Genomic DNA, 139,133 nt, shown 5'->3' with positions numbered 1-139,133 from the left:
ATGGTTCTAGTAATACTTTGGTAGACTCAATATGTAGATTATGCGTTTGTCGAGCACACGGGAAGCAAATTTCGATTTGTTTATTTTTACATATACGTCGGATTGAAAAATTATGCTTGAAGTGCTTAAAAGAACACTGTTGATGATGGCGATATTGTTCGAAGAAAGAAAACCCAAAAAGAATATTCAAATGGACAAATGATTAGGGCAAACGCTCCCTTAGTGGAGGTAGCTCCAATAGTGGAGGTAGTGCGTTTTGACATGTTTCGCATAAATAAATGACTATGTATTATTTTTATATGGTGTACGATGCGAAATTGATACAAGCAATCAAAAAATATTCAGCAAATTTAATCGTAAAACCGTTCAAAACAATTATTTTGCTTAACATTTTTGCTCCTTTGCACCTATAGTGGTGCATCAGTACCCATAGTGGAGGGTCCCATAAGAAATCAATGGTTTGCGCCACTAAAGGAACCATTCTAAAAACATATCTCCAATAAAGGAACAGTGTTCCTATTATTGGTGCAAGGCTTTTTGCAAGGAAAATAAATCGTGATTTTTATGCTTTTGAATAATAGAAGGATTGGAGATCTATCGACTGATGTGTTAAAATCAAAGATTTCATAATTTTATCACCATGTTTTAGCAGTTTTCCCTTAGGTGCACCACTAATGGTACATTTGCCCTATATGTGTATAAAGAATGTTGACGTGATTTTGCCAAACGGAGATGAATACGCCTATTGTTTGCTTCTGCCTTTTATTTTGTATCGGTCATCTATTGTATTGATTTATACTCGTTATCCACTAAATATCAGTGAACTCAGTTGAACCTTTGGCTGAACTCTTTTAGACAGTAGGTATCATTATAACCCTTAGATGACCTTGTAGGTGAATTGCTCGTAAATGTGCTGTTTTGTCGTAATCGTTAGGGGTCATTCAAAAATGACGTCTTCCATTTGGGGGGGGGGATCTACGAAAGTGTGACAGTGTCCGTATTAGGTATTAGAAAAAGTGTGACAGGGGGGTCTGAAAATATCGAAAAACCGATGGACCTCATATTTGAATTGACCCTTAGGAAATCATTGTGATCACATTTTTTCAGCCTGAAATTGGTTCACAGCTGATAGTTCATAAAACCCCTTTTTTTCTTTTTGATCACAAGGCATTATTTTAAAAGTTGTGCGGGATAAATAAAAAAGAGGAAATTTAAAAATGTTCCAGTTGGATATATGAAGACAGATCCTATTATTTACGAATAATTCAGCAGGAGATTTTGCGAAAGCTACTGAATCCATATTACACCATACGGATTGATATACGGTTAAAGTTCATCACGGGACAATTCGACCTGATTTTTTTTTATTCCACCGAACTAGTCGGGTTGTTTCGATAGCGGAGCTGAATGATTATTGGATGATATCTTTGAAACTGATATCAACCCAATTTAAACGAAAACGCAAATGGGACTATGGCGTTTCACGGTATCTAGTATGGGCGTTTCACGGTATCTAGTATTGGCTGTAAGATGCACAAAAATTCAGAAAATTTGGCCAAAAAAATACCTTGATGTAAATTACAGAAGTGCCCATGTTGATCTTTACCCTATAAAATCTGATATGAACGTTTCAGCGGAAGGTGAAAAAATATTTGTAAATTATTCTATTTTCCTATTATTATTTGTATTTTTTTTATTTGAAACAAATTCATATTTTGTTCACGGTGTGGAAACTTCAGCATTGATTGCGATAACAACAAGGAGACGAAGTCAGAAACGAGCGATGCAAAAGGTACAGGAAAGTGTACCATCCCAGGGACTGTCCATAAATTACGTAGCTTTTCAGGGGGAGGGAAGAGTGTACTTAGAGAAATGGAAGGGAGCAAATCGTAGAATTTCTCAGGTAGAAAGCAACTTATCTTATGTCATTTGACCATATAAATTGTTGATACAAAGATATTTACCACCACAACGAAAATACTTGTTTGTCAAAAAGAAGTAGATGTACTGACTTATTTTACACTACAGGTTTGTTTCGAAAACATCGTGAGGAATAATCCTATGACACTTTTGTATTATACTCCAAAGCATACAAAATGTGTAATATATCACTATGAAAGAATGATATTATTTTTGTCAGACCTATATTGCAGTCAACTTTCCATAACTCGATATTGAAGGGATCATCGAGATACAGAACACAAAACCAGTGCAACGAGGTAGCCATGAAAATCCACGTTTACTATTATTCTCTAACTTGATAGAGATACGAAATACCGAGTAAGGGATAGTTGAATGTATTATTTTTGTGTTTTTTTAAAAAGGATTAAGTTTTTACTATAGATTTAATAACCCCGCCATGGGGTAAGTGGACCAATTGGAAAAAAAATCAAGTCTCACGTAATCAATGTAAAATAAATAGTACAAACAATAAATTACGATTTGAAGTTTATTAGTCGCTTTTTCTCCTATAGAAAACATATTAATTTACAATATTCACATTAGCTGAACAACAAGGTGGAATTATCTAATTTTTCTGAATTCATTTATCCCGCCGCACAATGGTGTATGACCGGACAAAACCTCAAAAACTTTTCAAAGACTGTACCATTGAGTGACGATCACCCAAAATTTGAGATTGATCAGTTTTGTTTTCAATTTTTGGCAGCATCTAAGTGTGGAAGAGTCAGCAAATTTGGACTGCTTTAAATTTATTAACCGTAGCTCACCTAGCTAACTTTCATCAGCTGTATCTCAACGAAATCATAACCAATTTGAGTACTCTTAAGCCTTATAGAAATGATCTGAACAGCATTGTACGTAACCCGACCAGACGATAGAAACAATATTTATAACAGAGTGTAATCCTCTGAAATGATTTTTTTATATCACTGGTTGTTATTAAACATGTACCGTTAGTTAGCTTAAGCTGTATATTTTTTCAAGGTTCCGTTACTAACATTTTTAATTCTACAAGTTAAAATAATTTGCATAAGTCTTATAATTTTCAGATGTAACTTGAACCGAACCATCATTCTATTTGTAATTGTATAACAAATATTAAACTAAAATTTCTATAGAATTGTCTGTAGCGGTTAGCATCTACAAGAACTTAAACCAATTATATTTGAAGTTTCCTCAAACATAATCGAGCGGATTGATAATATTGGAAAGTGATTTATACCATATAACTCTTTCGTGAAAACAATATCGTAGCCCTGAAAAGGGCTGTTTATTGCAAAGGTTTCTAAATCAACTGATTAACCTCCGAAACCGTACAGTGTGCGTCCTTGGCGCTTCAGAGCGTAAACCACATCCATGGCGGTGACTGTCTTGCGCTTGGCATGTTCCGTATAGGTGACGGCATCACGGATAACGTTTTCCAAAAACACCTTCAGTACGCCTCGTGTTTCCTCGTAGATCAGACCGGAAATACGCTTGACCCCACCACGGCGGGCCAGACGACGAATAGCGGGCTTCGTTATACCCTGGATGTTATCACGCAGTACCTTACGATGACGTTTGGCGCCTCCCTTTCCTAGACCTTTGCCTCCTTTGCCGCGGCCAGTCATGTTTGCTTGTTGAGGTTAACGTGCGATGTATCGACTCGAACAGACGGAAAGAAACTAATGCCTGTTTGGCAAATCGTACCTTCTTTTATACTGTAGGAGGTAAAGAGATTCTATTGTTTGTTCAATCTCTCATAGGCAGTTGCAGGCTATAAAAGCAGCTCTGTTCGAGTGTCGGAGTTCATTGTCAGTCTTTATTCGATCGTGTTCAGTTAACTATCAAGGAAATCGCGCACCAGCAATGGCCCGTACCAAGCAGACCGCTCGTAAGTCCACCGGAGGAAAGGCTCCCCGTAAACAGCTGGCCACCAAAGCCGCTCGTAAGAGCGCTCCAGCCACCGGAGGAGTAAAGAAGCCCCATCGCTACCGGCCGGGAACTGTCGCCCTGCGTGAGATCCGTCGTTACCAGAAGTCGACCGAACTTTTAATCCGCAAGCTACCATTCCAACGCCTGGTCCGAGAGATTGCCCAGGATTTCAAGACCGATCTACGCTTCCAGAGCTCGGCCGTAATGGCTCTGCAGGAAGCCAGTGAAGCATATCTAGTTGGCCTGTTCGAAGATACTAATCTGTGTGCCATCCATGCTAAGCGCGTAACGATCATGCCAAAGGACATTCAACTGGCCCGTCGCATTCGCGGAGAACGTGCTTAAATTTTGAGATTAAGGTTCAGATCTGACATTGAAAAAACGGCCCTTTTCAGGGCCACCAAAACATTCTGGAGTAAAGAGTTATGATTGAAATATTCTTCAATATTCCTATGAAATCGTGAATATCAATAGTTCACAGAAATACGATGATGTGATCTGTGTGATAGTGGAATATAATATAATACTTTAACTTTTATTCGGGAAATGAGTCTAACTGCAATGTTCTATTGACAAGACAGCAATTATCCATTGGTATAGTTTCAATAGACACATTTTTTTTATTTTACATATGTTTTCTATGTCCTGGTGCTTAAAAAACACTGCAAACGAAATCGTATTTAACTAATTTTAAATTTAAGCTGAAATATGTGGGATCCAAATATAGCTATCATAATGGCCAAAATAACGAACGTACGAGGTCGATCTCCTTAATTTAAACTTTCTGTTAGTGCATAAAACCAAATTGAAATTTCACAGTCGATTGATACTTCTTTCGCCAGATATGTGCCTTTAATTGATACACCACCTTCATAGAACCATTTCCCACAGAATCACTTCCTATAATTCATAACGACCAAAAAAATGCATGGGTATTCTTTGAGCAAATCTTTCAGACGTCTTGCCGACAAACCACTCAGTAACGAAAAGCACTAAAATTGCTGATAAGAATACAAATTATTCCTAACATAAGTTACGATTTTCTGAAAATGAATTTTTTTCAAAAATCTAATCAGAGATATTAACTTGCTGAGTAAAAGCAATAGTCAAATGCTCGTTGTTTGCAGCAGACCCACATAGAAAATTAGTTTCCATCAACTCTTTCTTGAACATGCTTTGTCGTCCTTAAAAGGACGGTTTTGTGGTAGATCAATGATGGGATGTTGTCCAATAGAGTTAGGCCTTTTTCTCGGTTTTCTTCGGAAGGAGCACGGCCTGGATGTTCGGCAACACTCCGCCCTGAGCAATTGTCACGCCGGACAAGAGTTTATTCAATTCCTCATCATTGCGGATGGCTAACTGCAAATGACGGGGGATGATCCTAGTTTTCTTGTTATCACGGGCGGCATTTCCTGCCAACTCGAGAACTTCAGCGGCCAGATATTCCATCACCGCAGCCAAATAGACGGGAGCACCAGCACCAACGCGTTCGGCGTAATTGCCTTTCCTCAGTAGACGATGAGTGCGACCTACTGGAAACTGCAACCCGGCACGGCTGGAACGAGTCTTCGCCTTTGCCCTAACTTTTCCTCCTTTGCCACGGCCAGACATACTGTCAATTTCGATTTACGGATGTTTTCACTGCTACGGAATAAAGTGAACTGATAGCAAAACGATGATCGCCGACTCTTTTATACCCGCATTGTACTGCATATTCTGAAAATGGGGATGGCCGAATCGACGTAGTATAACATGTAATGATGAAGTTGGGAGGAGCTTTCACTACTATTTTAAGAGTACATAAGACGACGTCATGGGTTCTGCTAAATCATTAGTTTATCGCTACAAGTGTAAACCATCGTGAAAATGGCACCGAAAACTACTGAAAAATCTGCGAAGAAGTCTGGCAAGGCACAGAAAAGCATCGTAAAGGGAGATAAGAAACAAAGGAAGCAACGCCGCAAGGAAAGCTACGCCATCTACATTTACAAGGTGCTGAAACAGGTCCACCCGGACACCGGAGTTTCATCGAAGGCCATGAGTATCATGAACAGCTTCGTCAACGACATCTTCGAGCGGATCGCTTCTGAGGCCTCACGTTTGGCTCAATACAACAAGCGTTCGACGATAACCTCTCGTGAAATTCAGACCGCTGTCCGTCTGTTGTTGCCGGGTGAATTGGCCAAACACGCCGTTTCGGAAGGTACCAAGGCCGTCACCAAGTACACGAGCTCTAAGTAAATTCGTTCTCGAATATCGAACAATCTCTGACACAAAACAAACGGCCCTTTTCAGGGCCACCGAATTATGTTTGAGTAAAGAGTTACATTCAAATTAATGTTCGTTTCCCTTAGACTTCATGATCATTTTAGTGTGTTATTCGAAGGTATTATTGTTATTTGGCGATTATGGGAGAACCTTGTTTACGCGAAATGTTCGAATATATATTTTATTATAAGTGGATTAGTGCGGTCTGGCCGCAAGTCCGTAATTAATCATGAAATAAAATCCTAAAATATTCTAGCAGATTAATGCAACTAAAGTTTACAAACTGATTCCACCATTTTCATCTTTCCGCCTTACGCGGCTGTAAAACTTTCCGATTTTTCTTGATATCTCATGTCATAGGACAATCATTGTGCTTCTGCCACACAAATATTTTAAATGCGAAAATAACAACTTTAGGGAGAAAGAAGATCTTTGTTAGTAACTGTGACAGTAGGGGAAAGTGAGGCAAAAGTTGCTGAAATTTTATGAAATCTTCCGAATTTTGCATGATTCTAAACATAATTTAGATTAACACACTAGATTCGCCCGATTTCCGTTGTCTTATAAAATTCGCAAAGATATAAATAATTTTTCAAAATTAGTATTTTTTGTGTTGTTTTTTTCCCGATGGGATGGTATGAGCTCCGGTTGTAAAATTATGTCATATAATATTTTTTTTTAATTTCTTTATTAGTATCATTCCAACCATTACATTAATTTCTTATATCTAGGTGTTCTGTGTTATTAGACAACACTATCATCCTAATTTGGTAAAACAAATTTAATTGTCATATAATCTAAATTTTGTTTTCTCACCTCTTGAAAGTTATAAGCAATTATAAAACGTCCGCGCATCAGTATCAAATTAAAAAAAAGCATTATCCTACTAAAAAAATGATGAAATTTGTAGAAACCCTATTTGGGGCAATATGGGTAGTTTTTTTTATCAAAAAGTTTGAATTTCTTTTTCTATGATTAAGAAGACTGAATATGCCTTGTACTTCATTTCCTCCTATTGGCGAAAATGCCCCGACTACCCTTAATCTACAAACACAAAGCAGACTTGGTCCTACTCGATACAATGCCAAGAAGGAGATCGCACTATTGTTCAAGAATTTGGAAATCATGCTTGTATTGTTCTGATGAAACAGTATACGAAGAACAATAAGAAACGAGGACCTTTGTTATTTAGACCGAATTTTTGTATCCGTAGCCCGAACAATTTAATCATGGGGGAATAGAAATTATAAAAATAGGGGAACATGACCCAATATGCACTGATGGGGTAGAGTGCGCCGATTCATTAAATCGTTCATAGATGGCTCGCATAACTTCTGATCTCGCCCTAAAAGCCATTGGTAACCATGTGTGTAGCTCGTTGTTTCTGAGTATTTAAATGGATTTTCATGCTATTTAACAACGCTATGGGGAAGAAAGGATCATTATCTACCTGCCCGTGATGTTGGCTTTTAGGGCGTTATCTCAGAGTATGCGAGATGGATTCAATTTGTATTCTTTGCCTAACGTTGTTAAAATATGTTTACCTAAGAGTTTCCGCTACAATTCTTGGTTACAAACTAATAGATTTGCCGTTTATTTCTTGGTGAGCTTCAATCATTTGTCACTTTTTTGCCTAAATCGTACGATTTTTCACTAATTTATTAGCGAATAAGCATATCTATGCTATGGAGAAAACTCGTATAGAAGCTTGATTGCTGACTTTTAGTTTTCCATATTAAACGACGGTTCCAATTACGAAACGATGCTGGACCGTGCAGTAATCGTTCTCATATATTTAAAACATGACTTACTTTTGTAGCTGCGGTTGTTACCTCTATCGCGAAAGGCCCCCAAAAGGTATTAGGTTCGAAATTGGCACATTTTGGTTGGATGACATATTAATTTGCACAAATTATTTGCTGAATACTTTATGTAAGTTAATCTTTATTTAAGCATATCTGCATTGATATCAGCATTGAACCAATAAAGTAATACTTATTGTCTCACAATCAATCCATCCATGAATTCAAGAAATATTTCAGACATACCTACTTCCTAGAAAAACCTTTGATAAATCTTCAAGTAATTACTATAAATATTTATCCAGAAATTGTTTAAGGAATTATTCGAATCAGTTCACGAGTTTTTTTTTTAATAAATCGTTCATAGAAATACCCAGACAACCAGAATGTACGTAAAATCAAATCATCTTTTGCATTATGCGATGCTTATATGTGCAAAGTTTCACATATAAGATGCCGTGGAAAGGCATTATACGTACAAAACTGGAGGCAGTCTACGGTATATTTAATATGATGAAAAATAGCATGCAAGTGAGTTTTTTTAATTTTATTGCGAACTAATCTGCACTCTTATGCGACTTAATTTATGATAACATAATTTATTTGACAGCTGCTACAGGTTGATCCGATTTATTTTGTATGAGTATACCGGACGAAACAAAATAGCATTTTATGCGAGGAATCTTATCCAGGGACGAAAATACTAAATCTACCCTCGCCTACATTGATACTTGCTGGGTAGAATCTTCGTTGATTTTTATTTGTTATTATCCTCACCTTGACAACACAACAAAGATTGGCAAAGCGCTTGCGCAAGATTGTCAGTTTCCTTTTAATCTGCTGCTACTCAACCGCTTTTTGATAATCGGAAACAAAAAATGATATTCATTCTAACCAGCTTGACTTTTTTACATTCCGCTTCGGGAAGTTGTAATTTTTGCACGAGACACACTAAAGACGCGTCAATATAATCCATTCCGTGCATCGGATGCTTCATTACCCGTATAGCAGCATATTTTTTTAATAAATTTGAACCTCATTGATAATCAATTTGCTAAAACTGACACTCTTCTGCTTCTGATAATCAAAAACACCAACGACATACGGGCATCGTTGTTTGTTTTGCCCATCTACTTTTGTGCCATCTTCATTGGTACAATCATATTGGTGGTGGTGCGGCTACTTTGATGGTGGCATAAATTCAGTGAATTGAGTATAGTGAGCATTATTTTTTTCGTTCCTGATCTTATCGATCAAACGATTTCATCAGCGATTTAGTGCGGGTGTGATGTAACAGAAATGAACAGAAATGTGACTTTCTATGTGATCTTGCAGAATATCATACAAAATCAAATTTTCAACATATGTCCCCACAAACCGGCGAAAATTCAATCGCGCATCGTATTTCACATAAAATTGTTGTTAAGTAAGGCTGGGTTTATAATTTGATAGACAGGCTTTAACTATTTAGTTTCGTACAAAAACTGACTGTTGAAATAATAATCAGTCATCTTTTTCACTTCATGTTAAACGTCCATCATGTCAAATGTATTATGCGAAAGCTTCTCATGTGAAATATGTTTATTCGAAAAGGATCACCCTTGCATTGTACCCATTATTCAAAATATATTGAAAATAATTTTATTGCTACTGTACAGGCTTGAGGATAAATGCTTAAGCAATAGTAATCAAAACAAAAATTTGAAAAAATGAATTAAAACTTAAATATAATGAATGCGGTTTTCTTTCAGAGGTAACCAAAAAATGTTTGGTTGACGTATAATAATGTTATGAGGTTTTGTGCTAACAGGATTACAACAATATTGAAAAAAAATCGAGTTTGTAGGGAGCGCAATGTGGAAAAAAAATTAAATACCTAGCTACAAACCGCCTACAAAAATAATAAATTCAGCATAAACAATAATCACCATGAACTCACGGTTATGGATCAAATAGTGTGTAGTCCAACCTATGAAATTCAATAAAACAACATGGAAAACGTAAAATGGTAATTTAACAGCACGAATGGAATCGTTTCATATTGGAACTTCGGTTAGTAAACTATTTTGAGTATAATATTACATACGATTGCATAAACATTAAAAATTTTATCGGTTTCTGAAATCAATGTTCATATTATAATATGTTCATATTATGGATCAAATTGTGACATATAACTGAGACATGAACTGTTTTCGCTCCACACCAAGTTTCCCGCCCATTCTTGTCGGCTAAAAATGAAATTTACAAACCTTGATGTTTTATGAGTTTTATCCTTAGGGCTATTGTCTAAAAATGTCGAATCCAATGCTTAAAATGGAAGAAATCTACATTCTTTAGAAGTGATCCATAATCGTGGTAAACAATCATTTCTTGGCCCATATTATGGATCACTAGTTAGAAGTGCTAATATTCGGTATTTAGAATCAACAATCAAGAAACATGTTTTCCATAGATGAATTTATACAAAATCGAAGCGAACGAGCATGTTTTATGCTATAACATTTAAATTTTACCACCTGTGGGAGCTTATGAACGCTGACGGCACTTCTTACAGAAAACGATTATATAATGATAGCTGTGTGGTACCAACTAAACATTTGTCAAATACACCGTTAATTAGCGGTTGAACGTTGTGCTTAACATTACAAATGGTAGAAGACAAATAGTATAACATGGGAAAAATATGTTTTACGTCAACTTTTATGTTTTGAGCGAGATATCCGATGTTGAACGCCAAACTGATCCGTCACTGTGGCTGATCCGTAACTGTGTGGGCATGGTATATGGGAAAATATTGGGGGTTGTCAAAATAACTAAGACAGGCAAAAATTGGGCCAACTTCGGAATGTTGTACATTTGTCAAAAGTTCACCGATTTCAGTTGATCATGTGTATTGCTCCAATACACATCGTGCGACGGCTCATTCCTCATGTCTGGTCATGAATATGTTAAGTTTAGACCGAAAATGGTTATTTAACTAGAATGGCCACTTTTAAGACATTTCGATTTTTACACCAAAACATGTCATGCGACGGCTCATTCTTCATGTCTTGTAGTGAACAGGGTAACTGTAGAGGGATTCCACGGAGGCATGCAAGTCGATTCTGATCGACCATTTCAAAAATATCTGAAACTTTGCACAGTTTTTCAGTTCCATCTAAATCGTCATTTTCCGATATCAAATCTTCAAGTTGAGTCACGACTAACTTTTCAAAAGGGTGTATGTGAAAATGGTTCAAAAATATTCAAAAAGCTGCACAGCAAAAACGGTTCGTTCGATTGTTAGACAACTAAAGAAACAAAGTTAGACAACTAAATAAAGATTCCAAAAAAAAATACACACAGTAAAAAAAATTTTTTTTGCATTAAAAAAAACATCATTTTTGTCACAAAAACTCAAATATCTCAAAACTCTATCGGAATACCAACGTAATTTTTTGAGGGAAAACGGTCCATTATATTAGCTATCTACCATAAAAATTTGGTGATGGTAAGCCAATAAACAAAAAAGTTATGACATTTCAAATATTTCACAAATTTGACACTTAGTGAAAAAAAAAAAATTTTTTTTTTTCATTGTTAATTTTTTTAGGACCGCAGTTTGTTGCTGAATTTTTTGTTAAGGGTACCACATGAGGTTAACAAGTTGTTTTCATGATATTTTATTTAATTATTCATAACTATTATAGCATCTATTAGAAAGTTAGACGCGATCCAGTGTTATGATCTAAAGTCTTGATAGTGTCATATTTTTTATTGTACGTAACTGAAGAAAAATTCTCTCAATAGTGTTGAAACCTTTTGATAAAAGAAACCTATAAGAAATCTAATATTGAAGACAAAAGCTACAAAAAAAGTTTTCTATACAGGTATACGACTAGTTTACCTGCAAAAAGTTTACCTCGTAGAGAACAAGGCGGGTCTATACCCAGGTGATCTAGTATACGTAAAGCAGGTCGGTTTTCTCGGCGCTGGTTTTCTCCACAAAGTTAAAATCTGATTACACCTGGGTATAGACCCGCCTTGGTAGAGAATAGACTTTGTTAATCATATTTGGGAGAAAGCGAGTAACTTCAACAACATCAAAAACATGATAGGTACATACCATGAACATACTCACGAAAAAGCTAAAAATATACTACCACTATGGTTATAAAAGATTTAATTGTAAAATTTTTCTTCAGTCAAGCAAACGACACCAAACTAGTCAGTAAAAACTTAAAAGTGATTTTGTTTATTAAAATCTAACGAGCAACATGAGTAGTCGCTTTCTCAACTGTTGCAGGCCGTTTGCATAGCATAGCATAGCATAGCATAGACTGACTGTACATGTCAATGGTTGCTACTCCGTGATTGATCGGAACTGGTAAGAATTGCACTACGATCCAAATGAATAAGGGATGGGAGTTTCCGCTTACTCTCGAAGTGCAATTTTAGCAGATCTAATATTATTGATCAATAACGGCGCCGGCCAAGTCCTTACAGTCAGTTGGGAAGGGGAAGGAATGTTAGGGTGTAATGATTGTTGCTTCTAGAGACCGAGAATACCTCTGCATCTCCACAATCACCACGGGAAGGGTGTTTATTATTGAGGGAGGAAAAGATCTGGGAGTCACCTCTGGTCGATGATGCGATCCATGGACAAGGGGGAAATATACGACTCATATTTAAAGCTAGTGTTGTATTTTTGTCTCGAGAAGGTAGAAGCTTTAAAAAAATACGTCAACATCTATAATGTCGAACAATTCAAAAGATGTTTTTATTAATGACGAAAACTGAAAATTACATGTATATATTTTAAATTATATGAAACAGGAATAATGCCGACACTTGTAGTGACGAACTATACATAGTTTGTTTGAAAATTACATATGAGTATTACTGTGCATTTTGTCTCGATATGGTAGAAGTTTTAAAAAATACGTCAACATTCACAATGTCGAACAATTCAAAAGATAATTTTTAATAATGTCTAAAAGAGACAAATATATGTATATTGAAATTGTATAAGAAAAAAGCATAATGCCGACACTTATAGTGACGAACCATACAAAGTTTGTTTTAAAATTACTTAAAAGTTACGCTTTCAAGAAAATATGGTATCACAAGCATGAAACGAACTCACCAGTTGGTAATCCATCCTCGACTGAACACAAAACTGATACTGACAGCAAAACTTCTTGGCGTCCCGAAAACAAACCGTCTTGCTTGTGCCTTCCAAATACCTACCCAGCAAGACGCTCCAAAACAGAAAAAAAAATCTTTGGAGACGAAAACACGCGCGAAACCGTGAGCCAAATCTGTCGGACGACGCTAAACCGAACTGTCCTGCTTGGGCCTCACGAAGCACTATTGCTGGGCACTATTACGCTTGAAAACAGGACAAAAAAAAATCTCCGGCGACGAAAACATGCGCGAAACCGTGAGCCAAATCTATCGGACGACGCTAAACCGAACTGTCCTGCTTGGGCTTCACGAAGCACTACCCAGCAAGACGCTTGAAAACAGGAAAAAAAATCTCCGGCGACGAAAACATGCGCGAAACCGTGAGCCAAATCTATCGGACGACCCAAAACCGAACTGTCCTGCTTGGGCTTCGCGAAGCACTACCCAGCAAGACGCTTGAAAACAGGAAAAAAATAATCTCCGGCGACGAAAACATGCGCGAAACCGTGAGCCAAATTTATCGGACGACGCAAAACTGAACTGTCCCGCTTGGGCTTCACGAAGCACTACCCAGCAAGACGCTTGAAAACAGGAAAAAAAAAATCTCGGGCAACGAAAACATGCGCGAAACCGTGAGCCAAATTTATCGGACGACGCTAAACCGAACTGTCCTGCTTGGGCCTCACGAAGCACTCTCTCAACTGTTGCAGGCCGTTTGCAGAAAAAAAGTGTTCGAAAGAGCTACGAAATCTCACCGAAAGCACCATAGATAAACTGAAAGCGGCTGGTTATGCTCCAATGTCTACATTGAATACAAATTTACGCATTTGTACGTCCTGCCGTTTAAACGTTGACAAACGGGCAATCTGTACATCATCGGTGGATCAGGTTGCAGGAAGTTCAAAAACAACAACAACTGAGGAATTACTAGATGCACCGACAACAACTGAGGAGTTACCAGAAGTACCAAGTGCAGATAGTCTTGCCACGGTACCATCAGTGACATCTGTTTCAACAAATCAATTAAAAGATGAGTGCATCCAGAAGGTCAACATCGAACGCTTCAACGAAGGGATAGCTGGAATAAAAGTGACTCCGATTAAATGGACGAAGATGGGTTACGTCAATTATCCCGAGAAAAAATACCGTGAAATCAACGAAGCTGTACGAAGAAACCTCTTCAAATTAGGACCTGAGGATGTGGAAAATACAGACTACGATGAGGTAATTATGAATATGAAGGAAAGGTTCTCGAATCTAGCCACGACAAGGAAAGAAAAATTATTGATTTTGTCGATGCTGCCAAGCTCGTGGTCTATTCAAGACGCCATTGATGAGTTCAAAACCAATAGAAATACAGCAAAAGAGGCAAAACAATTCAAAAATAACTGTCTTGCAACCAAAAATGCTAGGTCGAGTACTTCATTAACAGATGAGACAAAAGAAAAAATAATTCAATATTTTGAAGACGATGAAGTAAGTAGAGCTATGCCTGGCCAAAAAGATTATGTATCTGTATAAAAAGATGGAAAGCGTCAAGCAATCCAAAAACGATTAATGATGACTACTTTGAAAGAAGCGTATACACGCTTCAAGGAAATTAACGAAAATATTAAGGTAGGTTTTTCCTCATTTGCAAGCCTTCGTCCAAGGCAATGCAAGCTTCTATCCAATTCAGGAACACATAATGTTTGTGTGTGCACAACACACGAAAATATTAACCAAATCTTACATAGTTTGAAAAGAATCAATTTATCAAAGGATATTAAAATGTTAACTGGTAGTCTTTTGTGTGAAAATACAACATCAAATTGCTATCTACGATCTTGTTCGGATTGTCCAGATTCTTCATCATTGGAAAATACTTTATTCGCTGAGTTTGAAGAAAATTATATTGAGAGTTCTGTTTGATCTTTCTACCCGGATAAAAACGTATCATTCAGTGAATGGAATAAACCATTAATGTACAATATAACGTATTGGATACAATACAGCGTATTGTAATTGAATGTCGAAACAATATTATTCTTGTTTGGATATACAATTCAAAAACAATATAATATATTGTAACAGAACATTGTATTGTTTTTAATTGGTTTTATACCTTACAATTTTGGTCAAATTCCTATTTTCGCGTAAAACAACTGTTTCTTTTTTCTATGTAGCTTTGCTGAAAGAAATAAACAAAACAAGTTCAGAAAGCAAGAAATGTTGAGTGAAAAATATTCAAAAAGTTAAAATAAGTAATTTTTTAGAAGTCACTTGACATTAGCTGTAACGACGAATGCAACCATGTTACAGTTCGTGGAATTGTTTTTGTATTGTACAACAATACACGAATTGCTAATCAAGACAATACATGAACATTATATCGTATTGTATTTTCAAAATGTTTGTATGAGAAAATATCTATATTTGTATTGTTACGATACTTAACCACCCATACATTATATTGCAAAAATCTCATATACCATACAGTGAACTGTTCAAAACAATATATTGTACTGTAATTGTATTGTCATTTTACATATACTGTATTGTATTTCCAATATATTGAATGGTACTGTTACAATACATTATATTGTTTTTGTATTGTATTTTTTATTCGGGTACCTTGACGCTTGCTCCTACGGGGGCGAGCGACGAAGGCAGGATCAAACATGTCGCGCGTCGGTCTAGTAAGTGAAAAAGTGGCGTGATCGGTTAGTTCTTTTTGATCCTTTGACCTTGACGCTTGCTGCTGGGCAGTGCGTCAAGAAAGCCAAGTTTTTTTTCCTTTTCGGGTCGCGCGCCTTTTTTTTCTGTGTGCTTTTATATAGCCGAGCAAACGAGTAAGGCTGAGAGTGGATTGTGGCTGCACAGTGAAGGATAAAGGATCAATTGGTGAGCTCGTTTCATGCTACTATTTCTAATCTATAAAATAGGTATGACTGCACATTTAATCGTTACAATTGTGGGACGTTAATAAGAATTTTCAACAAACTATGAATTGTTCGTCACTGTGAGTGTCGACACAAACTCTGATTCATTTTTTTTTTTTTTTTAAACTTTATTAGAGTGTATTTTAACGCACGAGGGCTAGTTCTACACTTTAACTCTGATTCATGAATTATTTATGTTTCACATTTTTTTTTTATTTTCAGAACACCCCTTTTTACCATTATTTTTGTAATAAAAAAAAACTTTGAATGGTTCGACACTACAAGTGTAGACTTGCGAAAAGTTCATTTTATTCAACAAACTTTGGATGGTTCGCCACTGTAAGTGTCGACATAAGAATAAGAGTGTTCTATGATGTTTCAACCAATCAAGTTTTTTGTTTCTTTTCAAATAAGTAAAATATAATAACACATGCTTTCGTCCTGACAGCTGTAGGAATGTTACATTTAGGTATTTGTTCAACAAACTTTGAATGGTTCGTCACCTCAAGTGTCGGCATAATTTTCCACTACATAGAAATTGTTCATATCAAATGAAAATATTACATTTACAAAAAAAGATGTATATATCTCACAAATCATTATTTATCATGGTCTAATCGCTTATCAAAGCGAATCCTGTGACCCAACGATCCTTCCCATTAACAAACATCCCTCCCAGTAACCTTTGTGGAGATGCAGAGGCAAACACGGTCTCCAAATAGCAAAGGTTACACACTAACATTCCTTCCCCAATCCCACCTGACTGCAAGGACGTGGCCGGCGCCGTTATTGACCCTGTATAAATAGAGGCACTGAATTATGCACATTGAAGAAGATTATGGCCAATCCCAGCCAAACTTCTAGTTGATTCTTTGTGCATTTTCACTGACTTCGGTCAATCACGGAATAGCAACCATTGATATGTGTAGTCAGTCTAAGCTAAGCTAAGCTAAGCTAAGCTGAGTTTGAAGAAAATTATATTGATCAGTTATCATTTGAGCAATGGGTGACCACGGATAGGTGTGACCTAGAAACTATTGTAAAACCTGTAGATGAGTTTGTGTCATTTTTTTGCTTGAAATTAGAAAGTTTAATTCCTCACGACTTTATTAAAACAGAGCAATCCCGCTTTTTAAAAAATACGAAAAATACATTACAAGATGGTGAATTTTTAGTCATTTGTGATTTTTCTGAAAACTATTGAATTGAACTGAATTGATGCAGAATGGCATTTCTTTGCTACGTCACATGGCAAAGGTCCTTGTGATGCTATTGGAGGAACCATAAAGCGCATGGCCGCCACAAGAGCAAGTTTAGCCAAAGAACGTGAGCATCCAATTAAAACTGCAAAAGAACTATTTGATTGGGCGAATCGCAGAAAAAAAGAAGATTTAACAAAATTATCATTTTGTTTTACTACTACTGAAAAGTACGAATTAACGGCATCAGAGCTCAGCGAGCAATATAATAACGCGAAAACGATCCAAGGAACTCAAAAATTTCACTTTTTCATTCCATTGTCAGAAAATAAAATTAAAGCAAAACTATACTCGAACTGTACTGATAATGATGCAAAAGTGTTCGATATTGTAAAAAAATTGAATAACAATAAATAAATAAATAAGTATTAATAAAATGTTTTCATGATCTCATAACGCATACCCAAATCCAAAACTTTTAAAGTTTATATATAACATTTAGAAACTCATCGATCATACTCTAAAAAAAATATCCTGGTAAAAAAAAATATTTTCGTGTAATCTGTTAATTCATTTTAATTTATACATATATACATATACATATAATATTTATACATATACATAATATTTATACATATAATATACATAATACTAATGAATACATGAAAACGACTTGTTTAATTCACGCAAGGCCCTAAACAATAAAATCAGCAACAAACTGCGGTTCCCGTAATAATTTACACCGAAAAATTTTTTTTTCTACTAAATGTGAAAATTGTGACATGTTTGAAATGTCATAACTTTTTTGTTTATTGGTTTACCATCACCAAATTTTTATGGTAGATAGCTAATATAATGGACCGTTTTCCCTCAAAAAATTACGTTGGTATTCCGATAGGGTTTTGAGATATTTGAGTTTTTGTGTCAAAAATTATGTTTTTTAATGCAAAAAAAATTTTTTTTTACTGTGTGAATTTTTTTTTTTGGAATCTTTATTTAGTTGTCTAACTTTGTTTCTTTAGTTGTCTAACAATCGAACGAACCGTTTTTGCTGTGCAGCTTTTTGAATATTTTTGAACCATTTTCATATACACCCTTTTGAAAAGTTAGTCGTGACTCAACTTGAAGATTTGATATCGGAAAATGACGATTTAGATGGAACTGGAAAACTGTGCAAAGTTTCAGCTCAATAGAAAAAAATGAATTAAAAAATTTACCAAATTTTGGTGCTGTTGCTTGGAATCACTCTAGAGACTCAATGTGTATATTTAACAATTGTGGCCACTTTTGAGACCATCGGATGTTTCCGAGGAAATCTGTAATTGGGGACAATTGGAATTGACCTCCAATACATATCATGCGACGGCTTATTCTTCATGAATAGGTTAACTGTAGACTGAAAATAGATATTTGAGTAGAGTGGCCACTTTTGGGACCATCGGATGTCCTCGAGGGAATCTGCGATTCTGTATAGTTGGAATTGAATTCCAATACATATCAAGCGATGGCTGATTCTCCATGTATTGTCATGAATAGGATAATAATAGACTGATAATGCATATTTTATTAAAGTGGCCACTTTTGGGACCACCGGAAGTTCAAGAGGAAACCTGCCATTAGGAATCAATTGTGTGTCCACGACAATACAGATCGTACGACGTATCTTTCTTTATGCCTTGTTTTGAACAGAGTAACTGTAAGCTCAAAGTGCATATTTGACTATAATGGTTAATTTTAACTAGTATCCATCGGGTGCTTCGTGGCAACCTGTAATATGGATAATTGTGCTTGAACACAAAACAAAACCAAATGACGGTATTCTTTCAATTCTTATTCACTCAATAAACTATGATAGAGGAAATTTGTGTTTCAACACCAAAATATGCTTTGTGACGGTTCGTTCTTCACGATTTAAATGGATTTCATTTTCTTAAATTCAAGGAAATATTTGATTCCTCGGACAATTTTTTAGGTCGACTTTTTTTTTATTTTTCTTAGGTCGGCTATCTTCCCGTAACGCGGGTAGATCACCTTTTCGAGGTGCGTTACGAGGTAAGATCTACCATATTGTACTCTTGTTGTATCTGGTCTTGTTAATACTGATAAGTTATGGTCGGAAGAGTATAAGAGAGTAACAAGTCACTAAGACCCAAATATTCATTTTGAGTCTACAGTTGCCCGATTTGCGACAAGACATTAAGAATGAACCGTCGTATGATATGTTTTGGTGTGAAAATCTAAATGTCCCCTATGCAAGGTTCTCCCAGGGCACTTGGCGGCACCATGAGTGGCCAAATCTGCCCAAGACTCACTTTTAAATTTTTAATAGGGTTATTCATGATAAAGATAAGCTATGGAGAAAACAATATTGCGCGACATTTTTTGTGTGCATAAATTATTTGAATCCATTTCAGATCAACTACCGGCACCGATTCCGGGGACAAGGCTATATCTCGGTTGTTTCTGGACCAATCCTAATACTTGATACACCAATCGCTTCAGAATTTCTTCTTCAATCTCTATATGAAATAAAATTTTGAATTTTTAACCGAGGTCTTTGCTAAAAACAAGTCATAAGACATGCTTCCGGAAATCTGGATTATCACCGGTATCCGGTGGTCATAGTTCATCTCCGTGGGTGCACCTCAAAACTCTCAAAACTAGATTAGTTGACCCGTCCATAATTTCTTAAAGAATTGAAATCGGTCAATTTTTGACAAAGTTACAGCATTCCGATTTTGGCCCAATTTTTGCCTGTCCCAGTTATTTTGACAACCCCCTGTTGCCCATAAAAGCACAACTGTCCCATATGCATTTTCGAACCACGGAACATTCATGTTTTACCATATACTTTACGACGCGTATAAAAATTTACACTTTGTTTGAAAATGTTGTGGAAAAATATGAAGTTGATACAGTTCCATAGTGAACAATACAGGCATAACAGTCTATAAATGAACTTTCAACCCAAATAGCAAGTGAAAAACGTGAATCGTGTTTAGGTTAATATCCCTTTCGGGACGGACCATATGAGTGATTTTTTCAAAATTTACCTTATAAACTCATCATATCGTAAAACAAAACTTTCTTTATTTTGGCTATTCTATCCATCTATGAACTTTTTAGGGTCAAATTCAGACCAGCACAATTGTGCTGGTCCGTCCCCAAAGCGGTCGATGTTCGAAAAAAAATATTTTTTTTTTTTATTTTTTTCTTTTAAATTGTTCCAGTCATACCTTTTTGAAAAACTTTGGACCCGTATTTTTTATTTCGTCATTAGGGTGCTCTTTCGTGGAATAGGGTGACCCAAAAATTCAGAAATAATTTTGTTTTTTTTATGAGCATTAAAATTAAAAAAAATACTTTAATTACATGTGATTAATATAGATGATTTTTTTTATAAATGGATCGAACACAATGTACGAGATATGAAAATACTTCATATTCTCTCTAAGATTCAAAGCATAAGGTGACGATGACGTTAATCGCTTTAATTGAAGAACTAGTCTACGTCATAGAAAAATGGGTAAACATACATGTGTGAAAACTTATTGTCTCAACCAAACCATCTTGGCTATGCTATGTTTGTTTATATCCTCAAAAATTGTATAAGATTTTTTTCTCAAAAATAATTTATGGAATAGAAATTAAAATTGAAAATAATTATAAAGCTTCGAATTGTTTAGTGGAATACTTATAAATAAATGAAAACCGAATTTAGTACTATACCATTTAATTCCACTAGAGTTTGTATATTTTGACAGATACGCGTAATTTGACCTATAAGGCCGTTATCAGAGTCATGTACTAGACTCGAAAAGTAAGTTTATTTTTTTTTAGAGACACTTGAACCCTTGCCCGACAGCTTGGACGTTGATTACCAAGACGCATTTTTAAGCGCAAATAATCACCATCAAATTTCTTCTTCTTTATGACGTTACAGAAGCCTGCTTCTCAACTACTCATGAGAACGTCCACAGTTATTAACTGACAGCTCTCTTTGTCAATCGACCAATTTTGCATGTGTATTAGAGTGGTTCAAAAAATTGTTTTTGCTCCACACCTCTCATTCGATTCTAGATCAAATTCTGATTGTCCTTACAAATTTTAAGCTCATTTGGATGAAATTGAGACTGCACAAGCCCTTTAAAATTTATATGGGAATTACTATGAGAAAAGCAACCAATTCATTCTATCGGTCATAGTGTTTGCCCATGTGCTCTTGGGATTACAACTACGTTGATACTGTGAGATACATCCATCAGCTACAACTTTGCCGAAGACCGTTTTCAAATCGGACGCCTCGGTTATTAGTTATTGATTTATATCCAGTCACAAATTCTTCAGCAGCAGTGAATCAAATTATCATCAGAATAGACGAAAAACAAACAACAAAGCAAGCTCGCTCACAACCGTTTGTCACAACTGTTGCGGATAAGGACACAATTAAAAGCAGAATTGTCATGACAATCACAGAGCGCAATATTGTTGCAACCTTTTCAACTCGCGATTAATCAGTAATTTAAAACACAAAACCAAATTTGCTTTATGGATGTTGTTTGATAATGTAACAATGTTTACCAACACGGAGAAAGTTCTCGAAAATTGCAATGCGAAGCCCAGAAAATCACCGCGCACGTGGTGATCGATCTTTGTCATATTCTGTTCAGGTGATGACAAACTCATGTTGCGGAATAAAATTGTTGCAACAAGAATAGGAGGTGACAATGTCTTTGTTGCTGCGTGTTGGGTGACAATTTATTCACTGTTCAGCAGTGCTCATTTAACTTCTGAACAGGCAACATTACTGAGCCTGGCGTAAAAGATAGCACGCGCAAATCATGGCTACTATGTTTTACTGCATATATCCAGTAATGCCTGCACAACAGCTCAATCATTTTAGCCATAGTTTTACAACTCATTTAAAAATCAATAACTAATTACTGGGGCGTCCGATTTAAAAACGGTCTTCAGCAAAGTTGTAGCTGATTATTGTATCTCAAAGTATTAACATAGTTCTAATTCCCAAGAGCACATGGGCTAACACTATGACCGATTGAATGAATTGCTTGCTTTTCTCATAGTAATTCCCATATAAACTTTAAAGGGCTTGTGCAGTCTCAGTTTTCATCCAAATGAGCTCATATTTTGGGAGAATACTCAGAATTTGATCTAGAATCGAATGAGCAGTGTGGAGCAAAAACGATTTTTTGAACCACTCTAATGTGTATATCGTGTGACAGATACGATCATACTCTACGCTCAGGGGAGTCGAGAAAATTTCCTTTACGAAAAGATCCTCGACCGACTGGACTCTAACCTACGACCCTCAGCATGGTCTTGCTGAGTTTACTATTATGGCTACCTAGCCTCAATATCGAATTTTCTTTATTTTATTTTTTGCTTGAAATTGAATTTACGTCATTATAATATTAGTTTTAAGTACTTGGTAAGAGTGAAAGAACTTAGACGGATAGCTAACATATAACAGGGAATTCAAAAACCCTTTTAAAAACTCATTGTCAAAATCAGGTCATTAACCATATTAAAGCATGAATTTTCTCTTTGAAATTGTTACATATATTTCAGCTATTTGAAAAATTACATGAAACAATCAATTTTTTTCGAATGTATTCTATTATTTGGAAATTATCAGATTTGAAAATAAATAAACTGACAATGCTTCTAATAAGACAATCCATACGACAGCTGCGATCAGCAGGCTTTTTTGTTTGCCATGAATTTTTAAAGTTGCATAATCGGTGTGACCGTTAGATTACCAAGGAAAATGTAAAGCTCTGAGGGACGATTCAAATATGACGTCCATTGTTTTTCGGGATGTCTAGACCCCCCCTCCCCCATCTTTCATGCTTTTTGAATACCTAACTTTTTTTAACCTAATACCCAACCACACTTTCATTGACCCCCCCCCCCTCCTCTAAATGATGAACGTAATTTTTAATGACCCCTGATCATACTCGTAAGTTTTTTTTTCCTTTTCGTTTCGGTTACATGGGTACTTCTAGCTGTCAACCCAACCATTTAAAGTTTCCTGGTAAGCATTATGTACGATTATGACCTTCGAAGGGAGCATCAAACGAATCAACGGACTAGCATGCAACGCCAAATGGCACAGTTCCTGACAAAAAAACCGAGCTGAAGCGGGAATTTAGCCCACACTTCTTTGATCGATGCAGCTAGGTACTTTGCAACACTATACACACGACAATGAAGTCCAGATTTTGTTGTTTTTTATTTATCTTTACCGTCTGAGGCGGAATTCGATTAAGTGCAGATTTTAATTTTTAATATATCAGTCTCAACAATAATCTAGGCTCCAGAACTTCATGCATTGCTTTATAGTTTAGTTGAGTATTGCATAGTACTGCAAAAGCTTAAAGTTTACCAGTTTAAAACGCATTTCGTAGATCAACATAATAAACAATATTTTTGCAAGTAATACCAGCATGGGCTGCATACAACAATAGTACGCCACTTAAAAGACTCTGCAGTTCAGAAGCAAATAGTAAGTAAAGGTTTTAAGCTCCAGTTGTCCAACTTCATAAATATTATAGCAGATATTGAACCAGCATGCATTGTAGAACACCGAAATGGATTATCGATTAAACATGGTATTAACAGATTATCAAAGCAAAGGGACATTCAAATATTACGTCCATTGTTTTTAAGTCTATCTAAATCCTTCTTATGCTCACTATCACGCTTTTTCCCAAGCCCCTAGTACATGCACTGTCACACTTTCGTACACTCCCACTCCCCTAAATGTTAGACGTAATTTTTGAACGTTCCCCAAAAATTTTACTGCTTCTTAAACTTTGCTATAGGCGATTTAAGACAATAAATGTGATTCCCAATCTATTTCAAATATGGACTTATAAAAAAAGGTTTTAAACCAAAGCTATGGTTTTCTGTTACATAGTTTTTGTACGGTACATAATTTTCATGATTCGTATGTAATCACTCATTCATGTTCCAATACTATATTATGCACTATTGTGGACATTAGAACCAGATTCAACCACTTAACTTGATCAAAATACTGAAAATGAAAAATGGTAGTCCTCAACGAACATCGACCGGGTAAGGGCCGGCACCAGCACAATTGTGCTGGTCTCACTTTGTCTCTCCAGAAATTTTTGCTGTGTGAATCAATTCACATTTGGTCTTCACCATTTCAAAGAATGACTCTTTCACTCTCGATTAGTATCTGTGCATACCTAGAAAAAAACGAATAGTTGAAAAGTTGCGACAGATAAAACTTTTTCAATTCTTACGATGTTTGTTTACATTTTGTTTACCCTGATCTGGTGTTTTCTTAACACGATGTTAACAAAAGTTTTTGTGCTTAATTACAAGTATCAATGATAATTCAATAATCGAAATCAAAAAAGTTTGGTAAAACAATGATTTATTGGCTTAAAAAATCATTCAATGTCATGGGTGCCGAACAGCACAATTGTGCTGGTTCGTCCCGAAAGGGATATTTTTTGCGGATCAAAAGAAGCATAATGAGTTATCTGTGCGATGCTGCTAAATTGTTATGGCATGCAAAAATGTACTAGAAAATTTTGAACATTTGTATGAGAAGACATACAAAGCACTATTTTCTCAATGTCTTTGTATTCATACTTTCCTCTCTGTGTATTCATACTTTCCCGTTGATTTTTTGCACTATTTCTGCTCACGAACACGGCAGAACCCTTAGCGAACAAAACGAAGAAAGAATCATTTACATCCGTTACCCGTTGACCCGTTCTCAAGCCATTTCGTGACATACAGACACCATTCCATTTTCATGCTCAGATATATAGTTGGAAGATAGAAGATATGGTGCACCACTCGGTTTCCTTCGGTTTATGGAAATTGGAAATTGGATCACATTTGCATTTTTACATTTGTAAGCCTACATTTGTGCATGTAAGATCGCAGTAAATCTCGAATAACTGCAAAATGTGTAGGGGTATGATGTCTTAGGCAACGTTTATTCTTATAAAATTTCCCATGTTTCAATAAGTAAAGACAAAATCTGGCGGTAAGTTTGATACCCATTTTACATGATATAAAATAAAAATGTACTGAAAAAATCAGTTTTCGAACATTCAAAAAAATAGTGTGCAAAATTATCGTTAAAAAACATACAGTGAATGTTTTTTTTTTTTTCAGATGGCTTGGGCCCCGAGGGATCTGCAAAAACTTAACATTCATGAGTTTTACGAAATTTTGTAAACTAGAAATATTTGTTCGACATAACTCAGGAATATCAGATTTAAAAAAAAAACATATCAGCGGGGCAACTTCTTAACGTCATTTCTCAGAGATCCCCGCATACAAACGTTTGATTGTACCTTATGGAGGAGGTTGAGACCCCAAGTTTCAAGGCGAATCAACAATCCATTCTGAATTCCATCTTCTGAAATCCTACAAGAATTTCTGATGACACTCCTTGTAGCATTCCTCTTGGCATTCAATAGAGATATTTCCATAAATTGACGATAGTTACATTCTTTTTTCAGGCATTGCTATAGGGATTGATTGAGGGACCCAAAAGCAAAGGGGTGGGAATGACATTGTTCATTCGATTTTGAGTTGAATATACTGAAAAATTCTGCCGTACAAGTTTTTCTACAGTATTGTTAATTATCTGGCTAACAAGAAAAATTGGAAAATTTGTTGACCATTTGCTTGTTTATGTGAAAGTAAAAATTGATGTCCTACATTTCTTCCACATTTTCCAGATTCTTGGTAAAATTGTTTCAATAATCTTGAAAAATAATTTAATATACCGTGAAAGTATTGCCATAAATGCTGTAACATTCAAAAATTTAGATACATGTAAGATTACAAAAATAATATTAATATAATTTTAAGCATGAGCATAGATGATCGCATCGTAGTTGCACAGAGATACAGTGAATGGGGTTTTGGACCGAACTATTCTCAATGTGCACAAATCGAGAGCTCAAAATTTAATAAGCAATAACGGCTCCGGCCACGTCTATAAGGTCATTGGGAGAGGAAAGCAATGTTAATTAGACAATCATTGTTACTATAAACCGAAAACAAATTCTGAATCTCTGCACCTCCACAGTTGTCATGGGTTAGTGGGAAGGTAAAAATCTGGAAGTCACCTTCCGATCGAGCGGTTCAAACACCTGTTTCGTTACCCAACCCAAATCGGCCATCTGAAAATACATGTGACACGCCAGTTCAATTGAGGATACAATAAGAAAAAAGGTTCAATACTGTTAGTATTAGAATTAAAAAAAGTTTTATTCGAAAGTACACAAGTGAAACAAAACTAGCTGTTGGTCGCACTGCTATAGTTGTGTGCCGCCAAATGCTTCCGCAGATAATCCTGTCGTGGATAGCCCCTCCCACATACATTGCAAACGTACGGCTTGGTTCCGGTGTGGGCCATAATGTGTCGCTTCAAATCACTGGAAAACGCATAACTCGCATCACACAGGTGGCATTTGAAGGGCTTTTCTCCGGTGTGCATTCGCATGTGCGATTTGAGGCAGGACTTTCGCGCAAATGTGGCCGAACAGAGACTGCACGCCAGTGGACGGTAGTCCGTCACGTGCGTAATGTAGTGATCTTTGAGGTTGCCCTTGGTCTTGAAACCTTTGCCGCAAGTTTCACACTTGTAATGGTCGTCTTCGATTGCGTGCGATTTTACGTGCTTGCGGTAGGAATCCTTAATTGCAAACGTTTTTGAACATATTGGGCATACAAAGGGGCGTTCGCCTTGATGACAGCGTTCGTGGTCCGAAAGGGCGCATTTATCGCGAAAGATTCTTCCACATTGAGAGCACTGATACTGTTTGGTTCGGTAGGGCTTCAACTTATGGTTCAACAGTGAACGTCGCGTTTTGTAACGACGGTAGCAAATTGGACAGGGAAAATCGGTGGCATTTGGTGGATCGATGGGTTGGCTTTCTGGCCAGTGGACTTCCTGGCAATGCGTTTTAAGACTTTCTTCCGATTCGAACTGTTCATAGCAAGCACAGCATTTGGGTAATTGTTTGTTTCGTTCGTCAGCCTCCTTGGTATGGAGTTCTTTGTGACTGGTCAGTTGATCCTCCGATATGAAGTCCTGATCACATTCATCGCATACAAAGGGCTTATCTACGTACATTTCTCGCTGGTGAAATAGTAATGCTCGCTTTTTAGTATATCGTTTGAAGCAAGCACTGCACTCATATGGACGAGCAGATATCTTTTGTGGATCGGTTTGCCTCGAATCCAAATGCACATTTACGTGTTGTTTTGCTTGTTCAAGGTCTTCAAAACGAATCTTACACTTGCAGCACCTTTTAGGAATTGATACGAATTTCCGTTTAACGTACTTTCTTCGTTTGCGTTCCGATGGATCATTATCATCAATATCGATGCCAGTTCCAGTTTCTGGAGATTTATCGTTTTCTATTATATCACCTTTTTGATCACTTTCTTTGTCCTCTTCATTGCCATCGTCTTCATCATCGCCCTCACTGTAAGGCACAAAATTGGTGTCATACTTGTCATCGATGTCCTCTTCCGCAGAACTATCACTATTTTCTTTCTTGAATGGATCTGGATAGTCGATTTCGATTGCTGGTTCATGTTTCGTATCAAAGAATTCTGCAGTTATCGGGCAAGTAGTCTCCCTAGGAAATAAAATATAAATAACTGCCCAGCTCAATTTATTTACCTTTATAGTTGAGATCACTTACCTCACCACCGTTTTGCTCTCCAGTAGCTGGAGTCGGAATTTTGCATCGGATTGCCTACATCGCTCCAGCAGTTTATAAGCGATGATCAAATCATCTTTGCAACTTACACAGCATTGAAAAGGAAGACCGTCATTTTCGTGAAACTAGAATAAGGTTCATGGTTGTGTTATGCTATCGTAAATTTAACTAATGCCTTACGTACCTCCAGTAGTACACATTTGCCTAACATTTCCGCTAAACTTTTCCCGGTCTCGTTCCAACTTAACGGAACCGTATTTTCGGCTGTATCGAAGCAGATACGGCATGGTTGTTTGCTTATTTCTAGCAGAGCCATAGCTTTATTTCAGCATCCGAGCTCTGTTTAATGATAGGTTTATGTTGGTGTATCTATTTTGAATTAGTGTTATTTACTTGCGTTAAATAGCGAAAGCGTTTGTTGCGTTTGTTGTGAACTGGAAGTGACAGACCAGAACTGGCATCATTTTTACTAGAAACAGGTAAGCAGCTTATTTAATCGTAGTATTAGTGAGCGTGTGCAGCTGTGAGAATGATGTCACGATATGCTCCTGAAATTCCTCGAAGAAAAGCTTCAGATTTCCTTCTACTTATTTATTCTTTAACCCTTAAAATCGTACCTTGAATTTTCAAATGGCCACAATTTGGAAAACGCTAGATCAAGTAATTTGAAACAAATTTAAAAAAAGGGGGAGGGGTTAGGGTGGATGTCCCACCCAAGAAATATAAGACCAACTAACCGTATTACCTTTAAAATGTGTTTCAAATTTATTAATCTAGCGGTCTTCAAATTAGGGCCATTTAAAAATTGAAGGTACGTCTCGGGCTTTTAAGGGTTAATAAAATTATGAGTCCCTCCAAAAGTTTCTTCACAAATTCCTTGAGCAATATTTTGATGCTTGAAGAAATTTCTGCATAACATAACGAATAACGTTACTACCTCATGGTAATTCCCACAAGGTCAGGATTTTGGTCCTGAGATTTTTTACTGAGTCTATCTAGAGAAATAGGAGATCTCAAAAAGGTTCTTACGAAAGTTCCTACAAGAAAACCAATAAAGGTGAATAAAGGTTAATTCCAGGGTTTGCTATATTTGTTAATGGAATTTTCCAAGTTTTAAGTTTCATCCATGTCTGTCCAATGGCTCACCGGAAGTGACCTCACAACCGAACCTTGGTCATATGGTTAAATTGACAATATCGAGAGGCTTGCGTTTCTGAGATCATTTCATGACGTTCAAGTAATCGCAAATGTTGCTTCGGTTCAAATTATGTTTGTTACTTGGCCTTGGCTCCTAACCGGGGAAAGTACTTCCTGAATCATGTTCCGGCTTTCGCCAGGTAATTTAGAATACCCCATTATTCGAAAGTTAAAGTAATTTCTGTTTACTGCAGTATGTTCTGACATAACTTCGCAATATAGCAGATTTTTTGTCATTTTTATTTATAATCCAAATAATATACTAAAGAAAAAAGTTTGGAGGTTTTATTGTGTAAAAGTCAGAGAAAGCATTAGATCGTCGCATACTCTGGTGATGAACTTTCAGCCTTCGAAAATCTCATTCAATTGTTCTAAACATTAGTTTATTTAGTATCAGTGGATGGGGGAGGTCTTAGAAAACTTGTTTTTCATGGTCACAATGAAATATTATCCTATCTTTTACGTCTTAAAAGTTTCATCACAAATATATTGAATACAATGACTGCATGATAAAATTTGAAGGAATGCTTCTAATTCTTCTCCACTAAGGATTCAGTAACAGATGACGAATTCCATCCAAAATGAGTCGAAAAAAATAAAAATCGTGCTCTTCGATTTTGATTAAATTTTGCACATGTTTTTGGTATGATAGAATAAGTGTTTTCCATAGAAAAATTGATCATTTTGACTCAAAAATAACTTTTGAAAATGGCCTATAAATGTTTGCATGCAATTTATTTTAAAAAAATCTAACATCGAATCTATTGATTTTCGAGAAAAATGTTCTATGAAGAAGTTGTAGTGAACCGTTTGGTCTATAAGAAAAAAAAAATACACTGAAAAAATATATTCAAAACAAGACTTAAATTTTAAATTACACAAAAACCCCATTTTTAATAGTTTTTAAATTTTTACTATAGAATCTTGATAGTAAATAAATGTTTGGGACAAAGTATCATGAGTATCCTCGTACCTGCCACACGATATACACATGCAAAAATGGTCAATCGGCAAAGAAAGCTCTCAGTTAAAAACTGTGGAAGTGCTCATAAGAACACTGAGAAGCAGGCTTTGTCCCAGTTGGGACGTATTGCCAGAAAAAAGGAGATAAGGGTCTTTACCCTTTACCATATGTTTGTCGAATTGATATGATTTTCTTTATTATAGAGTCTTTCATCCTTAGGTGGATTACCCATATGTTTAATGGTAAAAATTCTTACAACATGTAAAAAACACTTATGAAGCATTTAAAATTCACGAGATATTTAACTTTTTAACAATTATAGGCAAACATTTCGCTGTGGTGTCAGTTTTTAATAAATTTAAGCTATCACAATTATTTAACTTTATTTTTCTTAAAACAGAGAAGAGCTGTTAAAATTGTATATTCTTTTTTGCTAAAAGCATCACAACTGAACCGCATTTAGTCATTTTCCCAGTTCGTTTAATTCATTAATAGGACACTCCAACGACTATTTTCTCAATACCTACATCCGAAACCAACATATGACTCGTAGGCGTATGGGGACAGCATAGTTCATGCGTACAACATCGCTTGTCTCACCTCACCGTATCTCAAGGCAGTGAGTTGAACCAAGTGAGATATCTCAGTCTCACAATGATTTGTCAAAATAAATGAAAACATAACTTTAGATGTTTTACAATCTGCAAAACTAATGTTTTGGACAATTTTTAAGTACGTTTTCTGAATAAACTAATTCAACCCAACAACAATCGCAATGTTTTCGATTATCGACGCTGCAGCTTGTCGAATATGTTTCGATACAGCCGTTTCTGTTAAATCTCTTGCCGATATAGTGGATGGCAATTCGCTGGCCGATATGTTGCGACACTGTGTCAATCTGGAGGTAGGTACCCTCAAATATAACAATTCATGGAATGCAACTAAAGCTCGGTACACATTAATCAGATTAATCAGAACGATGGACTGCCGTACCATTGCTGCTCCAAATGTAAAGAGGATTTGATAGTCGCATATCGCTTGGTAACTCGGTGCCATGAATCCGACACCAAGTTTCGTGAAATGTTGGAAACGAAATTTAAACAAAGGTATGATTGTGATATCCATCAAATTGGCTGTTGTGTAGTTTATGATTATTTTACAGATCTCCAACAGACAATGATTTGAAACCTCCTTTAACAGAGGACGACATAAAGATTGAACATGACATTGATGAAGAGCAAATATATGCGGAACCGTTGCTTCCGAATTTCGACCTGGATACCAATTCATGTGTTAAAGAGGAAGACAAAGATCATTTACGCAAAAAAGTAAAGGATAAATCAGATTCTAGCGATGATGAAATAGAGGACGATGATGATGGGAAAGGAGACGATGGTTCAAATTATGAAATGCAGTCCGATGAAAATGACAGTGATGATGATCTTCCGCTTATAAGAAAGAATAATACTTCGGAACGATGTTGTCGATGTAGGATTAAACTAAGTACAAAGGAAGCTGTCATTGAACATTTACAGGCTATTCACTTGATTAAACGGTGTACAGATTCAGATAAAATAAAGGCCAAGCCGTTCGAATGTGATCTGTGCTTCAAACGATACAGCACCAAAAGAGCTTTGCGAAAACACAAGCTGGTTCTCCTGGTAAAGAATAAATTCCAGTGCGATCAATGCGAACTGAGCTTTAGGCTGGAGAAGACTTTGCAGCGACACAAAGAAGGCCATAGAAATATAGTTCAACCATACAGTCAACGCAAGGATCAGCTACCCCGATGCTGCGCTTGTTTTGAACAGTTTGACACAGATGAGCTTCTGAAGAAACATGCCGATGAATCTCATCCACCGGATGAAGCAGCAGCTGAAGATCCGAACAAACCATTCCCATGCGGTTTATGTAACCGACGTTACAAGAACATGCGCATATTGAAGGAACATCAGAGTAAACCGTACCGTACCGTACAATACCAGTGTGCAACCTGCGGGCGAACGTTCAAAGAAAAGTGTGCCCTAGCTGACCACGAAAGGTCCCATGGAGAGGAGCGATCGTTCATATGCCCGGTATGTTCAAAACCTTTTGCGATGAGAGATTCTTTCCGAAAGCATGTTAAAGCACATTCTTTGGCCGAGGATCGGTTCAAATGTGAATTTTGCGGTAAAGGATTTAAGGCCAAAGCCAATCTGAAATGTCACCTCATTACGCACAATCCTCAACATCGTCCGATACAGTGTACGCTCTGTCCAGCAACGTTCGCCAGAAAGGTATGTCTGCAGGCTCATATGAAATTGCACACCGGCGAAAAAGCACACAAATGTGATCAGTGTGGTGCAACTTACACTTTCGCTACGGACTTGAGGCGGCACATCATGGCCCACAATGGCATCAAACCGCATGTTTGCACCATCTGCGGCCGTGGATATCCCAGGAAGGATTACCTTAGGAAGCATATGGCTAACCACGACCAGAAACGACCTGATGGGAACAATCTTGCATGATCTGCAGATTTCGACGATTTATATTAACAGTTCAATTTGCAACCTACGTATAGGTTTTTTTACAACTGTATTAGTCTTATTTATTATTATTTACCCTGGCTCTTGGGATGACAAAACAAAAGATACAAATATAAACAGAACGAAATATTTAAAAAGTATTCTGCTATTCCTGCAATGAAAATAAACCGTGCTTACAGAAATTTTCAACCCATCAAATATTATTGTGTTGCAAAAAATAGATACCATACCATATTGCCATAGAACGTAGAAGCGTATGCAAAATTTAAATTCAACATTTCTGCTATTAAAAATGTTGATTCGTAGTCTTCCACTAATTTACCGTGTTTAACATCCCGATATGACTCACTGGAGAATTTCTCCCTGAATTCCTCCTGAGATTTCTCCATATATTCATTCAGTGTAGCTTTCACGGTTGAGACCTTCTTTAGCCTAGTGCAGAATTGTTACGGGAAATCCAACATATTTTACGTGCCAAATCTGCGTTGACCACAATTCAATCCGCACCAAATTCGCGCCGAATGAAAGCGCCAAATTGGGGCCTTCATTAGCCAAGAGCAAGCGGCTACAAAGCAAAGCCATGCTGAAGGTGTCTGGGTTCAATTCCCGATCGGTCCAGGATGTTTTCGTAACGGAATTTTCCTTGACTTCCTTGGGCATCAGAGTATCATCGTACTTACCACACGATATACGAATGCGAAAATGGCAACTATGACAAAGAAAGCCCTCAGTTAATAACTGTGGAAGTGCTCATTGAACAATAAGCTGAGAAGCAGGCTCTGTCCCAGTGAGGACGTAATGCCAAGGGGAAGAAGAAGCTTTTAAAAGCTTCAAAATGAATCAAATGCGACCTCATGTGTCAGATCAAACAAGAATCAAAAGAGACCAAACAGGTACCGAAAAAAAAGAGTTTCAATGAGAATTTCTCCCAGAATCTGACCAGAAAATTTGTTGAAGGTTGAAGAAATAATTTTCTTCGAGATTCATCTCAATGTTCCTCAATGTTATGTGATTCTCTCAAGCAATTTCATGACACATTAGGTCAGGTATTATGCCAGTTTCATTCAAGATTTTATTCATTTATTCTTTTACGGATTTTCCACGGAATTTCTATAGGATTTTTGTTAAGATCCGATTATATCCAAAATTATTCAAATGTTCCTCTTGGGATTTTTTTTAAGAAATTCCATCAGAAATTTAGTGATGAATACATCTGCGAATTTCTTTATTAATTAATCCGGTGATTATAATAATCTCCAAAAATTATTCCAGATATATTACGAGGTCAATTTTACCAGTGATTCTTTTTGAATTTTTTTACAGTTCATCCAGTGAATCTTCCACAGAGTTCAATCAGTAAATCCATGGAAGTCCTCATGGAATCTGTCAACGAAATGTTCCAAAGAATTGTCAATGTTTTTTTCTCGAGTATGACTGAAGGAAATTGTAAAGGAATCTCTGATTAAACTTCTGGCAAGAGAAATATCCAATTAACTCCTGTATTCGAAAGTGATAACACGAGTAATTTCTGGATGAACTTCTAGAGAAATCTTTGAATGAATCCGGTAAACATCCTAATAGATTCCCTGAAGGAGTTTCTTAAGCAATTCATAAAACCATTCGTGCTGAAATGTTTGAAGGATTTTTTTTAAACAGTTGGAAGAATTTGCGAAAAAAAGTGTAGGACTCCTGATGCAATTTTTAATTGATAAAAAAAGAATAAATATCAAAAAAAAACTCGGGAATAAACCTTTTTCTCCTGGAGATATTTCTTTAGGAAACTTTGAAAGATTTCATAACTAAAGCAATCACTATAAGATTTATTCAAAATGCTCCGGAGGGATTCCTAGGAGAATTTTCAGAACAATCCCTGTGTATTGTACTAACATTGTTCCACTGAGCATTTACAACGGAATTCTCTACAATGATTCTAGATTTTGTTGTAGAAATTTCATCTAGATTACAAAAGTAAGAATGCACAAGGAAATTTCACGATTTCACGCAATAGTTTCTTTTGATACATTGATACATCGTGCAATTAAAAAAAATCTACAGTAAGAACAGTATCTTCGAACTTCAACCAATATTTCATTTAATCATTTCGGCGGAGTAAAAATGTAGAAACTGTCTTTGACCAAATGTTTTTTTTTTTGAATTATGCAAGGTAGTCTTTCAATATTTTTCTTTTATTTTTTGGACGGTTGTTAATGTATCATTAAAGAACATACACACTGAATTTGAAGTTTATTGGAATTAAATTGCGATAGTTATTCAATAAATAATTCGCACTTACATAACCTTTTTCGACCCATTCTCACCCCAACGACGGTATATCGAAATGTTTAATGCTCTAAAAATATATGTTTTTTATCATTTTCACATAACTTTTTGCATTAGAAGCAAGATAAATCATTTGGTTTTGTAAGAGACAGTTAATAATAATAGTCGATTTCCAAGGATTTTCTATCGATGTTAATAAAAAATTAGACAGATTTGTTTCTTTTTTCATTTAAGTATCCAAGAGTTTTATATAAATTATCCAAATTTTTAAATCGTGAATTTCGCTCATAATATCTGCAATATGGTTGTATCGAAAATAATTTCTAAGAATATCTCCTAAAAATTATTTAGTACCGTCGATGGGGGTGATAATGGGTCTAGGGGGTGAGATTGGGTCAAAACGGAAAAATATTATTTATGAAATATTTCAGCTAATAACGCTGAGATTACTAAAATTAATAATTCATATATTAGGCAACATATTATTACACATAATTCATCACAATATACATTTTTAGAAATAGTAGTTTTTGTTTACTATATCAATAAACTTGTATGTTGAAACTTGATAAAATTTACAACGTTAAATTTCTCCTGTACAAAGTATCACGCATGTACTTTAACCTTTATCGTTGTAATAGTAGAAAGTTGAAAGTCTTTACATTACACTTCACACGTATTTTCCGGAATGTATCTGATTTTTCCACAAAAAAAATATTATTTTTCGGTACGGTGTCTAAAACATAGGTTCCCAAACTTTTCGAGTAAGCGACCCACCTAGCCGTCTGGCATATTCCTCGCGACCCACCAAATGAACAAAATTTAGGGATTTGTTTTCCACTAAAACATTCTTTGCCGGATACATTATTTGATCACGGACATGCACCAAGCGCGTTTATGACAGACTTTACGATTTTGCTAACATTTCAATGTCACTTCTCGTTCAAACAATATTGTTCAATTCGCAATATTATATTTCACCACAACGCTTTTTTGATGGAAGTATAGTGCAGAGCTACTTGTGCACTTTGGAATGGGCGGTTTTTCTAGGACCAATTTTCTGAAAATTATCGTTTAGAAACACTTTAATACGATGCATATTATGGCCAAATTTAAGGGAATCAAAAGTGCCAAGAATAAGATCTGGCTCTCCATCAATGGATTTTACATAGAAATTCAGGAATCACGAAAAAAAGTTTTTTGATTTCTCAACTGGAATGTAATTATTTGTGCGTTTTTTTGGTTTATCAACAATAACAATCAAAACAATTGAGCAATTTTTTCTGAGTCAAAAATTTGAGCATTGAGAGATCTCTTTATAATTAAAAATCACTGAACTGCCAGTATTTATGATTTACCTCTTTGAACAAAAATAATTCAAATTTCATTCTTGACCAAGTTGAGTATATGTTTCAGAAGTTTGACACAGAAATGTAGTATGTAAATTTCGACATCTGCCAAAACTCCTTGTCTAGTAACGTTGATGTGAAACAGCTCACCAGATTCAAGTAAAGCTTTTCCGATATGAGAAATAAGGTTTGTTTTTTACCAAAAAAAATCGACATCTGAAAGAAAATTTCAAATGCCAAATCAAGTATCTTGATCATCAGTACCTAATGATTGTCGGGAACGCTGAAATAAATGCAGAAATAAATAAATGAGAACGATTTCAAACCATTTATCTAGATTTGATGAGACATTTGAAAATGTAAGAAAAAAATATAAGAAAATTAATACAAATCAAGATATTTTTTCGCGACCCACCATAGACCAGCTCACGACCCCCCTGGGGGTCGCGACCCACAGTTTGGGAAACTATGGCCTAAAACATTAAAAATGGGGGTGAGATTGGGTCAAACAAGAACGATAGTAAATGAAATTGTAAGTCAATTTTTTCACATTTTACGGTGCCAGATGTTCTCTTTTTTCATTGAGATTTGTTTATTCTTTCTAAATACAGCATCTCTGAAACATCAAACAAGTCTACTTGAGGATTCCGTAAATTGAATAACAATGCAACGCATTTTGACAACTTCTCAAACCAGCAACTGTGTTTCGCGCGCAGCAACATCGAAAAATTTTATCAAATGGATTTTTTTTTTTTGAATATAATTATTTATCAATATTTTCATATTACAGAAACATCTCACGGAAGTACAAATGAGTTGGATCGCTGAAATACTGGGATTATGACGTCAACATCTGCCTGAATTGTATCGATCGTGGAATGTCGCACCAAAATTTAACTATTTGCGAAGATTTAACATAATCACTGTTTCAGTACACCTTTGAGGAAACTGAATAGGCTTTATGACAATAGGGATGAGACTTTGAAGACAATTTGAGAGAAAAAAAAAACAATAAAATTTATGTAAACTTGACGATAAATGTTGGGTATACATGTTTTTTCTCATAGCTCTTCAATTTTTTGGTATAATCGTTCTTTTAAGTGGATTTATCATACTTGTGAAACATCTTAGATACCTTTTCGTCTTGTTCGCATTCATCAATATTTTTCAGTTGTGAATGGTTTTGCAATCATATTCTCAAAAACAAGTTATTTCAATTACTGTGACCCAATGTCACCCCCTCTATGGGGTGAAATTGGGTCATTTTCCATTCACTTGTGGTGCCGCTGTGAATAAATATTTTTCTTTAATTTTTTGAACAGTTGGTAATGTACCATAAAAGTACATACACACCAAATTTGAAGTTTATTGGAATTAAATTGCGATAGTTATTCAATAGATGAATCGTACATATTCCATTTTGACCCATTCTCACCCCCCAACGACGGTATTTAATAATTTCACCAGTAATCTCTGGAGATATTCTTTGAGCATTCTTTGGACAATATTTAAACAGGTACCGCAAGGACGCCCTTCACCGCTCAATTAACAGTATTTCAACAAAAATCAGTTGTTCGATGTTTTTCATAACCGTTTGCGCTAGACGCAAGATAAAACATTTGTTTTTGCAGAAAAAAAAATTGAAATGTAAAAAAGTATAATGGAATCAAATGACATGTATCCCAATGATACAGATTTAGGGCGCCATTAACCGCTCATCCTAATTGTGCGGCCCTATATACAGCACCAGTTGTAACTATAGTACAACATAATAAATTCTGGACGCTAAGAAGCATTTTTCGATGTGCCACAATAAAATCATCGTTGAACTCATGTTTACCGCCTTAAACAACCTATGTATAAAATCATATGAATTTCATTCTGATACAATCCATTTTGGTATACTAATATATGCTTATAACTTTTGATGTGAAAATTTGTTCAGATTACCGAAAAATCTGAACAAATTTTCACAATAAAAGTTCAAGTTTATTCAATTAGCGGTGAATGGAGCATGAGCGGTGCATGGCGTCCTTATGGTATACCGATATAATTAACAGACCCCAAAAGCATATGTGACCGCTTCTAATTGCACTAGTAGACAGTCCTAATTTATTATCTGGTTAAGAAGTTTCGAAGTTATGGTATTGATACAAAATTAGATTAAATCGAATATCTATTCGTGATCAAACGTCAACATCCCACCGCAAAATCGCTAGTGTTTGGAGGTGATTTTAACCTCCAACTTGCCAAATAACCTCCAAATCATCACCTCCAAGTTAGTTCTAATAGCCTCCGTTATATGAAATATGGTGGCGCGTCGATCGTCGCAAGTTTATCGTTAAACAGTCAATAGATCTGAACAAGAATCAGAAAGCCCCTTGATCTCACCAGATGAAATAAGTGAGACTTATTCTGCTCACTATTTGGGTGACAAGTGATACACAATGTGTTCACTGTATACCTCGTTTTCTCATGACGCCTATCTTGAACATATCATAACAAAACGGAACCGTGTTAAAAATTCTTTTTCAGTTCTAAAATCGAATAAATATTTCAGATGCATACAAATATCAACTCAAATTCATGTCGAATATGCTTCGACCCATCCCAAACTATCGCTTCCCTGGCAGATATCGTGGATGGATATTCACTGGCCGATATGCTAAGGCAATGTGTCAATCTGGAGGTAGGATATGGTGGAATAAATGCAATTTCCATAATAAACAAAAAACTTACATCCAAATATACTTTCATTAGATTGACAAAAATGATGGATTGCCGTACCAATGTTGTACCAAATGTAAGCCAGATTTGGTTGTAGCGTTTCACATGGTGACCCGGTGCCATCAATCTGATGCCAAATTCCGAGCAATAATACTCGAAGCCAAGGCCAAGGAAAGGTAAGATGCATATCCGACTAAGGGTGTACAGGGGTTAGACATAAAAAGATGAGATAGTTAAAATTTTGTCAACAACGGACGGGAAATTTCGTCTAGTTTTTACAAATGAACTAACATGAAAGTAACCATTTTTGGATTTCCGTAGGGTATGTAAAAAAGCTTAATTTTTAGACGCTTGTATATTGAGCTGTTGTGACTTAACTTTTATTGATATTTTTACTATAAATCTGAGCAAAATCCATTGAAATTCGTCGGAGTAATGACAATTTCTTCAAAAATGGTATGTTCTCTGTTGAATAACGTCAATATGAAACTTCATGATTTTTTTCAGACGATATCTAAGCCGTTATTTGCGTGACTTCAAGGGCTCCTAGTGATCCATGTGTACGTTCTGAGTGCCCCGGGGGATTAACCTTACCAATATGGAAACCGAAAGTCATGATTTTTAAGGGCAATGTCTATACAGTTATTTGCGGGTATTCAAGCTGTTCTGTTCACCCTGTAGCAAGTTTTGAGATTCCCGTGGTTACAATTTGGAACATGTTAAGAACCATCTCCATTAGAGGCTGTCCAATAACAACGTAGTCATTTTTTTTTTACAAAATAACCATTTTCCTGAATGATTTTAGTTTATGGGAAAAATGTTATCAAAGGTAAAACTTCACACTAGCTAAATAGGTATATAAGCGACAAAAAATTGGACTTTTGACATACACTACAAAAATCCGTTACTACAACTGTTATTCGCCAGATGCTTCCAATTTCATCAATTTTAAAGAAAGTTATGCTTGTTTGAATCTTAATAAGGTTTTATCTATCTCAGCCATTATTTCCTACCCATGAATGTACTATTTTTATGAAAAAAATATCAACTTTCGTTACAGAAATCCAGCTGAAAGTGACTTGACACCCATAGTAACAGAGGATGACATCAAAATTGAACTCAAAATTGACGAAGAGAACCGTATCTTTACCGAGCCATTGTACCATAAAGCCGAAACGCAAGCAAAAGAAGAGACACTGAATGAAGCAATAAATATCGAGGAGGATTTGAATAGTGATTGTGATAACATCGAGGATGATACTTCCGAAACCGACACTGAGGATGATGACAGTGGAGACGCTGCGGAACGTCCAATTAAAGAGAAAAACAGGACTCCACAGCGGTGCTGTCGATGTAAAATCAAGTTGACCTCAATGGAAGAAATATTCCAACATTCGAAGGCAGTTCACTTATCTAAGCGTTGCACGGATTCTAACAAAATCGCTGCAAAACCGTTCGAATGCGATTTATGTTTCCAAAGATTCACTACTATAAAAGCTATGCGTCGACACAGGTCATCGATTTTCGTTAAGAACAAGTATCAGTGCGATGAGTGCCAGCTAAGCTTCAAGCTCGAACGAACCTTGATGCAACATAAAGATTCTCACAGAAATGTGGTTCCACCGTACGTGCGGCCACAAGATAAACTTCCCCGGTGTTGTGCTTGCTTCAAACAGTTTGACGATGATGATCTTTTGAAGAAGCATGCAGTTGAAACGCATCTACCGGAAAGCACATCCAACGAAAATCCTAAAAAGCCTTTCCCATGTGATGTATGCTACAGACGATACAAAAACCTTAACGTATTACGAGAGCATCAAGCAAAGCCTTACCGCATCAAGCAATTCCAGTGCGCAACCTGCGGACGAACATTCAAAGAGAGATGTTTTTTGACGGACCACGAGCGGACCCATCGAGAGGAGAAGGGTTTCGCATGTCCGATATGTCCCAAAACGTTTGCAATGAAACTTGCGTATCGAAGACACGTTAAAATCCACTCACCGGGCGAGGATCGTTTCAAATGCGAGGTATGCGGGAAAGGATTCAAAGCGAACACCCTCTTGAAACGTCATTCCATCATTCACAACCCCAATCACCGGCCGATACTGTGTACGCTATGTCCAGCAACGTTTGCCTGGAAAACCTGTCTGCAGGCTCACATGAAAATGCACACTGGCGAGAAACCGCACAAGTGCGATCAGTGTGGGGCGGCCTATGCATTCTCTACGGACCTGAAGCGACACATTATGGCCCACAATGGCATCAAACCGTACGTTTGCACCATTTGCGGTCGAGGATATCCCAGGCAGGATTATCTAAGGAAGCATATGGCTAGCCATGGGAATTAGATTCGTTGACGATGCTTACGAAATTAGGGAAGGAATAGACGATTTATCTACAATCCAATCGAATCATTTACTAATAAATACTTAATCAATAACTATGATATCATTCATTCATAAAGAAATCTACAAAGAAACGGCTGATTGTCCTATTCTGATTTAAAGTAGGTATGACTTTAACGTATATGAGAAACCAAGAGATAGATCAATGCAAAGTACGAGGGAGGACACGGGCCTAAAATTTAAACCAAGACGTCCGCTTTTAAATAGAAGCGGTAGCCATGGAATCGCTACTCTACCACTGGACGTTTTTGTCAGGTATTCTTTGTCAATAAACAAATATCCCACTTACCTGTTTGTAATGCATTCTCTATCTGAAATGAAAAAATAATAATTTATTAAAATTAAAAAAAATAAAGTAGTTCAAGTAGAAGACGGTGGGGAGTTGATGACCGTGTGGATGTGATGACCACTTCAACTTATTATGGGATTCATTAAAAAATTTCATAACGTTGAAGTGGGTGGGTGAGTGTTGTTATGATGTAACAGCTTATACAAAATTTATAGAATATCCATACAAAAAGCATGGGGGTAAAAACGACGATTTCTGGTAGTGGCGTTTAAAATTTGTGAATAACAAAATAAACCCTGGAAACCGCTGTTGGTAATGTCAAACACCACTTATGATAAGAGCTCATTTTACCGATGACATTTTGTCTCAAAGTCACGTGTGCCTAGTGTTCTGTAAGTTTTGTTTTTTGCAATTTCTCATCGTAATAGGCTGTTTTTCATCACGCCAATCTGTCATGAAACGGCGTACTTTCCTACACTGAAGTATGCAGTGCGAGAATAATGCTGCAATGATTTGTTACGCAACGCTTTCTCATTACACAACTGTTTTGAGTTGCGTAATGTACCATTACACAACAATTTTTCAGAAATTGTAAAATAATTGTGAATGCCTTCCGACATCATTTCTGATGCCCTGAAGTGGGCTTCAACGAGATTGCAAAAAATGTTGTACGTAAATCGCTGCAGAACTCGATTTTTACAGCACTCGTCGTAATTTACCTCTCGTGCAGTAAAAATCATCATTTTGCAACTTGTTCCGTAAACTACTAGTACATAACTCGTTGTAGAACTCGATTTTTACCGCACTCTTCGTAATTATCCTACTCGGCAAGCCTCGTAGTTACTCGTCCTACTCGTAATTTACGACTCGTGCTGTATGTTTAGTGCGTACTTTTACGTTTGATTTTAAACTTGATAAGTGCAATGCACTCCTTTTTTAAGTGGCTTTCAATGCAGAACATATTTTTGTATGAATGTTGTTTTTTTTTCGTCTTCATTATAATACAGCAATTTCAAAAATTCGTAGAGTGGGGAGTTGCTGACAACTTTAAGTGGGAAGTTGTTGACCACCAGTGATATGGCATTTTTGTCTATCAATAACACACACCAGCACACACTAAGGAGGCTTGGCGGTTGATCATGAGTTCAATCCCAGGACTCTTACAAATGTTTATTATGTCGAATTCGTTTCTAAACAAAAAAATGATGAAAAAAGGACAGAAATGAAGCATTTTTCATGAAGTCACCATGCCCTCTTCTATACGGGTGGGAAATAGGCAGACAGTTCATGGGCTGGCGGAGAAAGTCGTGGATACCTGATCTGAATGACGGAGAAGAATCATTCATTCTTCTCCAACAACCCGCAGCGAGCGTCTGAAAGTCAAGCCACCAGACGGAAATCTTAGGGCCCAAGTAAAAATGGAGCAAATGTTAAAACTGAAAAAGCAGTTTTCTCTTTATAAATCATATAATTAAAAAAAAACACAGCTTTTTTATTTGACAAATAAAACAGCTGTATTTTTATTTTTTACGATTTGTCTGTTAGAAAACTTCTTTTTCAGTTTTAACATTTGCTCCATTTTTACTTGGGCTTTAATATCAATTAGGAGGAATCGTACGACAAGGCAAGTCCTGCACTGGTGGTGAGTCTAAATCACAATAGATACATACATACATAAATAACACACATCAGCACACATTTCTCGACACTTATTCCCGACTAACTGTCGAAACTCTGTTAAGTGTCACTTCAATTACACTTGATACTTAGCCGACTAATTCCTAACTTAACCTAAACTGACTCTATATTTGTTTGCAGAACTCCAGATTTACTGCCAACTACCTCTTGACCTATTCTCAATTTATTTTTAAGTAAGTCTAGGCTTATTCTGAATTTACTCTAGAATTTTTCTCTTTCTGACTCATTGTCGAATCACCTTTTATTTTCCTGGGCTGACTTACTCTCGTCACAGTCGTGTTCCAGCTTGTACTACTTTTACTTACGCAACTCACGAGTCACTCTCATTTAATTTTGATAACATTGTTGCTTATTTTTGCTCCCGACTTAAATTGAATTCACTTTCGACACAATATTAACGCAACTTATTCTTCAAGTTTTATTAATTTATTTACGACTAACTAAGTCAGAAATAACTAACTTTAAATTGAGTCTCATTTTTTTCCAACTCAATTCTAGTTGCATTCTGTACAACATGCACAATTCACATCTTTGATTTACTTATGAAACTCTCTTAGCTCAGCATTGAAACTCCTTTGGCTAACTTAGTGAACGGGCAGTGATTTGGTTGTGATTTTCCCGACCGCCCTGAGCATAAAGTATCATCGTGTCAAGTATTTACAAAAGATATACGAATTGTTCTCAGAACTTTCAAATTAAAAGAGTAAAAAAAAACATGAAAAATAAACTCAGAAGAGTTTGTTGTTCCTTTGAGGGAGTAATGCAAAGAATAACAAAAACCGACTAACTCTCATTTTGTTAACTTACTTTCTTCTTGATTTAGTTTCTAGCTCTAAAATTCCTTTCTTCAACGCTGTTCACGCTGGTCAACAACTCCTTACCAAAGTTTGAAATATAGATTTTTACACTTTGGGATGGTACACAAATTATGTAACGCTAATTTTTTTTATTTTTATTCAACCCCCTTCCTCTCCCTTGTCACGCTTTTTGTATGAGACCTCTGAACATTTTGTAAGAAATGTCACGCTTGGCTTGACCCCCTCCCCCACCATGGAGCGTGACATTAGGGCCTATTCACAAATTTCATAACGCTCAAGGGGTGGGTGGGTGTCTTCGAGATGTTACAGCCCATACAAAATTTGGAAAATATTCTTACAAAACGTGTTACAAGGGGATGGGTGGGTGTCAAAAATGATCATTTTTGGCGTTATGAAATTTGTGAATGATCCCTTACTTGTGCATGGCCGCTTTATTTAATACAGTGAACATCAAACTCAAGAGTAAAGGTTCATTCACAAATTTCATAACGCCAAAAATAGCCATTTTGATACCCACCCACCCCCTCGTAACGCTTTTTGTATGAGTATCTTAGAAAATTTGTAAGAGCTGTAATATTTTGAGGATACCCACCCACCCACTTCAGCGTTAGGAAATTTGTGAACAGGCCCTAATTACTCACTTTGACCAAATCTTTTTTTTTATCTAGTTCGTTTATTTGAGGCTCAATCGATTCACATGAACACCTCAGCAAAAAAAAAATATTGCTATTGCATCACACCGAAGCAGAGAGAAATTCCATGTCAACAAACGTAGCAGACATTAGAAATAACTAATCTAATGTATAGATTTATCAGCAGCTTTAGAAAAACTGCTCCGCTGACTGAGGTTTTTAATAATAGATTATTTTGAATACAATACTTTTCACTTTTTCAGCCATAAAAACGACTGACTGCATTTGACGTTTCGTGAGAGCGGAATCTGGGCTGCATATGACATTGATATTTTTCCTCTTCGCGAGTCTCTCTCAGGTGGGAACTAGTGATCCTTTATATGAGAGATAAGCGGAAGTAAAATTGAATGATTTGGCAACAGACCAGCAGTGCTGAGTTTGTCTGGCATCGAGAATAATATTGTACCACCGACATGACTTTCTCATTGCTAAAAAGTGTATTTTGTTTCGTTATAGATTTTTGAGCTACATTTCCAAACAAATAAACAGCAGAAAAATTCAACAACTAAATAAATAAAAGTTCAAAACAAACATAACGCATGTTCGTTTGGCTCACGCTTTGACAGTTCTCGCTGCTCGATTGGCTCACACTTTGACAGAAATGTCAGCTTCCGCGAATCTCTCTTATAAAGGATCACTAGTGTAACAGACATTACCCACTAGACTTATGCAAATTTTGAAGTTTTTGCTCCCCTATGCTTAATCGGTGCCAATTACGATGAAAATCATTCTCCAAAAATTTGAAGCGATTTGGTTGTCCACACGCCATTTGAAGTTCATATGGGAATTACTATGGAAAAGGCAAACTTTTTGTGTTCAGTCCTCCTACTGCTGATTACTATAACCTATGGAAAAGTGAACAAACTCTTCCAATGTGAAATCTTCCCAGCTACAACTTTGCCGAAGACCACATTTTGATGGGACGTAAGGATAATTTGTTATTATTGATAATGAAGTCTAAACCATGCTGAGATGATCATTATTCCATTACTTTCAGAGCAACACTGCCTTTTTGCTGTAGAACATAGTAGCCTGGATTACTTTGATCTATTCTTTCCGCCAGGAGCACCACTGTTGCCTGCCGAACAGTTTGTGAAGCATGTAAAATGCAAACCCACTTTATGATGATGAATAACAATTTATCCAGACGTCAAATCAAAATGTGGTCTTCGACAAAGTAGTAGCTAGAAGGATTTCATATAAGAAGTGTGTGTTCACTTTTCCATAAAATATTATGATGAAGAGATAGAGGGTTGAACACAAAATGTTCGCATTTTCCATAGTAATCTCCATATAAACTTCAAAAGGCGTTTGCACAGCCAAATTTCATCCAAATCATTTCAAATTTTGGGAGAATGCTTTTTACCACAAGAGAAACCATTTAAGGCTCAAGAATCCATCATTCAATCATCAGCAATCATTGAAAATGAAAAACCAGTTTTTTCGCTCAAATTTTAAGAAATCCTCATGAAAATCTATCATTGCATTACAGATTGCAAGGGTAATGCAATGATAGATTTTCATAAACATTGCTTCGATTTTGAGCAAAAAAACTGGTTTTGAAAATTTGTAAAACGATGATGGTTATTTTCCTCTTAAGCATAGGGGAGCCAAAATTTGCGTCACTCTATTACCCACCCCAATTTTTTCCCATGGGGTAATATTGTGATGCCAGAAGTCTGATTTAATACGCCATATTTTCAACATAAACTGGTCAGCTATATGGCCGTCTTCAGTGTCGTAAACTAGACTCGAATTTATGCCCAATATCGTGCAACATTTTTTATGCAGCGGGATTCCCTTTTTCAATAAAGCTTTACATTTCATATTAACAAAATGTCATTAGAATAATTATTATGGGTACACTTACCCTACTAGCGATCATAATATAACGCCTTCTTTTCTCGTCTTATCTTCACCATTTCATTTAAATTTGCCAACACTTTGGTGTTTAAATTGGATGATTAATGTTCTTCACTACGTACACTATTCTCAATATTCCAGATTTACTAATGTCGTTTTCGTTTTTAGGAACTGGGTCGGTGATCAACACATAAACAAACCAATGTCAAGTAAATTGTAGTTCGGTCGAACCTGAATCGGGTTGGGGTTGAAACTGTGATTCAGAACGGGTTGCGCCAGTTCCAACCTAGGTTCAAAAACGAATTCGACATAAATCAATCACCTAGGCAAACTACATTTTTTTTATAAATTCAACTCGAGCTCGCGCAGATTCCACTTCCGTTTGCTTCATTTTTGTAAGCTGCTTACACGCTAAAACTAAATAATAAATATTGATGCATAATTGTTTACTCGTTTAAGCCTGATTTGCTGCTGAACAGGAATCGCTAAAGAAATTTCTCTCCGATTCCTTGCAGAAATTTTCTACAGCGACTCCCGTTTGAACTGACATCTCTTTTCAACTGCGTACTGCGATCAGAAAAAAGCGCATTCTTGATCGATTCCTTGCAGAAATTTTCCATGCATCAAGATAGGCCGAAAAATTACTTGTCAGCAGCGAATCAGGCTTTAAGTCCGACAAACATGTCACTCACACAATTTTCTACTCAGCTTCTGTTGTTTGCTATGGTCTTATCCACTGGTGTACTAAACTGACTCGGTCGAAGAATTTTGACACTAGAGCGGGTCCAAATCACGTGGGGATCATACGGGAGCGTGCCCCGCTAAAGTGTCACAATTTTCAGACCGAGTGAATTTAGTACACCGGTGGATTAGACCATGGACCGATGCACGAGTTCACTAATTTGGCGTTTGAGCGGTGCCGAATTCACTGGTTTCCTTGGTCACATAAATAACACGGCACCGCTCAAACGTCAGATAGTGAATCCGTGCATAGGTCCATGGACCGATGCACGAGTTCACTAATTTGACATTTGAGCGGTGCCATATTCACTCGTTACCATGGTCACATAGATAACACGGCACCGCTCAAACGTCAACGGATGAACTCGTGCACTGATCCATAGCGTTAGGGCCCATTCACAAATTTCATAACGCTGAAGGGGGTGGGTGGGTGTCCTCGTGCTGTTATGGCTCATACAAAATTTGTAAAATATTCATACAAAAAGCGTTACGAGGGGGTGGGTGGGTGTCGAAAATGGCCATTTTAAACGTTATGAAATTTATGAACAAACCCTTATCGAATTACTTCAGGCCCATTGTACGGGACGACTTTTAGCGCAGTCAACATCTCCATGTGTTTACTCATAATTTGAATCGAGAGTGCAATCAGAATGCGAAGTTTTGTTTAATGTTTATGATCCATAATCGAGCAAGAGTCGCAATCAAATCACTGATTGCTTGCTTGGAGGCTTGCAGGATGCCTTTTAATGTTTGCTCTCCTTCCAAAGTCATCGAAATGTTGAATGTGCTTCAACTTTTTGACACATTATTAGCTGATTTAACAATATCAAAAATTGATAATCAAACCATAACAAACAATTAAACAAAACAATGGTCTTTATTTTCACAGTTCTTACAACTGACAGTGGGCGATATTCACTTATCGCCCAGGACATCCTGGCTACGAACACTGTGTATCGATATATGGTTGTCATGGGCCTGATTTACTTAATTTTAATTACTCAAAATTTAGGTAAGTTTTTTTCATGAACATTTGAATTTTACCGATTATCCGTTCCCGAGACACCCATTTTACCGCCCGCATACCTTCTTCAGAAGTGTCAAAATCTGTGTCTCCGTTCAGCCGTTCCTTCATCATTCGTTTCGCTGTTTGTTTTGATTCCCTTCCGCCATAATCCACCCACCCGTGTCGTTTACCTTTCGCGTAAAGGAATCAAGACGCATTTTTTGCTTGTGAATATCTTGGCTGTATACCTACCAAACAATAATCTATTTTTGGGTGATTTGGTGTACCGTTTGCTAGTTACTAAAAATAGACATCATTCTCCAAGTATCGGGTTTCGGATTATACAATTCTCACCTATATTTTTGGTGGGTGGTTCGCACAGGCACAGGTAAGTGTGATTTATTGCATGACATGTTTGGTACAAAAGGATATGTTTGGTACAAACGATGTTGATATGGTAGAGAGGGGTAGAGTACTACTTTGGCACTAACATTGAACCACAGATAAATTGAACTAACATGAATTCCTGCTAGGATCTCTGAAAGAACTCCTGATGTTCTAGGGTTTCCTAGATGAATTCCTAAGATAATATTGTCGCACCACCACCAAACCGGATCGCGCCAGTGAGACTCGCGACGCGTCTCAACTCGCGCGATTTTGAAATCAGTTTTTTCGTGTAGCGCTGCATTCTTACGATTTTTATGAACACAGCGCACTATTCACATATTAGATGCGACGCACGGGGCCCGAGAAAATAATAATTATAAATAAATGTTGGTCTTGATTTCTACCGGATACATAATAATATTTGGTAATGTTAAAAAAAAAAATCGATCAGACCTTTGGGTATTATCCTGCAGGATTTTATGAAGGCATACATTGAAGAACATCGGAAGAAATCCCGAGAGAAATATGTTTATTAATGATCGTAGGAAATATGTTACTGGAATAATTGCTGTAGTATTTACTGGTGTGAAACCTTAAATTAATTTTTGAAGAATCGATAGGTATTTTACGTGAACAATTACTCGAGAAACGTTCAAGAAAGCAGGAGTAATCTTTGTATGGAATACTAAAAAAATCCTAGAGAAACTTCTGAAGTAATAAAGTTGTTAAGTAATCTCAGAAAGAGTTCTGAATAGATTTCTTCCGACAATCCTTGGAGGAATTTTTCGAACAATTCCTGCGTGAAAATGTGGATGAATTGATAGAAAACATATGATTATTCATGGAATAAAAAAATCTGCGGTACAATTGCGAGTGAAGGAATCTTTGGATGAATCTTCAGAGCCTCCGAGAGTATCTCTGGAGAAATTACTCGAAGAATGCTTTTTTCCTAGAATCTTTGAACAATTCATGTAGAACCTGTAGAATAGCCGCGTGAAAGTCTCTGAAGGTTTCCCTTTAGTGATTTTAGAAACCATTTTGTTTAGGAGGCCGTTCATTAAAATAGAGACTTCTATTAGAACAGTGATCAAGTCTCTAAAAAAAACCTGCTACTTGTGCTGTGATGTGGTTGGTAAATGGCTGGGCATGGCGTACCATTGGTACCTCGCGTGCCTGAAGGAATAAAATAGACCCCTTTGTGCGGTCCTTAGCCTCTTGCCCAGCAACTCCTATCCCTACCTCCTCGCGGTACTGGCCGGGGTACGAGTAACCTTAGGGAAGATCGGGTAACCAACCCCCGGTGGGAACTTTGGTCGTATGCTGACAGGGAAGGGGGGGTTTGCTTTTGCTTTTGCTTCTGCAAACCTTGAGCGTCTGTACTCCATGTTAGGAGCGGCTCACAACAGCGTCTGTTCCCCATGTCAGGGGCGGCTGATTATCGTCCGAGTGCCAGAGAAGGACTCTAAGCTAAACTGCGCACTATGGTCCTCCGAACATTTAGGGGGAATGGTCCTCCGGAAATCTAGGGGGTTGGTGTCAGGCCCTGCAAGCCAGCCGTAAAAAAAATCAAGCAACGAATAATCAACGAGAGAATACGAACCGGGACAATCGGCGAAGACCACAGCGACGTAAAGGGACTAGCGATTGGAAGCTCGGTACGTGGAACTGTAAATCTCTCAACTTCATCGGGAGCACACGCATACTCGCCGACGTGCTGAAGGACCGTGGATTCGGCATCGTAGCGTTGCAGGAAGTGTGTTGGAAGGGATCAATGGTGCGAACGTTTAGAGGTAACCATACCATCTACCAGAGCTGCGGCAATACACATGAGCTGGGAACAGCTTTTATAGTGATGGGTGATATGCAGAGGCGCGTGATCGGGTGGTGGCCGATCAATGAGAGAATGTGCAAGTTGAGGATCAAAGGCCGGTTCTTCAACTTCAGCATAATAAACGTGCACAGCCCTCACTCCGGAAGCACTGATGATGATAAAGACGCATTTTACGCGCAGCTTGAACGCGAGTACGACAGTTGCCCAAGCCACGACGTCAAAATCATCATAGGAGATCTAAACGCTCAGGTTGGCCAGGAGGAGGAATTCAGACCGACGATTGGAAAGTTCAGCGCCCACCGGCTGACGAACGAAAACGGCCTACGACTAATTGATTTTGCCGCCTCCAAGAATATGGCCATTCGTAGCACCTACTTCCAGCACAGCCTTCCGTACCGATACACCTGGAGATCACCACAGCAGACAGAATCGCAAATCGACCACGTTCTGATTGATGGTCGGCACTTCTCCGACATAATCGACGTCAGGACCTATCGTGGCGCTAACATCGACTCTGACCACTATCTGGTGATGGTCAAACTGCGCCCAAAACTCTCCGTCGTTAACAACGTACGGTACCGACGGCCGCCCCGGTATGACCTAGAGCGGCTCAAGCAACCGGATGTCGCAGCGGCATACGCGCAGCAACTCGAGGCTGCATTACCGGATGAGGGTGAACTGGACGAAGCCCCTCTTGAGGACTGCTGGAGAACAGTAAAAGCAGCCATCAACGATTCAGCTGAGAGCAACGTCGGGTACGTGGGACGGAGTCGACGGAACGATTGGTTCGACGAGGAGTGCCAGGAGGTTTTGAAGGAGAAGAATGCAGCACGGGCGGTCATGCTGCAGCAAGGGACCCGGCAGAACGTGGAACGCTATAAACAGAAACGGCAACAGCAGACCCGCCTCTTTCGGGAGAAAAAACGCCGCCTGGAGGAGACGGAGTGCGAGGAGATGGAACAGCTGTGCCGGTCTCAGGAAACGCGTAGGTTCTATCAGAAGCTCAACGCATCCCGCAACGGCTTCGTGCCGCGAGCCGAGATGTGCAGGGATAAGGATGGGAGCATTCTGACGGACGAGCGTGAGGTGATCGAAAGGTGGAAGCAGCACTTCGACGAGCACCTGAATGGTGCTGAGAGCACAGGCAATGAAGGACGGGACAACGGAGGAAATGCCTTCGTCAGTACTGCGGAAGATGGAAACCAACCAGTCCCCACTTTGAGGGAGGTTAAGGATGCCATTCACCAGCTGAAGAACAATAAAGCTGCTGGTAAGGATGGTATCGGAGCTGAACTCATAAAGATGGGTCCGGAAAGGCTGGCCATTTGTCTGCACCGGCTGATAGGCACAATCTGGGAAACAGAACAGCTACCGGAGGAGTGGAAGGAAGGGGTAATCTGCCCCATCTACAAGAAAGGCGACAAGTTAGACTGTGAGAACTTTCGAGCGATCACCATTCTAAATGCGGCCTACAAAGTATTATCCCAGATCATCTTCCGTCGTTTGTCACCCGTAGTAAACGAGTTCGTGGGAAGTTATCAAGCCGGCTTCGTTGACGGCCGATCGACAACGGACCAGATCTTTACTGTACGGCAAATCCTCCAAAAATGTCGTGAATACCAGGTCCCAACGCATCACCTTTTCATCGATTTCAAGGCGGCATACGACAGTATCGACCGCGTAGAGCTATGGAAAATCATGGACGAGAACAGCTTTCCCGGGAAGCTCACGAGACTGATAAGAGCGACGATGGAAGGTGTGCAAAATTGTGTGAAGGTTTCAGGCGAACACTCCAGTTCGTTTGGATCCCACCGGGGACTACGACAAGGTGATGGACTTTCGTGCCTGTTGTTCAATATTGCGCTAGAAGGTGTTATGCGGAGAGCCGGGCTTAACAGCCGGGGTACGATTTTTACGAGATCCAGTCAATTTGTTTGCTTCGCGGATGATATGGACATCGTCGGCCGAACATTTGAAAAGGTGGCAGACCTGTACACCCGCCTGAAACGCGAGGCAGCAAAAGTTGGACTGGTGGTGAATGCGGCCAAGACAAAGTACATGCTAGCTGGTGGGGCCGAGCGCGACAGGGCTCGCGTAGGTAGCAGTGTTACGATAGACGGGGATACGTTCGAGGTGGTCGACGAGTTCGTCTACCTTGGATCCTTGCTGACGGCTGACAATAACGTTAGCCGTGAAATACGGAGGCGCATCATCAGTGGAAGTCGGGCCTACTATGGCCTCCAGAAGAAGCTGCGGTCAAAAAAGATTCACGCCCGCACCAAATGTACCATGTACAAAACGCTCATAAGGCCGGTAGTCCTCTACGGGCATGAAACGTGGACGATGCTCGAGGAGGACCTGCAAGCACTTGGAGTCTTCGAACGTCGGGTGCTTAGGACGATCTTCGGCGGTGTGCAGGAGAACGGTGTGTGGCGGCGAAGGATGAACCACGAGCTCGCCCAACTCTACGGCGAACCCAGTATCCAGAAGGTGGCCAAAGCTGGAAGGATACGATGGGCAGGGCATGTTGCAAGAATGCCGGACAGCAACCCTGCAAAGATGGTGTTCGCTTCGGATCCGGTTGGTACAAGAAGGCGTGGAGCGCAGCGAGCTAGGTGGGCGGATCAAGTGCGTATCGATTTGGCGAGCGTGGGGCAGAACCGAGGATGGAGAGATGCGGCCACGAACCGAGTATTGTGGCGTGAAATTGTTGATTCAGTGTTATCTGTGTAGATGTTAACTAAATAAATGAATTGTGCTGTGATGTGGATGGCAGCGTCTTATGGTAGACTTGACTGTAGAATGCTAATGCACTCTGCCTGATCAAATCAATCGTCATCGTCACTGTTAATCCTAAACATTGTAATCGTTTAATTTTATCTCGGTATCTACTGCACAACACGCACCGAGCGATGTTATAAAATGGTTTTATTTTCGTTTCAGACAGCACCACCGCCAGACGCATTCGGCGCTCATCAAAAGCAGCGATCATTCAGTTGCCGGTCGTTCACCAGGTTAGTCGGCATCGCGAGAGAGAGGAAACCCCCCATAGCGTCTACCTTTCGTCTTCAGAAGGGTAGCAAGGATGAAGAAACTTTTCCACAAGAAAGGAAGCTTGATTCTCAAGGAGAAACCGTTTGCCTGTGTGTTACACTCTCGCTATCGTGCCGAACGTTGCGATAAGTGCTTCAAACCGTAAGTATATATCAGGGTAGAGTGGGGCAGTTTGGAAAAAGTTAAGAACAAGTTGAGACAAGTGTGGAACACTGTTTCTTAATCTTTGTAATCACAGAAAAAAACGGCAATCGGGTCATACACATTATTTTCCTTTTCTTATGTAGTTGACGAATGAACTTTGAACTTTGTTTCGAGCCCTTTCTTCCAGTGGTGATGTTTTGAGTATTTTATTGATTATGTGAGAAATATATAAATATTATTTCATTACACTTCGAAGTCAATAGTAGGTATCTATGAACAGTACGTGCAATAAATTTTAAACCACATTCGTCAAACTATTACAGTCAAACATCATCATACCAAAATGATGAAATTTGTAAAAAACCTTACAGGACAATATTAGCAGTTTTTTTTTTGAAAATTATGTATGTTCTTTTCTATCAATTTAGAGCAATGGCTTATAACATGTCTATTGCTTCAATACCAAGAGTTTTGGTTTTTCAAAAATTGCTCATTCTACCATATTGGCGAAATTGACCCGATCATCCCTATGTGTTGCTAGACCGCTGTTCGAAATAATGCATGATTTCTATTCCAGAGGAAAAGTTTTGAAATGCTCCAACTGCCTGTACGTGCGCTACTGTAACCGTTTTTGTCAGAAGGAAGCATGGCCCGATCATCAGGACGAATGTGGCAAGCTGAAAGCCATTGGTACGCGGACGGTGCCAGATGCGGCCCTAATGATATCCCGTATAATTCGCAAGCTGCAGAAGGGAGGTGACTACCAGAAGGGCTACTACACTGCCAAGTTCTACCGGCGTTTCCATGACCTGATGACGCGTGAGTTGCCATTTCGATTTTACCGTACACACCATCATATTCATATGATCTTCTTATATTTTATATCTTTTTTATTTCCCACATCGATGTTCATGTTCGTTCCATTTGATTTTTACACTCGCAAGGAGCGATTAGCACATTCATCATATTCCTTTCAAACGTGATCGTCCATCGTTTCTGACCCATCCATAGAAGACATGCGTTAGAATGAAAGATTGTGTCTGTCCTGGTTGCTATTTTTGTGGAATCGTTTGCCCCCCGTGAAAGACGTCTGACGTGATCGTACAAATAGTGTGTAGACATGCAAGTTAATCTGAATTCCGGAGACGTCCGTGTTTCTCTCGCTTCTAAAGATCGAAAACCTGACGTAAGACCGCCCTGCAAGTTGTGTTTGTTTTATTCGTTGTGTTTTTCCCTCTTGATTTTTAAAGCGTGCAGTGCATAAAGGTGTATTCGATCAACAAAGAAGGCGATTAGGGTGACGAAACAAGCGGTATTCTATTTTTAAGTGTCTAATGTGAACGAATTTATCGCTTTCGTTTTTGCGTCTTCCTCAATTGATTTGTTGCGTATTCCTACTTATTTTCTCGTTGAGTGTTAGTTGTTAATATTTTGTTTTCCGCCTTGGATCTTTAATTCACACATAACAGGTATAGATATGCCAGAACAGCAAAAATGCACTTACATTACCTATCAAGCAGAATAAGAGGTCATAACAACTGTCCCTAAATGTGCTTATAACAGTAAGTTCAACAGCCAAACAAAATACGTAAACCTTATCCTGTCTTTCTGGGTTATGCCTAACCGATTCTTCCACAGATGAGGACGATATTAGGAACGATGTACCGCGCATGGAACACTTCCAGTCGTTACTGGTAGTATTGCGATCGTTAGTAGAGGTGGCCGCCATGCCAAGCAATGCCGAGTTGTTGCAGATATTTGGAAAGGTATGTTAATTGTGATGCATATCACAACGGTTTGTTGGCAAGGGTTTTTAATTTGCATATTTCAAATGTTAAAACAAAATCAAGTCAATTTGTCCTATCAACTAGATTAAACCTACCCTCATCTAGATACCTACATAAAAAAAAATCTAAATTATTTGTTAATAACAACAATATGCCAAAAACGATGCGAACATGGGCAGAATATTTTAATTATCCTAACGAAATTATTCAGTAGACCTACACAAACGGTTGGTACTGTTTCTCTTTCGTTTTCAGTTGTAGATCTCACAGAGGCTCTAAACTAAACTAAACTCTAAACTCTTCTTCAACTTAGAATACTGTTTTCAATAGCCCTTTCCATTTCCAGATGTGCATTAACAGCTTCAACATCCTGGACGACGAGATGAACAGCATCGGTACCGGAATGTACCTGGGAATATCCATCATTGATCACAGCTGCCGTCCGAACGCATTGGCCACTTTCGACGGGACCACCATCCATTTGCGTCTGCTGGAGGACTACCACGGCAGTGAGGTGGATTTTTCAAAAATATTCATTTCCTACATCGATCTGATGAACCCGGCCGAAGAGCGGAAAGCTCGCCTTCGCGCTCAGTATTACTTCGAGTGCAATTGCGAACGGTGTCGAGACGAACAGGAGCAGCAGTTGATGGTTGCCGGTGCCTGTCCGAATGTCGACTGCGACGAACCATTGGCGATGCTGGATCGCAAGGTGGAAAAATGTCCACGCTGTGACACTGCCATCAAACATTCCGCGCGGGAGATGTTCCGAGAGGTTACTGACTTTACTTTGGCTCAGTTGGCTAAGATGAAGGATATCACATGTAGGGTCCAACCCATCATTTGTGTGAAAAAAAGAACTAAATTCAACCTTTATTGTAATTTCAGACATGGACATCTGCCAGCTCTGCCTGAAGAAACAGGAAAACATTCTTCACTACTACAATGTTTGGTACCTAAAGACACTGGATCTGGCTTTTGAAAGTGCGATTAACATGCAGAAATGGGAAGACGCCATAGGATACGGTCTGCGGCTGAAAGACGGATTCAAGAAATACAACGGTCCGTTCCATCCGCTTTATGGACTGCTTTTGTTGAAGATTGGAAAAATTCAACTTTATACGAAGCACGTGGTGGAAGCGTTACAGAATATCAACGACAGCGAAAAGATATTGCGGGTGACTCATGGGGAAGAGCACGACCTGTACAAGAGTCAACTGATTCCGCTTCTGTGCCAAGCGGCAGGCGAATATGATGCATTGAACAAATAATGTTTTTTGGTGGTTAATAAATGTTTTTTACAAACTATTGTTCGCAAAAAAACCTTCGCTGCGTGTGTTATCATTTGCGGAAGAAATCTAAAATCAAAATTTCACACAACTGGTGTAGTGATTAGAACACAGGCCTCTCACGCCGAGGATATGGAATCGAATCCCATTCCCGAGATATTTACTTGTTGGAACGACTATCTTCAGAATGTAAGTTAAGGTGAAACATCTCGGAATCCAAAGATGGCCGGGACAATGGCCGACTTCTCCCCCTACTCACGTTTTCAAAGGCACAAAACTAGAGAAATAGTTGCCAAACGTTCCTGATCTTCTTATTTTAAGCTTTCTGCTAGTGCACAAAGCCAAAATTAAAAGTGCACTGTTGAGAGATGCTTTCTTCGCGAGATTTGTGGCCTGGAAGTTTAAGTGCAATCTTAGAAGTTGATTCCAAACTGTTTCACCTTAAGTCGAAAGCCGTTGATCCCGAGATGAACTAGCCAAGAATCTCGGTAATAAAGATAGACAAAACGTGCAAGAAATAGAAAAAACTCCCTTGCTAAAACGCTGTTAATCGGTTTGAAAGATGTCAAAAATAGTTGTTTGGCGTTGTCGTTTTTCAAATTAGTTAAAATGTCCAATGCCGACACTTCTGGTCAAAAGTTTGGGCTCACTAAAAACATACAAAAATATTTTATCCATATCTCTGGGACTACACGTCTGATTGAAACTCTTTATGGCGATGTGTGGTATTAGATTTCTCTTCAACTTTGCTTTTTTGTGTTATTGCAGAAAACTGATTCTCTTTTCGTAGCATATTTTTGTGCTGTAGGATGAAGAATCACTATATCTTGCTTCAAGGTGCGATTGAAGCATTGAATTAGTCAACCTCATTCTTGTTTACGGCGGATCCAACTTTCGATCCTATTGGTTAAAATCCATGGCCCGTTTGATTTTGCTGGCGTAAAAGGGAATGCAAAACGGTTTTCGATCGAAAAAGCATTCGAACGTAAACAAAAATACGGGTTTTTGAGATGATTTCAGTGGTAAACTGAAAGTTTACGACATCATCTTCGAGCAACAATTGATAAGATTTTGTATTTTGTTTTCTAAATTTTTAGCTAAAATTGTGACACTTTTCGAAAACCACACAGAAAAAAATCATGGCTACTTTTCTCAGCACTGAATCGATCATAATTCTAAACCGATGTGGCGTAAGAAACGTAATCCCATAATCTGTACAGAGCACTCACAAAATTTTTGGCGAAAAAATCTGAAAATTATTCAAAATCATTAAAACAGTCGTTCAAGTCATCGTGCAAAAAGTTTGGGATTATGGACTTCTGTCTGTTTCATGGTTTGAGCACCTTAATGGTAATGTGGCCAGTAGCGAAGGTGGCACGGAAATAACTTTGGGAGCATGTGCGGACGACGAAAGACTTCCGCCTCCAGATCTCCAAGAGGTAGAAACGGAGATTAAACGGTTGAAAACAACATAGCCGCTGGAGTGGACCAACTACCGAGCGAGTTGCTAAAATACGGTGGTGATGCACAGGCAAGAGCGCTGCACTGGGTTATTTCCAAGATTTGAGAGGAGGAAGTATTGCCGAAGGAGTGGATGGAAGGTGTCGTGTGTCCCATCTACAAAAAGGGCGACAAGTTGGATTGAGCCAATTATCGTGCGATCACATTTCTGAGCGCCGCCTACAAGGTACTCTCCCAAATTCTATGCCGCCGTCTATCACCAATTGCTAGAGAATTCGTTGGGCAATATCAGGCAGGATTTATGGGCGAACGAGCAACAACGGACTAGATCATAGTTTCCCAAACTGTGGGTCGCGACCCCCAGGGGGGTCGTGAGCTGGTCTATGGTGGGTCGCGAAAAAATATCTTGATTTGTATTAATTTTCTTATATTTTTTTCTTACATTTTCAAATGTCTCATCAAATCTAGATAAATGGTTTGAAATCGTTCTCATTTATTTATTTCTGCATTTATTTCAGCGTTCCCGACAATCATTAGGTACTGATGATCAAGATACTTGATTTGGCATTTGAAATTTTCTTTCAGATGTCGATTTTTTTGGTAAAAAACAAACCTTATTTCTCATATCGGAAAAGCTTTACTTGAATCTGGTGAGCTGTTTCACATCAACGTTACTAGACAAGGAGTTTTGGCAGATGTCGAAATTTACATACTACATTTCTGTGTCAAACTTCTGAAACATATACTCAACTTGGTCAAGAATGAAATTTGAATTATTTTTGTTCAAAGAGGTAAATCATAAATACTGGCAGTTCAGTGATTTTTAATTATAAAGAGATCTCTCAATGCTCAAATTTTTGACTCAGAAAAAATTGCTCAATTGTTTTGATTGTTATTGTTGATAAACCAAAAAAACGCACAAATAATTACATTCCAGTTGAGAAATCAAAAAACTTTTTTTCGTGATTCCTGAATTTCTATGTAAAATCCATTGATGGAGAGCCAGATCTTATTCTTGGCACTTTTGATTCCCTTAAATTTGGCCATAATATGCATCGTATTAAAGTGTTTCTAAACGATAATTTTCAGAAAATTGGTCCTAGAAAAACCGCCCATTCCAAAGTGCACAAGTAGCTCTGCACTATACTTCCATCAAAAAAGCGTTGTGGTGAAATATAATATTGCGAATTGAACAATATTGTTTGAACGAGAAGTGACATTGAAATGTTAGCAAAATCGTAAAGTCTGTCATAAACGCGCTTGGTGCATGTCCGTGATCAAATAATGTATCCGGCAAAGAATGTTTTAGTGGAAAACAAATCCCTAAATTTTGTTCATTTGGTGGGTCGCGAGGAATATGCCAGACGGCTAGGTGGGTCGCTTACTCGAAAAGTTTGGGAACCTATGGACTAGATATTAGCCATCCGCCAGGTGTTGCAGACATGCCGCGAATACAATGTAACCACACACCATATATTCATCGATTTTAAATCGGCCTATGATACAATCGATCGAGAACAGCAATGGCAGATTATTCACGAATACGGTTTCCCGGACAAACTGATAAGATTAATCAAGGCGACGATGGAGCGGGTGATGTGCGTAGTCCGAGTATCAGGGACACTCTCGAGTCCCTTCCAATCTCGCAGGGGGTTACGGCAAGCTGATGGCCTTTCGTGTTTACTGTTCAACATTGCTTTAGAGGATGTGATAAGAAGAGTGGTGTTAGACACGAGTGGCACGATTTTCAGAAAGTCCGTTCAATTACTTGGTTGCACGCAACTTTGAGACGACGGGGGATACGTACAGTACATCCGACTAAGGGCTGAAGCTAGGCGAATCGGACTGAACATCAATGTGTCGAAGACGAAGTACATGATAGCAAGGGGCTTAAGAGAAGACATGGCACGCCCCCCACCTCGAGTTCATATTGACGGTGATGAATTCGATGTTGTCGAAGAATTCGTGTACTTGGGCGCACTGGTGACCGCCGACAACGTCATCAGCAGAGTAATCCAGAGACACATCGTTGCTGGAAATCGTGCCTACTTTGGACTCCGCAGAACGCTCCGATCGAGCAAAGTTCGCCATCGCACGAAGTTAACCATCTACAAGATGGAAGACGGAACGTGGAGAAGCCGGATGAACCATGAATTGCACCAGCTGCTAGGACTTAGGAGAACCAACCATTGTCCACCTCGCAAAAATTGGGAGGCTGCGGTGGGCCGGGCATGTCACCAGAATGTCGAATACCAACCCGGTGAAAATGGTTCTCGAAAACAATCCGACCAGCACAAGACGACGTGGTGCGCAGCGAGCAAGATGGATCGATCAAGTTGAGGACGATCTGCGGACCCTTCGCAGAATGCGCGGCTGGCGACGGGCAACAATGGACCGAGTCGAATGGAGACGTCTTCTACGTACAGCAGAGGCCACCCAGGCCTTAGCCTGACTGATCTCTATCTCTCATGTTTTATGGTTTGAACCCAAACCCATCAACTATCAGAGGACAATTTCATATAAAAATTTAAAGAAGTTTGATAAGAGAACATTTTGCTTAAAACAGACTTTCATCATAAATATACTTTGTAGAGACTTGCACTAAAAAAGGGACCATGTCTACCAGTCCTGCTTATGAAAAAAAAACATCGCGTCAAAAAGATTTAGTGTACTTACCGCTAGAGATCCACAAGGCAAGTTCTTTCTGAATAACACGCATTGTTTCAAATGTTGCGGAACTTAACTATCGACGTATATTACAAAAGACTGTCTGAAACTCATAATCGCTTGAATGCACTCACCTTTTTCAGCATCTGTCTCTTCCGCTGAACCGAGGTCTGCTTCTGCTGGATGAACTGATGCTTCTCCATCACTTGTTTCAGATTTTTGCTTTCGCGCTTGATGAGTTTCACGTCCTGCGACAGTCCGTAGCCTACAATATCTCCAAAGTTAGATCCTGGAAATCCGGTTTCATCCAGCTGTTTTAACACACTAACCTTCACGCGGCACGTTATTTCGTCCTCCTCCTGTGTGACCTCCTGCTCGGTTTCGGTCTTCTTCTTTTTCTTCTTCTTGCTTTTAATTTCAACTGAGGTTTCTTCGACAAAGACTTCCTCTGATGGAAGTTGGATTTCAGTCGAATCGCTCTGTTCATCGGAACGTTTTCGCTTTTTATTTTTGCTCTTTTTAGTAACTGATTCCTCTGATATCGATTTACCTATTTCTGTAGGCTCATTATCTTCCAACTGTTCAGATTCTTCTTTCTTTGATTTTTTACTGGAAGTGGGTTCTGTTTGAGTTTCTTCCAAAACCGGTTCTTCATATAAAGCTTTTGATCGTTTAGCTTTTTTAGATTTTTTCTTGGAGGATTCCTCGAGTAGGGGTTCATCCTCAAGACTAGCGAGCTCCACATTAGATTCTTGTGTTGCATCGACACCTTCTAATTCTGAACGCTTTTTCTTTTTCTTCTTTTTTGTAGGTTCTTCGCTGCACTCGGCTACATCTTCGGTAGAATTTGCCACGGTTTCATCCAATTCAGCTTCCGCGCTTTTCTTGGATTTCTTTGACTTCTTTTTAGACGTGGTATCTTCCGTCTCTGCTTCCAACTCCGGTTCAATCACAGAATTCTGTTTCGCCTGTCCAAATTTTTCCTGCATCTTACTTTTGAAGTAATCCTGCAGGGACATACTTGCTTTAATCGTAGTTAATCCTAAGACATTGGTTTCATCGGAATCGGATTTATCTTCTACGTCATCCTTATCGTCAGCTTCTTCAACGGCCAGTTTGTTGTTCTTCACCTCGTCCAACGACTTCTTACCGAAAATGTTTGCCAAATCTTTCTCGCTAGCCCTGCTCAAATCCTTACCCCGGGTAAACTTCTTATAGTGAACACGGGCGCGCGAGTTCTTAGATTTCTCCTCCAAGGATTTCATTTTGGCCATATCTACCTCGTCCACAGGAGGAGCTTCTTCGCCGTTCAGCGATTTCAACAGCTGGTTGAAGTCCTGATCATGTTGGGTCCAGTGGTCGTCCTTCTCGCCAGCATAGCCAAATCCTTCAGCGTCCTGCTTCATCTTGGGCAGAATGGGTGCAGACATGCCGTCTTCGCGTTTACCAAGACCTTTGCCCTCGGACCAGCCCAACTTCTCCAGCATCCGCACACCGAAGTTGCTCGAATCTGCAATAAGCATCTCATTCTATAGTTACTTTATCTATGGCAGAGGTGGGGGGTCTTAAAACACTGTAGGTGAAAAAAATATTATGCATAGTAATAAGGTATCTCGTGTTTTTGAATAATTATTTTTAGCAGGTACGACATGAAAACATACAGTGAGAGGCAAAATAAAGTGCCCACCTTACCAGTTTTCGAATTTCTCTCATTGATTTGGTTCAAATTAAAGTTAACACACCTAAATCTTTTGTGATATTTTATTTTTGATGTTCTTTTAAAGTTGCACTTACGAAATTTTGATTAAAAAAAGAATTTTACTTAAAGAAAAAGAAAATCAATTTGTATTGAAAAAAAAGTAGTGACAAAAATAAGTGCCCACTTCCTTCTTGGCCCCAGAAAAGATGATTTAAGAAAAATAAAAAGCAATTTAATAGTTAATGTGTCCTCCTTTGGCCTTAAGGACTTGCTGGAGGCTCTTCGGCATGCTTTTCACCAGGTTTTGTAGGTGTTGTGGATCTAGTTCTTCCCAGGCGCGCTCCAAGGCTTCAAAATAATTATTTTTGTTGGTAACACCAGTTTTTTCAACCCTAGCATCGAGAATCGCCCACAAATTCTCGATGGGGTTGAGGTCTGGGCTTTGTGGAGGCCATTCCAGCGGTTTAATCCGACAAGACCGGAAGAAAGACTTGGTCTTCTTTCCAGTATGCTTCGGGTCGTTGTTCTAGAGAAATATGAATTTCTCTTCAAGGCCCGTCTGGATCAGCGAAACCTCCAGATTTTCCAGCAAGATGTTAATGTAGGAATCTGCCGTCATTATTCCGTCGATTTTCACGACGCTTCCTACTCCACTCCATGAAAAACACCCCCAGACCATCACATTTCATCACATCACACTTCCATGCGTCACCGTTCCTTGGATGTGGCGCTCCTGAAGCTCGAGCTGTCTAACCGAGAGCGGCGGGCTCGTGTGTGATGCAGAGCACCACATCCAAGGAACGGTGAAGCATGGAGGAGGAAATGTGATGGTCTGGGGGTGTTTTTCATGGAGTGGAGTAGAAAACCTCGTGAAAATCGACGGAATAATGATGGCAGATTCCTACATTAACATCTTGCTGGAAAATCTGGAGGTTTCGCTGATCCAGACGGGCCTTGAAGAGAAATTCATATTTCTCTAGAACAACGACCCGAAGCATACTGGAAAGAAGACCAAGTCTTTCTTCCGGTCTTGTCGGATTAAACCGCTGGAATGGCCTCCACAAAGCCCAGACCTCAACCCCATCGAGAATTTGTGGGCGATTCTCGATGCCAGGGTTGAAAAAACTGGTGTTACCAACAAAAATAATTATTTTGAAGCCTTGGAGCGCGCCTGGGAAGAACTAGATCCACAACACCTACAAAACCTGGTGAAAAGCATGCCGAAGAGCCTCCAGCAAGTCCTTAAGGCCAAAGGAGGACACATTAACTATTAAATTGCTTTTTATTTTTCTTAAATCATCTTTTCTGGGGCCAAGAAGGAAGTGGGCACTTATTTTTGTCACTACTTTTTTTTCAATACAAATTGATTTTCTTTTTCTTTAAGTAAAATTCTTTTTTTTATCAAAATTTCGTAAGTGCAACTTTAAAAGAACATCAAAAATAAAATATCACAAAAGATTTAGGTGTGTTAACTTTAATTTGAACCAAATCAATGAGAGAAATTCGAAAACTGGTAAGGTGGGCACTTTATTTTGCCTCTCACTGTAGGGGGGTCCGTAGCCTTGAGGTAACGCTTTCGCTTCATTAGCGGAATGTCATGGATTCAATTCCCAGCCCCTCCAAAAAAATAACCCGTCCAGCCACCAGAAGACGCCGCACGGAGGACCGTGCTTAGGGGAACATATCCATCCTCCGTCAGTATCAGATGGTGACTGAGACAAACTGACCCACTTCGCAGGCAGCTAGCCTCAAACGACTCAGGAACACGGCAAAACGAACCACCGCAAGAGCAATTGACTATGGCTTATGGAAATCGATTGGACCAACAGCAGAGCACTCTCCTACCTGCTCGGTGTGAGAGCATAAAGAGCAGAAGAGAGTGAAAACAGATGTAAATATAGATTAGCTAAAAATAGAACTGTATCGGTAAGGAAGATACAGATAAACTGATTCCGGCACAGTAGTGGCCACGAGCACGGAGTGCCTTAAAAAAAAAACATGAAAACATGTTGGAGTTCTATGTGATTAACTTTCATTTCTAAGTAGATTCGGAGTTATCTTTGGAGTCACAAAACGAATTTCATTACCATTGTCGAGTTTTGAACAATATTGAGTACACCCGATTCTGTTTTTGCACGGGGGATGCGTACCGTGCAAAAAAAGTTTTCGGTTCAAAATTTCAAAAACCGTGCAAAAAAAGTAACACCATTTCTCGACGTTTCATGCAAAAATAAGGTTTTGGTGGAAAAAAATGTATGGAAACTTTTTTTGCACGGCCGTGTAAAAAAAAAACCATGCAAAAACAGAATCGGGTGTATCACAAAGATATGATGTGTTGCAAATTCTATATCTTAAATTGAATAGGGAGTCCGTGCCAGTAATAGATGCAATAGTAACAGATTGAGGAATATAAAACATTTCTATCCGTAACCCAAATTTGGAAAATACCAAATTTTATCCGGAAGATTTTTATTCCATTACGTCCGCACTGGGACAGAGGCCGTGACCGGGAACCGAACCCAGACACCTTCACCATTACTTTGTTTTGTAGCCGCGAACACTACTACCACAGAGAACAGACGTTCATCTTTTCTCGTCAGCGTGTGTAAAGCTTGTACTGGTCATTTCAAAGTATGTCGTTATGCTCCTGTTACGTGGCGCTGTCGTCAGATTGAGAACGCTACAAATTTGCCGCTTTTTACACTTTGGTCTCATCAGATACTGGTACCGTAAAACGGGGTAGCTTTGATAGTTTTTTTTTTCGAAGAAAATTTGATTATTTACGCATGCTGTTTTAAAAGAAATATAATTTAACTTTCGTTCGTTGCACTAAACCTGTAGCCCACTTAGCGAAAGGCTTTCACTAATTGGGCTGAGTTTCAAGCTGTCAAATAACAAAGAACAAAAGTAAAACAGAGCTACCAAAATTGATAAATTGCGTCTTATGTCAGAAAATGAAGTTTGCCTTCGTTTCAGGTGGGCTATAGCCCAACTAACAGGAGCCCAATTAAAACGTAGCCCACTTAAAGATAGTGCAACGAACGAAATTCCACTGTACTGGCATCATAGCTATCGATTGCAGTTGATAGATTGTCAAAAGATTTTTTTAATGGATATATAATTTTTCATATACAGTGGGATTCCGTTTTTGGAAACATTTTTCAATATCATTAAAATTTGTATTTTTTGTTGTAAACATTATTGTGTAGTTTGTTTTAGTCATTTGAAAGGCAAGCCAGCTTCACACTTATCACATTCCAGAGTTCAATTTTTGCCGATATTGCTCCAAATCTCATCAATTTCTAGGAGTACCGTATGCGCTTGTTTAATTCTAGATCACTGTTTCTCAACCTTGGTAACGGCTAAAAAACGGCTCGCTGTGAGGTGTTCGTTCGAGCGTGCTTTTTACAGGATCGGGGGTTGAGAAACGTGGTTCTAGATGGTCGTGTGGTCGCAACGTTTCATGAAGTCTCGCATAACTTATGATCTCACCCTAAAAGTCATTGGTAACCATATGTGTAGCTCGTTGTTTCTGAGCATTTGAATGGATTTTCATGCTATTTAATAACGCTATGGGGAAGAAAGGATCGTTATCTACCTGCCCGTGATGTTGGTTTGGATGCTTATTCTTTCTTCTGCTCAGAAACAACGAGCTACACACGTGGCTACCAATGGCTTCTAGGGCGTTATCTCAGAGTATGCGAGAACTCAGAGTTTCTCTCTACAAGTTCGTCTACCGCATGAAAATATCAAAATGTTCCTTACGAGATCCTAGTGATCCCTGGCTGGGTCTAGGAGTCCACTAACTAGAATCTGGAGAATCCTTACGGGCTCCTATGTTTTTAAAATGAGCTTCTGAAAATGTTCAGCGAATTCTTGAAAATACTGAGTGAAATTAGGGTATCCCTATCGGATATTAGAGATTTCTTGCGGGATCCTGGCACTCTAGAAAGTTCTTATATCCTTTTGAAAATTTCGATCCGAAACTTGAGAATTTTCAACAATATCGCAGCCGAATCTTAAAATTCAAAGCGATATCTTCGAAATTCTTAGCAAGCTCTTGAGCAGATATGAATTCCTATCTGGCTCCTAATCAAGATTCTAAGAATTCTTTACAAGATTCTAAAGAGTTCTAGCGAGCTACTTTAGTGCTCTAACGGGTTTCTGTAGTTTCCTAATGAACACCTGAAGATTTTTATCGGGCTGTTGGGTTTCCCTAGCAGGATCCTGCGAATTCATGTTGAATTCATATCCAAGCTTATTTGATATTCTACAAAATTATGGGCCAGAGTTATGAATCTTAGGGCGCTCATGTGGCTTGCGGGCCGCATGTTAAGCATCACTGCTCTATACCATTTTGTAATAATTTCTAGGATATTTTTCATACATATTAAAAAGAAAATTTACACCATCTTCACTTACATTATACAACGGAAACGGACACACGGAACAACCAGTCATTGAAAATCAGTGAAGAATTTTTGTTTGACGAAAAGATTCCTCTAACAGGTGCGGAAATCGAACCCACACTCCGTACTACAAAACGGCTAAACGACTGACGCTGCTAACCGCACGGCTACGAAGCCCACATGTCTATGGAAAACCTTATTGAAGACTAAGCCAATATTATGTTCCAAAAAATATCATAGTTTTTGTGTACAGCAGTTGATTTCAGCTGTTTGTGTGTGCCCTTTGACTGTAGTCAATCATTTGATATAAGATGCCTTACTATGCAAGGCCTGTCACAATTAACATGACGGGTCTTCAGATTTATAACATAATCCTATTCTACGAAAATCTACTCCGAAATGGTGCGTTTAGAATAGGGATGAAAATACTCAATCTACCGTCGCCTACATTGATACTTGCTGGGTAGAACTTCGTTGATTTTTATTTGTTTTTATCCTCACCTTGACAACATAACAAACATTGGCAAAGCGCTTGCGCAAGATTGTCAGTTTCCTTTTAACCTATGCTGCTACTCAATCGCAGGGTGGCCACCATAAATCCGTTTTGAAATTCCCGCTTTTTTCCCGGTTTTCCCGGCATAATTTTCAAAATTTTCCCGGTTTTTTATTGAGGGGCCCGAACGCAAAAAAGTAACCCATTTCTCGGTTTTTAGTTGAATATACCAAAAAATTGTACTTTAAGCTTTTAAACGGTATTTTAGGTAATTTTTCCGTTCAATAAGAAACAAATAATATTTGTAGAAGACTGGCTTGTGTTTTTTTGGCTCTCGTACAATTAGTTTGGAATGAAAAATTGTTGCAAAAACCTAAAAATCGATTTTCTCAAAAGTGGGATTTTATCACTCACACCCTATTGCTGCTATTCTTGGCACTTTTGATTTACTTAAACATTTTGATGTCCCGGCAAACGTCGTTTTGGCCAGTAGGCCGTAGAGGCTTTGAAAAAAAATCCCGAATTGTGAAAGTGAAAGAATTATTCAAATCAGTCGTCCCGTTCTCAAGCCACTCAAGCCAGACTCGTGACATACAAACACCATTCCATTTTAAATTTAAATATCTAGATATGTCCATTTTGTGCATCCTATTACCCTATTGAAAGTATTTCAATTTTTAATGTTAATTTGTAATTTGAACTTTATTATAAACGATAACCTGTTAGTTGAACTTTACATCTGGTCAAGGAAACGATAATGTTTGTTCTTTTATTTCTTCATAAATATGAAGAGTTCACTAAAGTAAATAAGTTTAAGGTGAGGATGGAACAAAGCCGCTCTAAACTAAAATAACTAAAGAAAACTATGAATCAAATATGGTTGAGTGCTTAAACCTTTTTGTAAAAAGTTTAAAAACTCTGAGTCAGATAAGTTAAAGTAAAAATCAAGCCCTCTTAGTAAGAGAAAAAAAATCATAAAATATTTCAAAACATTACCAACCAACTTTAGTGTAGCAAGCTAGACTATTTCTCCCAGAAAATCATGTTTAAAACCTATTAATCCAAGATAACAGATGGCAATATGATCAACCATATCAACTTTCTACAACTTATTTTTGATGGTTTGTGGATTTAGAGCTTGAAGATTTTCCCGGTGACCATCTCAAATTCCCGGGTTTTCCCGTCTTTTTCCCGCTGGATTCAAATTCCCGTCTTTTTCCCGTTTTTCCCGGTTCGGTGGCCACCCTGCAATCGCTTTTTGATAATCGGAAACAAAAAATGATATTCATTCTAACCAGTTTGACTTTTTTACATTCCGCTTCGGGAAGTTGTAGTTTTTGCACGAGGCACACTAAAGACGCGTCAATATTATCCATTCCGTGCATCGGATCCTTCATAACTCGTATAGCAGCATATTTTATAATAAATTTGAACCTCATTGATAATCAATTTTCTAAAACTGATACTCTTCTGCTTCTGATATTCAAAAACACCAACGACATACGGGCATCGTTGTTTGTTTTGCCCATCTACTTTTGTGCCATCTTCATTGGTACAATCATATTGGTGGTGGTGCGGTTACTTTGATGGTGGCATAAATTCAGTGAATTGAGTATATAGTGAGCATGATTTTTTTCGTCCCTGGTTTAGAAGTCTGGCTATCTGGTTCCATAATTATGATGGAACAACGTCCAAATGATATTTTTCAAATTAAAAAAATGGGTTTCGATTTTAGCACGGTTTCGTTTTTGGCAACTGAAAATTTCTACTTTATTGCCAAAAACAGAATCCCACTGTAATCGTAATTCGGTTTTCTGTTATGGGGTAACTTTGATAATGTAGTATAAATCGAACAAAATTGAATGACATACGTTACATTTATATGGCATTGCATACCTCTAGGCGTTTAACGTTAAATGGAAATTTCTGACTTATGGGAAGTATGCACTTCAACAGAAAAGTAATCGCCTATCTCGATGCGTGGGAAATTTCTTGCAAGAAATGCTCAAGAAAAGCATTTTTCTTTGATCGCAGTACGCAGATGAAAAGAAATGTCAATTCAAATGGAGCTCACTGTACAAAATTTCTCGACCATTTCTGGAGCAGAAATTTCTTCTTTTCTTGAACTGAACAGCATACCTAGCTTTAAGTCTGATTTGCTGCTAAAAAGGAATCATCAAAGGAATGTCTTGTCAATTCCTTGCAGAATTTTTTCAACAGCGACTCCCGTTTGAACTGACATTTCTTTTCAACTGCGTACTGCGATCAGAAAGAGGTGTTTTCTTGATCTATTCCTTGCAAGAATTTCGCATGTATCAAGATAGGCCGAGAAATAACTTGTCAGCGATTCAAATGAAAATAGCTCTACATGTCATACTAATATTCTTTAGTTTTACATTCGTTTTGCTTATAACCGATTAACACCAATTATGATATCTAAACTAATCTAACTAAATATGTGGTGAGTAACACACTATCAAAGTTACCGAATTATCAAGATACCCTGTTTTACGGTACCACACATTGGCCACCGACTAAAAACGTCAAATTAGTGAACTCGTACATCGGTCCATGGACCAATGCACGAGTTCACTATTTTGACGTTTGAGCGGTGCTGAATTCACTCGTTTCCGTGGTAGCACAAATAACACGGCACCGCTAAAACGTCAAAGAATGAACGCGTGCATTGGTCCATATTAAAGATATTAAATAATTGATACGAATGTATGGCGGATTTCGGTCCCCCACTGTATTTATAAGGCGTCCATAGTTCATGCGATTGACAAACATAGAGTTTGGTGATTAATTACGTCATGGCGCATTGGAGGCGCCCGCTGGAGAAGTGAACCACGGCGCACACTTTGGGAAGTACTTCTAGAAAGATTCGCGAATTAGGCGAAACTGACAAAATGTACACAATTTAAGAAACTATAGCGTTAAAATTGTAGCTTGATTGTCTATTCACTGCACTTGAACTTTTCCCCTATCGATAATTTAACTATTGAAAAAACGCAAATTTGTAGAAGACGAAACTTCACCTCATGCAAAACCACACACTGTATTGATTACGCCTGTGTTTTTGTTTATCAAAGTGATGGGCGCATCTAAAATCGAAATCAAAACACGGCTAGAGTAAACGGCGACACTGCAAACAAAAAATAAACAAGGCGTACATGGCGGGCTTAATTGAAACCAGAATGTAAACACGGCGCAAAAGTAATAGGCGACACTGAAAATAATATCGATTACAGGCTCATAACATTGGGCGATACTGGCATTCTTGAGTGCGTTTAAGGCGAAACCTTATAAAAATTTTTTATTACGAAATAGCTAGGGAAATTGTAGGAGATGTGTGTGGTATTGATGAGGATTTTGAAACTAGGTTTATGAAATGTGTATTAAAGTGAAATGGTTAAAGTTTGAGTATATTTTTTCCAATTGGGATTAAAAATTGCACATGAAAATTTCATTGGTTATTTTCTCATTGTTATTGATTTGTCAGATAGGCCCTTATCGCGAATCCCTCTCGACTTGAACTATCCGAATTCGCTTACCATTGTAGACGGGTGCCGCACGTGGCTGTTGCTTGATCTGGCAAAGTTTTCGCTGACGCATTTTCATGCTCGGCAGAGCGACCGATCCAAGATAGTCACCCATCGCGACTGGCTTCCTTCCGGATACGGGATCTTTTCCACGCAATCTGTAAACGATTTGGTGTTGTTGTAACTCCGGAAAACGCCGAAACTCACTGATTTTCTGCGTCCGCCAGCCACGGCGAAGTGACTCCGCGAACGAAAAGGTAAATAAAAACACGCGTTGGTCGATTTTGACGTTTAAGCGAGGTGGCGTCCATGTATGATGTAACACGTGTCTGTTGAACACTCGGTAAAATCGATACACTTTAAAAGGCTTCTATTCAAAGCCTGAACAAATCCAACTCATGAACCTGAGTGGAAATCTTCTACAGTACACACCCAAAAACTTTTCTACTCAGAACCTGAGTTCTATGAAACTTGCTTGGGCTTCACAAATTTCATAACGTGGGTGGGTGGGTGGGTGTGCTTATGGTGTTACGGTTCATACAAAATGTGTAGAACATTCATACAAAAAGCATTACGAGGGGGAGGGTGGGAGTCAAAAATGGCTATTTACAGCCTTATGAAATATATGGGCCCATTTACGAATTTCATAACGCTGAAGGGGATGGGTGAGTGTCCTCGTGATGTTACAGGTCATACAAATTTTGTAAATAAAATCTCGATTACTTTTTCAAATCGACTTAAGTAACTTCCATACAGTTTTGAGAAAATTAATTCAGAAGAATCACAACCTGTCTTCTAAAACTGTTTTAAAATGAATAAACTTTTTCACATTTTTTCGCCGTGTACATTGCTTAAATTTTGCATACAATAAGCTCGCATTCAAAAACTAGGGAGTTCCTGTTATTTCCCACAAAAATTTATTACAAAATGATAAGCCGATTTATTCAGTTACTTACGACGTTTTTGTACCAGTGTAAAATCGACTCAAGTAGTGTTTTGTTTTGATTCGTGGTTAAGTCACTTTTGTCGAATTCGTTTTTGAACCTAGGTTGGAACTGGCGCAACCCGTTCTGAATCACAGTTTCAACCCCAACCCGATTCAGGTTCGACCGAACTACAATTTGCTTGACGTTTGTTTGTTTATGTGTTGATCACCGACCCAGTTCCTAAAAACGAAAACGACATTTGTCTCTCCACACAGCGGAGCGGCGAAAGTAGTGGTTAGGTAGCGAAAGTTGAAAATCTTACTTTCGTCGTTTTGTAATTCCGGAAAGTAAACGTTCTAAAAGTGAAAAATCGAGTTGGTTTAGAGCAAAATGTGTAGAATTTCGTCTGCGAAACACGTAGAATCGATAAAGTAAGTTTGTATACTTTTTTGACTTGAGTCTGTTTGAATAAGTTTTCGAGAAATATTCATACAAAAAGCGTTACGATGGGGTGGATGGGTATCGAAAATTGTCATTTTCAGCGTTATGAAATTTATGAATGAACCCTTAGCAACTTGAACTGCATTGAATCGCAAGTGGTGGGTGTCAAAACTGGCCATTTTCAGCGTTATGGAATTTGTGAATAAACCCCAGGATGAAGGTCGTGAATTCGAATCCCACCAGTCGAGAATCTTTTGGGGTGGACGCATAGAGTGTCTTCGTACCTGCCACAGGATATACTGTAACATAACTAATGCAGTGCTCACAAGAATCCTAACTGAGAACCGGCTTTGCCCCAGTTGGGACGTAATGCCATGAAGAAGAAGAGATGTTAGATATATCGAGGCTCGCCTTTAGGAGTGATATTTTTTTCGGAAACACAAAATTGCAACAAGTAAATTAGACTTCAAAATAATATTTTTCTCCCGGGAATTATAGATCGTACAAAATTATTTCTAGTTCAAATCACGTCTTTACCTATTGATTTTAGTAGAACATTACAAAGTAAAGTGCTGTAATTATTGACATTCTTATATCAATAAGCTGATATAGTATATTATAAATAAGAAGTTAAACCAGACGTCGAATGCTCTAAAAGCTCTACAACTTTGCAATAAAGGTAGGGGGGTTTCAACTCAACCATGGGTTGAAGAATGGATCTTATCAGTCCTAGTAAATATGTTAGTGAAGGATATTCTCCTTAGGCATCCGCTTCCTGGGCCTTTTTCTTGGCGGGTTGCTCCTTGCTTTCCTCTTCGGCCTTTCGCTTCTCACCGCCATTCTTGTGGTGATGGTGTCTGCCTCCCTTCTGATGGCGACCCTTGTTGCGAGCATTGCTGGCCTGTCGTCGTGCCTGCTGATCCTTGACGACCTTTCGCAGGAACTCCTTCTCTTCATCACCCTCCAGCAGGCGGGCGGTGATTTCCTCTTCGTCGATCTGGATCTGAAGCGGGTGGGAGGAGAAAATAATGTTAGATTCAAGTAATTTAGGGTCAGGAATCAGGACATCAGGGCTGGTAGCGACTAAGTGGCTTGAAAGAGACCAAACAGGAATTAAATCTCAATCAAATTCATACAGAAATTTAAGTGTTGCCCAAAGTTTTCTTGAGGTATTACTCGGAAAATTTAGGCAGGAATATATTTATTTCAAGCGTGTGCTTGCATAAGGGCGTAAGTCGCATGGTTGATTTCTCTTCTGCGAAACGAAACGCATATATGCATGCACATTTGTTCCAGATATGGAGACTTCAATGCAACGGTGCTCGGACGTCAGTCAGTTTGACATCTACTCTTGACTTAGTTGAATTTTTTTTCCAACCACCGAGTCATTCCATGTAGCGGAGCTCCAACGAGCGAATCCCCACTGTAGCCTCAATTTTAAAACTTAGCTAACAGTGTGTCAACATTTTTAATGTCGAACTAATCAAAGGTTATTTTTAGTAACTATATGTACGAATAGGTACGTGTATTGCATTTTTTTTTTTTTTTTTTTTTCATAAAACAGGAATAAGGGCTTATGCTAACACGAATCTTCCATAGTTTGTCAAACGAAAATAAATGTAACATTTTCACGATACAAATTTGTGTTATCACAAGCATGAACCGAGCTCACCAGAGTGTAATACATCCTCGGCTTAAGTCACTCCGACAACACAGAAAAAAACACGAACCCGCATGCTAGGGATTTACCAAGCGCACTCGGATTGTGTTTAAGAATAACCGCAAAAACTAGGTACTCCATTATAAATTCCTTCAGGAACCACTTCAAAGATTCGTTCACAAAATTTTCAAGAAAAGACCTTGAAGAAAACGATGATTCTTCTATCGATTTTGTTAGGACTTGGTCCAAGATTTCTATTTGGGGCGTCTCTCATTTAGAACTCCATTCTGCTCCAGAATAGTCGTTCAGTTTTTCTTCAACATTTCTACCAAGAATTTCTCCAAGGATATCTTCAGAAGTTGCTTATGATTTCTTCAGGAATTCCAGAAGAAATTCATTGAGAAATTTTACAACGAAGTACTCGTAGAATCTATTACTCTAGGGATGTTTCCAACAGAGTGTCTACTCGTTTACTGAAATGAAATTCCCTAATATTTCCAGGTTTTTCCAGGTCTTAAGAAATAATTGTAGGCTCAAGAAAGACTTTTAAATACTAATGATTAACGAATTATTAGTTTTGAACGAATTTAAATTCATTTTTAACAGTCGGCCTTAAATGGCTTCAAAACACTTGAACAGAAAACCAAGATTTCTTTAGTTCTTTAGTGATTATTTCCCAAGGAATTCCCCCTACAATTTCATTTTAGAAACCTCAAGAACACAATAATATTTTTGAAGGAGAACCACAGAAACACCTCAGAGATTTCTTTAGGAATTCCTCCAAAGATTCTCCAACAAAGTCTTAAGTCCTCCAGACTTTTATGCAACGATTGTTCCATCGCTTCCTTCTGAGCACTCTCAAAAATACCCGTTTAGAACATGTAAAATAACAGTAACTTCTCCAGAAAGCACATCTGGGTCTTTCTTAGAATCCCCTACAACATTGTTTTTCAGGATATTTTTAACATTTTAACTTGAAATTTCTCTATGGAAACTTATTGGATGTACCCTAGAGATTCCTTCTAAGATTTCTTAAGAAATTACTCCAATAATTCTTTGAAATATTTCCCAAGTAATCCTTCGAATGATTCTATAACATTCCCCAGAAAACCATTCCCCCGAAACCCATTCCCCAGAATTCCATTCCCTAGAATCTCATTCCCCAGAATGTACCATTCCCCAGAATTTCACTCCCCAGAATGAACCATTCCCCAGAAAACCAATCCCCAGAATGGACCATTCCCCAGAAAATTATATACCTACTTTAAAGTTTTGAAATAATCTATTTAAAAAACTTGAAAATTAAACTCCATACAAAGTTGTTTACAAGTACCATCAGTGCACCAGTATCCGCTCATGTACCAGTAGCCCGCTCACATCGAAAAAAGATAAGTTTAAACAAAATAAATATGGAAACTATAGCCACTAGACGATTTAAATCGACAAATTGAATTATACTGTGGACAATCTTTTGCGTATTTACTCAAATTACCTTACTTTTAAAACTCGTGAGCGGGCTACTGGAACATGAGCGGATACTGGTGCACTGATGGTACATGAGAAGATTAGCATTGGTGCTGCTAATTATGAACACTTTACGCATAATTCAAATTTCATTTGCAAATGAACTATTACAGTAGTTTCACTTTTATTGGCACTTATGAAAACTGATAGATCAGTCTATGGGGAAACACAATATCCAATATTTATTTAAAAGAATATACAACTCATCACTACTCTGCACAAAATAGAGCTACACCCTTCTTTCGGTATAGTAGATTCCAAATGTATAATTTCACATGTATGTCCAATTTTTATCAAATGTAGTGATGTATGCAGCTTTTCATCAATGTTTTAAGAAGGTGCATCATCTCTTACTTTTTAGGGCTACACCGATTAGAATAAAGACGTTCGTAGTATCATATTATACGTTTCCGATATAATGATTACGTAAACTCGGCAGAATAAAAACTTACTATTCTGCACAATAAAATGATACGCCCTTCTTTGCGTCAAGTCTAAATTACAAATGACTTGTTTAATTTTGCACAAAATAGTGATACACCCTTCTTTCAGTCTTATCCTGTTGACGATATAGACAAAATTTTCCGTAAGAATACCAAATGGCAAGAAGGCATTTGGCATGATTGATTAAATGATCAAGGACCATTTGATATAATGGTCATTTGGCCAATGACCATTTGGCATGACATGAAGAACATCCTTTTTGAAAAGAAGGAGCATAAGTATGGCTGGATGGCAAATGGCTTTATACCAAATTATTTTATGCCAAGTGACCTTTTGCTATATGGGCTCTCCATCGATATATTTATTAATGAGATAATACTGAAAGAAGGGTGCATCACTATATATGCAAAAATAAACATATAGTCTGTATATTTTATGGGAATGTATTAAAAGAAGGGTGTATTATAATAATATGCAAAATACTCATGAATAGGGGGATTAGGGGCATATTGGACACATTAGGTAAATGCTTATTTTACATAGAATGGAAATATGTTTCTTTGCTCTAAAATAAATCCACCGCTTCCTCTGCTTTGCTTATAAACTAATTTGAAGCTGAGAAAAAAAATATAGTAGAATTTCAGAGGACAAATGAAGCAAAGCGTAAATTTTATACCGTCAAAACGTTCATATACAATACAGATTTCGTACAGTTTATAAAATTTTGCTGAAATATGCATATTCCCAGAGAGTAAGGGGGTGTGCATTTCGCCCCGTGTGTTCATTATGTCCCTAACCCTCCTACCTACATATTTGCTTTGTCACATCAGACCTTAGCCTGTCACATAAGTGACTCTTCTTCCTCTTTTCTAGCGATACGTCCCTACTGGGACAGAGCCTGCTTCTCAGCTTAGTGTTCTTATGTGCACTTCCACAGTTATTAACTGAGAGCTTACTATGCCAATGACCATTTTTGCATGCGTATATCGTGTGGCAGGTACGAAGATACTCTATGCCCTGGGAAGTCGAGAAAATTTCCAACCCGAAAAGATCCTCGACCGGTGGGATTCGAACCCACGACCCTCATCTTGGTCTTGCTGAATAGCTGCGCGTTTACCGCTACGGCAATCTGCGCCCCCACATAAGTGACTCACGCAAAGCAATAATTAAAAAAAGAAAAAAAAATGGATATTCATATAGCTTTCTGGGGAATGGTGCATTCTGGGGAATGGAATTCTGGGGAATGTTACATTCTAGGGAACGATTTTCTGGGGAATGGTTCATTCTGGGGAACGGAATTCTGGGGAATGGTTTTCGGGGGAACGGTTTTCTGGGGAATGTTATAGAATCCTTCGAATATATATTTTTTTAGGCGTTTCATGAAAATTTTTCAGATATTATTAAATAAATCTTTGATAAAAACCTGGACGAGTAATATTTTAGAAGAAAACCTTACGTAAACTCTGATGAACCTTGTGTAATGTTTAAAGTACATAACTCTTGATGAACAACGATCCTTGAAAGAACTACTGGACACTTGAGGAAATTTTAGAAGATTTCCTAGATCAACAAAATCAATCGAATAGCTTATCCCGTAGGATTTTCTGAATTCTAATTCCTTGAATAACATCGGAAGGAATTCCCAAAGAAGTTTGTATAAGAATGATCGGAGTAATTACTGGAAAATTTACAGTGGTGTTAACTGGTGTGGAACCTTGAATAAACTTTAGAAGATTTCAAGAATATTTTATTCAAGAAATTAATTGGGAAACGTTTGGATGAAATACTGAAGAAACTCCTAGAAACAAATCTATAGGAGCATTATGATGAATCGACGATCGAGTTTATTGGGCAATCCTTCCTTCCTAATAGATTTCCTCGAATAAGCCCTCGAGAAATTGTTGGAGCGATTTCTGGAAGTAACCATGGATGAACTGTTAACGAATTCACATGAAAAGGCGTAGAAATTCTTGTGGGGTTCCTTGGTAAAATATCTAAGCAAATTTCTTCAAAACTATGGAATAAACCTTTGTGGGTTTTCTTGAAGAAATTTCTGTATATGAATCTTTGGATAATTCTTTAGAGCAACAACTGAAGTAATCGATTAAATAAATAATGCATAGTTTGGGATGGTTTTCTAAAAAATAAATTAAAGAAATAAATGAAGAGACTACGGGCCTCAAATTTGCTGGATAAATATCTGGTGTAATTGATAGAGAGAAATCTATAAAAAATCTAGAGAACATCTTTGAAAGTATTCCTTTTTTTTTGTATGGTATTCAGTTGGAGCTGCCTGACAGCTTAACTTGTCAAGGCTGAACCCTCGGTCTGGCTTTTGCCAAGTTTCCCCTCTACCAGGACCAATACTCAGACGGACTAGGCAATGGCGCCCACATGAACACTGTTTTTTATTAGTATTGTGACGTGGTAGTTTTTGAAAAGTACCCATATTCCCTTGCTTCTGAGAAAAGGAAGCATTATGAAAATCAGCAGCTCCATTAGAATTTGTTTGAAATAGTAGTGTAGAATTTGTTTGAAATAGTAGTGCATTACTAATACTGTCTAGTCGAAATGGTTTTGAATAATTTGTCATTCAAGTGCTATTCTGATTACTATTGTCTTTTACGTAAGATTAGAGTCTTAAATGTCAAGTGTCGTCAAGTCAACAAAATTAGGCTGTTTAGTAGTAGTTCTAGTTAATTTCATTTTTGTTGTTAAAAGTATTTATTGGTCATTACGTTCATATATCCTTGAAGAAAAAAGTCGCTTTCCTTGTCTGTTCAACAATTTTTCGAAACTAGCAAGTGTACCCTAATGATCGATCTGAGCGTCTTACTTTTCATAGTCATTTTTATAGTGAATATTGAAGAGTAAAGTTACCTTAGGCTTCTATTACAGTCTCCTACAAGATTCACTTTTCGGTGGCAAATGCAATGCTTCACAACGCCTACTTTCTACTTGTAAATTTTGCGAAAATGAAGCTGGAATGAGATTATTTATACCGCTGTTACAAAAGAGGTATTTCTTATTATGGCAATGTAAAAACCATATTAAAATAAGATTATCGCCACTTATTTCTACTCAGTGAATCTACTAGTCATTTTCCTAAGTATTCCCTACGTCGTATATGATAGCGATGTATCTAGCTAGCTAATAGTAAGAGTGGCTACGGATCATTCTGGTTAGCAAAAGGCAAACTGAACGTCACATCAATTCTATCAATGACGTCGGCATCAATTCTATCAATGACGCAGAATGTCCGTTGGATCACATCCGAGATATTATTGCGTCTATGCCATATGAATTATGACGCGGCTTTAAGCAAAAAATGCCAAAATGTGATACCACCACTACAGGTTACGCCTTTGGTTTCCATCATATGGGCTAATGGATTATGCCCTCCCATCGCGGCAAGGTCGCATAACCAAGGGGAGGGTGAGAACATCTTTGAAAGTATTCCAGATCAAATCTCTTGGAATTACTTGGATATTGCTTGAAGCTTTTTCTCGAGGGATCTGAGAAAAAAAACTAAATGAGCCTGTTGAATAGTCACATTATTGTCTCTGAATGTTACTGTGTATAACTTTGCATCAAAGTATTCCAGATCAAATCTCTTGGAATTACTTGGATATTGCTTGAAGCTTTTTCTCGAGGGATCTGAGAAAAAAAACTAAATGAGCCTGTTGAATAGTCACATTATAGTCTCTGAATGTTACTGTGTATAACTTTGCATCAGGATTAACTGCAAGCAATATAATGCATTATAGTGACTTTAGAGACCATTTTGTTCAAAACAGAGACTTTAGAGATCTTCCTTCAAAAATAGAAACTTTGTCAAGACTTGCATTGAACTGGACACCAATTATCTTAAAAGAGACCTGCTACCAACTCTGCGAAGGACATAAATGTTTTTTTTTTTGTATTTCATTAGAATATCTACGAAAAACAGGAATGCTTAATATATTCTGAGAGCGGGCTCTAAACAGCTAGTCTGGTCTGACGAAAAAGGTCTATTCAGAAGTTCCATTAGAAAGTATTAATTTTACTAGTGTATGCGTCGATCTTTTACATTAATCAATTACACTGCGGAACATTCTCTTTGTTTCAAGCATCAAAATACTGCTATTTACTTAAATAGAGTTACTGAAACCATGGCCGTTTTTAAAAATATTTTCTAGTTTTTGCGATATTGGGTGTTGCATTGTTTAACGACTACAGTTAACTTACATGCAAGAACCAGCTTATATGAAGATTTATTTGCTTAGTTTACTACAGAATTCAAAGTTAATGTGCTAGAGAACACTTTTCCACAAATTTCATAATACTTTGATCCTACATAATCTTATTCTGATGATTAATGGTAGGTTAGATCACTATATACCAATAATAGTTTAACTTTCAACATTAAAAAACCTACCCGTACCTCAAAATTGTAATGCGCTGGAACATTTTCGAAATCAGCTTCAAATTCACCAACCTCAAATTTACTAGGCACATGATTTGATCTTTTAGACACGCAAAAATGTTATCTTTGCGTAATATTACTGCTACCTTTGAAAATTTTAATCATGCAGATTTATAACCCGCAACAAACAGAAGTTTTTTTCTGGGAATAATCGATGTTTTTTTTGTATTCAGTTGGAGCTGCCTGACAGCTTAACTTGTCAAGGCTGAATCCTCGGTCTATTTTGATTACTCCTGTCTTTTACGTAAGATTAGAATCTTAAATGTCAATTGTCGTCAAATCTTAACAAAATTGGCTGTTTAGTAGTAGTTCTAGTTAATTTCGTTTTATGTTGTTAAAAGTATTTAGGGTCGGTGTTCCCTTAGTGGACAGTCCCCTATAGTCGCACTAGTGGCTTTTTACGGCCGTTTTGCTATAAAGCTTTTTAAAATATTTTTCTACATGAAGGTGAGGAGCTATTTATCTAAGTACCATTGATACACAGCTTGATTTTGTTTGAAAAATTATTGAAATAATTAGTTTTGCTTAAAATTTGAGCTCTTTTGTGCCTATAGTAAACCTATTGTTCCTATAGTAGCACTACTGAGAGAAACTATTTTTTGTTATACGGAATAATTGATGAATTAAGAACTTTTTTTCATCAAACGAAAGCTTTTAATCCACACTTTGTAGGAAAAATATAAAAGTTTTGTAAAAATACGATTTTGATTAGTATTTTGCCAACGCCGTGATGCTAGGAACAGAAATTAGAAATAGTGCTACCATATGCCTATTAGTGTGGGACAAAATTTAGATTCTCGCTCCAGTCCACTTTTTGGATTGCATTTAGGTCCCATAACAACTGTGCAAAATTTCAGCTCGATCGGATAAACTATATTTTAGCGCCAGCCGTTCAAAGTTTGTATGGGATTTACTATGGGAAAACTTACTTTTGCAAAGAAAAATCGCCAGAGGTCGCCCATTGACCTCTATAAAAATTCTAAACACTGACCTCGATAGGTAGTTTTACGATGAAGAATATTGCCGAAGACCGCGAAACAATCCGACACTTGTGAAAAAATTTATTCAATGAAAACCTATTGGCAAGGCGACGTTGATTAACACGTAAAGGAATAACAATAATAACAAAATCGGGTAAAATTTCCGAATAGTCTATGCTTAATAACTTTTTCCACAAGCATCGGATTGCTTTGCGGTCTTTGGCAATGTTGTTCATCGTAGAAATACCTATCGAGATCTGTGTTCAGAATTTTTATAGAGGTCAACGGGCGACCTCTGGCGATTTTTCATTGCAAAAGTAAGTTTTCCCATAGTAAATCCCATACAAACTTTGAACGGCTGGCGCTAAAATATAGTTTCTTCGATCGAGCTGACATTTTGCACAGTTGTTATAGGACCTAAATGCAATCCAAAAAGTGGACTGGAGCGAGAATCTAAATTTTTCATATAACCGTGTCCCATGCTAATGCCTATATACCTATATAGGCACATGTATTCCTATAGTGGCACAAGCGATAATAAATACAAACATATGATTTTTCGTAGTTTTCATATTTTTCCCACAAAACCAAGATAAAAAGCTTCCAGATGATGTAAAAATAATGACGCTAGCGTTATTTTTTTGATTTTATACGAATATTTGTTCTTAGCTATGCGGCTATTGGTACATCGACCCTATCCTTAAAAAAAGTCACTTTCCTTGTCTGTTCAACAATTTCTCGAAACTAGCAAGTGTACCCTAATGATCGATCTCAGCGTCTTACTTTCAATAGTCATTATTATAGTGAATATTCAAGAGTAAAGTTACCTTAGGCTTCTATTACAGTCTCCTACAAGATTCACTTTTCGGTGGCAAATCACAACGCCTACTTTCTACTTGTAAATTTTGCGAAAATGAAGCTGGAATTAGATTGGTTATAGGGGAAGTGGTGGTAAAATCAACAGGGGTGGTAAAATGAACACCGTGACTTTTACCGAGAAAAAACCATTTTCGAAGAATTTTTATCACGCACGGGCGATTTAGAGCATAAATCTGAGTGTTCGAGTTGATACGGAGGTCAATTGAAGTGAAAATATCAACAAAAACTAAGATTTTAGAAAACCACGTTTGAAAATTAAAACTGACGTAACTTTTAGCGCGGGAGACTTGAGGTTTTCCAGTGAGGTGAATATCGTTATGATATGATGTCAAATCTGATACCTTTAGAATTCTTTTTGAATGGGTTACAATCATTAATGGATGTATTTTCGGTAGGGCAATGCAAGTTTTCAAAAATATTTGTTTCGCTCACATTTTTTGCGTTGTGTTCATTTTACCACCAACCGCTGTTCATTTTACCCACATAGTGCAGGTAAAATGAACATTTGCATCGCTTTTTGATAGCAATGAAAACATGTGAAAATTTAGATATTTTAGTCTGAATCTATGTCGCTGCTATGGGGCGGTCCATTAATTACGTAAGGGTTTATGGGGGGAGGGGGCGGTCTGAGATTTCTTACGTGCCATACAAATTATTTTTAATTTTCCATACAAAAAATCTTACCATGGGGGGAGGGGGGGTTGAAAAACCCCGAAAAATGTCTTACGTAATAAATGGACAGCCCCTATAGATTACATCCCTATTTTTGATGGTGTGCGATAGAACTATACAAATTCCTCGTTTTTCTATCAGAAACAAGATGATTTCCTTAACTGCCCATAAACGCATAATTGTCCCATGTGAATAGGAAATCCAGCAAACATGGGACTGACATGCAATTATGGGCAGTTAAGGTGTTCATTTTACCACCCCTTCCCCTACCGTTGTTACAAAAGAGGTATTCCTTGTTATGGTAATGTAAAAACCATATTAAAATAAGATTGTCGTCACTTATTTCTACTCAGTGAATCTACTAGTCATTTTCCTCAGAGTTATATTCCCTACGTCGCATATGATATCGGTGTATCTAGTTAGCTTAGTAAGAGTGGCTACGGTACGGACCATTCTGGTTAGCAAAAGGCAAACTGAACGTCGCGAATAGAATTAAAGTCCACTTCGAATAGATTCATTATTTGAAATGGGCATCAATGCAATCAACGAAGCAGAACGTCCGTTGGATCACATCCGAGATATTATTGCGTCTATGCCATATGAATTATGACGCGGCTTTAAGCAAAATATGCCAAAATGTGATACCACCACTACAGGTTACGCCTTTGGTTTCCATCATATGGGCTAATGGATTATGCCCTCCCATCGCGGCAAGGTCGCATAACCAAGGGGAAGGAACTAAGAATAATCGATGATTTTAGTGCTTTATGATAAATATATAATGAATCATTTGAAAGCATTTCACGAAAAACGTCTAAGTTTATTAATGAACTGAATCGTTCAAGTAGCATTTTTAATTTTTATATTAAATAAAGTGTGCAAAAAAAGTTTTGAAATAGTTAATCGTGAACATATTCAACCATGAATTACTGTTTCAAAATTATTTCTTTTAGTGTGGCTAAAAATCCCTGAGAAATCCAGGTTTTTCCAGGTGGTAGACACCCTGTCCAAGGAATTGCCGATCATTTTTCTTATAAATTATAGAAGTAATCCTTGGAAAAATAGGAACGTATTGCTAAAACAAATCCTATAGTAATCTCTGATGAAACTTCTGTAGAGATTACTTATGATCTCTTGCGAGGATCGTTGAAAAAAATCCCTAACTCTGAAGGAAGTCTTGAAAAGATTGTCTACATGAATTTCTAGGATATAAAAATTCAATGCTGAAAGATTTTCGGAGAGCATTCCTTGAAAAACATTGAACAGAATCCCTTAAGTAACTTGTGTGAAAATAGTCGGAATCATTGCTGTGGTATTTGCTGGTGTGAAACCTCAAATGAAGTTTTGAAGAATTTACTTGAGAATTGTTTGGAAGAACCGCGATGCAAATTCGTGGATGAAATTTTGGAAAATTTCTAGATAAACTTCTGCAGGAACATAATATTGAATCCCTTTTGAAATTAATTAAGCAACTCCTAGAAGATTTCCCAATACATTTCTTGGAATAATCCCTGATACAATTTTGAAGCAATTTTTAAGATAAACTAAAGGTAAATTCACGAAGAAATTCATATGAAAATAGCTGAAGATACAACTAGTCAAATCGGCGTAGAAAAACCTTGAGTAATTCTCGTAGGGGTTCCTGGACCTTTAACGATTTTTTAACTCTCTGGAATAAACCCTTGGGGATTTTCTTGGAAGAATTTCTTTGAGAATCTTGGCAAGGTCTGCTACTACTAGAAAAACCTAGAGGAAGTTCTGGAAGTGTTTTGGGAAATTTTCAGAGTACAATCCCTATGGAATTATCTGTTTAGGTATTTCGAAAAAGAATTCATTTCCAGGAGAGTGATTTAAGACCAATTTGGTAGGAAAAGAGACCTTCCTTTAAAAGTAGAGACTTGCATTCCATTAGTGACCAAGTCATTAAAAACTAAAAAGAAACCTGCCACCAGCCCTGAAAGGGAGACCAAGTCTACCTACCTTGCTGTCGGTAAGCTTTTCCATGAACTTCTTTCCGGCATCGTCGGCAGCGAAACGAACGGTTCCCTCGCTGTCGGTCTTCTGGTAGTCAATGAAGGCAACCTCCAGCGATTCGTCCAGCTTCAGGATCGTCTCCTTGATGGTTTCCCGACTGGTTTCCTTGTTGAAACCGGCCAAATGAACGCAAGCGCCTTTCGGTAGATGATCAATGTTGAAACGGTCCTCTTCCTTCTTTTTGTCCTTCTTCTTGCGTTCGGCCTTTTTCTCTTCGAAGTAATCGTCCTGCATCTTGCGGATCAGGTCTTTGCCTTTGTACTCTAGCTTTTCCTTCTTCAGGAACTCGGCGCAATCTTCCTTGGTGGCAAAGGTCAAGAAAACGCTTCCCTTGAACAAATACTTCTTGGTGGCTTTGTCGTGATACTTCCTCATGACAATGTTAGTGATTTTGTTGAAAGGTTCGAAGAATTCAAGCAGTTCGCTCATCTGAGTACCCTCCTCCGGGGCAAATCCTTTCACGTACACGGTACGTCCATAAATTTCCTTCCGGGTCTCTTCGTTCTGCTCTGGAAGTGGTCTTTCCGGATGGCGACGCAGCTTTTCACGGTCCTCGCTGATCTCGATCAATCCCTCATCGGATTTCTCGATGGCATCAACGATCACTTTCTTGTCTTCGCTCAGGGACTTCAGTCGCTTGAATGTGAGCAACACGTCCACCGGTACCCAACCCTCATCCTTTGAGATCTGTTCCTGCAGGAACTTATCGCGTGCCAGATTGGCATCTCCGAAGTAGTACTCCAGTTGGCGGATGATCGAACCCTCCAGCTTGGACACGTTTTCCGTCGTTTCTTGTGCAGGCTCTTCGGTCTGTTCTGTGGTTTCTGGGGCTTCCTCCTTGGTAGGTTCTTCCGTGGCAACGGGTTTAGCTTCGACTTCGGTCATTTTGGCGATCCTGTAAACAAGTTAAACAAAATGTTTGAGGTTATGTTTGAACTCAACCAACCGAAAGGTGGCCACCGGTAGGAACACGATTTTCAGTAGTACGCAAATTTAAGAACATGAACCATTTTACGCAGAAGACATCCAGTAACAATTTAGTAGCTTTCTAAATATAATATAAAATGAAGACTTACGTGTTTTATCGTTGAATTTAATAATTAAATTGAAGAAGCGTTGAATCGCACGTGTAGCTCTACTGATGAAAACAACCTGAATGATTTTAACTCCGACAAAGGATTGACAACTTGAGTAAAACGCACGCACACAGGCGCACATTCTTTTTACCAACGGCAATCGAGGGAGTACCCGTTCGGACTTTCGTATCCCGAAAGAAGGTATTCCGTTCGGTAAAATCAGTAAAATATTACCAGTTTGCACACGGAAACTTTAAAAAGGTGATGAAAAATGCGTGTTAGATTCACAGAAGTCCTTAAAGCGCGCGAACTGTGATCCGTTGTTTTTGTTTTCAAAATTTTACGAATCGCACGCATTAAATCTATATTGATTTTTTTTTTAAATTATCCAACTAAACGAAGGTAAACCGATTAATTAAGTTGATAATGAAACCATCATTATTTAATTTAAGTCTTCAGAATGTCCGTCTTAGATTCTTTGTTCGGTGACGAACTCGGCAACGAAAACGACGGCGAGATCATGTCGGATGATGATCAGGGCGCAATCAACGATCCGGACAATCCGGATGCGAATGGTGCTGACGAAGGCGAGACGAAACCGATTCCCGTGGAGCCGAAAAAGAAGACGGTCCGTCATCCCCGTCTAACGCTGAACGCTAATCTGCTGTGCGGCCCCAGAGGAATCGTCGACATGGAAAACTACTTCAAGGATATGAAATTCAAGGGCAAAGGCCACGAACGGGAGGATTTGGACGCCGTGATGAAACGGATGCAACATTGGGCCCATCGAATGTTTCCGAAGTACGGGTTCGATGACAGCCTGGCCGCTATCGAGAATCTTGGCCGGAAGAAGCAAACCCAATCATACATGAACAAATACCGGATGGGATTGCTGGAACCGGAAGATTTACCGGCAGCTGATGACGATCAGGACAACGATGGCCTGGTATATGATTCGAACGTTATGAATCAACCTCTTGATCCCCTGGACAGCATGCTGGATGAGCAGATAGCCATTTCTCGGGCCAATGCCAGTCTGAATACTTCCGGCGTGGCTAACCTGTCGATGTCGGAGAAAAATTTCGACTCCATCCGGGATGGAGGCGTTTCGGTGCCGACCACTCCGGTCAATACACCCAGCCGACCATCGCCAGGACTGTCGGAAGAGATGCGGGCGAAAATTGCGGCTAATCGACTGAAAGCTCTGGAACTCCGGAAGGCTAGAATGGCGGTGTCGGCAACCAATCCAGAGGCTGGAAGTTCGACGGCAGCAGAGGCCTCCGTGAATGTGGCTCAAACGGAAAGTTAGGACAGTGAAGTTAGTGTAATTTATGTTATGTTAAGCTGTTAGAAATAAAGGATCAGTCAAGTGACATAAGATAGGTTTTAATTTGACCAATGATTAACCATTCATTTACTTATCATTAAATACCCGAAAGCATGTTCTAAACATGTTGATGTTGAAGTATGTAACGAACCAATGGGATGTACACTACATAATGTTGAATAATACTTATCTAGGCAGCACTTTTTGGCCCCTGAATAATTTGCCAGAGGGGTGAAGTATCATAGTGGTATCGACTTCACCATTACTCAATAATTCTTATGAGTCTTATGAAATAGCTAACAAGGGAAGGTCACGATGGTGTTACACGGGGTATTCAACCGGACTATTTTTGTTAGATTCTACATGTCGAAATATGAAAAACCCCAAAGCCTTTCGGGTGATGAGCCAGTGGTGTAGGCAGGAGGAGCTCTAAAAGGGGCAATTTTGTACATATATAATATTATTGAGCTAATATAAAATTAGGCATAAATTTTTTTTTCAGTATTCATTGTGATGGTAGAGAACAGAATTGACATGATTGTATGTTTAAGATGTTTTTTTTTCCAATCGGGATGGATTTCTTCTTGGTATACTATTCTAATAAAATCCTATTTGTTTTGGAGTCCATATTCCATGCTAGTTACGCCTATGGCATAAAATACATAATAAACATACATTAATGTCAATTTTGTTCATTACCATTACAATAAATACTGAGAATTTTTTTTTGGAAAATTTTCAATTGACTCAATAATATTATATTCGTACAAAATTGACCCTTTCAGAGCCCCTCCTGGCTACACCACTGGTCCATCACCCGAAAGGCTTTGGGGTTTTTCATATTTCGACATGTAGAATCTAACAAAAATAGTCCGGTTGAAAACCCCGTGTAACACCATCGTGACCTTCCCTTGTAAGAAGAACTCTGCCTTTCCAATGTATCTAGTGTTTCAATTGGACGTGTAACCGCAGAGATATGGACAGAACACTTTTGTATGTTTTCGAGGGGATGATTCCAAACTTTTGCACGGGAGTGTATGTAAATCAGACTTAATGCCCAGAAGAACCGGTTGTAGATTTGTTGGGTACTAAACCGTTTCGATTCTCGAATAGTGGATATCAAACAAAATAGTTCGCGAAAATACAAACCCATAAGCTTATCACAGATATTTAGACATAAATTGACCACTTTATAGTAAATTTGAGGTGTCCCAGGGAAACCCGAAAATTCTCGTTTGTAGGGTCAATCAAATACAAGAAACATATCCCGATTATCCAACTCGTTCAGACGTTTCTCAAAAGGCTCAGACTAGCGTTTTTTTTTCTAAAATTATTTGACCACTATATCATCGACTCCGAAAACTATCTGCCACTTGAAATTCTACAGGGACTCAAAAGCACTGAACCCTTTTCACCAGACCTGACCCAGTCGGGCTTATTCTACGAGTGGCGTGAGGTGAGAATTGTCGATTCTGTAAAGCGAGGTGACAATTCTCGACTCGAGTGATATGACTCTCCATTTGGTTTTTACGGCGAGTCACTTCACTCGAGTCAAGAATTGTCACCTCGTTATACGAGACCGAATTCTCACCTCACGCCACTCGTAGAATGAGCCCAAGTGACCCACCGGAATAACTCCAACTTTAATTTTAGAAACTAGATATGCGTACAAAAATATATTGAAATCCGTTAAACATTCGCGGGGCGATAGGAGTTTTAAGTTTCAGTCTGTGTGACGTGTAGTCAAAGACGATGAAAAAAAAAGACTTTCTAGAGATTTGCATTAAATTCATGACCAAGTCTTTAAAAAAGACCTGCTCCCTACTATGAACCAAATCAAAATTCAAAACCCTGACCGCCTGAAATGCCTGAAGTCTCAACAAACCATAGGAGCAAATTAGTAAGTCCAAGATTTTAGGTTTAACATCCCTTTATTGGTTCGTTCTTCCTGGTAGACGATGAATAATGGTTGCGGTACCTTTCCGTAAAGATCGCTTCGAATAAATCTAATCGTGCTTGCAATACTTGATTTAGTGTACGTCCCGGTGTATTCTTTTCTTTTCCTCCATCACGGATTCTCAAATAAATAACAAGAGATATTTGTTTACTAACTGCTTATTCGTTCGCACAACTTCTGATTAACGGTTTCTTTAGTTGCTTGCTGCTGTTACAAACGAAGGAAAAATCACCCAAAGCTCTGCTCGTTTAACCAACGACGACCAAACCGTCCTCTGGGAACTCGTAGTGGGGCACCTCCAGATTGAGCGGAGCAGGTCCTTTCCGGATGCGGCCAGAGGCGTCGTAGTGAGAACCGTGGCACGGACAGTAGTATCCACCGAAGTCACCGGCATTGGCAATGGGCACACAACCCAAATGCGTGCACACGCCGATAACGACGAGCCATTCGGGGTTCTTGACACGTTCCTGTAAATCGAAACATTCCAACGTTATTAACTGCTTCCATATCAGTTAACTAACAAATCTTACAGAATCGTGCTGGGGATCACGCAGGGTTCCGGTGTTGACGGCCTCTTCGGCAGCGATTTCGGCGGCCGTACGGTGGCGGATGAACAGCGGCTTGCCACGCCATTTGAAGGTAACGGACTTGCCCTCGGGGATATCGGCCAGCTTGATTTCGATCTTGGCCATGGCCAGCACATCGGCGGAGGCACTCATCGAAGAGACGAAAGTGGACACCAGCGACTTGGCGACGTAAGCGGTGGTCACGGCAGCACCTGAGGAAGGAAAAAGCATTATAGTGATAGACTGCTTATACTCGCATAACAGTCCCATTTGATTTTTCGCCATTTTTGAGTTAGCTTCATGAATAGTATTCATTTTTAGTGTACTTTCTAAAATAAAACTCCAAATTGTATCTTTGTATGGACAAAATGTGAAAAAAATACCAAACCATGTGCGTCCCATATTGAAAGTACCCGCAAAACAGTCCCATTCGATGATTATGAAGAAATTCAGCTAAACCTATTCCTGTGATGAATTCTGAAAGCTTGCATTGCGATTTTCGTTATAGAAACAAATAAACAAATCAGGAAAGCACAAATCAACTATAGGGAAAGTGTACCAGTTATGGCCATAGTGGTTCCTTATTTGGCCATATGTGACATTTTGATAACTCATACATTTTAAATCTTTTTGAATGCTTTAACATCAAGATATATCTTAAATCTAACTACTACAGCACACCATTTTTTTCAAAAATTGAAGGCATTAAATTAATCGCGTATGTCGAAACAGGGAACCACTATGTCCATAACTGGTACACTTACCCTAATCAAGAAAAACTCTTATTTTTGTTTAAAAAAGGTTTTACTATAACGACTTCTTCTGTTTTTCGATTGATACTAACACCACATCAGGCTAGCTGCCTGTAAACTAAAATAAAGCAAAATAGTTTTCCTGAGACTATTCTTCTGCTCCATTCACACTCTTCCTGCGGCCAATCATTATCAGAATCTCCGGCAGGCTGAAGTCCAACAGCGAGATGCGAGAAGCTTGTTTTGCCGCCTCAAGATTGCGCACATCGTCGCTAGCATCGTGTTTACATGGTCAAACTAAGTGTTTTCAGCACCAAATGCCGAGAAACAGGAAAGCTCCTGACACCCATCAGGATTATCTATATCTTGAGAATCACCATTCGTCTTCATCAAGTGGACCAAAACGTGTTCTATTCACCTTTCTTTGATAGTTTTCAAATCCTTCACCCGTCACGTGCTGTGATTTCAGCAAGCTTTCCATATGGTCGACCGCAACGGTTAATTTGAATTCCGGAAATCTTCACCATTTTCTTAATTAAATATCATCACTGTACAGCTTAAGAACTTCAAGGGACATTATTACTATTTAAATATAGTTGATAACTGAAAGCTGAAAGAAAAGTACATTGCAATCGATCGTAAATTTGAACAACAATGTGTCAAGATGCACGATAAAAAAGTAAGCGAATTCCCAGTAATGGGACTGGTATGCGGGTATTCAAGCGTTTAGCGAGAGAAATACTCGGATAACGAGTCCCATCTGCAATAACCCTAATTTGGATAGCAAAAATCAACCAGTTTTACTAAATTTAAATTATTTACGGTTTTTGCACATTGCAATGATAGTATATTGAGCAATACCACCGGCATTTACTACTTCCAGCAGCGGAAGAACGAAAATGGAGGGTTTTATGTTTATAGAGGCGTTTTTCCGGACATCGTGATTTTCCTAATGGGACTGTATTGCGAGTATGGGCAGTAGAGTTCATGATAGATGCAAGCTGGTAGTGATTGATTAAAAAAAATAGGAACTTAAGAGACACAAATGTCTGTAAAAAGTATACTCCAAGAGTAATTTTATTGAGATTCCTTAGAGAATCTGAGCTGACTTTTCTCAGAGGGCACTTCTAAGAAAGTATTACGGATTCCTCGTGACATAACGTCAGGTATTAGTCTAGTTTTTTTTTTATTTCTTCAGGAATTTCATAAGATACTAATTCATACAATTGCCTGCAATTTTTTTCAGGTCCTACTACCAAGAATTTGAATGGAATTTATAAAACAAGTCTTTATCTGATTTCTTTACAAATTCCTTCAAAATTTCCGTTCAGAATAAAAATTTTCTAAACTTGTATTTTGGAATTTCTCCTGAAATTCTTCCTGAAGTTTGTCAATAAAATCCTCAGTCACTCATGAATGTACCCAATAATTCTCCCAGAATGTTTTCTCCAAAAATACCTTAAGTTCCATAGTATTTACATCAAAATTGTCGTTAAGGATTTCTTTGAGATTACAACCTGGAAGATCTCTTATGATACCCCCACGAGTTATCCTAGAGATTTCTCCTGGAATTCCTTCATAAATTACTCCAAAGATTCTTCCGAAAAGTATCCACAGAATTTCACTTTAGATTTCTTCAGGACATCATTAAGGATGCAGCATTTTCAGCGCAATACTAGTTAATCCTATAATATCCTATGTTGTATTCTTGATCCAAACATAATTTTTCGATACTTTTTGCAACATCGAAACCAAGCGAATTTTTATGCCAGCAAATCTAGTGATCAAGTCTCTGAAAAAGACGGAACTTACCTCCCACCATAAGGTAGGTGAATGCGGCACGTTCATCGGCGGAGTCATTCTTGGCGTTGGGTCTCTTGACCTGATCGCGACGGTAGTCCGAGAAGTCAGGCGTTTGGATGTCGGTGTGAGCCAAACGGATCTGGCCAGTAGCTGTTGAAATAAAGGAAAAGTTATTATTGTCTTTTGAAGGTAATTGAAAAATATGTGTGTTGAAGCTGGTTTTCTATATTTAGTAGGGTGGCCCATTATGATAAAGCTTCCAACACCTTAAGTATAACCTCCCTATTTTTTTCATTCAGATCCCCAAAAGCTACGTACTGAGAAAGTTTGAGTGGAATCTGTCTACTTAATGGGGGTAGCCAAACGAGCATGAAGTTTCTATAGAAAAAATCGACCAAATATATGGGGAATGGGATTAGCGGGGAGCTCAGGTTGAAGGCGATCAAACCAAAAGGGGTAACTGTTATATACTTATTGTGTCTATATAAAAACTTTGGCAATGAATTATAATTTCTTGTAAAATATGAAACTGATAGGAACTTTTGTAAATCTTTCTTTATTAGCTGTAACCACCAATAAAATACATTCACGCAATTCAATATTCCGGCTTTGTAAGACAGTCGAATTTGGTATTAGTAAGATGGTTCAAAAACATTGTGATTGCTCCACACCGCGCTTATCCGATTCAAGATCAAATTTTGAGTGTCCTTCTACAACTTTTTCGAAGGCTGTTGTCAAATCATATGTCTCAGTAATGAGTTACTGATTTTTATCTAAATATAAATTCTTCAGCAGTGCACATTTCTTGTCTAAATAGGCAACATTTCTGCATCTGATGCGGAAGATAACTCCCACAAATCATGGCTACTGTAACTGTGATCACTGTATACATTCAGTGATACCTGCACTGCCCATAACTGCCAACTGCATGTTCCTAACATTTACATTTTTGCCGATTCAGAATTGTTGCCGCTCGTCGTCATCCAATCGCTTCTATTTTTTTTGAAACTTGTTTTGTTACATTTTGAAATGTAACTGCATAAAACACTGGTAATATGCACGAGCTGCATAACGTACTTAGAATAGTGGAATTTTACGGTACAAAGATTTCTGTAAAAGTTCAACAAAGATTTTCATGGCATTTTACCCAGAGTTACGTAAAGGGTGATCTAGTGTTAACGGAGTATGTCATAGAATCTATGAAAAACTTTCTCAAGAAATTTCTATATTCACTTCCAGATATCCAGATATCTTTTCTAGAGTTCGTACCGTACAATTCGTAGTTGCTACTCCGTGATTGACCGAAATAATCAAAATTGTAAAAAGAACCAACGGATACAGCTTGGGAGTAGCACACCATCTTCAATGTACAATTTAGAGAACTCTAAACTTAATAATGACAATAACGGCGCCGGCCACGTCCTCAGCCTAATTAGTGGGAGAGTTGAAGAGCTGCATGATCAAGATTCACTTTAATGAGTGATGCGATTCATGTAGATTCAATTTAAAAAGTTGATTGTCAGTGTGTCGACATTTTTAATGTCAAACTATTCAAAGGTTATTTTGAATTACTGCGACAAATAAATAGAAAAATAGGTACGTGAACCTCATTTTTTATATAAAACAGGAATAAAGGCTTATGCCGAAACTTATAGTGACGAATCATCCATAGTTTGTTTAACGATTAAATAAATTCAAATTGCCACGATTAAGAATTGTTTTTTTTTTTTTTTTTTTTTGTATGGTATTCAGTTGGAGCTGCCTGACAGCTTAACTTGTCAAGGCTGAACCCTCGGTCTGGCTTTTGCCAAGTTTCCCCTCTACCAGGACCAATACTCAGACGGACTAGGCAATGGCGCCCACATGAACACTGTTTTTTATTAGTATTGTGACGTGGTAGTTTTTGAAAAGTACCCATATTCCCTTGCTTCTGAGAAAACGAAGCATTATGAAAATCAGCAGCTCCATTAGAATTTGTTTGAAATAGTAGTGCATTACTAATACTGTCTAGTCGAAATGGTTTTGAATAATTTGTCATTCAAGTGCTATTCTGATTACTATTGTCTTTTACGTAAGATTAGAGTCTTAAATGTCAAGTGTCGTCAAGTCTTAACAAAATTAGGCTGTTTAGTAGTAGTTCTAGTTAATTTCATTTCTTGTTGTTAAAAGTATTCATTGGTCATTACGTTCATATATCCTTAAAGAAAAAAGTCGCTTTCCTTGTCTGTTCAACAATTTTTCGAAACTAGCAAGTGTACCCTAATGATCGATCTCAGCGTCTTACTTTCCATAGTCATTTTTATAGTGAATATTGAAGAGTAAAGTTACCTTAGGCTTCTATTACAGTCTCCTACAAGATTCACTTTTCGGTGGCAAATGCGATGCTTCACAACGCCTACTTTCTAATTGTAAATTTTGCGAAAATGAAGCTGGAATTAGATTTTTTATACCGCTGTTACAAAAGAGGTATTTCTTATTATGGCAATGTAAAAACCATATTAAAATAAGATTGTCGCCACTTATTTCTACTCAGTGAATCTACTAGTCATTTTCCTAAGAGTTCCTAAGTATTCCCTACGTCGTATATGATAACGATGTATCTAGCTAGCTAATAGTAAGAGTGGCTACGGTTCATTCTGGTTAGCAAAAGGCAAACTGAACGTCACCAATAGTATTAATGTCCACTTCGAATAGATTAATTATTTGAAATGGGCATCAATTCTATCAATGACGCAGAATGTCCGTTGGATCACATCCGAGATATTATTGCGTCTATGCCATATGAATTATGACGCGGCTTTAAGCAAAAAGTGCCAAAATGTGATACCACCACTACAGGTTACGCCTTTGGTTTCCATCATATGGGCTAATGGATTATGCCCTCCCATCGCGGCAAGGTCGCATAACCAAGGGGAGGGAAATTGCCACGATTAAGAATTGTTAGGCTTATTTACGAATTTCATGCAAAACGATCATTATACACAACCTTTTTACCCTTTTTGCATAAAACGTTAACTTTGAAGGTCATCCACATCCTTTTCCTTTCGCAGTTAGCAAAGTAGAGCTCAAAACGAGCTTAAAAATCCGGAATGGTTGCTAAAAATTGGTAATTTCAAAAAGTTCATTTAAGAATTCTTTAAAAAGGTTTCACATGCATTTATTTTAGGAATGACTACCCAATTTCTCCAGGCCTCTCACAAGTATTCCTCTAAGGAATCAGGCAGGAATTCTCTCGGCAATTGTCTAGGCATTCATGTAAAATTTTAACAGGATTTGATTTTGCTTTTAGCTAATTTTTAGTTTAAAGAAGTTTTTCCAGAAACTCACCCAGGTAATTTATCGAATTGATTGCTTTAAAAACAGAAGGCATGAGCTCCACACCAACATTTATTAAGAGATTTCTCCGTAAACTATTCCAATGATATTTTGTCTGCATTCCAGCCATTTTTTTTAAGAGTTCCACTAACAGTACAAAAGATGGCTTCAAAAAATTCCTCTCGAATTCATTCAGGAACTACATTTCAAATTCCTCCAATACATTATACAAGGATATTGTCAACGCATTCTAAGGATCGATTCAAGATTTTCCAACGAGCACCTTCAAATTTCCTCAAACATTTTTCTTGAGACATACTCAAGATATTTTCTAAAACATTAAACTTGGTAATTTTGCTGAAGCTCTGTCAACAATTTTCCATGAATTCTATTACAAAAAATAGAGATTCTAAATGAAACTCATACAAGGAATTTATCACAATTTCTTCCATTAACATATATCTGAAGAAAACTAAGATTTTTTCAGGTCGCTTATATTCCTACATATGTTTATCATCTTAGAATTTCTTAGCGGGTTTCTTTAGATACTCCTCTAAAATAGTAAGAATAAATCCTCAGGAACTTTTTTTTTGATTTCCCGAAAGATAATTTGAAAGAATTGCCCCAGAATGTCATATACAAATTTCTATATAAATGTTCCCAAGAATGCAGAAACTTGTTGAATCCAAGAAGCAACATATTGAAAAAAATCCTACAAATTTTGCAAAGGAAGTTTTGGTGTTCTAAGAAGCATGCATAGATAATAAACTCAGAAGGAAGCATACCATTAAGTCCTGAAAAATCTCTGAAACAATTTCGAATGCAACTGTGGAATGATTCCTGTTTAAGGATCAATTCTTGAATTATTTTTCCGAGCTCTTGGAAAATTCCGAAATTTCATTATTACTTATTGAGAACTTTTAAGAGATCTGCAGAAATATCTAACGAAATTCAAAAAATCTGCCTAGAGAACTTTTTGGAGGAATCGTTATTGAAACTTTTTTTTAAAGAATGCATGAACTGAACATATATAGCAAAATTTCCTACACAAATTACAATTGTGGGAGGTACTCTGCAAACTTCTTCAAGCTTAAAAGGTATTTCTGGAGAAATTTATACGATTTTGAAGGTTGAAATTCGTCAATAAAAATATATAGTAAAATATAATATATATAAAAATTGAAGAATTTAAACATTTCGAAGAATCTTTGACGGCGTTCATGAAGTTATTCATAAATCTCAAGCAATTTTTAAAGGAATACTTTAAATTTACTAAGGACAAAAATTATACTAATAAGTTTCTCCTCAAAATGTATAACTCCTAAAGCGGAATTCTGGGTTTATCTTCTGAGCGAGTATGAGATGAAACGCATGAAAAACTTCGTAAATAATATGCAGAAGAATTTCCGAAGGTGTCATTTTAAGTGAATTATTGAAGGAATCTCTACTTTCCTGTAAGTTCTTTGTTAGAACTCTTGAAAAAATCCATGAACCCTTGTGTTTTGAAGAAAGTTCTGGTAGCACTACAAAGACACATTCCCATACAAAAGCCTTGAGTTATTGCTCAAGACTCATTGAAGAAATTTGAGGTATTTCGAGAAACGGTTTCTGGAATAAATCTTGAAGAATCGAAAGAAAAACATTTAGGAAAGTCTTATCCAATTTTATGATATATTCTTTGATAAATTCCTGGAAGAATTTGTTTGAAGATAACTTGGAAGATCTTTTTGAATTTCGTAAATTAAGATAAATATATTGAAGGCTGTTGATAGAATCGTCAAATGATATCTGGTGAGATCTTGAGCAGAAGGCTAATTGTTTGGTGAAATTGAAGTATTCTTCAAGAAGTCAATCAGAATGCAATTAATTTTGAAATGTGAATGTTGAAGACAACTTCTTAGAAATTCAAACATGAGCTCAATTTCCGTGATTTTTTTTTTCTTCAGGGGCCAGAGAGGAGTCAAAGTCAGATTCTCTAAAATATTTCGCGAAAGATCTTTGGCAGTCTGATTTTGAGATAGAGCCTTATATTTATTACTTATTATTTAATAGGTACGCAATTTTAAATGCAATTCGAATGCTTAAAACAATCTTTAGAAAATTAAAATAATAAATTATCCGTCGTAGCAAACTATTTGATTCCAAAGTAAATCACGATTCCAAAGTTAAGCGTTTTAATATGATTATAAAGTTAAGCTAAACATAGAATTTTCAAAAGCACTTGTCTAGGGAATCAAAAAGTGCTCTGAGCTAAAAATTTGATTAATTGATCGCCACCAGCATGCAACCAACAGATCAAATTTTCAACACAAACGCATGTCAGGTTCTCTAGACCTGTGAATTTGAAAATTCTCTGATTTGAGATGGCCAGTATTGCCCCGCCCATTTCTAATCCTAGAGGCGTCCGATTTGAAAAACGGTCTTTGAATGAATTGTAGTTTTGAAACTTATTTAACAGTATTAGCCCTCAAGGACTCATGGGTAATTACAATGACTGGTTTAATGAATTGCTCGCTTTTCTCATAGTAATTCCCATACGAATTGTAAACTCTCCATAACTCGATATTGAAGGGACTATCGAGTTTGGGAGGTCACTTAAATTATTTTACGGATTCCTGTGAAATCTCAACAGCTGAAATAAATAAATAAATAAAATAAATTAACGGAGTACGGTAAATTTTCACAGTATTCGGTAAAAATTCACCGGAATTCGTGAAATTCCGACGAAATTACGTTGTTTTATTTCACCGAACTGTTCAGCTGTTGAGATTACGGTGAAATTCACCGTAAGAGCTTAGTGTTATAGACCATAAAATCAGTGCAACTGCGATCTAAGGGACCATCGAATTAGCCATGAAAACCAACTTGATTCTCTCACTCGATATCGAGTAAGGGAGAGTTGACTGTACTTTGAAACGTTGAGAACGACTTTTTTGAAACACCCTAAATTGCTTTAGTGCCCTGCTGGTCGAGTCTTATTTTGTTATTGTTTAGGTTATGTCGCTCGATATATTTAACATTTTAACCGAGCAAATTAAATAAATTTCAAATAAAACATGTAAGATAGCCAAATTTAACACAACTATCAGAAAAACTTCCAATCGGCGGCGTCTCACCAAACCAAAACAATTTCGCACTATTTTCACCAGGCCCAGGTTACATAACGCAAGATTTTTCGCTGTGTCCCGGTCGAAAAACTTCTCTTATGCAACCCACCTTAACTCCCAAACCAACACATTTCCCGCCACCCCCTATAACCCAGAATCGAGAAAAGGGGACAATAATAACCTGCAACTCCGGACACCACCCGGATTACGGACCGGGGCAGTGCGCAGTTTGGCGAGCTGGCAACAATAGGAGTCTGACCTGCGACGACGGGTTTCGTCTCGAGTTTGACCGGAACGGCAGCAGCCTTGCAGCCACTTGCGACCGCCTGGGACACTCCGCGCACGAACGAGACCTTGGCCAGGTTTCCGATCATCCTTGCTTGCTTGGTGGATGGGTGGTTCCGGAATTCCTTCTTTCGGTGCTGCTGCTGGGGCCTTGGGAAAGCCTTCCTTTTCGCGATTGGAGAGCACTACTTTTTCGCACACTGTAAAGGGAACGACGCAAGGATTTTTTTTCCGTAAATTTGACGTTTGGTCGATGGATTTTGACAGCAGGGTGACAGTTCGGGCGAAAAATGCTATACTAATGAACAGGGTCAAACTTGGGATACAAAATTTCAAGAAAATAAAGTATGGGTTTTCCTTTGTCAAAATAGGTACCACGTATTGCATACACAATGGAGTTTTTTTTTAAAATGATCGTTTTTCGTCATAAAATTGAATCTATGTTTGAATTTCGAATAACAGTAATCATGAATTTTCTTAATACAAAAATATTGACTGGCCCGCTGGATGTGATACATCGCGCGGCTGTTGTAAAGTTTCCAAAATCACGCATTTGCCCAAAATTCCACGCGGTGAATGGTCCTGGAAAGGAACAGCCGCGTTTGATGAAACACCGCAATACTATCTCCCATTAGAATTAGGTAAAAAGGGAGCAAACCGCGGTTGTTCCTTTCCTCCTGGGAACGCCGCGTGTCCTTTTGAGCAAACGCGCTAATACTAAAGTTATTGAACAAATGCGTCATATTGGAATTTTACAAAAAATTTCCCTTTTTGGATTTAATTTGTCCCGTGTCCATAATACGTTATGGCCAGCCAAACCTTCTCAAAAACTAGGACAGGGGTTGCTCGGGTTTGTTTCCTTCGTCCACAGTACTGATGTGAACATTTTCCTCGTGTGGTCTTGATCCTCATTGCCTGCACTCTCAATACAATTCAGGTGTTCATGGAAGTGCTGCCCCAAGCAACCAATAGTTCGGATTGTACTTAAGCAGTGAACTCCAAAGATCACATCTAGTATAAATTTAATTTCAGTGAAACTTTTTCGCTGATTAAGAGAACACTACGGATGTTAACGGAACTTGATTCTCGAAAGAGTAACTCGTGAACTTATCAACAACTAGAAAGTTCAGAACAAGTTTGAATTGAACTTCTTTCTTACCTGAAGGTTTGAAGGCAGCTCAAACGAACTTTATGTAAACTGTAAAGTTTTCTTAATTACTTAAAAAGTGAGCTGCTCAAGCCAAAATATGCCCTTTTATCCGAACTTTTGGTTGCTTTGGGCTTCTAGCTAGCCCTCATACTTATTACAGAATATTAATAATATATAAATATATTTATTTTATTATCCCATTACTCTTTACCAACCTAAGGAACATTTGTATGAAGCACATTTTTTTTTGCATAAATGAATTAAAGCAATACAATACAGTAAGTACATGAAAAAATCACCATGATGTGAAATTTTTAAACAACTTTCAGTCTTCCACGAATTCACATAAACTAGGAACCAACCAAAGAACGAACCGAAGTGAAACAGTTTTGCCAATGCTGGTAAAGCGCTTCCCCCGAACTCCACTTCGGGGCTTTTGTTGTGAACTGTGTCAGTGTCACCGCTAACACAAGAGCTGTGTTCAATGACTTTGATCGAACTTGCTCGGGGTTGGTTGTACTAGCTCGTATTTTTTGTCAACAAATAACTGTCAAAGCTACTTCGAGCAACTCCAAGCTGCTTTCTCAATGAACGCTCTTTTTCGGTCACCTTCGGTTTGTTATGATCGGTATTTGTGGTGTTTTCTTTCAACCAGATTATCAGAAGTTGTTTCTGCTCCAGACGTAAGGTTTGTTCAAAGGAAAATGTTTCAAAGAAATGTTTACGTTTTTAAACGTCAAAAACACGAGCTACTGCGAGTTGGTTGAACTAGCTCGGACTCTAGCTTCCAACCTGTTTCGAGCGACTCGGAGTTGGTTGGACTCGGCTCAATGAACACAAACCCGAGCGACTCGAAGTAGGTTGGAGTGGCTCAATGAACACCAAAAGCTGACTCGCAAGTGGTTGCAACCAAGTTCGAGCAGCTCGTTGAACACAGCTTAAAATTAATTGTTACCCAACGGTCTCACTAGCTACTTAGCGCCAACCATCAGCCTACCGTCAAATGGAGCTTTTTTTGATATGTTCGTATCATCTAGATCTTATTAGCTAAAAACTTGGACTACATTTGAGGTAGCTCTTAGTTTATTTATTTTTAGTCAATTAATACATAGTTTGTTTTTAATAATAAGTTGAAATTCTTATTAGCGCAGTACAATTACGATGTAACCCCGTGTATCAATAGCCGATAAGCATTTGAAAGGCTTTCCATTTTGCCGCAGCTTTCTTCCATCATCTATGGAATATTTATCTACGCTGTTGAAGCTTTTACCTTCCTTCGCTTGTCTCGACATTGCAGAAAAGGAGGCGGATGGTGAATAACGATCATCTGTGCTAGCCAAAAGTGGCACTGTCTTTTATAGCTTCGAAGCGATAAGATTTTCATAAGCTGGGGGCGGGTTTTCTAAGGTATTCGCTCATTTGGTGACAGTTTTTTTTTTAATTCCTTATTAGTAGGGTCTCGGTACCAATGGTTGTTATGCACCAGTAGATTGGACTATGCAACAAAACGTATATTTTTCGATAAAAGCTACATGCGCTATTTTTGGTGGATAGATCACCTATAGTTTAGTTGATTGGCCAAATTTCAACTTTTTATTTTATCAAAAAATCAATTAAGTTTTTGCAAAAAAAAATTGCTCCCTTGCACCAGTTGGAACGACCAGGTCAATCCTGAATAATCCTTGTACTTTTCAATGACCTTTTTCACTCATCACTTGACAAATCATGAAGATTAAGGTGTCACACGAATGGTTCTGGTTCTGATAACATTGTGGAAATGACCGCCTCCCTCGAGGCTTCCGGAATATGTCTGGCACAAGTAAACAGATTTTAGTATCCACAGAGGTCAAAAACACTTATTTGTACAAGGTTGTATATATCGATAGTGTTTTATGTGTAAAAACATCGAAAATCACCAGTCGAAAAGAGAAATGATTTAAACAAAAATCCTGTCTCGGCAAATTCTGACCCTAATGGAATCCGGAAAAAGGTGGCTGAACCGATTCCGTTTGGCGGCCCTTGCAAATTGAAACCAATCTTTGGCCTCCATTCACCGTGCACTTATACAGATCTATACAGAATATTCATATAATTTTTAAAAATACGTAGCATATCATATCATATTTTTTTTGATTCTCTCAGCGATTGGACTAAAACGAAACAATAAAATCCAGATATTCAAAACAAAATTTGATACGAATAAATTACTGACTGAAACGTCAGGATAATCTTACGAATGATATTTTGATATACGGTAACGTTCAAAAAGCATTTGGAAACAGTTAAAAAAAAACTGTTAAATAAGTTTGGTTCCAGTATCCAGTATTGGCTACACAGGTAAAATTTAATTTATACTACTTTTGCTGTTGTTAAAATCTTAAACAAGTTTGAAGCTGAGAATGTGGAAAAAAGGGAAAAATATAGTTTTGATAAAGCTAACATCAATGAGTAAGAGTTCAATATATTTTATAATATATTAAACAGAAATTTAGTTACATTAGAGGATTTTTTTTAAATTATTCATGATTAAGAAACAGATTTCAGTGAATATGTTCAACGAAACACTTTAATTTGAAATGTCATTATTCTCTCAATTCGTATCCTTTCACCAAACAGTAGCCAGATAGAGAAAATAACAATTGTAATATATGGAATGTTTCAATAATCAGCATTTTTTATAAAATAATCTCTATAATTATTTCAACTAAACTTCATCATCGTTTCCTATACTGACATTTTCTTACGCAACTCATAATGAAACAATTAAATAATGAAGAGCTCTTTCGCTAAATTACCGAGTGACAGGGAAATTTCGATAACATTCGAATGGGATGTCCTCATTATTATCCAGGCTGTTCCATCAAGAGCATTTATATATATCAAAACAATTTGATGAGTTGATTGAGTGGTGATCTCCTGAAACATTGAACGCACTGAATAAATATCTTGTTTTACTATAATAACGTTAATATGCGCTGAAATGAGCGTATTGTATTCTTTTGACGAATTAAAACTCCAACAGAAAATATGAATGTAACTAAAACGGTTGATTTTATGTCTTGTTTCCAAATGGCAAACAATATTTTTCCAAGGCGCCACAGCATTGACTTTTACTTAACTTATTAAACTTTTTTGTAACTGTTTATTTATTACTACAATAGTTTGGACCCAAATGCAACATAATATTCACATGACTGTTCAAGGGGGCAGGATCCGTCATTGATTTCGGAATTTTCAAAAACAGTTTTTTTCGTTCGAAATCAAGAAAATTTACAGAAAAATGTGTTTACTGTATTCTATTCTCTAACCGAAACACAATGAACACATTTTTATCGAATAATTTTCAGTTTTGAACAGAAAAACTGCTTTCAAAATTTCGATGATGACGTTTATTACGATGACGGAGCGTTGAATGTTAAAGCTTCATAAAATCTGTTTAATTGTTTTTATCAAGCAAATATACATTTCTTAGAAATTTTAATTCTTATCATATTAATGTTTTGAAGCTGAATCATCATTTTTTGACCCAAGTTTATTAAGTCAGACAAAAATGTTTGACAAAAATAAACTGTTTGTCATTTTTCAGCTTTTTATCGAACTTGTTCAAAATGTACACTCACGGAACGCTACACGAGACCGGACATAACACATATTGTTCTTACAAACGATTAAAAAAGGGTTTAAATTTACCTTTTTAGTCGACCGGTTTCGGGCTCGATCTAGCCCATCTACGGGACGATGTCCGACTAATTACGATGATTCACTCATACTTATTCGTACCGTTTTGTCTCAAATTCCGAACAGACTCATATTCCGAACACTCGGCTTTTGTATGCCGGTTTGGTTGAAATGTTTCGCTGAAATATGTCATCAAATTACAAGCAAGTAGCAGTCAATTGCAATTCAATTTTAACGTCTTACAATCCGTTTTATACCTCGAGAGTAGTAATGATTCTCTAGTTCGAGACCAGTAGAACAAGCTAAGATTAATTAATTTTCGAAATTATTCATTTGAATACGATTTATTCGTGTTGTTCGGAATTTGAATCAAGGTGTTCGGAATATGAGACAGAATGACCACAGTGTTCGGCATTTGAATCAAAATTTCGATCCATACTTTTACGTAAAAGTAATACTAAAACAAATTAAAACAACATTGTTATTGGTACATCCAACAGGTAACAGTTAGACTTTGCGAAGAAATTGAAATTTACACAAATATCAGCCAATTTATGCCAATCGGATGCATTTGAAGTCACTGTTGGCCTTAAGTGTTCGGAATATGAGTCAAAACGGTACTTTGCACAGTACACGTCGTAAACAAGATGAAAAAAATTCAATGTGTTCATGATTTTGTCAAACCGAAGAGAGAGGGAACTATTGGAGCCTCATCTTCATTCATCAGGAGAGAATCAGCAGTGGCGATATACATTGATTCCCATGCATTCAGATGTGATGATTTTCTAACATTTTTTTATTAGTTTCGCATTCTGCCAATCAATGATATGATTCTCAGCTACCGCATGCACTGCCACACTAGAGTCGTTCACTCGTTCATTCTCAACGGCGTTCTTATGTTCTCGTAGGTGAACTTTAAATTTCCGACGAGTTTGGCCGATATATGTAAACAGATGTGCAGTCTTTACACGGGATTTGGTAGATTCCTGATTTTTCCTCAGTGGGAACCTTGTCCTTGAGATTACATAATAAATCCTTCAGTGTATTATTGCTCTTATATACCACGTGATAACCGTGATTCTTCAGGACATTTTGGACTGAATTCGTCAAATTTGAATAATACGGAAGACTGATTCTGTGAGCTTCTTTACTTTCAGGTAAATCAATAGTAAGGTTTACATAGATGACCTTCATTACAATATTATATTCTGTACAATATTCATGTAAAGCTTAGATAGGAAAGGAGGAAAAGAGATCAAAATATTTTGAATAAATATTTCGGAAGAAAAGGATCAAAACTTCCGAAGTACTTTCAAGATCATAGAAACTGGGATCGCAGTTCATTGACTCAGTTGAGCTTAAAAATAATTTTGTTAAAATATTTAGTTTCCGTTCAAATGAAGGCTAATTACAGTAAGGTAAGAGAACATTGGAAAAAAAAGTCTAGATAAAAATCTTTACTTTATTTGCTGATCCAAAGAATCCGAAAAAATGTGTAAAAAAACATAATTAGAATGTTTTTCGCCTAGAGATCGCTTATAACAATTTGTGAAACTACAGTCGACTCTCCACATCTCGATATCGAAAGGACCACCGAGATAGGGAAAAATCGAGACAAAGAACATTTTTTAATGAATACTAGATTGAAAATAACTCCGATACCAGGAAAATAATAAACAAACGGACGTCATTTAGTCAGTGTTCAGGTCTGTCTGAATGATATTTTGGCGTTTTAAAGATACGTTAAGCACTCCATTAATACTGATTTTTTCTATGCCATTTTAATACAGATGTATCACAAATAATTAAGTTTCATTATTGGAGAAAATGATTCCATTATTTTGATATTTCGAATGCCCAGAGTACGTTTTCCTGAAATCGTTAAAAAAAAAAACACTTCGTCCAGTTTTTCTGAACACCGACCATTTAGAGTTCACAAATTATTTTGGATCACAAAAATCTAGTCTAGTAGTAATATCGACTTACGGAGAGAAAATCTGGAATGAAAATCACATCGAGGAACACATGAAGGGATCGAAGAAATCATCGACATAGGGAGACAAAAAGAGATGTAGAACATCGAGATGTGGAGAGTCGACTGTATGTACTAGGATGTTTTGACTGCTTTTATTTTAGTACGAATGTAGAAAGTTTAATGTCTGATCTCTGAAGTCCAAGTTGACAAGAAAAACGACATAAAAAAACAAGTATTTCTCATTTTTAAGATTTTTGCTTGTTCGTAATACCGTGTTACACAACTGAAAAATGGTTAACGATTTTTTTTATGACTTCGGGCAATTGCACGTTAATTTCGAAAACCCTAGAGATAAATTTATATTTAAAAAGCAAGCTGATTTAGGTAGTATAATGGCAAAACAAATGAATCAATTTCTTGAAATATAATAACGAAATAGAGAATTTTTCATTCAGCAAATCATCTTTTCTCCAAGCTACGCAAAAATCTATCTAACTAAGTGAAGCAGATGATCCATCTAGGAAAAAAAGTTGTCTTCATTCTTCACCCGCACATGTACGAAATTCGGAACTTTTTAATCCAGGCTCATCACATAGCAAGGTATACCTACAATCCAAGATGAAAAAAATGAATGACACAACGATCCAAGTCAAAGCTCACAACACACTTGAATGCCACGGAAAAAAGTCACCCGAACTAGTTTCCTATGCAGGCATCCACAAAATGCCACAGGAAAAAGTTGAACCCAAAGAGGAAACGGCTTCCTTTTGCTTTTTTTGAGTTTAGGAGCCGTGCATGAATTACGTAAAGCTTTATGGGGAATGGGTGGGATGTGATTTTCTCCAATGCCTTATTCAACGTTCTTTTTGAAATGAGTCTTACCAGAAGAAAAAGGTTCAGATTGAAATTCCGAACGTAATCAATGCTTGGTCCCGTAGGTCTCATATCCGTCCATCCGCTCTCACCCTCAAAGTGGTTGCTTTTTGGTTTTAAGCCTCCTGATGCGGACATTTCTAGGGAATACACGCCGATGCCAAGCTAGGGATGCTGATGCTTTGTGCCTGCCTTGAGAGACATAAGCATAGTTTATTCAAAAGCCTTATTTTCCATTCCATCTTCCAGTCCCGAACGGCCCCAGAAAACCTGCAGCTTGGATCAAGGCTTTTTCCGCATGTAGGTACCTACTACGCTCCGAGTCGCATCTGGTTAAAATGTTTGCTCTTTTCTGATGAAAAACAGGGTTAGGCACTATCGTTTATTCTCGGGCGGTTTGCTGAACTTCTATTTTTGCTCGGTCACACTCACAAAAGTGTGCGTACTGTTTAGATTATCTGGTATAGTAGGACGGCGGAAACAGATGATGACACGGGGAAAACTTTCATTGTGTCGTTTGTTACCTTTCCGCTGCGTTGGCAAGTTGGCTTGAGGTTGATTCTTCACTAAAGGCATCAATCTTTGATTGCTTTTCGAAATAAAAAAAATCTTTCAAATTATTATACATATTATACAGTTATTAGGATCAATATATATGAACACCAGTACACGATCAACATATATTCACATACAAATTGTTTGAACGTACTATTATCCGAGGTCAAATCGATCACTGAGGCAGTTTAGCCTACAATTAGAAGTAGCTTACAATTCTTTTTGCCATTTCTCATCGTAATAGGCTGTTTTTCATCACGCCAATCTGTCATGAAACGGCCTACTTTCCTGAACTGAAGTATGCAGTGCGGCAATAGTCATTACGCAACTGCTTCATTACGTAACGCTTTCTCATTACGCAACTGTTTTGAGTTGCGTGATGAATGATTACACAACAATATTTCAGAAATTGTAAAATAATGGTGAATGCATACCGATATAATTTCTGATACCCTCAAGGGGTCTTCTACTAAATTGCAAAAAATGTCGTAAAAATCATCATTCTGCAACTTGTTCCGTAAACTACTAATTCAAGGATGCTAAAAGATTCGTTAGGTAAATAGACATTTAATGTTTACCATTTTTAAGATGTTCTACGATGATGTAAAACTATTTATAAAAAGATAATTTTTCATCAAATCAACCCCTCTCATCGTAAAACATATATCTAAAGGTTTCAAATATATAACTTTAAGTTTATATGGAATATTATAAGTTAAGGTTTAGAAACATTATGAAAAACTCTCTATTTTTACAAATATGAAAAAAAAAAAATATCCAATTGTTTTGCGATCTACTAAAGGCTTCACCCTTCGGCGGAGAAGTAGAAGTCTGTGTCATCCACAAATAAATATTCTTGACATCCGTGAAGTAACTCAGGTAAGTCAGATGTGAAAATATTGCATAATATTGGTCCCAAAATGCTGCTTTGAGGAACACTAGTTCTTAGAAAGAATTTTCTGAATTGGAGTTTTGATAATTGACCTGAAGTGTACGATTTGAAAGTTAAAGTATTTTGGTAAATTAAAGTATTTTTTATTTTATAATCAAGCATCCATGACAAACATTGACGTATGCTTTTTCTAAGTCTAGAAAAGCAAGACCAGTAGATTAGCCTTCATATTTGATGGAACGAATCAAATTTGTTACACGTAAATGTTGATGAGTGGTCGAATGTCTATGGCGGAATCCGAACTGTTCATTGGCAAAAAATGAATTTTCGTTGATGTGGACCTGGCAGGGAGGCACAGATACTACACACAAAATATGAAGCAACACTATTCCAAACTGCAAGCTAATTCCAGCTCACCAACGACAATCAAGGCAGCTTTGAAAGAAAATCGCTGGTTTTCTTTTGATGTGCACCTTCGATCTTTATGGACAAACATTAGAAAATGGCCAAAGTGTTCTGTGCATTTTATTTTGATTTTTATTGGAAAAGAGTAAAAATATGCATGTTTCAATACTTTATATTCAATAAAAAAAAGTGCTATCGTGGCATTGCTTTTGGCTGTGTAGGAATTGATTTTCAGCCGATTGTTGTCAAAAATTTGATGAAACGCAAAAATATGTTTTGATGAATTACGCGCTTTTATCATGTTTGTCCATTCTTTAAGATCTGAGCTCACTCTTTGCCTCCTTACTTGAATCAAAGAGTCTGGGTTAGAGACTGCTTCGATTTGGTGTTCAGAAAATATTTCTAGAGCATCGAACTGATTGCTCATTTCGATACAATTATCAACATTATCCATTTCACCCTTGGAAGAAAGTTCTCATTCCGGAGAAACGTCCTTTCTTCCGTTCTTGCCACGTTTGGTGACAGTTTTGAATCCCACTTTTTTGGAAGGAAGTTGTGAATTCCGAGATTCACCCTTTCTTTTGTTTTTAGTTGCAACCATGTTTAGTCAATAAACGAAAGAAGAGATGAGACCTCCTTAGAGGTTTTTTTTCCCAAGACGGTGTCCAAGATGGATTACCACCGCTACACACTTAATCGTAGAATTTCATCTCGGTAAACTTAAATGACGAATTCAGCCGGTAAAACATATTTTTACCGAAATCTCGTTCAATTTTGACAGATGAGCGATATTGACAGATGCAAATTGACGAAAATCGGTAGTTTGCATAAATAACTGAGACTCGGTAATCTATTTTACCAAAACAATCAGCAAACAAATACTTTTACTGAATTTCGGCAAAGTGCATCTGTCAACGCCGAAAAATCAGAGCTGCAGAAACCAACATGAGCTCGAAATGTTTTAAAACGTTCGTGGAAAGAGGGAAAGCGCCTACATGTAAGTTAGAGTGATGCAAATTTTGAAATGTTTGCTCCCCTATGCTTAAACGATTTTAATTATGGTAAATAGCATCCTCCCAAAGTTTAAAGTGATTCGGAAGAAATTTGTCTGTGCACACGCCATTTGAAGTTTATATGGAGATTACTATGGAAAACGCCAATCTTTTGTGTTCAGCCCTCTAAGACCACTTTTTGATTGGACGTCAGGATAAATTGTTATTCTTCATCATAAAGTTGGTTTGCATGTAGCATGCTTCACCAACTGTTCGGCAGGCAACAGCGGTGCTCCTGGCGGGAAGCATAGATCAAAGTAATCCAGGCTACTATGTTCTACAGCAAAAAAGCAGTGTTGCTCTGAAAGTAATTGAATGATCATCTCAGCACGATTTGGACTTTGTTATCAATAATAACAAATAATCCTTACGTCCCATCGAAATGTGGTCTTCGGCAAAGTTGTAGCTGGGAAGTTTTCACATAGGATGAGTGTGTTCACTTTTACCTAAAATATTATGATGACGTGTTTGAGGACTGAACACAAAAGATTGGCGTTTTCCATAGTAATCTCCATATAAACTTCAAATAGCGTGTGCACAACCAGATTTCTTCCGAATTACTTCAAATTTTGGGAGGATCATTTTCATCATAATTGACATCGTTTAAGCATAGGGGAGCAAAAACTTCAAAATTTGCATCAGTCTAATGTAACTTATCACATAACTTATTGTATCATGGCGTACATTTGTGCCCATAAATGACTCATTCAGACGAGTCAGCTCAGTTAATGCTATTTTTATTACACTTTTAGGAATATTCCCCGGGAAGTGCTTGAAACAATCGAAGTGCAGCGAAAGTGGTTGTGCTGCTATCATTTGTTTCAAAAAGAAAAGCACGAAATTTCACCAATTTTGTGAAAATTTAGATGTTTTCGGTGGTGGTATGTTGTAACACAATTATATATGTAATTTTAATAAATTTGTTTCGATCATTGAAATTTATTTGGTTTTTCTTCTTCTTATTCTTCTTCCAATAGAAAAAAAAAACATTTACCGAATCTCGGTAGTGGTGTGCCGAGATTTTCAGCAAATGATTGCCGATATTTTCGTCAAATTTTGACAGCTGGGTTGATTTAACATTTTGCAGTTCAATCGGCACTTTGAACTTTTACCGAGATTTTTGCCGAAATCTCAGCTGTTAGGTTCTCGGCAATTATTTTTGCCGGCCTCGGTGAAATAAATTAAGTGTGTAGCTTTCGCCAACGGGTCCAACGAAAAATCGAAGGCACGGGTCCAAACAAGGATCGTAAAGGGATAAATAGTAGGAAAAATAGTACTGAAAAGTACTGTTTTAATAGCACTGAATAGTATCTTTTTACATTTTAGCACTGAAAAGTACTTAAGGTAGTTTTAAAAAAAACTTTCAAGAGCAGAGAAAATTCGTGTACGTACAGCACGTAGGTACGATCACAGTCTGTGGTACGATGCGCACTGAACGAGCTTTCTTCCATTTTTGCTACGTTTAGGGGAGTTTTAAAAACCATTTTTTTGGAAGGAAGTTGTGAATTCAGAGATTCGCCCTTCCTTTTGTTTGTGGTTACAACCATATAAATAAGAGGTTTTTTATTTTCCAAGATGGTGTCGAAGAAGGATTACCACCGCTAGTTTTTGCTAACGGGTCTAACGGAGAAACGAAACGTGCCTTCGTTTCTCCGTAAATCGTAAATAGATCAATAGGTAGAAAAAAGTTGCTCTAAAAATTACTGTTTTTTTTAGTAACTAACTACAATGCGCACCTCAAGTACTCAGTAAAACTTGTCGTTCAAGGCCTTCAATCAAATGTAAAATGGTATATTCTTCATTTCCATCTCAGTGTTTTTAAACTACGAAAATGCCAACGAGCAACGTTTCATGCATTATTCTTTCAAGTAATTTGCCAGATTGTGCAGCAAAAAAAACCTTTTCCAGTCAAAACAGGGAAGTTTCCGTATTAAAGAAAAACCGTTGTTTTTAAACCGGGGGGTTGGACGTACCCCCACATTCTACGACAGACTAGACAGGTAAGGAATCGACGCAGACCAAATAAAATTATTTGCTTTTCCCTCTAGACGAACATTTTATTGCATTGCGCTCTTTCACTTTTGCTTTTCTGCATTCAGTCACTATTGCAGTCATTTGCGTCATGGAGCCTTCGGCAACGTTTTTTTCGCCCTTCCTCAAGGATCTACCGACGACCAAAGCAGACTGCAGAAAATGAGAACGTATACTTCTTGATCAGCGTGGTATGTACATAATTCTGCCGTAAATTATGCAACGGTACTGCAGTTCTCCTGAGAAGGATTTCGAACTCCACCTACCAATGGGGCCGTCTGCAAGAAGGTAAACGTCGTTTTAGTTGCCTGCTTTTGGAGTTGTATTTTTGCAATGCAGTATTCATGGTTGGGTCTTTTACTGCAACGTTACGTATAAAATATAAAAAAGTTTTTACTTCCCTTTCTCCTATGTGGAAATTCACTTTCGTTGATAGGTTCTGGCATGCCAGTACGTTGGAAGACATGAGTTGTTCAAGCGTGCAGTCAACTTGGTAGAATTCAGAATAAAACGACCAACGCAATAGGGAAAGGGGAGGTGTATTATGTATGAAGCAAAATTTTGGGACTGTCGATTCAATATCTTTTGGTCTGCTGTAAATGTACAGAATCGCTTCTTTATTTTCTCTTTTCATATCTGATCCAGTCTTATCTGCTCATCTCTTCTCATTTCTTTTTTTCTCTTCCTGTCTCTTTTGGTCTCTTCTGTTATTTTGTATTATCTTCTCTACTGCTCTATTCAACTCTTTTTTCTTCTCTACTCTGTTCTTCTGAGCATTTATCTCTTCTTCTCTTATTTTTTCACATCTTGAACTCAACATTTTTAATTCATGAATGGTGCTTCTCTTTTTTATATTTATAAGCTTAACAAAATTAAGGTTAATGAAAAAATATGATTTGTTCATGCGTAAATTTTCCTACTTTCGAAAAATTTTCGTAAATGTTCCAACTTCTGAAGAGTCATGCCTGTTCTTTTACACACAATTGTATGTGGTATCGAGAAAGCATTGGCTCAAGTAATCCTGCTTGGTTGTGTTCTTGGATATGGAGCGCGTTTTTAGATCCCGTATTGGGGCTTTCCTTAGCCGAGTGGTTAGAATCCGCGGCTACAAAGCAAAGCCATCCTGAAAGTGTCTGGGTTCAATTCCCGGTCGGTCCAGGATCTTTTCGTAATGGAAATTTCCTTGACTTCCCTGGGAATAGAGTATAATCGTCCCTGCCACACGATATACGAATGCGAAAATGGCAAATTTGGCAAAGAAAAGCTTTCAATTAATCCTATTGAACAACTTAATAAAAGCGGGTTTTCAATTTATGGTTTTGCCAACGACTATCTAGCTTTGATAGTTGGTATGTGCATGTGATCCTGTTTCACCTAATGCAAAGTGCTCTTTAGGCAGTCGAGATTTGGTGTCGTCAATGTGACCTTTTGGTTAACCTAAATGAAATATTTATTGTTCTTTTTACGAAAAGACGAAACCGTGAAGGAGTTCGACCTTAACGTCTTTTTAGCACTGAGATGATTTCGACTGATCAGATAAAGTGCATCGGAGGCATTCTAGATTAAAAACATTCCTGGATACTCCACATTGAATTCAGAGTCAAGAAAGTTTGCAAGGCCTTCGGTCAGTGGCCGCGAACCATTGGTAAAACTTGGGGCCTCAAATCAAAGTGTCAAATAAATCTTTAAAAACATGACATAACAACATGGCATTGCATAAACAATGAAAAACTACAGTAAAATTAACTCAGTTTTGCGAGATCAGCGCCTCTAGCGTTCTACTACTAATATTTCTATTGTAGTATCTGTGCCTCCCTCCCACGTCACCCTATCGACGGTACTGCCGCGAATCTCAAGTCAGTCCTATCTGTAAAAAGTAGGCTTTGAGAAAATGGGCTGTGAAGGAAGTTTCCAAACTCGTTTTCTATATGAATATTCAAAAAATTCCAGAAGATCGGAACATGCTCAAATCTCAATGAAACTGCCACAATTTGCTTTTCACTACGATATCTTTCCGAGTAAAATATAAAGATGATTAAACAAGGATCATTTTTGTGTTACACAGTGCGGGTGTTTGTAGTGGAACTGATATTCGGTTACTTTTCATTATGGGACAATTTGACTTGCTGTTTTTTTCCTCATTTTTCTGAATAAATCATATTATCTCATTCTTCTTCTTCTTTCTGGCGTTACGTCCCCACTGGGACAAAGCCTGCTTCTCAGCTAAGTGTTCTTATGAGCACTTCCACAGTTATTAACTGAGAGCTTACTATGCCAATGACCATTTTTGCATGCGTATATCGTGTGGCAGGTACGAAGATACACTATGCCCTGGGAAGTCGAGAAAATTTCCAACCCGAAAAGATCCTCGACTGGTGGGATTCGAACCCACGACCCTCAGCTTGGTCTTGCTGAATAGCTGCGCGTTTACCGCTACGGCTATCTGGGCCCCATTATCTCATTAGTGCATCTGAAAAAGCTGAACTTGACTCAAATTAAGGAAAAGGCAGACGGGACTGACTTGCGATTCACGGGAGTTTACCATATTAAGATGATAATGTTGCCTAACACTTAACATCTAGTTATAAGAATTTAATGTAACAAATAGTATCATAGATAAATTATAAAAAGCTTCACGAATATAAACTCATAAACTAATGAATGTAGAAGCAAATCTATAACGCAAAATTACAAGCAGTTCAAATCGATGATACAAAACTACGTTCTAAAGCAATTCAAAAAGCAGCCAATCCCCAGGATGATTTATGAAACAAACGCCGACAAAAAAGTATTCACAAACAACATTTCGCGTGGAGATACACACAACAGCCAACTCTGCAGTTAGCAAGTTTTTCCGCTTAAAATGAGTTTTTCTCGCAGAGCAGCATTCCTGTTTCCTAAGCAACTTTTTGTCGCTCTTTCCGTTGCTCTTCTACCGCATTCCGCAAACTTCCATCTGTGTGCCGTTCTGTAGTGGCGTTCCACTTTCATTTTCCGCTAGCAACGTTTTTCAAACTAGAAGAACCAAGTAAACACACAGCTCCCACCTCATCCCACCGAAGACTTCATTCGGCCGGCATCAGGCACGCTGGAAATTCGTCTCCACATCAACCCATTCTCCTTCCAGCGAAGCCCGGAATCAACAGCAATAGCTACAGCAGAGGCAGTGGGAAACTCTCAAGCTCACTCATCCCATCACCTTGCACCGGTACCGCACTATGGCACAAAGCGTGGCACCGACGACCGACCGGCTGAATGCGAAAGAAGCACATCCTTCACCTCATGCCTGATGGGAGGACGACTCATGCTTTGGCCACGACCGAGACGAGGTTACCTAGAAGCCTATAGCAGGAGGAGAATGGGGCGAAATAGAAAGTTTTGTACATAAAAGTAGTTTTTTTCTGCGCTTCCACCCCACTGCGTGTGCTTGCTTGCTTGTGTTTTAAATTTGAGCAACCTAGAATGGCTACACGAATGGGGGACGGTGAAATGGGAGCGGGGCATGAAAATTGTGCGTAGAGTGCAGTGGTGCCTCAGCACAGGTACACCCCCTAAGTTTGTATGGCAGATTTAGGAGAAATGTTTCAGGATTGCCAAGATAGAAATTTAAATTAAAAATAATTTGCGAAAACTTGTAATATCGTATTCCTGTCACTTTTGATTCACTTCGGTCGTGTTTCTTTTCATATTTGGCCACAATATGCGTCGCATTGAAGTGCTTCTTATGTCAAAGTTTCAGCGAATTCGGCCGCGTAAAACCCCCCATGCAAATTGAATCATGGTAGTGCTCAAGTAGCTTTGCACCCTACCAAAATTCAATTCTAAATAAAGTTTTATCTAAAAGCAAGTTTTAAGCAATGATATATTTTATTGGGGTAGGCATTTATAAGTTCTGGTGTCTGACTTTTTTAATTTCATTTTTAAACATCTCTATCGTTTTAAATGTTTTCTTGAAGCCGTTTTTGGTTATCGATTTTTCAAAACTTATAAAAAGTTAGGTTATTATTCTAGGGTCGATGTACCAATAGCCGCATAGCTAAGAACAAATATTCGTATAAAATCGAAAAATAACGCTAGCGTCATTATTTTTACATTATCTGAAAGCTTTTTATCTTGGTTTGTGAGAAAAATATGAAAAATGCGAAAAGTCATATGTTTGCATTTATTATCGCTTGTGCCACTATAGGAATACATGTGCCTATAGTAGCACTATTTCTAATTTCTGTTCCTATAGTAGCACTAGCATCACGGCGTTGGCAAAATACTAATCAAAACCGTATTTTTACAAAGCTTTTATATTTTTTCTTGAAAGCGTGGATCAAAAGCTTACGATTGATAGCTTAGCTTAGCTTAGCTTAGACTGACTACACATATCAATGGTTGCTATTCCGTGATTGACCAAAGTCAGTGAAAATGCACAAAGAATCAACTAGAAGTTCGGCTGGGATTGGCCATAATCTTCTTCAGTGTGCATAATTCAGTGCCTCTATTTATACATGGTCAATAACGGCGCCGGCCACGTCCTTGCAGTCAGGTGGGATTGGGGGAAGGAATGTTAGTGTGTAACCTTTGCTATTTGGAGACCGTGTTTGCCTCTGCATCTCCACAAAGGTTACTGGGAGGGATGTTTGTTAATGGGAAGGATCGTTGGGTCACAGGATTCACTTTGATAAGCGATTAGACCATGATAAATAATTATTTGTGAGATATAAACATGCTTATATGTAAATATAATATTTTCATTTGATATGAACAACATCTATGTAGAGAAAAAATATGCCGACACTTGATGTGACGAACGTTTCAAAGTTTGTTGAATAAAGTGAACCTTTTGGAAGTCTACACTTGAAGTGTCGAACCATTCAAAGTTTTTTTTTTAATTACAAAAATAAAGGTAAAAAGAAGAAAGTGTTTTGAAAAAAAAAAATTAGACATAAATAATTTATGAATCAGAGTTTATGTCGACACTCACAGTGACGAACCATTCATATTTTTTTGAAAAATCATATTTACGTCTCACCGTTGTAACGATTAAGGGTGCAATCATACATATTTTATAGATTAGAAACAGTAGCATAAAACGAGCTCACCAATTGATCCGTCATCCTTGAGCAGCAACAATCCTCTTTGAACTTCACTCGTTTAATAGGCTATATAAAAGCACTCAGAGAAAATAGGCGTGCAACCCGTGAGGGAAAACAACTGACGACTGCTCGGGCTTTCTTGACGCACTGCCCAGGAGCAAGCGTCAACGTCGGAAGATCAAAAAGAACTAATCAAAAGCGGCACTTTTTCACTTTACTCGATCGACGCGCGACATGTTTGATCCTGCCCTCATCGCCGGCCCCCGCAAGAGCAAGCGTCAAGGTCGGAAGATCAAACACAACTCCATGCCATGGAATCGGAAGACCACACATTACAAACGCGAATCTCTTTTCGCACTCGCGCCACGCGGACCGAAAACAATAGGTCTTGATTCCATCGCTCGCCCTGCAAGAGCATGCTATGGAATCGAAAGACCACACACTACTAACGCAAACCTCTTTTCGCACTCGCGCCACGCGGACCGAAAACAATTGGTCTTGATTCCATCGCTCGCCCTGCAAGAGCATGCTATGGAATCGAAAGACCACACACTACAAACGCGAATCTCTTTTCGCACTCGCGCCACGCGGACCGAAAACAATTGGTCTTGATTCCATCGCTCGCCCTGCAAGAGCATGCTATGGAATCGAAAGACCACACACTACTCCGTGGATCAAAAGCTTACGATTGATGTAGAAAAAGTACTTAATTCATTAATTATTTCGTATAATAAAAAATAGTTTCTCTCAGTAGTGCTACTATAGGAACAATAGATTAACTATAGGCGCAAGGGAGCTCAAATTTTAAGCAAAAGTAATTATTTCGATCATTTTTTGAACAAAATCAAGCTGTGTATCAATGGTACTTAGATAAAAAGCTCCTGACCTGTCAAAAAATATTTCGAAAAGATTCATAGCAAAACGCCGAAAAAAGCCACTAGTGCGACTATAGGGGACTGTCCACTAAGGGAACACTGACCCTACCTTTGAAGATTTGAGAAAAAATGATTTTTTTACTGAAACATATTTTATGATCAATCGATATTTTATGATCAATCGATCAAGTTTTCAGCTTCAATGGACGGCTGGTTCTCGAAATTTGTGCTCTTGAAGATTTGAAGTTCAGCTATAAAATTGTAAAAACTAGTGTCTATTTTGCTTGTCCCGGGATTCGAGACAATAATTGAGGCTTATCCTGGGAAATCCTGGAACGGGTATGTTGCGGAAGTTTACACAATTTATGTTATGATTAATATTATCCAGCTTTTTACGCTGGCTTTAAACTACAGGGCACGATGTACAAATATTAAGAAGGTGATATATTCCGAAAACTGACAGCTACTTGACGACGTCATTCCTATCCACCTCGAACAAATTTCTTAAAAAAATGATCTAGTGGTCCGGAAGGTATATGGTACGATAGGAGTGACGTCACATGTTTACAATCAAACTTGATATTTACATCAGTAAAGAGCCTGCCTTGTTAATTTTTATGCCGTGCTACAGGGGGTGAATTATATTTGACATTTCTTACGTACAAATTTTATAGCTTGATCTCAGTAGGCTGTAATTTAAGATTGTTGATTGGACTGTCAAAAATTTTCACTATTTACATTTATTTGTACAGATCATGGTAGTTACAGCAGCTTTAATTGCCAATGTTGAACATTTTACTATTTTATTTATAACTATTTGGATTTATTTTTAGGAATACAATGAAAGCATCCTGAAAATTTCGGAATGAGTGAAAAATGGATACGATAAGAATCTGCATCATGGTTCAAGTCTTTAATTTGCCTAGTATGAGTCAATATGGGAGCGTCTATGAATATGAGCCGTACATGATTAATGGCTCAATCGGAACATTCTGGAAGGCTTATTCAAACTCACCATGTCTTCTGAATATCGGGTGAGTCGAAACGAGTTGCTATCACCTCGAATAACGTGAGATGACTTATATCAACTAAATGACAGCGAGTCGAGTTTTGACACACCGTCTCACCTCACCCGACTTTAATAAGAATAAGGAAATAGTTTGGTATTATTTTCGATTAACTTCGTGCAATCGAAAGATTCTTAAAAGTGGGGGAAGAATCGGTTATCTGCATATCATGGCTTAGTTCGAGCACCAGCAGAACACCGACGTAGAGGAAAGGAACACAAGGAACTCGATCAAAGACTTGGCGATCTACTCCTTTAACTTATTATTGGCTATTTTCGGGTAAAATATCGCTAATCGCTAATTTCCTCTAAAAATATAATATCCTCTGAACATTTTACTAAACCACTAGGGCTTTCAATTGAAAAAAAAAAATCCGGTTCTCAGTGGAAGGTCCCGCTGAAGAAAACATTTCAACATCTTGTTTTTTTTTTCTCCAGCTTGTAAAGTCATGCGGATTCTTCATAATAAAAGGAAATTTGTTCTCCAAGTTCCTGTTTTTAAACGCTTTTCATTTACCTAAAATAACGGTAAATAATAAAATTATTAAACAAAAAGCAATATTTTTCTATTTTTAAAACCAAGTATGAAGATTTCTGACGTTTCAATGACAATTTTTATCATGACAAAGCTTGCTTGGATTTTGCCATAAATAAAATTATAGTGTGCACAAGAAATGCCAGAAAGGGGTGATTCAAATTTTATGGCATGCTAGCGTAAAAAGCTGGATAGCCTCAGCGAAGCGATGTGCCAACTGCGGCGGAAATCACCCGGCTTCAGACCATAGCTGCCCCGTAGCGAGCCGTCTAAAGCAAATATTAGGGGAACTTGCAGGTGCATTCGTTGCGGCAGTCAAAAAGATTTCCGAAGGAACTTTTACAAGAACTTGGAGTGTTTCCTTGCGCAACTTCCACAGAAAATGCTAGAGAAACTTCTTTCCAAAAGGAGCATCCGAATTAACTCCTAATAGAGTTTCTGGAGAAACTTGTGAAGGTTTTCGTAGAGAAACTTTGAGAAAACCTTCCACAAGAAATATAAGAGGAATTTCCGATTCCGTAGATAAACTTTTCGGAATAAACTCTATCGCAACTTCCAGTGACACTATTCCATACTAAAGGAAAAGCAATAATTTTCGATCAACAAGAAATTTTCGGATTTTTATACAAAGTAGGCCTAAAATGTATGAATGGGTCGAAAATTAGTGCTCTTCCCCTAATTAGGTACGCTAATCATAGTTCTTGGCTTTACCAGCAAGCTTACTGAAAACACAGCCTGCTATTTGATCTGCATTTAAAAAAATAACTGTTTTGATAATAACATATGGAACCAACTGAAGGAGCAATTTGAAGCCGTCAAACAAATGAACAACAATGCCAAAGACTCTAGTCTTCTAACATGACTAAAACTTGAGATATTTAAGTTTGAAATATTTGATTCTCTCAAGCGCCTCCTAGAGCAAGTTTGTTGAGTAAAGCAGACATGCAGCGTATAGACCAATGAGCAACTTTGCTGAAGTAATCATTCTTCGTAAATCTGAGTATCTTGAGATACAGAACGTCATAACAAACAAATGAGCTCCATATAGTAATATTTTCTAAGATAACGCCATCATGTGGTGAAATTCCTTACCAACCATTGTGTAATATGCTAATCCTTTGTCTGACGAAAATCTTCTCGGAAGAAAGTATAATTTTATATATAATTGTTTTTAAGACACACACTTAAAATGAATCGCAGTATCCTGTGAAATAAATCACTGAATTTGAACTGTAAACAATAAAAATACAGATTTTCCCGTGAAATCTACTATTTTACCGGAAGAAATCCACGAAGAATTTTTTTTAAAGTGTGTACAATCTTCCGAAGTTTCTAAAATTCGCTATTTTTAGACTTTTTTTTTCTCAATAACCCTTCTCCGCAATGAACCATCCCCCTTTTGAATTTTATTTTTTTTTTAGTAAAATTCAAATTAATTTGCTATTGAAAATTGCAGAAAAATCAGAAGTCCGTTTTAATTTCTCGAAGTTATCGTGATTTGAATTTGGGGTCAATATCCCTAATGCTTGTCATTGTTTTTGTAGCGTTTTGCCTCACATTCCGAATACTTAAGAATAACAGTGACTTTAAATGAATCTGAAAGGCATACATTCGACAATATTTTTTCAAAATTGTTTTCTTTGGAAACCTTAACTGTTAACTGTTGAGTGTACTGATAAAAATATGATTTAACATCTTTACATATGATTTTCTGGCATATGTTTGGTTTGGTACAACAGTAGAAGCATTAACCTAAGAATGCTAATGTCGCCGCTGTTCGTGTTACCAACATCTAGTTTGCCACGAACTGACAGCGTGAGTACCGGGCCTCAAAGTGTCAGATTAATTTTAATAACATAAACAACAACATGGTATTGAACGAACAATGAAACCCATAATTTAAGGTAATAATAATTGAAATTAGTTTTGTGACAACAACGCCACTAGCGTTCTACTTCTAATATTTCTATTGGTACAACATTCTGATTCGAATGCCAAACACTGTACTCATTCTGTCTAATGTTCCGAAAGCATTGATTCAAACTTCAAACAGTGTGAATAAATAGTATTCAAAGCAATATTTTAGTTCGTTTATTATTCAGTGCTAGTTTAATTGCTCCCGAACTAAAGAAATTCTCAAAGGGGCTATAATTACTTAAATTACTTTGAAATCGAGTTGTAATAGGACACAATTTCTTGCAAAATGCATGGCATATTTTTGTGAAACATTTTAACAAAATATGCAATCTGCATACCACAAAAAAGAACAGCTTTTTTGCACAAATTTAGAGAAACGAAAATAATATCACGATTTTAAGGTAACAAAACGATGCTACCGATAGAAAAGTTAATGCCGTTTCATCTCTAACAACGAATGTGACTTATGTGATCTTTTAAGTACTGTCGACTCTCCACATCTCGATATCTCTCCCCCATGTCGATGATTTGTCCGGTCCCTTTATTCTACATACATTTTCACTCACCATATCTCGATATCCTCCTTATCTCGATATCTCCCTATCTCGATGTGATTTTCGTTCCCGATTTTCTCTCCGTATGTTGATATGCTTATTATCGAAGGCTACTAAACTAAATTTTTAGGAATTTCAAACAATTTGCAAAGGTGAAATGGCGTCTGTTTATCATTGCAACATTAATTTGATAACCTCTGTCGTAGAGAGCTTTTCACTCGTACCCCTCATCCCTCTTCCGTTCGAAGTATTATGCTTTATGTATTTGGTCGAGCATCCTGCGTCCTCTACCATCGCTGCCGGTTGGCTGACTTGCTTTGGCTGCTATGTTCTACTGACTCAATAGAATCTGCGAAAACGTCTTTTTCCCAACCGATGCTGTTTTTTAGTTGTGCCTGCAAAAGTACAGGAATTTTCTCGGTGTATTTTTGTGCGTGTGCGTGATTCTCTTGCACATAGCGCTACACTACAGCAGCAGGATGATAAGAACAGGGTGGACGGATGAGTGCGCTAGGCTTGTGATCTTCAACTCCCCACCAGTATAGGAAGGAAGCTGTTGTGTACCTTCTAGTTACTATGCTTTTCAACCGAACTGTTGGAAAGTGTGTTTTTGGGGAACCAGTGCGCGCCGCATCGCAGCACAGATGATGATGATGGCGATGCTGCACGAGAGCATTGAAGAGGAGGATAACTGAAGAGGAAAACAATTTTCAGCCTGCCAGTATTAACAAATGACTTTCAAAGGACATTCCCGGTAACAGGCAGGCTAGACGTCTAAAAGTGATTTCTGCTCCAAATGAGGAATAGAGCCATTGTTAAGGATGGAAATTGAAATTGGAGGTAAATGGATGAATAGAGATTGAATGCACATTAAATGGCTTTTTTTTTTTTTCAAATTAGAGCTTCTGTAAAAATATTATTCAGAAGGGGTAGAAAAAAAGTCTGAGATTGATTAAAATTTTGTCAAAATTGTAAAATGACCAGACTGGTGTTCGTTGGCCACCGGAGTTGTAACGGATTTCTGTAGGGTATGTCAAAGCTTAACCCCTCTACCGGCACTTTCAATTTTTACCGCAAATTAAATATTCAAATCGCTACAACTTTTTGGTTTCTCAATGTTTTGCACCATTTTCTCACTCTTCTAGCTTTAGATCTATGTTGATATTGATCATTGGTCATCTGGATCCGAAGATATTCCAACATTTCTTGGGACACGTAGCCATCTTCTTCTTCTTATTGGCATTAACGTCCCCACTGGGACAGGAGCCGCCTACTTAACTTAGTGTTCTAACGAGCACTTCCACAGTAGGCCGTCCCTGATTTTTCGAAAATGCGAAATGTTATAAGTTATCGTCATTGTAAAGTGCTTTGTTTTGGTAAGAAAATATCAGGTGAAATTTTGAAGTCCGTACGTGGACGCTAAGTGGTCCCCCAACGGCCCTGGAGGTGTAGATGAAACCCCGTGCGCCAAATCGTGCACGTTGCTCTAGTATACGCAACATGAGTATGTAAAGCCGCTAGTAACAAATTGATAATCAGCATAGAATTTTAAGTAAAATAATATTTTGTACTATGGATATCTTCATAACACCGGCACGCTGGACTTATAATGACTTAGAATAACAAAGTGATCGTTCACATATTACGTAACGCAACAGGGGGAGCGAAATAATATTCCGTAGTGTTACGGTCCATGCAAAAATTTTAAATTTTTCATACAAAGAATAGCAAAACATACAATCATAGCATAATTTGTCATTGGTGTGTTATACTTTCAAGTCAACTTACATGTAATAACTAATCAATAACAAAATATACATATAACAAATTAACACAAACAAATTAAATATACAATATAAATTTGTTATTTGTGCAAAAATTCTAAAAAAACTTTAATATCACAGTAAAATGTGTCTTTATTTTGTTATTTAAAAACTTTATTTTAATAATTCATGAGAGCAAACCAATATCAAATTTTGCCATAATAGCTTACTTTAGTATTCGTATGACATTCATTCAAGATTTAGAAAGCAAAAGTTTTTTACAGGTAAGCAAAAAGTTTATTTTTCAATCATGCTAAATTTATACATTAAAGTCAAAGGACTAAAATTACCATTAATTTGATCATCTTGTGAATAGCTTATTAAGTTATTATTTTGTTATCAATATCAAAATAAGAACATATTTTATTATCTACTGTTGCCTACATTTCTGTTATTATTTTGTTATGATATTATTTAGTTTTTATGCCATACAAATTTAGTTATTATTTTTATTTTAACCCTTATATCAAACAAACAAAGAACAAATTCTGCTATTCAAACATTCTATTTAATTTGTAACTTTAGGTATTTTTTCAATTCTTCTCTACCTTAGGAGTGTATCGAAAAGTAGTCGCAAACTTTCAAAACAGTCTCGAAAATATTGGGTTGAATCTACAAACATTTTTTTGATCAGAATTGCTTTACAAAGTATTTAATTGTGATGCGATGATATTGTTTCAATAAAGTGGCATTTTGTATGATAATTTTGCAAATTACTAACAGATGTCGATGAAAATCTTGCACACCTCTGAAAAAAATGATATGGTAATAAATGTGTTAAATTTTAAGAAAAAATATTTTTGTTTATGCTAATTTATTCTGTGCCACAACTCTCATGTTATAGTGTAAAAAATATTTTGAAAAATTCATTAACAAGCATATGAGAGCAAATACAAAAATCGAAAAAAGTCGATTTTTAAGGACCTTGTTTTTTTATTTTTTCTTTCTACACATTAATGGTAATATCGAACGATTGTAACGAATAAAAAATTGTTTTGTGATTGAAAAAGTTTCTTTGCATGTCTATGAAGTAACGTAAGCAAAAAATTGTGCTCTATGTAATTACCGCTGTATATGACAGAGCTTCAAAAGTTGATTAAACAAAAATGACTTTCTAAAACCGACCTTATTCCAATAATTGAGCTTTTTTAGACCAATAATTTAATTTTTTGAAATCCGTTTTACGTGCTGTGTAAAGTAAACATATTTTTCTATAGAATAAGCTTCTCATCCTATTTTGTTTGATATACATTTTGTTCAATACAAATCATCGAATCCTCAGAAGACACTTCAAAAACGTAATTTTGTGCAAGATTTTATTTTCTATGCTTTATAAACCTTGTTGTTTTTATATTAAGCTGCATATTATTAAATATTTTTAAGTTGCTGCAATATTTGATGACATGATGAAGATTTGCGTGAAAAAAGCTTTCAAAAAGATGAACTATACTCTGAGATATACCGTTTTGAATGTTTGCGACTACTTTTCGATACACTCCTTATCTATCTGTATTTGTAGCCGAACGCCTGTTTGATTGAAACTGCTGCTCGTTTTCCATGGATTTAATACTTATTTTTTAAATTTCTTCTGACCAAGGCCCAATACCATTCGATAGGACAGCGTTCTGGGCTGTTGGGAAAGCTGTGGTGTTTGGGTACCGAAACCACGTTGTTGCATCATATCGCTCGATTGCTTTTTTCTTATAGTGGCAGCACGCTAAGTCTGGTCAGAACAGCTCAGGTCTCAGGAATGGTACCAGTCGCTTTTCGAGGAACTCCTAGACGTAGATCTCTTGATTGATGATTCCCGTAGTGATGAAAATATCACTTTTTAGAACATACATGTGTATTGAATGCCGGATGAGGTATTGTTTCGGAAATATCAATAATTTGATGCTTTTTGAAAATTTCGGTCACATTTCATTTTCCTGACGCGGTATAAATCTCCTGTTCAAGAAACTGCTCGAAATACGCCTTCACATAAGGCGGCATCCATATATTACGTAACGCTCTAGGGGGAGGGGGAGTAGGCTCTAGCCTTACGGCTCATATAAAAAAATATTTTTTTCATACAAAAAGCGTTACGGAGGGGGGGAGTGAGGTGGTCAAAAATTTCAAATTTTAGCGTTACGTAATAAATGGACGCTGCCTAAGTTTCGTGTTAGAACGATGGTTTCTCTTCCCTCGAGCAAAATTTTGACACGCTGCTCCTCTTTCTTGAACGTCATTTTGAAAACTGGAGGCCAAAAGTTGAAATCTCATCATAGCAACCATTATATCTGAGAGAGAGGAGACAGCTCACTAACAGCTGGCCTGGCATGTTTTCTTGCCCTTTTTGACTTCTTTTTCTTATCCTTCACTCAGGCAAATGGGCTATCGAAATACATAGGGGAACTTCGCCACAATAAATCAGGTTGAAATTCATAGCCTTATAAAACCAAAATTTAAAAACAAAAACGGTTTTCGCTTCAATCTGGAATTGAACCAGGGACCTTGCGATCGATAGGCGCGTGCGTACACCACGCGCCTCGCCTATCGACGCCTTGATGTGAATTGATGCTAAAACGATACATACACGCAGCGAACTGGACTATCGAATTTCATACATTTTGCCTTATGAAAGGTGGAACGATTATTGCAATACGAACGCTTTATGTATCGTTTTAGCATCACTCCATATCAAGGCGTCGATTGGCGCGTGGTGCACGCTCGGGCCTATCGATCGCAAGGTTCTTGGTTCGATTCCAGGTTGCCGCGTTAAACGTTTTTTGTGTTCAAATTCTGGTTTCATAAGGCAAATTTATGAATTTCAACCCGATTTCTTGTGGCGAATTTTCATAAGGGGTTCCATGTTTATCGATAGTCCATTTGCCTGAGTGTACAGCGTTCGTATTGCAATAACCGTTCCATCTTTCATAAGGCAAAATGTATGCTTTCGATAGTCTAGTTCACAGCGTGTTGGGTTGTGCACAACGGTGAGATAAACTTATTTTGACCAAAATCATATTCACTTTTTATTTTTCTTATTCCAAAGGGTATGAATGCAAAAAAAAAAATCAATAGCAGTTTGCCAACAAACAACTGTATTTAGGGTTTCAACTTTTTTAAATGTGAAAATCATCGAAAAACACCCAAAAACGTTTACTTGAATTTTAACGGTTTTTCACGATCAGCCCTACGAAAACCGTACCCTGTGACAGTTGGTGACAGGTTCCCTTGACTTTTGGGAGCTCCGTAATCTAAGCCACCTGTTTTCCACTCTCTCTCTCTCTCTCTCTCTCTCTCTCTCTCTCTCTCTCTCTCTCTCTCTCTCTCTCTCTCTCTCTCTCTCTCTCTCTCTCTCTCTCTCTCTCTCTCTCTCTCTCTCTCTCTCTCTCTCTCTCTCTCTCTCTCTCTCTCTCTCTCTCTCTCTCTCTCTCTCTCTCTCTCTCTCTCTCTCTCTCTCTCTCTCTCTCTCTCTCTCTCTCTCTCTCTCTCTCTCTCTCTCTCTCTCTCTCTCTCTCTCTCTCTCTCTCTCTCTCTCTCTCTCTCTCTCTCTCTCTCTCTCTCTCTCTCTCTCTCTCTCTCTCTCTCTCTCTCTCTCTCTCTCTCTCTCTCTCTCTCTCTCTCTCTCTCTCTCTCTCTCTCTCTCTCTCTCTCTCTCTCTCTCTCTCTCTCTCTCTCTCTCTCTCTCTCTCTCTCTCTCTCTCTCTCTCTCTCTCTCTCTCTCTCTCTCTCTCTCTCTCTCTCTCTCTCTCTCTCTCCTCTCTCCGCAGTCTATATACATTCAACTTTCGAATGCAGCATTTCAGGTTTTTTTTAATGCATTTTCAATAGAAACACATCATCGTCTTTACGTATGTTACGCATACCGAACGGTTTCTAAAAAGGACATCTGCCGGCAATGGTACCGGGATGACGCTCATCATCGAGGTAAATGTCGAGTGCTTCAACAAGGTGTCTGTAACACTGCACCCAAAACTATCCGTCATCAACAATGTTCGGTAAGGACGGTTGCCTCGGTATGACTTAGAGCTACTCAGGCTTCCGAATTCTCACTCACTCTCACGATAATGGATTTATCCCTCACAGCAATTTTCAGCGATCAGCTGCCTTGGGATTTTATCCGTCCACAAAACAAAGCGAAAATAGATAATTGCACATTTCCGCAGCTGCGAGAAGTTTGTTTTCTCTTTCTCCGATCCATGGATAATTTTTCCTGCATCCATCGCCACGAGCAGCAGTTGCTTTTATGCACCAAATTAACCACTCCTTTCGTCAAGTTGGTGTGGTAGCATGGTTAGCGTGCACGCATCGCGGTTGTTTTTAGCAATGTTCTAGGTTCGAATCCCATCGCCGGCACTAGTTTTTGTTTATCCACATAGTGATAATTCTCCGGAGCAGTTGGTGAGCGAAAATATGATGGAGTGAAAATCAAATTATCCACAGAGTGGAGTGATTTTCGGTTATCCACCATCGTAGCTCCAGGGAAAATTAGTGTGAGCGATAAAAGATGTTCACGCGAGGAAGCGAAAAAAGCATTCTCCTTACGTGCGAAAAATCGTAGATTTCGCATCATTGATACGAAAATTCAGAACCCTGAGTTTCAACAAATCAATCAGAAGATCCAGAGTGCATCCAGAAGGTCAAAATCGAACGCTTCAACGAAGGGATAGCTGGAATAAAAGTGACTCCGATTAAATGGACGAAGATGGGTTACGTCAATTATCCCGAGAAAAAATACCGTGAAATCAACGAAGCTGTACGAAGAAACCTCTTCAAATTAGGACCTGAGGATGTGGAAAATACAGACTACGATGAGGTAATTATGAATATGAAGGAAAGGTTCTCGAATCTAGCCACGACAAGGAAAGAAAAATTATTGATTTTGTCGATGCTGCCAAGCTCGTGGTCTATTCAAGACGCCATTGATGAGTTCAAAACCAATAGAAATACAGCAAAAGAGGCAAAACAATTCAAAAATAACTGTCTTGCAACCAAAAATGCTAGGTCGAGTACTTCATTAACAGATGAGACAAAAGAAAAAATAATTCAATATTTTGAAGACGATGAAGTAAGTAGAGCTATGCCTGGCCAAAAAGATTATGTATCTGTAAAAAAAGATGGAAAGCGTCAAGCAATCCAAAAACGATTAATGATGACTACTTTGAAAGAAGCGTATACACGCTTCAAGGAAATTATCGAAAATATCAAGGTAGGTTTTTCCTCATTTTGCAAGCCTTCGTCCAAGGCAATGCAAGCTTCTATCCAATTCAGGAACACATAATGTTTGTGTGTGCACAACACACGAAAATATTAACCTAATCTTACATAGTTTGAAAAGAATCAATTTATCAAAGGATATTAAAATGTTAACTGGTAGTCTTTTGTGTGAAAATACAACATCAAATTGCTATCTACGATCTTGTTCGGATTGTCCAGATTCTTCATCATTGGAAAATACTTTATTCGCTGAGTTTGAAGAAAATTATATTGATCAGTTATCATTTGAGTAATGGGTGACCACGGATAGGTGTGACCTAGAAACTATTGTAAAACCTGTAGATGAGTTTGTGTCATTTTTTTTGCTTGAAATTAGAAAGTTTAATTCCTCACGACTTTATTAAAACAGAGCAATTCCGCTTTTTAAAAAATACGAAAAATACATTACAAGATGGTGAATTTTTAGTCATTTGTGATTTTTCTGAAAACTATAGCTTTGTATTGCAAGATGAAGTGCAGTCCCATCACTGGACGTACAACAAGCTACAATTCATACATTCGTTATTTATTTCAATGGAAGTACGCAAATTGAACATTTTAGTTTTATTGTAATTTCCGAAGATTTAAGACACGACTCAGTATCTGTAAATTTGTTCATTGCCGAAATGATTAACTTTTTACGCGTTGATAAGGATAAAGAAATCAGAAAGATATATTTCATGTCTGATGGAGCAGCATCGCAGTACAAAAACCGTAAGAATTTTTCGAGCCTATGTCAATTTAAATCCAAAGTACGGAATTGATGCAGAATGGCATTTCTTTGCTACGTCACATGGCAAAGGTCCTTGTGATGCTATTGGAGGAACCATAAAGCGCATGGCCACAAGAGCAAGTTTAGCCAAAGAACGTGAGCATCCAATTAAAACTGCAAAAGAACTATTTGATTGGGCGAATCGCAGAAAAGAAGAAGATTTAACAAAATTATCATTTTGTTTTACTACTACTGAAGAGTACGAATTGACGGCATCAGAGCTCAGCGAGCAATATAATAACGCGAAAACGATCCAAGGAACCCAAAAATTTCACTGTTTCATTCCATTGTCAGAAAATAAAATGAAAGCAAAACTATACTCGAACTGTACTGATAATGATGCAAAAGTGTTCGATATTGTAAAAAAATGAATAACAATAAATAAATAAATAAGTATTAATAAAATGTTTTCATGATCTCACAACGCATACCCAAATCCAAAACTTTTAAAGTTTATATATAACATTTATAAACTCATCGATCATACTCTAAAAAAAAATATCCTGGTAAAAAAAAAATTATTTTCGTGTAATCTGTTAATTCATTTTAATTTATACATATATACATATACATATAATATTTATACATTCTTCTTCTTTCTAGCGTTACGTCCCAACTGGAACAAAGCCTGCTTCTCAGATTAGTGTTCTTATGAGCACTTCCACAGTTATTAACTGAGAGCTTTCTTTGCCGATTGACCATTTTTGCATGTGTATATCGTGTGGCAGGTACGAAGATACTCTATGCCCTGGGAATCGAGAAAATTTCCTTTACGAAAAGATCCTCGACCAGCGGGATTCGAACCCTCGACCCTCAGCATGGTCATGCTGAATAGTTGCGCGTTTACCGCTACGGCTATCTGGGGCCCATTTATACATATACATAATATTTATACATATAATATACATAATACTAATGAATACATGAAAACGACTTGTTTAATTCACGCAAGGCCCTTAACAATAAAATCAGCAACAAACTGCGGTTCCCGTAATAATTTACACCGAAAAAAAATTATTTTTTTTCTACTAAATGTGAAAATTGTGACATGTTTGAAATGTCATAACTTTTTGTTTATTGGTTTACCATCACCAAATTTTTATGGTAGATAGCTAATATAATGGACCGTTTTCCCTCTAAAAATTACGTTGGTATTCCGATAGGGTTTTGAGATATTTGAGTTTTTGTGTCAAAAATAATGTTTTTTAATGCAAAAAAAAATATTTTTTTACTGTGTGTATTTTTTTTGGAATCTTTATTTAGTTGTCTAACTTTATTTCTTTAGTTGTCTAACAATCGAACGAACCGTTTTTGCTGTGCAGCTTTTTGAATATTTTTGAACCATTTTCACATACACCCTTTTGAAAAGTTAGTCGTGACTCAACTTGAAGATTTGATATCGGAAAATGACGATTTAGATGGAACTGGAAAACTGTGCAAAGTTTCAGCTCAATAGAAAAAAATGAATTTAAAAAAATTACCAAATTTTGGTGCTGTTGCTTGGAATCAGTCTATATAGATGGAGGTAGTAAAAACAAAACGGCATGGAGGAAACGGAATACGAGAAGATCAAATTGCTGTGCCGGTCTCAAGAAACACGGAAGTTCTATCAGAAGCTCAAAGCCGAGGGGGCAAATGCAAATTTTTATACAATTATATTTTCCCCGATTCTTAAATTATTAGCTTATAGATTATCAAGGTAATTTTGCTATGGTCTTTGCAGGATTTCCGCTTGATAGGCTATTTACAGATACTAGAGCATCATCTGCAAGTTATCTAAGTGTCCATAGTTCTTCCAAACTGTTGTTGATATCGGGAACATTAAAATAATAAAGCAAGTAACTAAGACTTTAGCCTTGGGCACTAAGCCATCCCTTATTTTTCGAAAATGCGAAATGTTTTTAGTTCGTTATTGTAAAGTGCTCGTTTTGGTAAGAAAAAAATCAAGTAAAATTTTGAAGTCCCTACGTGGACGCTAAGTAGGCCCCAAAGGCCTTAAGGCTCAAGACTCCATCATTCAATCATCAGCAATCATCAAACAAGAAAACCCAGTTTTTTTTGTTCAAATTTAAAGGAATCCTCATGAAAATGTATCATTGCATTACAGATAGCAAGTGTAATGCAATGATACATTTTCATGAACATTGCTTCGAATTTAAGCAAAAAAAACTGGTTTTGAAAATTTTTAAAACGATGATGGTTATTTTCCTCTTAAAGGTATCAGGTGTACATGAACCCCGTGCGCAAATCGAGCTCGCTGCTCTAGTGCACATTTTGTGACTACGTTTGTTTTCTTTGTAGTTGTTGATTTTATGTCAGCGTGCACTGTAATAAAGATGTACAAAGTATAAAATATTATTTTAGTAAGTAAGTTCCTGTCAATTTGTCAAATCAGGTAAAAATAACCTTATTTTTCTTTATTGTCAACATTTACCCTACTACGTGGTACTGGCCAAACTAATAACTTGTTTTAAACAATAAAAATCTATTGAACAAAGCTAGTTGATATAACATTCACAATTACAAAGGAAATAAACTTTTATGATGACTATCAACGCGCACAGGAGAATGTGTAACTAGTGGCTGTTTATACCCATGTAGCGTGCACTAGAGCACGGAGTTCATGTACATGCTTTCCAAATATCTTATTTTCGTAATACTAAGCTTTCCCGATCATTTTGTACCAAGGGCCCCCGTAAAGAGATCTGACCCGGGCCCCCCGAAGCCCAAATCCGGCACTGCTAGGATATGCGTGGTCTTAGCGGACTAGCCTTTCAACAATATCGCACTAGAAGGTGTTATGCGGAGAGCTGGACTTGCTTTATTTTTTATGGTGCTGCGTCCTTCAAAACATGATCTGTGCCACAATGTTACGCCAACAAACTTGGTCCATGGCGGCTAGCCTCTAGTTTTTCGATCGCCCCAAACTTCCAAGATCCTGCTCCACTTGTTCAACCCATTTAGCTCGTCGCGTTCCTCTTCGTCTCGTACTGGCCAGATTTGAGGTGAACACCATTTTTACACGATTGTTGTCCGGCATTCTCACAACGCCCATGGAGGACTACCGGTCTTTTCAGCGTCTTGTACATGGTACACTTCGTACTTTACCAGACCGCAAGGTCTTGTGAAGCCCGTAGTAAGCACGAATTCCGGCAACGATACGTCTTCGAATTTCTCTGCTGCAGTTGTTATCCGACGTTACCAATGATTCGAGGTAGACAAATTCGTCCACCACCTCGAACTCATCTCCGTCGATCATCACGCGTCTGCCAATGCGAGGTCTATCGCGCTCGGTTCCTCTAGCCAGCAGATATTTCGACGTATTAACCTTCAATCCAACCCGTTCTGCTTAACGATTCAGTCTGGTATACTGTTCAACAACCACATGAAACGTTCTTCCGACAATGTCCACGTCGTCAGCGAAACAGATGAACTGGCTGGATTTATTGAAGATCGTGCCCCGCATGCTGAAACCCGCCTGTTTCATACACCTTCAATCGCAATATTGAACAGGAGGCAGGAAAGACCTTTGCCTTGTCGAAGCCCTTTGTGTGTTTCAAATGGGTCCGATAACGCACCCGATATCTTTACACAGTACTGTATACTATCCATCGTTGCCTTGATTAGTCTAGTCAGTTTCCCAGGAAAACCGTTCTCGTCCATAATTTTCCATTGCTCTTTGCGGTCGATGCTATCATAGGCCGCTATGAAATCGATGAATAAGTGGTGCGTTAGGACTTTTGGTGAATCTGCCGCAACATAACACGCGAAACTTTTGGTGAATCTGCCGCAACATAAAGATTTGGTCTGTTGTCGTCCACGGAACCGGCTTCATAACTTCCCACAAATCCGCTTGCTAGCGGCAATAGACGGCGGAAGATGATCTGGGACAGCACTTTTTAGGCTGCGTTAAGAATGGTGATCGCTCGATAGTTCTCACATTCTAACTTGTCACCCTTTTTGGTATATTGGGAATATTACTCCCTCCTTTCACTCCTCCGGTAGCTGTTCTGTATCCCAGATCCTGGCTTTCAATCGGCGCAGACAAGTAGCCAACTTGTCCGGGCCGATTTCAATAAGTTTCGCTCCAATACCATCCTTCCCAGGTGCTTTGTTGTTCTTGAGCTGTTGGATAGTATCCTTAACTTCACCTATTGTGGGAGTTGGCACGTCTCCCTCATCCGCCTTACCGATGAAGCCATTCAAGCCTTGGTCTTTCTCATCTACGCCATTCAGGTGTTCATGGTAGTGCTGCTTCCACATTTCAATCGCCTAACGTTCGTCCGTCAAGATACCTCCACATTTCGGCTCGCGGCACAAAGCCGTTGCGGGATGCATTGAGTTTCTTGTAGAACTTACGCGTTTCTTGAGAACGATACAGCTGCTCCATCTCTTCGCACTCCAACTCTTCCAAGCGGCGTTTTTTTATGCCGAAATAGATGGGTTTGCTGTCATCGGTTCTGTTTGTATCGTTCCACATTTTGACGGGTGCCTAGCTGCAGCATAATCGCCCGCGTTGCATTCTTCTCGTCCAAAACCGTCCTCATCGAACAAACCGTTCCGTCGATCTCCTTCCAAGAATCCAATGGCACCTTATGCTGCGTTGTTAATGGCTGACACTGCTCCAGCAGTCCTCAAGTGGGGCTTCGGTGAACTCTTCCTCATCCGGCAACGCTGTTTTATTACTTTGTGCGTAATCAGTTGCGATTTCGGGTAGCTTGAGTCGTTCCAGATTGTACGGTGGCGGGCGTCGGTACCGAATGTTGTTTACAACGGAAAGTCTTTGGCGCACCTTAACCAGTAGTAGTCCAAATCAAAGTTTGCGCCGCGATAAGTTCTGACGTCGATAATGTCTGAGAAGTGCCTTCCATTAATCAAAACGTGGTCGATTTGCGATTCAGTCTGTTGGGGTGATCTCCAGGTGTTTCGATACGGGAGACTGTGCTGAAAATAGGTACTACGTATACGTATAGCTATGTTCAGGACTCAGCGAAATCAATCAGTCTAAGGCCGTTTTTGTTCGTAAGCTGGTGAGCGCTGAACTTCCCCATTCCTGAATTCCTCGTCATGTCCAACCTGAGCGTTGAGGTCTCCGATAACGATTTTGACATTTTGGCTTGGGCAGCTGTCGTATTCACGTTCTAGCTGCGCGTAGAAAGCATCCTTATCGTCATCGTCACTTGCTCGACGATTACCTGTAAACTCTTGGAGTTTTCGAACGCCAGGGTACTTAGAACGATCTTCGGTGGAGTGTACAAAATGATGTGTGGTGGCGAAGAATAAATCACAAGCTAACCCAATTCTACTGCGAACCCATTATCCATAACTGGAACAAAGCTGGAAAGATACGATGCGCAGGACATGTTGCAAGAATGCCAAAGATGGTGTTAGCCTCGGATCCGATTGGTATAAGAAAACGAAGAGCGCAGCAAGTTAGGTGGGCGATCCAGTGCACAACGATTTGGAGAGCGTGGGGAAGAACCGAGGATGGAGAGATGCAGACACGAACCTAGTATTGTGGCATGAAATTGTTGATTCAGTGCTTTCTGCGTAGATGTTAACATATCGATACGGAAAAGTTTGCTAACTCAACTTTATTCAGAAGGGGGCGGACCTGGTGTAGTGGTTAAAACACCGCCCAGGACCTGGGATCGAATTCCATCCCCGAGATAGCCACTTATGACGTAAATGTTGCAAATAAAACCGTTGGTCCCATGATAAACTAGTTGGGGGCTAAGAATCTCGTTGATAAAGATAACAAAAAATATTCAGAAAATGTGTAGTGTATTGATTCTCGGCCAATGCAGTTATTATTTTAACAAAAATATTGATTATTCTACTAACGTTGAACTTCTGACCCGCCTTTCTCTGCTTCATATAGCCAAAACAGTATGTTTCCTATGAATGAAAAAAAAAAAACAATTCAAACCTAATGAAAATGGTGAATTGATGTTGCGTTCCATCAAAATTTAACTAGTTATGAATTAAAGCCATCCAACATCAATCCAATAAAAAAGAGACTTTCTTCATCTGGATTTGATGGCACCCCGACGAACCACATCGCATCGCATCCCTCATCCCATCAAGCTTTGAAGAATCGTGCCGGCAGGATCTTTCCCACTCGGCTTACCAAGTGGAGTGGTGTGGAGTGGAGAAAGACACTCGAGGAATTGCACGTGGAAAGCGTGATGCGACAAAGACGAGTGCCACGCAAAGAAGCCCACCATCGCCGCCGCCGCCACCAGGGACCAAGGGCGATGAATGAAAGAAAATGATAAGAAGTTTCCAGTGAAAGTGAAAGGAAAAGTAGTTTAGTGAGTCTTCGTTTTCCCTCGGGCTCTCCGTCGTTCACCGATTCTTGCAAATCGAGTTCTCCCACGTTCGCAACCGTAACGAGTGAACAACTCGAGTGGCGGCCAGCATTTGTGAAGACGGTACAGAGTGGGAGGAAAAGTCTTGAACGGAAGGAAATGGCAATCGATGGGTGGTCGACTGGTTCTTGCTCGGTGTAGCTGCTGATGCTGTCGCTGTTGTTGGAACTCTTCATGCTGGTTACCGAGCTCGAGAGCAAACGAGCGCACCGTGAAAGTGAAAGCGTTTTATTATAGGGTTTGGTCGGGAAGAAATGGGGAAAATGGCTGGAATGCTCATGGTGGGAAAATCGAAGAGAAGTTCTTTTGATTAAATTTCTTCATTAGTATTATTATTACATTGATTTCTTGTATCTAGGTGGTCTGTATTAGACGACACTATCATCCTTATTTTGTAATACTAAATTAAATTATTTGGTCATAACGTATTAAAACATAAAGTTTCAATAAAAAAATTACGAATCATATCGTTTTAAATTGGAACTTCGGTTAGAAAACTGTTTTGTGTGTAATGTTTACTCAGAGTTGCATAAAAATTGAAACTTTTGAACTGAAAAATTCTGTATAGTGCATTTTGAACCGAATTCCCTCCCACAGCAACAGCATAAGCAGCAAGAAAATGATGCGATCGAATAAGAAAATACATCCTTGAGAATTTCGTTTCCTTTGGCAAGCGTTTCCTCTTGGGCGGCTGGTTTCTATTTGTCTTGTCCTGTTCGTTTGTGAAGAAATGGGGGGAATGGGTGGTCCTAGCCAAAGTCGAAGCCTGTTATTTGCTGTCGTGTTCATTTTTTGTGCGTCCTTCACCATCAGGGCTCGGGAAGGCTTGTTTGGTTGGAAGCAGTTTGCCACCCGCTGCGTTTTTCGTCCATTCATCAGGGGGGTTGGCTTGGGGTCCATAAGTCGAGGCAAGGGAAACAACGAACGGGTACAGGATGAGATAGTACGGACTGGAAAGCGGGTACCGTTTTGTTTCAAACTCCGATCAGACTCATATTCCGAACACTCGATTTCGCATGGAAATTTTGTTTAAATATTTCACTGAAATGTGTCATCAAATATCTGGGAAATCGAAGTCGATTGCAAAACAGTTTGAACAACTTTGAAGCTAATTTAGACACTGGGAGTTGTAAGGTGGCATCCATTTATTACGTAACGCTCGAGACCCCCTCCCTTCCTCCGTAATGGTTTTTGTATGAAAATTTCTAAATTTTTGTATGAGCCGTAACGCTTGAGCCTACTTCCCCCTCCCCCTAGAGCGTTACGTAATTTGTGAAAGACGCCTAATGATTCTTTTGATTGGGACTTGTTAAACTAGGTCAGATGATTTTATTTACGAAATAATTTGTTTGATTGACTAATATTCATGCTGCTCAGAATATGAGACATAATAATAAACATACAGTTCACAGTTAAATCTAGCAAAAAAAAATTTTATTACAAGTATCGGAAGATTCATGACTATTAAATGCGTTCAAAGTCACTGGAAGATTTAAGTGTCCGGAACATAATCCAAAACGGTATTTCAATGGCGCACAACTGCTTTCGATATTGTTTTTTCCGCGCGCTTGATTTATCGGTCCGTGTAGGCCGTTTTGGCATTAAGAGAAAACTATGCCTTTATGGGACCCGGGAGAGGGAAAACGCACGCAGCGCACCGCGAAGCCCGTTTCGGAAAAAGATGCTGAAATGATAAAACTTTTCCCCGTTTACAGATTTCGGATAAATGGGTTTCTGCTCGGCATTACGGACAGCCAGCGCTTGTATTTCATGGCTAAATAATGACAAAATTGCATTTTAAAGCAGCGTGCGTGAGAGATTTATTTGCGATATGGGAAAATGTAGGGCACGAGGCTCGATATTAATTGCCGAAGTTTGCGACGTAAATGGGATTTGGGCCTCGGGGTGATACGATTTCGATGAGGACGATTGAACGTGCGACAGCAGAGTAAGGCTGAAGCTGCAGATGCGTGCCTATTTTTTGTGTCGAAAATTGTTCTATCTTAATCGGGTACTTTCGTTTTTTCCAATGTGAAAAAAAATAAATCAACATTTGAAAGAAACATGGTTTTCAATAGCCTATTCAGCAAAGCCATGCTGACTGCTGAGGATCGCCTTCCTTAGCCTAGTGGTCAGAGTCTAATTGAAATATCTCAAAAACACCAAAATATACCTTTCTGACATTCGTTTCATCTAGTATTGTTCTTTGTTGCATGAAAATTTGAGCATGCGATTTTTTGGCGCTTTGGAGATATTAAGGTTTAAAAATTGCTCTATTTTTCAAGTATTTTCGTTTAAGCGTCGTATTATTAAAATTTTTCCACCAAAGTTTGTGATTGTCATATTTTTACCAGCAAAAAATATTATATGACATGGTTCTGAAGAAAATTATCAAATTCAATGAGAAAAAAAAAACGGTTTTTCACTAATTTGGTCTTAGTTTGCCAATAACTTGTAAACAGTAGGCTGTGGAATTGTGACGTCTTTGAGAGAGCTGTTTATTTTATCAAAATGAACAACTTTAGAACGTCACAGTAAAAAGTTAGATTGTGGCGCCACAAATGGGGCGATTAACGAACTATCCGTTTAGGTCAGTAGATGGTCCTCATTGTCACAAAAAACTTTGCCGAAGACACCAAATGCCGGAAACGCTTCGTTACCGAGTTATTAATTTTGTCCCGCCAGATTGCATCCCTATTCCATAGTGCATTGGTGGGGAAAAGTGAGAATACCGAGAGATTTTGGGTTGAGAAAATAATCGA

General features: G+C 37.9%; 12 protein-coding genes and 1 long non-coding RNA gene across 16 annotated transcripts; 7 read left to right on the top strand and 6 right to left on the bottom strand.

Annotated features, from left to right (window-relative positions):
• Positions 1–3,212: 3,212 nt before the first annotated feature.
• On the bottom strand, positions 3,213–3,642 carry LOC5578785 (histone H4). Its single transcript, XM_001657105.2, has one exon. The coding sequence runs from the start codon at positions 3,570–3,572 to the stop codon at positions 3,261–3,263; it is 312 nt and encodes a 103-aa protein (XP_001657155.1). The 5' UTR covers positions 3,573–3,642; the 3' UTR covers positions 3,213–3,260.
• Positions 3,643–3,741: 99 nt separating this feature from the next.
• LOC5578786 (histone H3) lies at positions 3,742–4,271 on the top strand. Its single transcript, XM_001657106.2, has one exon. It carries the CDS (start codon positions 3,811–3,813, stop codon positions 4,219–4,221), a length of 411 nt encoding a protein of 136 aa, XP_001657156.1. The 5' UTR covers positions 3,742–3,810; the 3' UTR covers positions 4,222–4,271.
• A 786-nt stretch (positions 4,272–5,057) lies between these two features.
• LOC5578787 (histone H2A) lies at positions 5,058–5,552 on the bottom strand. Its single transcript, XM_001657107.2, has one exon. It carries the CDS (start codon positions 5,485–5,487, stop codon positions 5,113–5,115), a length of 375 nt encoding a protein of 124 aa, XP_001657157.1. The 5' UTR covers positions 5,488–5,552; the 3' UTR covers positions 5,058–5,112.
• A 146-nt stretch (positions 5,553–5,698) lies between these two features.
• On the top strand, positions 5,699–6,172 carry LOC5578788 (histone H2B). The gene has a single exon (XM_001657108.2). It carries the CDS (start codon positions 5,743–5,745, stop codon positions 6,115–6,117), a length of 375 nt encoding a protein of 124 aa, XP_001657158.1. The 5' UTR covers positions 5,699–5,742; the 3' UTR covers positions 6,118–6,172.
• A 20,324-nt stretch (positions 6,173–26,496) lies between these two features.
• Positions 26,497–28,422, bottom strand: LOC5578789 (gastrula zinc finger protein XlCGF26.1). The gene is made up of 3 exons (XM_001657109.2): positions 28,174–28,422; positions 27,972–28,114; positions 26,497–27,905 (listed from the first exon to the last, which is right to left on the bottom strand). The coding sequence occupies exons 1-3, from the start codon at positions 28,303–28,305 to the stop codon at positions 26,555–26,557; spliced, it is 1,626 nt and encodes a 541-aa protein (XP_001657159.2). The 5' UTR covers positions 28,306–28,422; the 3' UTR covers positions 26,497–26,554.
• A 2,377-nt stretch (positions 28,423–30,799) lies between these two features.
• LOC5578790 (gastrula zinc finger protein XlCGF26.1) lies at positions 30,800–32,809 on the top strand. The gene is made up of 3 exons (XM_001657110.2): positions 30,800–31,054; positions 31,117–31,256; positions 31,313–32,809. Exons 1-3 carry the CDS (start codon positions 30,926–30,928, stop codon positions 32,658–32,660), a joined length of 1,617 nt encoding a protein of 538 aa, XP_001657160.2. The 5' UTR covers positions 30,800–30,925; the 3' UTR covers positions 32,661–32,809.
• A 5,947-nt stretch (positions 32,810–38,756) lies between these two features.
• LOC5578791 (zinc finger protein 287) lies at positions 38,757–41,480 on the top strand. The gene is made up of 3 exons (XM_001657111.2): positions 38,757–38,996; positions 39,068–39,210; positions 40,095–41,480. The coding sequence occupies exons 1-3, from the start codon at positions 38,868–38,870 to the stop codon at positions 41,380–41,382; spliced, it is 1,560 nt and encodes a 519-aa protein (XP_001657161.2). The 5' UTR covers positions 38,757–38,867; the 3' UTR covers positions 41,383–41,480.
• Positions 41,481–48,691: 7,211 nt separating this feature from the next.
• LOC5578792 (histone-lysine N-methyltransferase SMYD3) lies at positions 48,692–57,077 on the top strand. Its single transcript, XM_001657112.2, has 6 exons — positions 48,692–48,934; positions 53,708–53,959; positions 54,540–54,781; positions 55,601–55,728; positions 56,096–56,573; positions 56,638–57,077. The coding sequence occupies exons 2-6, from the start codon at positions 53,850–53,852 to the stop codon at positions 57,018–57,020; spliced, it is 1,341 nt and encodes a 446-aa protein (XP_001657162.2). The 5' UTR covers positions 48,692–48,934; positions 53,708–53,849; the 3' UTR covers positions 57,021–57,077.
• Positions 57,078–61,220: 4,143 nt separating this feature from the next.
• LOC5578793 (PIN2/TERF1-interacting telomerase inhibitor 1) lies at positions 61,221–71,587 on the bottom strand. 2 transcript variants are annotated; one of them, XM_001657113.2, is made up of 3 exons: positions 71,322–71,587; positions 61,496–62,676; positions 61,221–61,431 (listed from the first exon to the last, which is right to left on the bottom strand). In XM_001657113.2, exons 1-3 carry the CDS (start codon positions 71,422–71,424, stop codon positions 61,408–61,410), a joined length of 1,308 nt encoding a protein of 435 aa, XP_001657163.2. In that variant the 5' UTR covers positions 71,425–71,587; the 3' UTR covers positions 61,221–61,407. The 2 variants fall into 2 exon arrangements, with proteins under 2 accessions (XP_001657163.2, XP_001657164.2); XM_001657114.2 differs by having other exon boundaries at positions 61,221–62,676.
• Positions 71,588–73,131: 1,544 nt separating this feature from the next.
• On the bottom strand, positions 73,132–86,564 carry LOC5578794 (la protein homolog). Its single transcript, XM_001657115.2, has 3 exons — positions 86,411–86,564; positions 85,281–86,229; positions 73,132–73,679 (listed from the first exon to the last, which is right to left on the bottom strand). Exons 2-3 carry the CDS (start codon positions 86,217–86,219, stop codon positions 73,437–73,439), a joined length of 1,182 nt encoding a protein of 393 aa, XP_001657165.1. The 5' UTR covers positions 86,220–86,229; positions 86,411–86,564; the 3' UTR covers positions 73,132–73,436.
• A 76-nt stretch (positions 86,565–86,640) lies between these two features.
• Positions 86,641–87,816, top strand: LOC5578795 (protein TIPIN homolog). Of its 2 annotated transcripts, none has more exons than XM_001657117.2 (2): positions 86,641–86,812; positions 86,870–87,816. In XM_001657117.2, the coding sequence occupies exon 2, from the start codon at positions 86,871–86,873 to the stop codon at positions 87,717–87,719; it is 849 nt and encodes a 282-aa protein (XP_001657167.2). In that variant the 5' UTR covers positions 86,641–86,812; position 86,870; the 3' UTR covers positions 87,720–87,816. The 2 variants fall into 2 exon arrangements, with proteins under 2 accessions (XP_001657167.2, XP_001657168.2); XM_001657118.2 differs by having other exon boundaries at positions 86,863–87,816.
• Positions 87,817–89,649: 1,833 nt separating this feature from the next.
• LOC5578796 (cytochrome b-c1 complex subunit Rieske, mitochondrial) lies at positions 89,650–99,772 on the bottom strand. 2 transcript variants are annotated; one of them, XM_001657120.2, is made up of 4 exons: positions 99,419–99,772; positions 92,825–92,965; positions 90,225–90,472; positions 89,650–90,161 (listed from the first exon to the last, which is right to left on the bottom strand). In XM_001657120.2, the coding sequence occupies exons 1-4, from the start codon at positions 99,609–99,611 to the stop codon at positions 89,943–89,945; spliced, it is 801 nt and encodes a 266-aa protein (XP_001657170.1). In that variant the 5' UTR covers positions 99,612–99,772; the 3' UTR covers positions 89,650–89,942. The 2 variants fall into 2 exon arrangements, with proteins under 2 accessions (XP_001657170.1, XP_011493198.1); XM_011494896.2 differs by having other exon boundaries at positions 99,497–99,772.
• Positions 99,773–109,740: 9,968 nt separating this feature from the next.
• LOC110675759 lies at positions 109,741–110,938 on the top strand. The gene is made up of 2 exons (XR_002499768.1): positions 109,741–110,047; positions 110,855–110,938. It is a non-coding gene; the product is annotated as an uncharacterized LOC110675759 (long non-coding RNA).
• Positions 110,939–139,133: the final 28,195 nt, after the last annotated feature.

Source organism: Aedes aegypti, chromosome 2 (assembly GCF_002204515.2).
Source record: "Aedes aegypti strain LVP_AGWG chromosome 2, AaegL5.0 Primary Assembly, whole genome shotgun sequence".
NCBI classification, from domain to species: domain Eukaryota; kingdom Metazoa; phylum Arthropoda; class Insecta; order Diptera; family Culicidae; genus Aedes; species Aedes aegypti.
The sequence above is the reverse complement of the archived record's forward strand: the minus strand, read 5'-3'. Positions and strand labels throughout refer to the sequence as shown.

Bases quoted from the DNA above. Each gene is read 5' to 3' on its own strand.
- LOC5578793 (XM_001657114.2), bottom strand. From the start codon at position 71,424: ATGGGTGACTATCTTGGATCGGTCGCTCTGCCGAGCATGAAAATGCGT. The intron at 62,677-71,321 runs GTAAGCGAATTC...TGCTTATTGCAG, and splicing joins TGCGGCACCCGTCTACAATG to ATTCGAGCAACTTCGGTGTG.
- LOC5578787 (XM_001657107.2), bottom strand. From the start codon at position 5,487: ATGTCTGGCCGTGGCAAAGGAGGAAAAGTTAGGGCAAAGGCGAAGACT.
- LOC5578788 (XM_001657108.2), top strand. From the start codon at position 5,743: ATGGCACCGAAAACTACTGAAAAATCTGCGAAGAAGTCTGGCAAGGCA.
- LOC5578790 (XM_001657110.2), top strand. From the start codon at position 30,926: ATGTTTTCGATTATCGACGCTGCAGCTTGTCGAATATGTTTCGATACA. The intron at 31,055-31,116 runs GTAGGTACCCTC...CACATTAATCAG, and splicing joins GACACTGTGTCAATCTGGAG to ATTAATCAGAACGATGGACT. The intron at 31,257-31,312 runs GTATGATTGTGA...ATTATTTTACAG, and splicing joins GAAACGAAATTTAAACAAAG to ATCTCCAACAGACAATGATT.
- LOC5578795 (XM_001657117.2), top strand. From the start codon at position 86,871: ATGTCCGTCTTAGATTCTTTGTTCGGTGACGAACTCGGCAACGAAAAC.
- LOC5578791 (XM_001657111.2), top strand. From the start codon at position 38,868: ATGCATACAAATATCAACTCAAATTCATGTCGAATATGCTTCGACCCA. The intron at 38,997-39,067 runs GTAGGATATGGT...TACTTTCATTAG, and splicing joins GGCAATGTGTCAATCTGGAG to ATTGACAAAAATGATGGATT. The intron at 39,211-40,094 runs GTAAGATGCATA...CTTTCGTTACAG, and splicing joins GAAGCCAAGGCCAAGGAAAG to AAATCCAGCTGAAAGTGACT.
- LOC5578786 (XM_001657106.2), top strand. From the start codon at position 3,811: ATGGCCCGTACCAAGCAGACCGCTCGTAAGTCCACCGGAGGAAAGGCT.
- LOC5578785 (XM_001657105.2), bottom strand. From the start codon at position 3,572: ATGACTGGCCGCGGCAAAGGAGGCAAAGGTCTAGGAAAGGGAGGCGCC.
- LOC5578789 (XM_001657109.2), bottom strand. From the start codon at position 28,305: ATGGCTCTGCTAGAAATAAGCAAACAACCATGCCGTATCTGCTTCGAT. The intron at 28,115-28,173 runs GTACGTAAGGCA...ACCTTATTCTAG, and splicing joins GCAAATGTGTACTACTGGAG to TTTCACGAAAATGACGGTCT. The intron at 27,906-27,971 runs GTAAGTGATCTC...TTTATTTCCTAG, and splicing joins GAGAGCAAAACGGTGGTGAG to GGAGACTACTTGCCCGATAA.
- LOC5578796 (XM_001657120.2), bottom strand. From the start codon at position 99,611: ATGATCGGAAACCTGGCCAAGGTCTCGTTCGTGCGCGGAGTGTCCCAG. The intron at 90,473-92,824 runs GTAAGTTCCGTC...TTCCTTCCTCAG, and splicing joins CACCTACCTTATGGTGGGAG to GTGCTGCCGTGACCACCGCT. The intron at 90,162-90,224 runs GTAAGATTTGTT...TTCGATTTACAG, and splicing joins GTGATCCCCAGCACGATTCT to GAACGTGTCAAGAACCCCGA.
- LOC5578794 (XM_001657115.2), bottom strand. From the start codon at position 86,219: ATGACCGAAGTCGAAGCTAAACCCGTTGCCACGGAAGAACCTACCAAG. The intron at 73,680-85,280 runs GTAGGTAGACTT...CACCCGCTTCAG, and splicing joins AAAAGCTTACCGACAGCAAG to ATCCAGATCGACGAAGAGGA.
- LOC5578792 (XM_001657112.2), top strand. From the start codon at position 53,850: ATGAAGAAACTTTTCCACAAGAAAGGAAGCTTGATTCTCAAGGAGAAA. The intron at 53,960-54,539 runs GTAAGTATATAT...TTTCTATTCCAG, and splicing joins TGCGATAAGTGCTTCAAACC to AGGAAAAGTTTTGAAATGCT. The intron at 54,782-55,600 runs GTGAGTTGCCAT...ATTCTTCCACAG, and splicing joins TTTCCATGACCTGATGACGC to ATGAGGACGATATTAGGAAC.